At 36.4% G+C, this 144,179-nt stretch overlaps 1 protein-coding gene across 1 annotated transcript; it reads left to right on the top strand.

Moving 5' to 3' along the window:
• The first annotated feature begins 26,770 nt into the window (after positions 1–26,770).
• On the top strand, positions 26,771–131,032 carry SLCO6A1 (solute carrier organic anion transporter family member 6A1). The gene is made up of 13 exons (XM_073801948.1): positions 26,771–27,270; positions 38,588–38,931; positions 43,176–43,361; positions 45,248–45,344; positions 52,089–52,210; positions 53,067–53,179; positions 71,412–71,556; positions 85,532–85,727; positions 103,445–103,598; positions 109,790–109,977; positions 124,901–124,965; positions 127,237–127,374; positions 130,833–131,032. Exons 1-13 carry the CDS (start codon positions 26,771–26,773, stop codon positions 131,030–131,032), a joined length of 2,448 nt encoding a protein of 815 aa, XP_073658049.1.
• Positions 131,033–144,179: the final 13,147 nt, after the last annotated feature.

Below are 144,179 nucleotides of genomic sequence, written 5' to 3'. Positions count from 1 at the left end.
TCAACAAACATTTATGGGGCACCAACTCATTTAAGCCATTGTCCTGAGAGCAGGGGTGAAGTGCTAAGATTATTAAGCAATTTGAATAAATTTCTCCAGATACACGTACTTCTGATGTGATTATTTTTAACCAAAATAGTCAATCAGTGCAAACAATCGATTAGTTCAACCTTACAATCAGGAAGTCTCTCTCTTTCTTTTAAAAATGAATTATTTGGCTGACTGAATTGACGGGTTATTTTTAGGTAAGTAACTAAATTGGGCCTTATGTGTAAGCACAACCTCAGTTGTCAGAACTCTTATTCTCAGTTGAACCAGGCACGTAGAGGCATTGATAGTTTTCTCTTTTCCTTTATGTTCTCTCGATCAGCTGTTGCTTTTCTTTCCTACATGGTCTGTGGATTTTAGTTTTTCAATGGCTTAGCAACTGTTATCTAAGTTTACAGACCATGTACCTGTGTGGAGAACTCAGGTTCTAGGTGGTAAATGCCATACTAAATACAGTGACAAACAGAAGATATTAAAGTTATACTATAATTTCAGAAACATCTGGGTAAAATTCTCCAAAGTATATTTTAATTTAAGGAATATTAAAAGTATACATTTGTTGTGGTTTTATTTTTGTTTCTTGTGTGATATTCTGGGCAGGTTTTTCTCTTTTTCTTTCTAGTTCATGATCCATGATACCTATTTTAGCTTTATCTCTTATTTTTATCCCAATAAGTCAGGCCAAATTGAACATGTCATTAAATTCATAAGATATAGTCTGTATATCTTATTGTAATTTCTTACAAGTCTTCTTAGCTCCTGTGCTACAGTCTTTTGCTTTGCAAAAAACAAAAAAAACAGTAAGACATAAGTAAAAATAACCTATATCAAAATTTATTTCCTTGAAGCTCTATTTGCAAGATGATAAAAATTATGAAATGCAAGAAGACTTGGTAAAATCTCATATAATGCTCTTCTCAGTCCTAGTGAGGAACAGTAACCGTTCCATAAATTCACTTTGCTTCTATCAGCATCCTTACGTCAGGTTAAAGAGGAAATGTGCTAATCTTTAAGTTCCACAGTTTGCCCAAATAATTTGTTAAAAGGCACAATATTATTTGGTTTAGGGTATGATATATAGACTATCTAAAATATCACAGAGTGGCCACTCAGTAAACATTTTTAATGAGCTTGTTTTGAAAATAAGAGTTGCGCAGCCCCTGTTGGCCTGTTGTTTTCCTTGCCCAGGAGGTATAGCCTGGCAGACTCAGGGCAGCTAATCAGGAGGTTTGTTCAGCCCTTTGTCCTTTCTTCTGGGAGATAATTCACATCTCTCCACAGCACTTACCAATGCAGTAAGGCATACCAACTACAATCAGGTTGGGAGGCTCCAGTGTGTCATTCTGGCTGCAAACATTTGTTTCTACTTGGGAACACATGAGGGGCAACAAACTAGGAACCCTCTTTTGATCCTTCCTCAGATTGGGCTTTAGGGAGTTTAAATCCTCCCCTGCCAGTGACCAAGAGTCACTGATTCCCTGTTCCCCTTTTTTCCTTAGTGTGATGGTTCTTTCAAACTTGGTTTAAGGATTCCATGGAGATGAGAAGATCAAGATAAAGTACTGGAAATTATACTTGAAAGGGTCTAAGTGGAAGAAGGAAGTTTTTAAGAATCCAGTATTTGTCCCAGATACAGAAACGTGGACAAAACTTAATGTTGAAGAAATTGTAGCAGAGGCTTCAGTATAACAAAAGCAAACAGTAAGATAGCAACTGGTTACTTTTTAAAAAAATTTTATTTTATATTGGAGTATAGTTGGTTTACAAATGTTGTGTTAGTTTCAGGTGTACAGCAAAGTGATTCAGTTACACGTATACATATATCTATTCTTTTTCAAATTCTTTTCCCGTTTAGGTTATTACAGAATATTGAGTAGAGTTCCCTGTGCTATACAGTAGGTCCTCGTTGGTTATCTATTTTAAATATAGTAGTGTGTATATGTCAATTCCAAACTCCTAGTTTACCATGCCCTGGTACCTTTCCCCTTTGGTAACCATAAGTTTGTTTTCTAAGTCTGTAAGTCTGTTTCTGTTTGGTAAATAAGTTCATTTGTATTTTGTTTTTTAGATTCCACATATAAGCGATATCACATGATATTTGTCTTTCTCTGACTTCACTTAGTATGATAGTCTCCAGGTCCATCCATGTTGCTGCAAATAGCATTATTTAATTATTTTTAAGGGCTGAGCAATATTCCATTGTATATATGTACCACATCTTTATCCATTCATCTGCTGATGGACCTTAAGGTTGCTTCCATGTCTTGGCTATTGTAAACAGCACTGCAACGAACACTGGGGTGCATGTATCTTTTTGAACTATGGTTTTCTGTGGATATATACCCACAGGAATGGGATTGCTGAATCATAGGGTAGCTCAATTTTTAGTTTTTTAAGGAACTTCCATACTGTTCTCCATAGTGGCTTTACCAATTTATATTCCTACCAACAGCGTCCTACCACACCCTCTCCAGCATTTATTATTTGTAGACTTTTTGATGATGGCCATTCTGACCTGTGTGAGGTGATACCTCATTGTGGTTTTGATTTGCATTTCTCTAATAACTGTGATGTTGAGCATCTTTTCATGTGTGTCTAGATGAGTCACACAGAATGTTATTTTTTATAGAGAAGCAATACAAAGCTATGTGAAATGTATAGTTCAGGTTTTAGGACAGTGGTTCTTAGCCCTGGCTGCACATTAGAAATATCTGGGGAGCTTTTAAAATCCCTGATGCCCAGATTACACCCCACACCTATTAAATCAGAATCTCTGAAGATGCAACCCATGCATCGGTATTTTTTTAAAGCTCTCTAGATGATTACACTGGTCATAACTGAGAACCACTCCTTCAGGAATAAACTGAGTTGCCTGCAGTAGTATGTCACTTAGAAAAACAATATAGTATTCCAGAATGTGTAAAACAAACAACCCCCCAACCAAAGAAATAGGTAAATATAATGTCTTAGACTTTTTTGTTAAAGAGGCTGTTTCTGTGTGGTGGTGGTAAAGGTTACACTAACACATTTGAAACCATCTTAGTAGTCAATATTACATTTAATGCCTTGCCAGTTCTACATTTGCCCTTGTTTTTCTGCCAGAAATAGGTAATTTTGAGCTTCAAGTTTTGTGATATTTCTGACTCATGAAACATCTACATTGATTAAGCATATTGAATAATCAGTATTGTTAAAGAACAGAGTTTTTTATTAATTTGACAGGATTTTCAGCTTGTAATATTAGAATGCACTTCTAGTAATTATCACTGGGTTATTTTTCATTAGAACTTGTGTTGTCTTTAATCAATTAATAATTTAATGATATTTATAAGTATCCATTTGGTTAAGCTTGGGCTTTTGTGTTGGACTTGTTTAGGTATTTCTTTTGCCCATGTAAAAAAATTAACAAATAGAAACCTCAATTAAATAGAGCTGGGAGACCAGAAGGGGGAGCGCTCATGCCCTCTGTTGATAGCAGAGCCCAAAAGAAAGAAGAAAGACTCCTCTTCTTTCCTGGCAAGGACTCAGCCAACGAAAAGCCATAGATTTTTTGTTTGCTATAGCCCTCCCAACTTCCTTTTTTCTCTAGTGCATGTGGGGACTTGTATGCGGCTTGCCATGGTTGTAGACCCTAAGTGGTAATTCTCTGCTGCTACTGAATAAACCCATCTTTGCTGGAGAAATATCTGGCAGCTTATTTGTTTTAGGTCAACACCTCCTTTCCTTTATATCTGTGAAATCAGGATAATATGCGTGACTTATTCATAGATTATAGGATTAAATGACAAAGCACATGAGAAGTGCTTTGCACGGTGCCTGATAAATAGTAAGCACTAAGTAATAGCTATTATTTAATTTTAATAATATTATGCACATTGGGATAATCAGGAGTAAGTAAGGTTCTCATTTCTATATATCAAAGAAAGGAATGGGTATTTATTACGTATTTTGAGTAGCTAGAATATATCCAACTTTGGGCCAGAAGGCTTGTATAGATTTCTCATTTCATCCTCTTTGTGTGAAGTAGGTCTTATTATCCCAGCTTTACAAATGGGAACTCTGATGGCAAGGAAGTTTAACAATTTATACTAATTTTATTCCAGTGAGCACATTTATTTAGCAACCACCTTAATAATGAGTCCCCCAAACCCCTTGCTCTTATATTAATTTAAACAGTAGAAAACGGTCATTGTATATTGTGGTCATTGTATGTTGTGGATTATTATTTTTTCTTTTTGTAGTTCTCTTTGTGATATTTAAACTTGGAACCCAGGACAAGAAAAGTACAGCAAGTATGGGAATATCTCTATGAGTACCATTAGGTGTTATTTTTTCCCCCTTTGGGAAACAGAAGAGAAAGGGATGTGGAAATGTTTAGAATTCAGAAAAGGGGCACCATATATACAATAGACCCAGGAAACCCTGTACTGGCCAGAATGACCTAATCAGAGAAATAGTTTGATTTCTAATTTTAGTATTCTTTTTTCCTAAGAAAAGTAGTTCAAACGGACCAATAATAATTAGACCTGCTTGCTCTTTTTTTTTTTTTTTTTTTTTTTTTTTGCGGTACGCGGGCCTCTCACTGTTGTGGCCTCTCCCGTTGCGGAGCACAGGCTCCGGACGCGCAGGCTCAGCGGCCATGGCTCACGGGCCTAGCCGCTCCGCGGCACGTGGGATCCTCCTGGACCAGGGCACGAACCCGTGTCCCCTGCATCGGCAGGCAGACTCTCAACCACTGCGCCACCAGGGAAGACCCTGCTTGCTCTTTTAACTGTATCTTAAATGAGCAAAGAGAAATAACAGTCCCTTTGTGCTCCGGCTCCTTTTTTCTCTTTCTACTTTGTCTGCCTTAAAAGAGAATATCCATCACAAGCAGGCTTATTTTAAGTAATAGGAGCTAGGAGACAGTATGTGCAGGGGAAGCACAACATGTGTCTAGAAGTGGGGTGGTATGGAGAATATTTTACTTGATCTAATTATGCTTTGAGGCCCTACTTTTATGCTAGTAGATTATTCTCTGTAAAAACAAGATAAATCATTACTATGGAAGTCCAGTGTAGACTGGTTTTTGCCTAAGAGGCTCATAAACATAGTACTCATCACTATCCCATCTATCCTGAGGAAGAATATCCAGATGGTGAAATTCATTCTCCTGTGACTACAACCGTGAATACTTTCTGCCATTTCTATCTTTTTGTTTTATCCACAACACCTAAATAATCAGTCTCTTTTCTTTACTAGTGCTAGTACTTGATATTAAAGCTTCTTAATTTAGTTGACATTTGATCTCATATAATTCTTCAGTTAGTCCATATCTTCATCTGAGACATTCTAGAAAGCAGAGCCAGAAAAAAAGGGTTTGTGTGCCGTGGTTATTTAGAAGGCAGACTTGAGACGAAGGTCAGACAAGGAGGCAGGAGAAACCAAGATGAAGGTAAGTTACTGAGATGGTCAGTGCTGTAGGTAACAGGGCTCCATCCTTCTGAGGAGGGTATAGAATACCTCAGAGCTGTCCTGAGGGTGTGCCTGAGGAAGCACTTGCCGTTAGCTCTTGTCCCTCATTGAGTGAGGCTTACCCCGTGTTATTACTCCCTAGTTGCCCTTGTGTGTGTTTGTGTGTGTATATGTGTGTGTGTGTGTGTGTGTGTGTGTGTGTGTGTGTGTGTGTGTGTGTGTGATGGGATCCTGCAGAACTTTCAGGGCACAGAATTGGAAAGGCCTGGGGCTGTCAACTTGACACAAGACACTGTCAGTACCAAGTGAGTCAAAGCAAGCCCTTCGCTGATCGCTAGTGCCGAGCATGGACTCAGAGGTAAGGCCTGAGGAAAGTGAGGTTGGGCATCTGAGTTAAGGCAAACTGAAACATTTTTGTGACAGACCAACCTGGATTTGAATCTGGACTCCATCACTTGCTCTGTGAGTCATTCTGAACCAGTTATTTATCATTACTATGTTTCAATATACTCCTTGCAAAATGAAAAAAGTACATGCTTCATAGCAAGGCTCTGATAATTAGCACTACTATAGGAAAAGTGTTTGGTGCAAATTGCCTGGAAGATACTAAGGCATTTAGAAGAAGTGTTTTGCAATCACATCACATAACTTTAAAAAAGACAGATCAAAATTATTTCTGTTAAACCATACAGCAATCTTTACATTAAATAGGGCAAACATTGTATTTATTTCATGAGTAAGGACCTTGATACACAGAGAAATTATATGTTTTAACTAACATCTCTTACCTGCTAAGGGACAATGCTAGTTTTCTGCCTCTACTTCTAAGTGTTTAATTTCTTTCATTAATTTTTAGCAAATATTGAAACAGCTAAGTTGGTCTTCAGTTTGCAAATTATAATTTACTTACAAATACAATTTATGGGTCAAGGCTTAATTGCAGTGGACTAATATCTGTTTACTTACTGAACTTGGTAAGTAGCTCATTTCCTATCATTGATTTTACCGTTGAAAACTGGGCAAGGCTTTGCCATGTCATTTTCCCATGTCAGAGTTCACTGTGAAAGGGCCAGTTTAATTTTCTCCACTGACTTCTAGCTCTTAAGTAAATTACTGATTCCTGTAGTCGTCCTTAAATAAAGTTCTTAGTAAGCAATTTAGTTGTCAAATGATTAAGTGTTCATATTTTTTAATATAAATTTATTTATTCATATTTTTATTTTTGGCTGCGTTGGGTCTTTGTTGCTGCGCACCAGCTTACTCTTCGTTGCGATGCATGGGTTTCTCATTGCAGTGGCTTCTCTTGTTGTGGAGCACGGGCTCTAGGCACGTGGGCTTCAGTAGTTGTGGCACGAGGGCTCAGTAGTTGTGGCTCATGGGCTTTAGAGGGCAGGCTCAGTAGTTGCGGCACACGGGCTTAGTTGCTCCGAGGCATGTGGGATCTTCCTGGACCAGGGCTCGAAACTCATGTCCCCTGCATTGGCAGGCGGATTCTTAACCACTGCACCACCAGGGAAGTCCCTAAGTGTTTACATTTAGATGTTATTTTAAAAAATACCTAAGTAGGGGCTTCCCTCGTGGCGCAGTGGTTGAGAGTCCGCCTGCCGATGCAGGGGACGTGGGTTCGTGCCCCGGTCCGGGAGGATCCCACATGCCGAAATGCGGCTGGGCCCGTGAGCCACGGCCGCTGAGCCTGTGTGTCCGGAGCCTGTGCTCTGCAACGGAAGAGGCCACAACAGTGAAAGGCCTGTGTAACGCAAAAATAAATAAATAAATAAAAATACCTAAGTAACTGAAAAAAGTATATAAAAATAGCTTATAATTCAAAGAATCAGCGACAGAGTTATATGAACTTCATTAATCCAAAATTTACCATTTAACAGAAATGTTGTTAGTGACCACAATAACTTTATAAAGATTATTCTTTGCATTTGTTTATTTAATGAAAAGTATACTGTTGCTCTATACCACAGCTTAAAAATAGCATCATATTCTCTCTTAAACATTTGTATAGTGTTTATTATACTCCCAGCACTGCTCTAAGCTTCTTACATATACTAATGCATTTAACCTTCATAATACCCTTACAAGATAAGAGCAGTTACTATACCCATTTTATAGAAGAGGAAACTGAGGCATAAAGAGGTTAGGTGACTTGCTCAAGGTCACATAGCTGGTAAGTGGCAAAACCTTGTTCAAATCCTTGTGATATGGCTCTGAAATCTATCACCTAATCACCTTGCGTATTTCCTCACATGATTCCTAAAAGAAAAAAAGAATTTATAATGAGTTTACCAAGCACAGGTAATGCTAATTAGGGACAGGAATTTTTGCTTCTCCCAAGACCCTATTAAGTAAGTATATATAGAACTTTCTATTGAAATGTTTAACAAGATATATGAAATGACTACTACAGATAAAATGTTCAGGGATGCTTGTGTTATTTTGTCTATTCAGTTGTCTTGATCATAATTTTCGTGTTCTAGATCATCTGTATTATATTTTGGTTGCTAGAGGCAGAAGTTCAACTAAATTGGTTTAACAAGAGAATGAAATTTACTGGCAAATATAACTGACAATCTTAATGGATAGTGCTGGTTTAAGACTGACTCTATCCAGGACATTTTTTCTTTTTCTCTTTCCATCTTTTGGCTCTGCTTTCCTCTATATTGGCTTCAGTCAGGCTTTCTGTATGTGGCATCAATATTGACCCTGGAAACACCAGAGTTAATAATCTTTAGAGCTCCCGATATCAGAAGGAGAGCTCCTTTCATCTAGAGTTTATATTTAGTGTCAGAAAAGAACTGATTAGCCCTGCTTGGGTCAAGTGTCTGCTACTGGACTAGTCATTAATTCCAGAGGCATGTGGCCAACCTGGGCTGGTTGGGACTGATACATTGTTAGAACCACATCAAATAGGTGAAAAGCAATTCCCAAAAGAAAAAGAGGATTCAGTTACCAGAAAAGGAAAAGCAATCTGTGTCACTGGTAAGTCATGGCTGCTTGAGATTACAAAATCTTCAGGTCCCTTCCGATACTTCATGACAATGGCAATTATAATAGACATGGCTGGCCCTGTGTTCTTATTTCCCCAGAGAGCAAGATACTTAGGATGAATCATAGAGACACTGTTCCTTATTTACCATCTCCATTAAAGGGTCAGAATAACATGTTTTTTATTATTTATGGTGGATCCTAAATTGCTTGTGGTGATCTATGAAAGTACGCCATTTAATTTAAAATTAAAATACTATAATAACTCTTTGCAGCACATATAATCCTGTATATAAAACATGCCTAATGATATGTGTGAACTCACCTCTTCTTCTCTAGTCCCATTTTTTACTGTTGCTTTAGACTCACTTTATTCTAGTCATAGAAAAGTATTGGAAATTCCCCAAATGTGTTCCACCTTTTATACATTAGCATGCTTTTGTGTGTTGCTCTCTCTTCCTGCCATATCAATCTTTGTCTGCCACACACACTCTTGATCTAAGGAAATCTACCCAGTCCACAGCCCTTAGAGCCTTGCACTGACCTAACTCCTATTCCTATTCCCTCCCCCACCGCTCCAAAATAGCTTTTTAGACTAGGAAGGATGTGTGTCTCAATTAATATGGCAACCTCTCTGTGAGAGAGGCATGAATGTTATCCTTAAATTACATTTGAGGAAACCAAGGCACTGAAACATTACATGGAGCTGGTATATGACGTAGTCAAGATTCAGGCTGATTAATGTCCAAACTATGTTTTTAATCATTATATTATATTAACTCTTATTTAATGATGCTTATTGAATGAATGGATAAATGATTATTGAGAACCAGCCTGAATACTATGCCATGACTGACTGGAAAAAAAGAGTTAAAATTAAAAAGAAATCAACAGAGAAAACCATAATTCAAAAAGACACATGCACCCCAGTGTTCACTGTAGCACTATTTACAATAGCCAGGACTTGGAAACAACCTAAATGTCCATTAACAGAGGAATGGATAAAGATGTGGTACATATATACAATGGAATATTACTCAGCCATAAAAGGAACGAAATTGTGTCATTTTTACAGACATGGATGGACCTAGAGACTGTCATACAGAGTGAAGTAAGTCAGAGAAAAACAAATATTGTATATTAACACATATGTGTGGAATCTGAAAACATTTGTATAGACGATCTTATTTACAAAGCAGAAATAGAGACACAGACTTAGAAAACAAACCTACAGATACCAAGGGGGAAAGGGGGAGTGGGATGAATCGGGAGATTGGGAATGACGTATATACACTATTGATACTATGTATAAAGTAGATAACTAATGAGAACCTACTGTATAGCACAGGGAACTCTACTCAGTGCTCTATGGTGACCTAAATGAGGAAGGAAATCCAAAAAAGTGGGGATATATGTATACGTATAGCTGATTCACTTTGCTGTACAGTATAAACTAACACAATATTGTAAAGCAGCTATACTCCATTTTAAAAACAAAGAAATCAAAATGGTTTCACTCAAAAAGAAGACGGAGTAGGCAACACTTTCACATTTCATTGATGTAATGTCTTTGGTCAAAGCCTTCAGAGTAACATGAGGATAGTTTTGTAGAGCAAGATATATGTTTCTGGAAAAAAATTTCCATCTATTAGAGTCATAGCATTTGATTTAAACACACACACACACACATATACACACATCACCTTTCCAGTATGTCCTATGAATTCAATATATACATTTAATATTTAATTTTTTCCTTGAGGCAACAAATTCATGGTAACCTACATGCATTTATTTTTTCTTGCACAAAGTGTCACTTAATGTTTGTTCTCTGACATTTTAGGAATAAGATCTTCTGACAGTGCTGCTGAATCTGTGTCTGCTTTGGCTGGAAATTCAACTGTGTGTAGTGAGGTGTGACACACAGCTGTCTGAAAACTGGCATGTGGTTACTTTTGCCAAATAACACTAACTTTCAAAGCAAACACTTGAAATGGATTGTATAATAATTAAGATGATAAGGAGTCTAAAGCAGAACCTAACACACCATTGTAAAGCAATTATACTCCAATAAAGATGTTAAAAAAAAAGATTGTAAAGAATGGAAGTAAAAAAGAGATGATGGGTTCATGCAAAAAACAAAACCAAACCCATATCACCCTTAAAAGCAAGCCTCTGTAGGAGCAGGATTTTTGTCCAAAAGTCAATAAGGTTTAGACTCCAAATAGCAGAATTGTCAGCATATACCATATCCAGGATAACTTTTTCCTGTGTTCATTTAACAATTATCTTTATGAAATTCCAAATGTAATCTCATTTAAAAGATCATTATTCATCTTGATTTGTTGGCTCTTCCATAGTTAATGCTGGATATTCCTATTTTTATCTGAACTTTGCCAATTACCTTATGAATCTTTCACTGTCATTTCAAATGTATTATTCACTACCAAGAACTTCATTGCTTTTTCTTTATTCTTTAAATAAATCACTGTCTATTTTTGACTCTTCATATTATATTTTTTGAGATAAATTGCAAATAAGTAATTAAAGAAGAATAATTTTACTTAGGTGCTTTTTTCATCATCTTCATCAAATACTTAATATCAAGTCCTTAGAATCATGGTTCTAAACGCTTAACTTGTTGAAACTCAACATTTAAGGTCTCCTCGATCTGTTCACTTCACATAAGATAAGCAGATATGAGAGAGACCCATGGAAAATTGTCGCCCAACACTCAGGGCTCTTTTTCCACTAAGTTCTCCAATGAATCCCTCATTATTTGGCTAATTCACCCCACTGCAAAGATATACTAGTACTGGTTGTCTGCACTATACTCACACATATATTCCTGTTTCAGTGCACTCACACTCCTTTCCCTATAGCATCATGGGTTTGTGACAATTCCAAGGATCCTGTTAAGGGCTGAATTTTATCTCACCCGTCACCAAATTCATATGTTGAAGTCCTAACCCGCAGTACCTCAGAATATTACCTTATTTGGAAATAGAGTCATTGCAGATGTAATTAATTAAGATGAGGTCATACTGCAATAGGGTAAACCCCTAATCCAGTGTGATTGGAGCCCTTATAAACATGGGTAATTTGGACACAGACATGCACAAAGAGAGAACATCATGTGAAAATGAAGGCAGAGATTGGGGTGAGGCTTTTACAAGCCAGCAAATGCCAAAGATTATGAACAATTATATGCTAATGGAGAGCCATGGAATAGATCTTCTCACAGCCTCAGAAGAAACCTACTCTGCTGACACCTTGATCTCAGATTTCTAGTCTCCAGAACTGTGAGAAAGTACATTTCTGTTGCTTAAGTCACCTAGTTTATGGTGCTTCATTGCAGAAGCCCTAGAAAACTAATACAGACAGACCCACACAGACTTTTAGAAGACCTGATCTTAAGAGCACTGACACTTGATGGGAATCTTAAAGCCGTTCTCCAACCTGAGCTCATATTACCTCCCCACTGCTGCCCCTTGCCCCCTGGACTCACAGTGTTATCATTCGGTGAATCTCCCAAACTCAGCAGAGCCTGTACCTGCAACCTAACAGCAAGAAAGTATATCACTAATCTCAAATGGCATTTTTAATGTTAGGATTTTAATGCTGAAGCAACTCCTCAGACCTGAACTATTAATATTATTTATGTGCCTCTCCTGAACTGCTGACTAAGTTTCCTTTGCTCTCAGCTCTTGTAAAACTCTGTCACAATTCTTCCCACTGCCTTCCTTTCCTGCATTTTATCTACTGGACTGTTCCTAAACCTTGCCTTAGTCATACTGTCATCATTATATAGTAAGATAGGTAGCCCTGGTTCTAGTGATCTGCACATGAACAAGGATGTGCACAGTAGAAAAATGACAAGGTGGAAGAGCTGGGCTACCATTTTTCCCTTCACAAAAGAACAAGGATTACTAATACATGGGTTCATGTGTGACAGACCCTGTGTGTCCAACTTAAATAACTTGAACAAGAAGTTCCCTGTCTCTAGAATAATAACAGCACCTTATGTACATTGAGTTCCAACTTTTTGTGTCATGTACTGCACCAGGTACTTTGCCTATGGATTTCTAGTTGATCCTAGTAATGTCCACCATTGTCGTCATTTACTGAGTACCTACAGTGTGTTTACACTGTAGTAGGTTTTTTTTTTTGCGGTACGTGGGCCTCTCACTGTTGTGGCCTCTCCTGTTGCGGAGCACAGGCTCCGGACGCACAGGCTCAGCGGCCATGGCTCACGGGCCTAGCCGCTCCGCGGCATGTGGAATCTTCCCGGACCAGGGCACGAACCCGTGTCCCCTGCATCGGCAGGCGGACTCTCAACCACTGCGCCACCAGGGAAGCCCTGTAGTAGGTTTTATTACACTTAGTTTTAATTCATACCCAGTACAAAGTCAGCCAGGCATTATTCTCCACATTTTACAGATAAGGAAACAAGTTCAGAGATGTAAAATATTTACAGTGGCAAAGTGGGAATTTTGACTGACAAGATTAATGCTCTGACAATCTAGGACAAAGTTATAAACATGAAAAGACTACCCCCTCCCCCTCAAAAAGGAAATTTAATGGGCCATAGAAGTCTCTACTTACATTGTTTATAGTCAAAGGGATTTATTGCCCTATTGGACACACTAGTGATCAATACTATCTCAAATCTGAAAGTAATAGAAGAATGAGCTTGATTCTCTCTGTATATAACATGCTAAACTTTTAATGACACAGTTTCTCCACTTCAGGCTCAAAATGTTGTGTTTATTCCCTCTCTCTATCCCCAAGCATGGGCATGGTCATGGCCTGAAATGCCATGACAAGGGCAGACAGAATGTATAAGCAGTACTTACCAGTATGTGGCTCATACCGTTACTGTCCTTTTTCTTTTTTTCATTATCTCTGACAAGTGAGTCTTTACTGGAACTCTAAATGAGAGCTGATTTCTACCAAAAAATGTACAGTAGCCTGTTGAATTACTATTGAAATGCAACAGACTGTGGCTAAATCTACTGTCTTTGAGACTGTGGGAAATGGAGTTTCCTAAAGCTCATAAGGTTAATATTACTTGCAGTAAGATGATTTTCCCAGAGATGGTGTTTTTCTATGGAATACACTAGATTTATGGCACAGTTCCAATCTAGGTTTTGAATTCTTTCTACAGACACCCTCTTATAACTTTATGAATCAAAACACAAATTCAGAAATTAATGGAAACATGAACCTAAAGATCACAATTCCAAAAGCCAGCTTGTCTTTTCTTGTCATTCAGAAAAAAATAAATTACTCTCAGTGGGAATTTAGTTTAATTTACTGCTCAAGTATTCAATTCTAAGGATTAATGACTCTTTAAATGGATTCTTTCTAAAGTAGTTCATAAAAAATTTGTTGGGAGATTATTAAGAAAAATCAATAAATTAGATATGATACAAATGTAAGTAAAATGGTCATTTCTTATTTGAGAAGGAAAAATAGCAAGGAGCTGATCTACTTCTTTTCTTGTGAGTAAAAGAAAAAAAAATCTTCCAAGAATTGCAATAATATCGATTCAGGGATTCATATCTCCCAAAGACACTAATTGCACCTTTTCTTTATTTTTGCTCTTGAGACAGTGGAACAAATGTGAAACAAGAACTGGAAAAGAGAGATGCTGATTTGTGTTTGTGTTTTCCTTCCTGACAGCTTTTCCTGGTGCCAACAGGGAGGAAGTGTAAAAGATGTATTTTAGCAAATAGAAAAACTGTAGGCTCTAAAAATTATTACCAAAGGGTAGTACTAGAAAAACAGAGAAAAGTAAACCAAATGACATAATACTCCTGGTTACAAGTTTCTATGAATTAAATAAATATTAAATACATAGTATTAGATATTTAGAACAAATAATCTTTGAGATCATTAAAAATTTCCTTTACTCTGACTTAACATTAATTTTTCCTTACTAATTTTTTCTATGTGGCTTTAAAACAAGATGTTGTATATATGTATTTATTTGTATTTGTGATATGTGTAAGAGGTATTCAAGATAGTGCCTAAGAATGTGGGCTTTAGAGACAACTTGGATGTGAATCCTGGCTGTGCCATTTGGTAAGTTTGTGACCTTGGACAAGTGATGCTACATTTTTTTGTCCAAATGGTCTCATGAGTAAACTGAATTCATAACAGCAGCTACTTCATGGTGTTGTTCTAAGGAAAAAATAAGTTAATATGGTGGCCTAAACCAGGTGCATGAACACTTCAAAGAGTGTGGGCAGTTTTACAGGAATCACTTTCCAGATCCTGAACTCAACAGGGTTGTGCCTGAGAACTTGTGGCTGGAAAAGTGGTCATGTTAGAGCATCATGCCTGTTTTCTTCTCTTTTTTCACAACTCTTCTTTACCACATTCCGAAATAAGTACATTTCTTACCCTTCCAGAGTCTTACTGTGCTGCTTTCACTTAAAGTATAAATCCTCCAGTGCTAAATAAAGTGACTACATGAAATAGTGTTAGTTCAGATAGTGAGTGGCACCAATGAGTAAAATTATGTTTTTTTGAAAGTCTGGTGATTTCCAGTTCTCTGTCTTCAACAAAACTGAAGGAAGACCTAATAGAGTTTTCAGCCGATAGATCGTTAGAAATAATTAAGGATAATAAGAACAGAGGATTCTTCCATTCCTATCTACCTCCGTCTGTGAACAAGTTTCTTAGCTTATGTGTCGTTGGTCACAATTTAAAAAATTATTTTAAATAAATAAACATATTATTTGTGTACACACACACGAATATGTATCTGTTGAATTGGGTATGGTAGGTATCAAATTGCTTTATGACCTAGCCTCAGAAGGCAGACGGCGTCCCTCTATTGTAGTCATAGCCCACCCATATTCAAGGGGAAGATACATAGATTCCAACTCTTGGTGGAGAGCTGTGAATATCACATTGTGATGGAGCTTGTTGGGTTGGATGTATTTTTGCAATCATCATTGAAAAATACCTCATATTATGAAGGGGGAAATTCTACAATTTTAAAGTTGCAAGCAGTTTTTTTTTTTTTCTGTAAATGGAGAAGTTTGAATTTACCTTTGAAGTCAGCAACCTTTATTTTAGACAAGAAATCTAAACAGTTTAATAGGGCTTTTCCTATGGGAATCCAATATCCCATTTTGAAGCGAAGAGATATAATACAGTGAGCAGTGAAATTGCTCTGCATTATAAATAAAAGTTTCTTTTTTTTTTACTTAAAAATGGAGTCACATCTCTGAAGTCCTTTCAGAATGAAAAACTCCCTGTTTTCTCCTTTTCTGTAGTCCTTGGGGAGTCCTAGTCTTAAATTCTGGGCAGGAGGGTCATGCTGAAGGACACATAGGTCAAGAGCTAAATCTAATGTGGCAGGGGGCTGGGGACTAAAAGAGAGATGTCCATAAGCACTTGCATTGGAATGGTTTGACCAGGGGATTCTAAGTAGTAGTTATATGTAATGTCTGGTTTTGTGTTCTTTGATAATTCTGTCTTCTGATATCCCAAAACTTCAGTAAAATTTTGGTTTATGTTACATTATATTGTTTTTTTTTTTTCCTTTGTAGAATTAAGGGGATGGGTTTGTGTTAGGATAAACAGCTTGTCCTGATTTCCCCAGGATTTTCTGGTTTAATACTGAAGTCCCATGTCCCAGGAAACTCCTCAGATCCAGGCAAATAAGGATGGTTGGTCCCTCTAGCTGGAGTCTGCACTTGAAATTACTTGTTGGGAGTGAAGGGTAATAGCTTAGAGAAAGCTGGTTACAGGTCAGTTAGTGGTAACCTTCAAAGAGGTATGCCATATCTTCTTTGCTTGAATCAGGCAGCAATTTAGGTATCTAGTAAATGTTAAGAAAAAGTATCCAAATCTTAGAACTAGGTAAAAGAGATTACTAGGTATCTTTTCAGTGTCATGCTAATTATTGTCTAGCTGTTCCACAGAGGTATTATCTGAGTCTCTAGGAGTGAATAACTTTGTCTTTCTTGCTATTTTAATATTGATTAGGATATTTTATATCTCTGTAGAAATTATTAACTTGTAGAAGCTGACGCACATGATTATTTTCTGATAGCAATACAAATGAATTTTGTTTAAGGGATGAAATGATTTCTGGCTTGTAAAAAAGATGAACCTCAGAAGTTGTACTTTTATTGCCCTGTAGGATATTAACTAGTTTTGTATTTAAATTAGCGTTCTTATTTTACTATCTTTTCTATAAACCACTATAAATACTCTGATTTTTTCCAATTCTTTTTCAACCAGCCTCACCATCTTGCCGGTTCCCTCATTAATGAGGTAAAAAATACTTGACTTTATTTGGGTGAGTGATGCTTTTATTTTTTTGAAAATCATATTTGGATATTAGAGATTTGTAGAATGTGTTAATATTCCTTAAAAATATCCTAGAAGGGACTTCCTTGGCTGTCCAGTGGTTAAGACTTCACCTTTCAATGCAGGGGGTGTGGGTTCGATCCCTGCTTGGAGAGCTAAGATCCCACATGCCTTGCAGGCAAAAAACCGAAAAACATAAAACAAAAGCAATATTGTAACAAATTCAATAAAGGCTTTAAAAATGGTCCACATCAAAAAAAAAATCTTTTTTAAAAAAAATATCCTAGATGGGGCTTCCCTTGTGGCACAATGGTTGAGAGTCCGCCTGCCGATGCAGGGGACACGGGTTCATGCCCCGGTCCGGGAAGATCCCACGTGCTGCGGAGTGACTGGGCCCGTGAGCCATGGCCGCTGAGCCTGCGCGTCCGGAGCCTGTGCTCCGCAATGGGAATGGGAGAGGCCCCAACAGTGACAGGCCCACGTACCGCTAAAAAAAAAAAAAAAAAAAAATCCTAGAAATTCTTGGAGGGAGTGAACCTGTAAAAGTCTGGGTTTACTACATCCTTTCTGCCTCCCAGGGTTGGGGAGACAATGAATATGATGAAGAGATGGGGTGTTCCTACAGTGCAGAAGCCTTTCTGTCCCTCCATCTTCACTGTCAGTCCCCCCAGCCTTCTTCCATCTCCCCTATCTGCAGAGTCCCTCCTCTTAGTCAGTGGATTCTATTTAATATGGTGGGGTGAGGGATGGTGCAGATTCTTCAGAACATTCAAATCAAAATATCTTCCAGTCAAACCTTTCTCTTACCAAGATGGACCTCTTCTTAATGCTTATTTATACCACATTATGATCCCCAAAGAGTCTCTGTTACTTTCCTCAGTCTCACCAAAGATGCTTTCCTAGCAGGAAGTTGGCGATGGAATCAGAATCAGAAGCAAACTATATACACTCACCTATATGTGTATGCGTATATTGTATATGTTGTCAGGGTCATAAGAGGAAAACATAACCCAGAGACCACTCTACAGTTTTTTTTAAAGAAGTTAATACCAGGAATTGGTCAAACAGGTTATGGAAACCAAACAGGGGACAGTGAGGCACTTCAGAAATTAGCAACAGAAGGAAGCTGCTCCACCCCTGGAGGGAGACAAGGAGAAGGCAGTGTTCCTGAAGCCCAGGGGCTGGAGTTAAATGGCAGAAACTGGATCGATGGGGAAGATGCAGCTGTTGCCAAAGAACTGCCAAGGCAGAGAGAGAAGGAGAGAAATATCGTGGTTTCTTCCTTCCTCCCACCTTCCCACTGGCCAAACCTAACGGGGAGCAGTGGATTACAAAGCCTGAGACTTGTAGCCTGCAGGGCCAGCGCCCTTGCGAGAAGAGAATAGCAGGCAGAGGAAGAAGGAGAGAGGAAATGGGCCAATACCAGTGCATTGTGTGGTCGGACACATAATAGGCCAACAAATGTTATATTTCTGTTCCTTCCAATTTTGTTTCATTGGCCTTTAGGTTCTTTATCTCACTACTAGAAGCTGTAAAGAAAAGTGCTTTTATAACATATTCCAGGATCTTGAATCAGGTCAAAAACTTTCTAAGAGTACAAAGGTCTGTCCTGCGCTGAATTTCTTGAAAATATCTGTATTTGAGGACAGTCAGCTTGGTTAAGCTAAATAAATGGTCACTCTCTCAGATCCTGCATTTACTTCAATACTTTTTCAGTAACTCTCTCTCTTGCTTGGCCTCCCAAAGATCTTCTTTCTCTATTTATGACTCATCCCCAAGAAAAAGAGAACTTTTACCATTGATTCCTCTTCCTCTAATTCAATTGTTGTCCTGTTCACACATACATACAGAAAACACTGGGCTTTGTGGTGGTACTAATTCCACCCCCCTTTGCCTTTGAGTTCTGAATACATTAAAAAAGATACAGAAGTGCAACACAAAGTAAAATACCAGCTGTACTACTGGAAAAGCTATATTGAAGAGCATAATTGGAACTTGAAAGTGAAATATACTTGTTCTTTCCACTGAATTGAGCTTACCATGTCATCATAGGTAGAGAGAACAGATAACTGCAGCCCAGTGTCCTGCAGGTTCAGTGTCCTTCCCCTATTTTCACCAGTTTGATAAATTAATCCTCCTTCTTGGGGGATAATCAAATAATGTGGTGATGGGAGTGACCAGAAGTAATCTTCAATGTTTCTTTCTGAGGAATATAGGAGACTTCTCTTTTTGTAGAAATGAAAGAAGAACAGTAATAGATGTTTCCCCCAGTCAAATTACCACCTACATAAAATGTCAGTCAATCAGTTAAAAGCTAATTGTGGGCCAGTTTAGCCCCATTGGTTACCAATTTGTATGTAATCAATCCCTGCCTTAAAATTGTGCACATCAGGTATTCCTGATTAAAAGAATTTTAAAATACCGATTAAAATTTTTTCTTTAAAAATGTTTTGCTTTAAAACTCAAGTTTTACGAATATATTATGCACTGTTATAAAAGTTAGCATGGTATAAACAAAAATATACTGTTGTACCCTGAGTATAATCAGTAAGTCCAATTCAGCTCTCACAGAGTACTGGAGACATAATTAGGAACATTAAATCATTTTGTGGTTGAAAATATTTTCCTGAAAGAAAGGTAAGTAAAAAATGTAACAGCATGTTGAAGTCTATTTTAAATGTCTAAATACTTTCTTTTAAACTTAATATAAAAATGAAAGTATCTGCCCACTAGATGGCGGCAAATTAAATCTTTTAAAACGGCACTTCTGTTAAAGTAGAGGGGAAAGGAAGTCCCTGCTGGCAGTCAAGTTGTTAGGGAAGAAGTAGGAATTTAGACAGAAACCATGACTTGTAAAATGCACTGGCAAGTCAGATAAATTCTATCAACCAAATTGTGATTACAGACTATCTATATTGGTCTCCTAAGGTTAAATCTTTTTAACCCCAATTCCTTTGAACACATATGTTCTAAGAAAATAGCACAGAACAAACTGATCCAACTCCCCACAGTCTTCTGAGTTCTGAAAATACAGTCATTGACTGTGACAGAGACTGGCCCAATTTACAGATTCTACATAATGTTTGCCAAGATCACCCATGACTAACTCTTGCACCCCAAACCCTTTCTGTACACTTCCCTACCACCCTCCTTTTGGTATTCATTCCCTCTTGCTTCAGTTAGACTTATAGAGGTGTTCCTGGTCATACTGGCTGATGAGCTTAAAGCTCATGTATCAATGAGACATGCTATTATCAAACTTACTAAGGAATTATTTTCAAAGTTGCTATAATATTGAAATAGATTTATTTCAGTAATGTAAGTCAAATGTTGTCAATAGGGAAGAAGCAAACCATTAAATATACATTCTGACGAAGACTCTCTCCTTGACCAAACTTTACACAAGTTCCTTTGTAGCACTCTTTTCAACTAGTCTAAGCCACTCTTAGTAAAGAATCTGCTAAGTCATCATCCTCCACCCTTGATATTTGATCACTTTTGGTATCTCATCAAGTTCCTCATCTGCACCTTTGATGTATAAATCCTTGGCCTTCCTTTAGCAAGAATCTTGTTAACAAGATACCCTTGATGCCTCCTTGGTAATTTTCCAACCACTGACACCCTTAATCTGCTCTTTGGATATAAATTCCCATTTGTCTTTGTCGTATTTGGAGTTGAGCTCAATTTCTTACCCCTATTACAGTAGTCTTGAATAGTCTTCCTTACTATTTTAACAATTGTGACAATAATTTAATAGTACATTTTAATTTTTTAATGTTTTACTTGTTTTCAAAAATTGCAATCTAGCAATTATTCTGAATGGCTTTAAACCTAAGTTATTTTTAAAGTGCTTTATTTCTAACAGGCATACATTTCTTTTTCTTCACCATCTCTCTTCTCATTCAGCTGTATATTACTTCACTCATTGACCTCTTAAATGATCTTCTAGTATCTTCAACTCCAATCCACTCAATCATCTTGAATTCCTAGGCTTCACTAGCTAATTAATAAAAAATTATATTCACTTTAACATAACACATTCTTAATCGAAGGGTCTCCGCTCTCCCAGATACTTCTGAGCACCTCTATTTCCACAAAAATGTCAGTCAGGGAGTCATTCCCAGGTATCTACATATTCTTTTTTTCCAGGTCCTTCCCTGTCAGAGTAGTTTGCTGTTCTTAAAGCTGCTTCAGGGGACTTCCCTGGTGGCACAGTGGTTAAGAATCTGCCTGCCAATGCAGGGGATGTGGGTTCGATCCCTGGTCCGGGAAGATCCCACATGCTGCAGAGCAACTAAGCCCATGCACCACAACTACTGAACCTGCGCTCTAGAGCCCATGAGCCACAGCTACTGAGCCCACATGCCACAACTACTGAAGCCCACACGTCTAGAGCCCATGCTCCTCAACAGTAGAAGCCACCACAATGAGTAGCCTGCGCACCGCAACGAAGAGAGTAGACCCCCACTCGCCGCAACTAGGGAAAGCCGGTGCATAGCAACAAAGACCCAACACAGCCAAAAATAAATAAATAAAATTTTTAAAAGTAAAAATAATAAATAAAAGTCATCCAGTCTGTGTTTAAAAAAAAAAATCTGCTTCAGGAAACCTTAAAACTCATTGTTACAACTTTTTTTTTTTTTCGGTACACGGGCCTCTCACTGCCGTGGCCTCTCCCGTTACGGAGCACAGGCTCCAGACGTGCAGGCTCAGCGGCCATGGCTCATGGGCCCAGCCGCTCCGCGGCATGTGGGATCTTCCTGGACCGGGGCACGAACCCGTGTCCCCTGCATCGACAGGCGGACTCTCAACCACTGCGCCACCAGGGAAGCCCTCACTGTTACAACTTTTAACTTTCTTTCTAAATGTCTTAAACCTCATCTGTAATGTCTCTCACAGAAAACGTCAGTTTAGGCTATTCTGCTTCTTGAGAACATTATTACTTATTCTGCCACTTCTTTAAGGATAAGCTCAAGTGTTGCCCTCTCACTGTAGCCTTTTGTGAGAACATCTGCTCATAGATTCCCCCCTCAATTAAGTCAACTTCTATCCATTGATTGAGGTCTAACTTACAGAGGGCTACACATAGTAGGTACTTTTTAATATAAATGTTCATGATTCTAGTAACTTGATAAGTAATTATATTTGTTTGAATATCTACAATATGCCAAGAACTGTGCTAAACACTTTTAGTATGTTGCTTTTAATATTCACAATAATATATTAAATAGTATACTATCCTTCCTTTACAATTGAGGAACTAAGGGTCAGAATGTTTAAAAGACTTACCCCATACGTAATAACTAAGCAGAAGAGCTAGATCCAAAGTCTATGTTTCATTCACTATACATAATGCTTCTTTCATGCCACCTACCATTGTTTTCCTTTGGGTTTAAAAAATTATTTAGTGCTTCATTTATCCAGCAGTCACAGTCAGACTTCTAATCTCAGAAAACTAAAGAGATTCATGGGAAGCCAAAAAAAACAGTAAAATTTAAAAACCTGTAATCATTGAGAAAAGCAGTACTTATAGCACCTACATTTTTTTGTTTGTTTGTTTTGTTTTTTTGTGGTATGTGGGCCTCTGACTGTTGTGGCCTCTCCCGCTGCGGAGCACAAGCTCTGGACGCGCAGGCCCAGCGGCCGTGGCTCACGGGACCAGCTGCTTCGCGGCATGTGGGATCTTCCAGGACCGGGGCACGAACCCGTGTCCCCTGCATCGGCAGGCGGACTCTCAACCACTGCGCCACCAGGGAAGCCCAGCACCTACATTTTTAATATTTTTAGTGGTACGTTGCATTTATTTTCAGTGCAGAAACTGCAGATCTTAAATTTTGTGTAGAATATGTAATAAGTTTGATTACATAATTATGGGAGGCAACATATTAGAAACTGTAGCAAAAAGTCACTACTCTTAAGCAGAGAGGAAGCAAGAATCATTTACCAAGGCTAACCTAAGCAAATGATGGCAATTTACTAAAGGAGCAAACAGTTCTATATCCCTTAATAACTAAGGTCATTTCTGTATTAAACCACTTTACAGTAATTTGTACCATCATGTATATCTGCTTTATTGACTCATTTGGCAAAAAGAGTTTTATGAATTACTCTTAACAGGTTACTTTAGTGAGTAGTTCTTCCTATATACAAGTTTAGAGGTTTTAGCTGAAATAAATATTATATGGTGTATATTTAGCAGCACCTCATAAACATTCATTGTTTAATTCAAGCTGGTCTCGAAATATCTTAAGCTGTTGGATTGCTGAATTTATCAGGGACTGCTTTACTTGACATCTATATTTCAACGCCTATATTGAAATTTTATGCAATAGTCACTTGTTAACTTCTAGAAAATATGCAAAAGGATTTTAATATCCATACTTTTATAGATTCAAAGACAGTTTTCTCACATTTAGTATTTCCAAAATTGGGATATGTTTTATAAGTCTTATTTACATTTTCTATAAAAAGCTGTTTTAAATCAGTGATCTGTCTTTTAGGAAAATAGTCTACATATGAAGATGTTCATTTCAGAATTGTCAGAGCAAAAATTGGAAACAAGCCAATTTCATCAATATGGGAGTGCTTAAATAAATTATATTAAATTCATACGATGGAATTCTATGTAGACATTGTACCACCATATAAAGAGAATCAACGTGGATTGTTGAGTGTGATGTTTACTGAGGTTAAATGTGCAAGGCAAGAAAGAGCTACTATTTCTTCTTAAAAACTTAGGCTACAATTCTTGTAACTGAATGGCAGTGCCCCATTAGGTAATAAAAACCTTGTGATTAGACACTTCTCCACTTGAATAAGCACTACGATTAAAAAAGACACAACTAAATAATTTAGCTTGGCTTTAAAAAACAAATTTATTTATACAAATGGAAAAAGCCTCATTTTATAGTAAAATATAACAGATATAGAATGCCAAAGCATCAGTTAAATAATTAATAACTAAAAGAATTATTGTTAATTCTGTGATTTAAATAAATTCTAGTCCTAAAATTACTTACAGACTTAACTTTTTAAAACTAAAAGGAACCTCTGTCATTGCACTCTCCATTACAGTAGTTATCAGCCGCATGTAGCTTATTGAGCACTTGAAATGTGGCCAGTACAAACTGAGATATGCTCTCAGTGTAAAATACACACTAAATACTGAAGATTTAGTAGGAATGAAAGAATATAAAATATCTTATTATAGTTAACGGTTTTAAAATATTGATTACATGCTGAAATGACAATATTTTGAACATATTTGGTTAAAGAAAATATATAATTCAAATTAATTTGACCTGTTTTTATTTTTTATGGTGGGCACTAGAAAAATTTTAATTACACATGTGCTGACATTTTATATCTATTGGACAGCACTGCTCTAAAACTTTTATTTCTTAGAGACTTGGAAACTTCAAAGGTCTCAGTTCTGGCCAAAAGTAAAAAGAAGTTAGTAAGGAATCATTTATTACTTCTTTTTGATGCTCCTTTGGACTTAAAAAAAAAATTGTGATCAGAATAACAACCACAAAAAAGCCACGGGCAGAACTTCCCCGAGGACTTCATCTATCCCTCAGGATGCAGTTGTGCTAATAAGGTGTCATTGCAATGACCTTCTAACATATGCTGTCTCGTACAGTGAAAGGACATATCACTTTATGACTGTCACCTACTGCTTTCAGTAGTGATTTCCAAACTTAACATTCGTAAGGGGCTAAATCTTTTTTTTTCTCCATGGATACTTTAAACATCACTGGGTATTTAAAATATGGCTACACGATCATACAGTTGTATCCTTGCATAAAGGATTACTCAGATGACCTTGGAAGCAAGTCAAAGATCAATAAATCAGAATCGGGAGGGGAGATCATCTCTGTCAGTTTCCTTGATAAGGTACTAGTGCTACCCAAGTAAGTAATGCAGTTGAGAATCTAGAAATATGCAGATATTAAAGGGTAAAATGTTATTTATAGAATCATAGCTGGAAGTTTAATACTTCTAGCTAAAAATGCTTCTTATAAAATCTTCTGTTCATGGAATGAATGTTCTTTGTTTTCTGCATAGGTTTCCCAGGGTAAATCAATCCAAGGACAATATTTCTCTGGTTTTATCTTTACCCTAGTTATATGCTCCATGCTCCTTTAAAGATTTCCCTAAGTATTACTAATAGTTTCCATTGGTTGTAGTCATTGTCTTCCTGTAGCAGCCAATTTTTAATTAGTTAATTAATTACTAATCAAATCTTAATAAAATTCTTTAAAGTGCTAAGCACTGTTCCCTCAAGATGTGTTCAGTTTGGTGGAGAAATATATATACAAATAACATGAGATGCTTGTTTTAATGGAGATTTATATGGTCAAAGTGAAATTGTAGCATGAAGTCTTTGGGAAGTCACAATGAACTGAGTAGAACTGGAACATGAAGACCAAAGTCATAATAAAGTCAGTCAGAAGGCAGTAGTCAAAGCATGAAGAGCCTTGCAAATTTCATCCTGAAAAATCACAGGTTTCCAAATTGTTTTTGAACTATGGAATCCTTTATTCAAATAAAATATTACATAGAGTCTCAGAGGGTAAGACAGGTAAATAGATTGCAGTACTGGAAATCCTCTTCTAACACTGGGTCTGAAGAGTTCCCAAGAGTTAGGAAGAAAAATAAATTACAGATGACTACCAAGACTTCAGACTGAGAGGGTGATCATTGTATATGTATTTACGTATATTTGACAAATTAAGTTTCTTAGTATAGGCAAAATAACATTTCCATTCACCAATGGGCATATAGCTCTGCTGAAGAAAGCCCAGCCTCAGGTCAATGGTGGTGTCTCTGGTACCTTCCTCCCCAGTTCTTCTCGGTGATTTTTTTTCCCCTGGTCTACCAGCCCCAGTACCATTTTAGCAGCACAAAAACTTGTTGAAGAGCTGGATTGTTTTTGATAACACAACGTCTAATCCAGGGGAGGAAAGATAGTTTCATTTCTCCTGGAAAGTCATCCTCCCCATACATATGTCCTGAATAACTTGTATTTCTGCCTAAGAAAAGAAAACCGATAATAAATTGCATTTTTACATAAAAACACACGTTTCATATCCTGGTAATATTCTCTTACATTCTTTCTTTTCAGAAGGATTTTTGTGCCTGGGAAAGTACATTGTTTTTTCATCTTGCTGGTTTTCATCCATTTGCTGCTAAGTGAAGTGTTTTACACATAGAAATTATTGTCCTGGAAACTCTATCCCTAGTTAAAAACAGAAAGGATTACTATTTTCCTCCCTAAATAGGGGAATGGGAAAATGATTTACTTTCCCAGGTACAAAAACAACCCTACTCTAATGGAAAGGAAGTTTCTTTTTCATGTCTTCTGATTTCTCCTGGTCATTTAACAATTTTCAGGTTGTTTCTAGCGAGATCATCCAGTTCAAAAAACACCACGATAAAATAAGTCTGGGTAAACTGGGAGACAGTTCTACTGTCCCATTATTGAACATTTCTCTTTCCTTGCTTCCTAATGAGAAAGTATTAAATAAGTAGTAGCATCCTTTGATGGTAGTGGATCAAAATATCTAATGGATCCTTTGCATTAGAGTTCCTCTGGCGGTCCCTGTCTGTGTGAGCAGTTATCAAAATCTAGTCGTACTAGCTTTCGCTCCACCCCCCTCCCCCTCCCCACGTGGAAGCAAAGAAGGAAACAGCCCTGTAAGCTCTCCCAGGGTAACTGTCAGCCTCCCCGCGGGACGTTTGCCTCCTGCCCAAGGAGAAACGTTCCCTCTGGAGGTTTGGGTGGCCACCAGTTCCCCGACGTCCGGGCCCAGCAGGCTTTTCCGCTGAAGCAAGGAGAGCAGGCCGCACCGAGCCTGTGGGAACCGCAGCCCACGGCCCGCCCCGCCTGCGCCGCCCAGCGTCAGCCACGACCCCTGCCTCAGCGGGCCGCGGCGGAGCCATGCAAGAAGCCCTAGTAGAAGTGGAGCCCCGGGCTGCGCTGGCCCAACCTGCCGAGAACACTGTGCCCTCGGAGGCCGAGGCCGGGAAAGCTAGGGGAAAAAACCCGCTCTTCAGGATCTTTCCAGCTAACCTAATCAAGTTCGGAAGGTTCAGAGAAAGAGACCAGGCTGGGTCCACGCCTTCCAGTATCAAGAAGGTACGGGAAAAACAGAAAGAGAGTTTGGAGGGGCCCTGCGGCTTGGGCTGTATGACTTTTCCCCGCTGTCAGCGTTTTAACAACATCCGTTGCTTCCTGATTTTCTTCTGCATCCTGGTCATCTCTCAATGTAAGCCTGACGGGGGGCTGGGTAGAGGAGAGGTGGTTCTGGTGCGGGCCAATGCGGGGCGTCAGAGGGTTGCCTACGTTGGGGAGGCGGAAGAGGGACGAGGTGCGTGGGGAGAGCTACGTGTGGTGTGGTGGCCCCGCTTCGTGTGGCGGGACTCTCCAGCGTCCTCAAGGTACGTCTGGAATCAAAGCTGGTTAAACGGGCCACTGCCTGGTTTACTTCACCTCATCAGGCACCTGATGGACATAATCCCCCCTCCGTGTGTGAAGGGGGCCTGGCCTCCAGAGAGCCTGATGGAGGGAGGGTGGCGTTGAGTCGTTGAACCGTTGTTTGGTCACCAGCCCTGAGAAGCTCTGTCATTCAGGGCTGAATCACTTGGGAGATTAAAATAAAGTCGAAAACAGTATCTGTGATCACCAGGTTGTTTCTGCTTCTACCCACAATTTTGAGACACATTGGCCAAGCCACTTGTCTCCTGGATCTTGTTTCCTTATGTGTGGATTGAAGAGGTGGAGTGGGACCTCAAACTATATCAGAGAAACCAAACTCAAAGGTGTTTATCTTTGCCCACACAGTTTGAAGAAGAGTGTGAATTTGAATGCTTTTAGAGAAGGCATATATTTTCTACTTGGCCACAGCCCTCACCGCTCCCATTACACCTAGATTCTTTACTATCCTGTTTACACTGATGATATTGGAGTTTGCCAAACATGATCTGTTTTTGCTCTAAAATGCTGTGACTAAATAACTTCAATAAAAAGGCTATATGTGATAAGTACCATATGAGAGGAACAAATAAATAGTCATCAGTTTGTCTTGAGAAATCATTAAAGAAGTTTCTTTGAGAAAGAAGCATTTGAATTATGCCTTGACAAATAGGTATAGTGATAGCTGGGGATGTAGAATATTTATTGAATAAGGAAATGAATGAAAGAGTGTTTTGGTAAGTAAACACTTAGTTACAGGAAAGCCTTGTTTTAGAATGGTGAGTGACAAGTTTGGCTGGATGATGGTTTCACCTAACCACCCAAACCGGTAATTATATTTATTTTATTCATCGTGTCTCCCCAGGACCTAATATAGTGACTGAGGCAGAAAAGACAATAAATATGTATTGAATACATAAGTAAATTAAAAAAGAAGAAAAAGACAAATTGTGGCCACATTATGAAGGTCTTTAAATATCAGACTGAGAATTCTGAAAGGATACTAAAAGTTGATTACTTCCCATTAATGTACTGGGTTAATAAGTCAGGTGCTTTACAAGCATCATCTCAATATAATCTCCCTATTCGGTGGGTAATGTGGAGCCAGTGAACGTTTTTAACAAGTGGTTGCAGTGAATGGTTTTTAGCTCTACTGCTTATTAACTGACTTCATACGGATCATTAGCACAGTTTGGGTATAAATACTGAGTCTTTCATTCATAAATGAATTTATGAATTTATTTAAATGAATTCTTCATTTTCCATTTATCAATTCATTTATTTACTGTTACATTTTAAACAATTTCAAACATACAGAAAGGGTGCAAAGGCAATACAAAGCATTCCTACCTCCCCTTCACCTAGATTCTCCAGTTGTTTACATTTTACCACATTTGTTCCTTCACCTTTTCTTTCCTATACTTATAGACTTTTTCAGACATGGTGCCCCATCACTGCTAAATACTCCAGTGTGCATCTTCCCAAAGTGAGGACATGCTGCTGCATAACCACCTTACACCCCTCCCAGTCAGGAATATCAGTGTGACACCACCATCATGTTATGAATTCGTACCCCCACTTACATATTGCCAACTGTCTCAATATTTTCTCCTTTCCCTTTTTGGTCCAAAATTCTATCCAGGAACACATGTTGCATTTAGTTGTCATACTTTAGACTTCCTCTTTAGTCTTCAACAGTTCCTCATTCTTTCCCTGTTTCTTATGTCCATGCCAGTCTTAAAGTATATGGGTCTTTCATTCTCTATGTTGAACTTTGACATGGTTTTTTTTGATCATTCCTTATGACCAGACTCAGGCCATACCTGCCTGCCTGCCACCCTCTCCCTCTCTCCCCGCAAATCTGTGATTTGCCTTTTCATTTTCTTGTGCCTTTTTGATGAAAAAGGTGTTCACTTTTGTTGAAGTCCAGTTTCTTAATTTTTTATGGTTCATTCTTTTTGGTTTCTATCTAAGAATGTATTGCCTAACTCAATGTCATGAAGATTTTCTGCTTTGTTGTTTTCTAGAATTTTTATGGTTTAGCCCTTATGTTTAGATCTCTGATCCATTTTGAATGATTTTTTTGTGTGTGTATGGAAAGAGTCAAAAATAATTTTTCTCCATATGGATACTTTATTCCAGCATGATTTATTAAACAGACCGTCTTTTGACCCATTGCATTACCTTGACACTGTTGTTGAAATTCTAATCTCTAGAATCTTTTTCTAGCCTCTCTATTCTGTTTTATTGAACTAATATGTCTAACTTATGCAAATGCTGTATTGCATTGTTTACTCTGGTTTTCTTATATGTTTTGAAATCAGGTATTTTTATGACTTTGTTCTTTTTAAAAGTTGTTTTGGCTATCCTAGTTACTTTGCCTCTCCACATTAATTGTAGAATCAATTTGTTTAATTCTGTAAAAAAACTTACTGGGATTTTAGTTGGGTATGCTTTGATTGTATAGGTTTGGAGAAAATTCACATCTTTTTTTCTTTTGATTTATTATAAGAAAGAATACAGAAATTACTATTGCTCAAAACAGTCATTCTATGGGAAACCTCAAATAGCAAATTAGAATTATATATATATATATATATATAAAATTTTCTTTTTTTGAAAGATAGTTGCTAGGAGAGTAGATTTTCAGACCCCAATGAAAGATTCATTTTGCAATCAGCTTAAGCCTATATATATATTTTTTAACATCTTTATTGGAGTATAATTGCTTTACAATGTTGTGTTAGTTTCTGCTGTATAACAAAGTGAATCAGCTGTATGTATACATATAACCCCATATCTCCTCCCTCTTGCATCTCCCTCCCACCCTCCCTATCCCACCCCTCTAGGTGGTCACAAAGCACCGAGCTGATCTCCCTGTGCTGTGCGGCTGCTTCCCCCTAACTATCTGTTTTACATTTGGGAGTGTGTATATGTCCATGCCACTCTCTCACTTTGTCCCAGCTTACCCTTCCCCCTCCCTGTGTCCTCAAGTCGATCCTCTACAGAAAATTGACATCTTAACAATACTGAGTGTTCTGATGCCTGACCATGGTGTATCTATTTAGGTCTTCTCTCCTGCAAGTTTGCTGTATTAATTTATTAGTTTTAGGAGGCTTTTGGCAGATTCCTTAGGATTTTTAACTACGTGATCATGTCAGCTGTGAATCAGGATGGTTTTACTTCTTTCTTCCCAGTCTGTATGCTTTTTATTTCTTTTTTTTGCTTTCTTGTACTGACTAGGACCTCCAGTACAATGTTGAATAGAAGTTCTGCAAAGAGATATTCATTTATTTTTCCTGATTTTAGGTAGAAATCATTTAGCCTTTCACAATTAAGTATGTTAACTGCAGGGTTTTTGTGGATACTCTTCACCAGTTTGTAGATGTTCCCTTTTATTCTTAGTTGGTTGGGAATTTTTGTCATCAATGGTGTTGAATTTTATCAAGTGTTTCTTTTCCTGTATCTACTGAGACCATGATATGGTTTTTCTTATTTATTCTATTAACATTATATATTGTGTTTTTTGATTTTTGGATTTTTAACCAACCTTGCATTCCTGCGATAAACCCTTATTGCTGGCCTATTATCTTTTTTTATAGATTGCTGGATTCAATTTGCCAAAATTTTGCTAAGAATTTTTTTTAATGAGAGTATTGGTTTGTAGTTTTCTTGGAATGTTTTTGTCTGTCTTTAGTATCAGGTTATACTGGCCTTATTAAATTAATTTGGATGCATTCCTTTCTCTTCTTTTTTCTGAAAGAGTTTATGTATGATTGGGTGCCTACACAAACTCTTTCAGAATTAGTTTGTCGATTTATTGCCTCTCTATATCAATATTAGTATCAGCTTTTTGCCTCTCAGCTCCAAACTCATCCTTTTTGCCTGCTCTGTGAAAATAGACCTGGGCCCTTTAAATATTTTTCTTTGTGAGCTGTCACAATGTTAAATTTTATCAGTAGAAGGTACTGGAGAGCCATTACACAGGAAATTTTACTTCTTGGTTCCAGTGTGTTTGCTTGACAAGCTCCTGCAGTGTATACAGATTTCTCTATCATCAGGCTGTTGCAGTGCTTGCATCTTCTCCAGTATCACTCTGCTGTAGTGCATGGTGTCCAGAAGCACTCAGTGGCTGGCAGCTTCCTTTGGCATTCCCGAGCTTTCCCCAGCACATAGAAGGAGAACTACCACAAAGTTTTAGAGTATAGATTTCCTGCCAGTTTCGTTAGCATGGCACCACAGTGACTTCTTGGTCGTTCAATAAGCCATGGCTATGCTCTCTTCAGCAAGGTCTGAATTTTAGCCCTTCAGTGCTCCCTTTCAGCCCTGGGGGAGTGGTTGTTCCTTATATGGGCTATTTCTATATTCTTTAGCATTCTCTTTACATCTAACTAGCTAATGCCTTGTTACATGAATCTCCTGTTATAGTTAATAATTCTTTATACTAAACTTTTCTTGTTCAAATTACTGTGTGGTTTCTCTCTTCTGATTGGATTCAGACTGTTATGGAATTGGTATCAGGAGTAGTCCCAGAAGATATACTCATAAAGTTGTAATTTTAGGATTGGTTTTGTTATGCCTTTAATCTTGAGTGAAGTGCTGAGCTCTTTGCCAGTGGAAGACGGGTAGTAGTTCTTGGCATGTAGTGGTATCATAACTAATCAAGCTATCACCTAGGCTTGATTGGGATGAAATGCCAAATGAAGCATGTACCTTGAAAGCTGAGTGGATGCTTAATTTACCTTATGGTAGTAATGATGACTATAAGGACTCTGGTGATGGATGGAATCTTTTGAATGCCCTTAAGCACTTATGAAGAGAAAATGACAAACTTAGGTTTGTTAACTCTCAGCTCATGTTATAGTCTGAGAATTCAAGGGCTCCCATCAAAGCCCTGAAGTAAGCTCTCATTTCTTTTAACCACAGAACAGATGTTTCTGGAAATCAAACGCAAAATGTAAATGTATGGATTGATGAATTATAATGACAGTTGAATTCAAAATCTTGTCAAATTTGCCCTGTGTCTTCCCCTCTCTTATGTATTCAAGAAGAGTGTTAATTTTTCAGTCTGTTCAGTTTGTTACTTACTAGGACATAGTGGTAACTTCTAAGCTCTTTACATGTGGAACTGAACTGTGTGTAAGTATTTGTGTGGACATATATTTTCATTTCTCTGGATTTATACCTAGGAGTGAAATTGCTCAGTCATACAATGCCTCTACAGTTTAATTTTTAAGTGTGCTCTATGTTTTCCATGTATGTACTTCAACGATTTGAAGAAGTTGCCTTTTATTCCTAGTTCATTGAGTGTTTTTATTATGAAAGGGGGTTAGATTTTGTCAAATGCTTTTTCTGCATTTTGATGTTCATGTAGCTTTTATTTTTTATTATATTAATTTAGTGAATTACAATGATTCATTTTCATATATTGAATTGAAATTAAGGAGGCCTGTGGCTTTGGGCACTTAAATTTGGTGAAACATTCAAAATAATCATAGAGACAACCTATTTAAAGAGGTTTGTCTTGTAAAGTATTTGTCAAAGAAAGATTCTCTGAATTGAGTATTTTGTCTGAAATATTTCAGTACAAAAGTATAACTGAAGACATTATTTAGTAGTGTTTTCTTTGAGCTTATGGGATACTTGCACACTTATAAAGAGTGCTTTTTCAATGAAAATATTATGATCTGTAGTAAAGAGTCATTTGGAGGCTTTATCAACTTCAAATTTATTAACTATTATATTGGAGATGTCTAAGACCTCAGTCAGGCTAAATGATTCACTAGAAGGACTCAGAGAAAGATGTTATACTCATGGTTATGATTTATTATAGTGAAAGGATACAGATTGAAATTAACAAAGGGAAAAGGCACATGAGACAAAGTCCAGAAAAAACCAGGCTAGGCTTCCATGTGTCCTTTTCCAGTGGAATTAATAGTAGGGGTATGCTTTATACTCTCAGCAACAACGTGTGATAACACATATGCAAAGAGTTGCCAGCCAAGGAAGAGCATGTGAGCCTTGGTGTCCAGGGTTTTTGCTTTTGTTTTTGTTTTTGAGGGGGTGTCAGTCCTCTAGGCATGCAGCATCTGTGTGACTGACCTCAGCTACTCAGATTCTATTACTCCATCGCTCACACCCAACAAAAAAGGTATTCACCATAAAGCATGTTGTTAACATAAACTGTCTGACCAAAATGGAACTGTGTGGCTCAAGGCCTCCAGCATATAAAAGCACGCTTATATGGTAGAATATTCCAAGGGCTCAGAGTCATCTCCCAGGAGCCAACCAAAGACCAGTCTTGAAGACAGGCCTCTTTTTGAGCAACCCAGGCTTGAGTTAACTCTTTACTGCAAAACTATAAAAAGCAATTCTGAATTACAATTAATTTTTTTTTTTTTTTGCGGTACACGGGCCTCTCACTGTTGTGGCCTCTCCCATTGCGGAGCACAGGCTCTGGACGCGCAGGCTCAGCGGCCATGGCTCACGGGCCCAGCCACTCCGTGGCATGTGGGATCCTCCCAGACTGGGGCATGAACCCGTGTCCCCTCCATCGGCAGGCGGACTCCCAACCACTGCGCCACCAAGGAAGCCCCTACAATTAATTTTATAAGAACAATTAGAGATAAGATCATATTAAAATATATTCTTCAGAAAAAATATGAATTAACATTTTATTAGAGGTAGGTATGGCTAAGAAATTGGTTAAAGTATCTGAGTGTGTAACGAGAATAATATTCCTTTATTTTGTAAATATCATGATACATAGTATAAAGATATTTAAAAAGTTTTTGACCAAATTTTTACCTTCACTAATGTAATAAAACTAGTTGGTTTATAAATTACAAAAATTATGTGATTTTTTATGTAGTACTCCATACCAGGCATTGAACCAGGAAAAATACAAACAAAACAACCCTTAAAGATGGGAATCTGGAATTGGTTATCTCACCTGATTGGGCTTGAAAACAATGAAAAAAGCAATATTTGTGCCTGTGGAAAATGGTACACTGGAAGTCAGTGGCATGTAGTGACTTAAAAGAGTTATTTAAAATGTTGCCTGGGATAAAGTTCTTACTAGAGGCAAGACTTTGGGAGACTAAGAGCTTCTGCAATTGAGTCCTATGGTGGAAGTTTTGACTACAGAGATTTTGGGGTTGATTGCTTCTCACTGCACTGAAAAATTCACAGAAAGAAAATGAGAAGTTTAGGGCATGATTAGAAATGCGTGAGCTTTTCTGATGGTGAATTTTCTGTGAGAATCTTATCACTTTTAGGCACATACTGCATATTTGGAACAGTACCAACCCGTATTTACACTTTCAGAATTACAACATAAGTTGAATTCATAAATTTATGAGATCACTTATGTGAGAATTGGGGCATTGATTGGAGAAGAGTGGAACCCTGAGAATTGGGACAAAGGCATTTGGGTGGAATTCTGTGAATCCGACAACTGTAAACTCTGAAATCCTGAACCTCCTTTCCCAGTAGGACCAACTATTCCTGCTATGTCTCAAAAAGAAACAATTCCTTGCTTGGAGACCCTGAATTTACTTCACCTGAGTTAAGGGAATGCTGATTGCCCTCATGACCCACCCTACCATCCCTTATTGCTACTAGACTCATAGCTAGAATCAGATTCCAGCCTTCCCAGAATGACTAACATAAAATCTGTCCTGGGAGATAATATCTTATATACCCAAAATTTGCCTGCCACTTCAGTGATGTCTCTAGGGACCAATTGGTATGGAGTGTGCAGGGCTACCTCTTCTCAAACGAAGGACAAGTTTTTCATTTCTACCACCCACTACTAAGAAAAAACATAACCTTTGGTGAACCTGTGGTTTTCTGAAGACGAAAGTCTGCTGTAGTATAATGCTATAGGAAGCATCATAGCCCTGAAAAACAGAGAAAAAAGGAAGTCCTTCCAGTGGGCAAAACATTGGAGAGTACATCTGATTGTCTGTATTGCCTAGATACCAGGCTGCCTTTGACTAATGGTTTGACCATTTGGTGATTAGGAAAGGGTTGTGTAAGTGATATGTCTCTGAATGGGCAAAGTTATCCTATGTGAATGTTCACCAAAAGAAATCCATTGCAGAGGAAGCTCTCAGTAATGAAGTAGATAGACAGCTATCCTGTGAATATTAATCAGCCTCTTTCCTCTGCCATTGTATGTCTTGTTCAGTGGGCTCATATTTATAGTGACAATCACATCAAAGATAAGAGTTTATATGAGAGCTGAATGCAAGGCTTTATCTTCACCAGAGCTGATCTGGCTATTGCATTTCGGAGTGCCTGAATTGCCACCAGGAAAATTCAACACAATCCAGGAAATAACTCCATTCCCTAGTGAAACCAACCAGCTATCTGGAAACAGGTTGATTATGTTATCTGCTTCTATTATAGAGTGGGCAATAACTTCTCATCACTGAAATAGATATTTATTTTAGATCTGGGTTCTTCTTTCATCACCACAGTTCTGCCAGAACAACTATAATTGGACTTAATGAATGCCTCATACACCATCATAATCATCTTATGTAGTATCACATTACTTTTAAGGAAGGAACTCGTTTTACAGCAAAAGAAGTACATCAGGAAGTTCATGTTCATGGAATTCACTGGTCTTACTACAGAGTTCAATAACCAGAAACTCTTGGCGTTATAGATAATTTTAATGTCCTATTGAAGACTCAGATAAGGCATCAGCTAGGAGACAGGAATCAAAAGTTTGGGTACTGTCCTGTAGAGTGAGGCATATGCTTTATGTTAGTAATCTATATATGTTATCTGAAATCAAGAGGAAGAAGAGAGGGTGAAATTTGGAAGGAGGAAGTTATAAATATCAACTGTAGTCTAATAACCATTTAGAGACATAAACACTGTAGCAACTATGCATTTTTCTCTTGTTTTAAGTGTACGCACACACAAACATATATACATTTGTGTGTGTATGTATTTCAATTTTTAATTTTTTTCTCTTCCTCTTTCCCTTACTATTTTATAGAAGAGTATTGTGGAAGATAACTTTACAAATTTGTCTCTACAGAATATTCCTAAATTGGAAGAGGGATTAATACCCCAACCCAGAGACGGACACAGTTACTGACAGAACATTCTTTGCCTTGGCCAGTATCCTCCTTTGCCACATTTAAAATGAGAGTTGACAAAGTGAGAGAGTGGCATGGACATATATATATACTACCAAATGTAAAATAGATAGCTAGTGGGAAGCAGCCGCATAGCACAGGGAGATCAGCTTGCTGCTTTGTGACCACCTAGAGGGGTGGGATAGGGAGGGTGGGAGGGAGGGAGACGCAAGAGGGAAGAGATATGGGAACATATGTATATGTGTAAGTGATTCACTTTGTTATAAAGCGGAAACTAACACACCATTGTAAAGCAATTATACTCCAACAAAGATGTTAAAAAAAAATGAGAGTTGAAGAAAATGCTTTTAGGTGCAGCAAAGTTTCTGTATCTTGTTTCTTGCTGGTTTTGGTCTGTTAAACTGCTGTGGTTCTGGGTCTGATTATGGCTTCTTCTGCAATACAGTTCCCTCACAGATTTAGTTAGGCCTACATCTTTGCTTAATTATTTATTTATTTATACCATTTATACCTTACAATTTAATTTTTATGTTAAAGAAAACCCATTCAGGTTTGTGATTCAACTAGAAGAAGGGTTAAAATTACCTTGAAATGGATATGGTGACTGATTGGACTATGTGTCTCCATTTTGGGGGAAAAAGTGAGAACATCTTTGTTTGTAAGAATGATAATCGCAACATGTTTGGCAGAAGCATGATTATGTTGCTATTAATTTGGTATGGAAGTTTAAATATGGGAAGAAGGGTGAAAATGTGTCCTAAGTAGTCCAGAGGGTGAACTCTTCAAGTTATTTGTTGGCCATGCACTCCATTGTTGCCATTCTGGACTCACCCCTATTTCCAAGGGGACTGGCAGCCTGTAAACTACAGTTACCAGACTTCCTTGCCAGCTGGCTTCCACTTAGGTGTTGCCAGTAAGAGGCTGTGGCAGTACATTTGAAAAAGGGGCAATGGGAAGCCTCTCTTTTCTATCTCTACGCTGGTGATGATTTTGGCAGCAGCAGCAATACTGGGTAAGCGAAGGCTCCTGGATTTATAGTCAGGAATAAATAAAACTCCATCAGCAACAACAGTGGATGATGCAGCAGTACAGTGTTCATGGGCACTGGCTCAAGCAACTGCAAGAGCAGCAGAAACAGCAGGTGACTATGAGGTAGCTAAATTTCATAGCATTAATAGGTGTGTGGGTCCTGGCTTCCTACAAAGAGGTAGTGATTGCAGTTCCAACAGCAGTAGCAGCAGCAGTAGCTGTCACTACTCCAGCAACTTTAGTGGCATTTATATCATGAGTTTTGGGTTTTTTTGTTTTTTTTTTTTTTTCGGTACGCGGGCCTCTCACCGCTGTGGCCTCTCCCGCTGCGGAGCACAGGCTCCGGACGCGCAGGCTCAGCGGCCATGGCTCACGGGCCCAGCCACTCCGCGGCATGTGGGATTCTCCCGGACTGGGGCACGAACCCGCGTCCCCTGCATCGGCAGGCGGACCCTCACCCACTGCGCCACCAGGGAAGCCCTATCATGAGTTTTGATTAGTAACTATTTTTTCTTTTCACTCCAACAAATGTATTACTTTTGTAACCAACACCGATATCAATTTCTTTCTGTTTCAAATACTTAGTATGTTTATTTTTCCCAGTTGGATGCTGAGTTATAGAAATACACATATATGATACCATTTACTTACTGTTCAAGAACATGACAAATGATACTCTATATTGTTAAAGGATGTATATATACATTGTCAAAAAAGTGTTAAAACGGCTCAGAAATGGTAAACTCCAAATATTGGATATGGGTTATAGAGTGAGAGAGAAGAATGTGTTTAGGGAGTGCATGCTGGGTTTCAACTATTTTGTTAATGTTTTATTTCCTATTCTAGATGGGAGATAAGCAAATATTCATTAGATTGTTATTTATTCATTTTTTAATAATTGAAACATAATACATTAAAATAAAGATCAGTACTGAGATGATTAAAAAGAGCATATTCTTCAGTATATTACTCATAAATATAGTTTAAAAATAGTTACAAAAATTCAATTAGCAAATATTTCATAGAGGTTAAGACATATTAGTGTTTTAGAAAAGGAACTATTATGTATTTATAGATCTTAAACATTCAGAGTAATGTAAAATAAACTTAAGTCATTGCAAATTGTTTTGTTTTTCAGTGATTATAATGATGATCTATTTTGTCTTTATAAAGATAATTTAATGCATATTATTGCTTTCTTTTTTTCTTTTTACATTTTAGGTATTGTGTTTGGTCTTGTAGATCTGAGCACTGGCAATTTTCAGAAGGAGAATCATCTGAAAACCACTGAGAATTTAGTGCTGTCATTGACCTATGATATTTCATCTTGCCTGGTAGTAGTGTTCATAGCATATTATGGAGGGAAAGGAAACATACTAGGATGGATTACAGTTTCCTCCTTTTTAGTAGGATCTGGATCACTTTTATTTGCTTTTCCATACTTTAGTGGTGGAAATTATAAAATGACGGTAGAAACTGAAGGTAAGATTTTAAAAGATACTATCATACATCAAATCATTATTCATTTAAGCCATTGGCTCTAGGAACTTAAAACAGACTGTGATATTTATGTGTCTGTACATTCATTCATCTGTATCTACTTATATGATCAAGTTTATTAAGCTAATTAATGGTAGCTCCCTGGTAACATGTATGTCATTCTCCCATCTTCTCATGATCATATACCCTTTCATCTAAGAGATGGGCCTAGTAACATGAAAGAATATTTTGGATGATATTTGGGATAATATTTGGGATAATTATTTTGTGAAATTGGTTTTCTTTTATCAATTTTCATATATATTATAAATCTTTTGATTTATATCTTCCACAGTATACTTAAATTGATCCCTTTATTTTGACCTCAGCACACATATACACAAGTACAAAGGCAAAGATAACCAAACTTACACAGACACACACAAAAAGTCAGAACTTTTCTAGCTACTTCTGCCATTTCAAAATGGGTGCTGCCCTTTGACACAGGACTTCGAATCTGGAAAGATTGGAGGCTTCTTTGCTTTCTTCATTGTTTTTTTGATTTATTCCACAATTTTTTGCTACTCCCAGTAGATAAAAAGGCTATTTGAAGTCCGTAGCACTATTTCTGACACTTTTGTGTCAGGAACTTTCTTGTTATGCATAGGCTTATAAAAGTGTTGGAATGCATTTACCAGTTTTGGAAACTTTAAACTGGGCTTTAGCAAGAAATGATGGAAAAGGCATGAGGATGTCTCTATATGTGTGTATGTGTGTATATACATTTTTATGATGTTTAAAAGTATGTTTGTGATGTGTGTTTATGCTGTGTGTTTACAATGGAAATAAAAATAGTTCATATTAAATATAATTTATATAAGATATTTAGCTATATATACTATATAATTCATATTATAAATAATATACTGATATGTATATGATATATATCATATAATTTATGAAATCTAATATTCACATATATTTATGTTTATTATATTTGTAGACTATATGTAGAATAAATACATTTATTAATTTATAGAATATATTTGTAATATATTTATTATATTTGTATAATGGACAGCTAATTGAATTAGAAGATGACTTATGGGAAGAAGGGAATGGATAACACTTTACTCCTATCCTTCCCTTAACCCTTTTCTGGTGAGAAAAGGTGAAAAGTTAGGAAGCACTGCTTGAGACATTAAAAATGCTGCTTGATGAGTACTCAGGAGTAATGACAGTAGAAATAGTACAGTCTTTCTTCCTTTGTGTTTTCTTTATAGTATCTAGATTCTAGATCTTTTATTTTCTGCTTGTGATTAAGAACGTGTAATTTATCTAACAACAACCATTCAGTGTATTTACTGGGTAACCCTCTGCTTGTTGTTAGAGAAGCAGAAATAGAGTAAATAAATGGTCTTTGCAGGTAGAAGTGCTTATTTCATACACACATCTATGCAGATATTTCACTCATTTTGTTGAAAAGTTTAGTTCTTACCTAACTAATTTTCTACTCTATGTACATACTTCAGTTTATGTACGTATATATATTTAATTTCTGTATTTTCTTCTTTCATCCTTTTTTTGGGGGGAGTCCTTCTCTTATTCTTTTCTGAATATCCCTCCTATTCTATTCTCTATTTTCCCCAGTTACCTGCCATACCCATCTTCCTGTATGACTGGCCTGAACCTTGGAGCAGTCCATTTATCACCACCTTACACTCCCTTTCTCTGCCCCCTCTACCCCATCTCAGTTTTCTGTACTAATGACAAATTGGTCTTCAGTCCCTATGTGTCAACTAACATGTAGAAATCATAGTAAACCAAATCCTTGAGAAGTTAAAACTAATTTTCTCCTCTAGTTCATGCAAACAGTTGTATCACACTCTGATCTTTAGTTTCTAGATCTCTGCATATAATTGAACACCCAACATATCCATGGTTGCAGTGCACTGTCACATTACTAAGAACTTACTAAATATCTGTTATCTCACTGTCTGATTATATCCACTAATTCTTCTAACTCACTCATATAACAGAAACATCAGTTCTTTCCTTTCATTAGAACCTTTAGTGTATTGACATCTACTTTCTCCCTTTATCAGATTCTCCTTGTTGTTACTTTCTTTCATTTGTAGCTTATTTTATGTTCCTTAATATGACATGTTAGAATATTTCAGACATACTCTAATCATTATACTAAGCTCTCTGTCCCATTGTCCTTTCTTGTTCCTCGTCTGGAAAACTTTTGATCCAACCATATACCTTTCTTTTATATCTATATCTGGGCTGCTGATGAGTGTTTTAGAGAAAAATCACACAAGAGGACAGCTTAGTCCCACAATGAATTTGTTACTTTCAACCTCAGTTATACTTTCAAATGGATCCATTCCCCTGATTTTTTTTTCAGTTCCCTTCTATAATTCACAACAAAGATTTTTGATTTTCCTCGTGTCTTAGTTAGTTTGGGCTGCTATAACAAAAATATCATAGACTGGTTGGTTTAAAAAACAGAAATTTATTTCTCACCGCTCTGAAGGCTGAGAGTCCAAGATCCAAGTGCCCTTCTTCACTTTAAAAAATCCCTTGTTTGGACTATAATTTCAAGAAGGGCACTAAAAGATTAGTTTTATCCTACTGGTAGAAGACATTTGTTTTCAAATGTTGGGCAGCAGGAATCTCAGGACCATGATCCTTAGGAGAAGGGAAACAAGTTGAATGTTTTTTTTTCTAGAAGGAGACAAGAGTAGTAGATTAGGGACATACTTGATTATCAGGAGGGTGAAGGACCTACCTGAGTTTAATAATCATGCATTCAAAGTGAGATTTGCATCGTTGTGTGTTTCCCTCTAGCCTCATTCAACTTTGAAAGCGTAGGTGTAGAGTAGGGAGAAGAGTTTAATTTGACCAGGGCTGAAGTTTTACTAAGGGATTGCATGATATGAAAGAGAACAAAGGATTTAAAAGTGTTAAGATGATAATGAGAGAAGTAAGGAGATGAAGGGGACATTGAGATCGTGAAAAGGAGCAGGATCAATGGATTGATTATAGGTCTTGGTGAGTTTTAAGGATTGTAGCAGCTGGGTTGCTAGAAGGAGTGATCTGGAAAAATAGAGAGAGTTTGAGTGTAGGATGCTTACAATTAAGGAAGGCTTGTAGTTATTGTTTCTGAAAGTTTAAAATGAGTAGCTAGGGTAAGTGGAATACAAGTACATGAACGGAGAGGAGTTCAAGGAACTAAGAAGCTAGGATGTTGGAAATATCAGATTGATACTGATATCACCACAAGTTAACATGTCTATATAAAATTGAATCAGTATTTTGGATCACAATTCTAGAGACCTCCTCGCATTTGACGTGGGATCAAGTTTCATTCTCTGTGGATACTGAACCACCTGAAAATTTCCATTTGTGTACTATTTTGCAGTCTATACTATTACCAGTTTTCCACTAATATTTTAAGAGCATTTGTTAAATTCCAATCAAAATAGACACAGTCAGAATGATCTAATTAGCATTACCTGGATCTACCAATCTAATGACAAATGTAATTCCAACAAACATTTATTTACTATTGATTTACAACCATGTGAATTTGAAAAAGCATAAGAAATACACTGTCACCTAAAGGAGTTTAAAATCTAGTACATTACCATATAATGACCAACAGAGAGAAAATTTTATTGTATAATGCCTTGTCTTTATGCACCTGTATTCTAGAAGTTAGTGGGTCTAAAATGGGAAACTATTTAGTAACACGAAGTTAATTTGAAGATTGCTGAAGAAGTGGATCTAGAACTAAACTCAGAAGGTAATCTTTAGTAATTCAGATAATTTAGGACGTTAGAAATACTTTTACCCTGGGGTCAAAACTCAGGGGTACCAGATGCCAAATTTAAGAGGAATATGTGTGTATGTGTGTGTATATACATATATGTATGTATATACTTACGCACACATAAGTATATATATACATATAATTATGCATACACATTTATATTTGGTTTATAATATGTGCATATTTTCCAGTATTCCCACAAATTTTCTTTTATCGTTGCTTTTTTTCTGAGAACATGATGATTGATTATAGAACTACTACATTCAATATACATGAGTGTTAACTAAAATAAAAGCATAATGGTGGAAATAGCTTATAAAAGGTAAAACATTTCATAGAAGATACTGCGTATTTGTTGTATGTTTAACTTTTGACTCATTTAACAAAAATATAATTATCTTTTCAAAAGATACTTGCCAAGAAATGAAGATGGTCAAGGCTTGCAAGAAAGCTTCATTATCACTCCAATCAAAATATATGACGTTCTTCATCCTTGGGCAGAGTGTGCAGGGAATAGCAGCTATACCTCTTTATGTCCTTGGAGTAACCTTTATTTATAACAGCGTTGCCACACACTCAGCTGGTATTTATCTAGGCAAGTTATTTCCCCTTCTAATATGATTTTTATATATTTTCATCCTATCAACCTATTTAGGCTGCAGTTCATTTCGCTGGGAAAAAAAATCTCAAATTACCAGATTAAATTGCTTGAGTAGTTGTATGTTTTAACTTTAAGGATACAGTGGGGTATCACTTCTCGGCCTTTTGGCTAATATCAAGGATATAGTGAGATGTTGCTGCCATAATATCCATAAGGGAGTAGAAACATTGTTTATGCTTGCTTAGAGCAAGATTCAGTGTGGTGCTGAAATAATCATTACTAAGCTCTTTACGTACATTAACACAATCGTTTTGGGGAGCTTTGATTTTTTTTTTTTTTTTTTTTTTTTGGTATGCGGGCCTCTGACTGCTGTGGCCTCTCCCGTTGCGGAGCACAGGCTCTGGATGCGCAGGCTCAGCGGCCATGGCTCACGGGCCCAGCCGCTCAGCGGCGTGTGGGATCCTCCTGGACCGGCACACGAACCCGTGTCCGCTGCATCGGCAGGCGGACTCTCAACCACTGTGCCACCAGGGAAGCCCAGCTTTGATATTTTGAAGTTAATGAAAACATAATCTCATTCATCCTATCAAGGAGAGGAGTGATGTGCTATTTAATTAGCTACAATGTAGTATCCTCTATTTATAATATTTCATGCTAGTGTATTGCACAATAAGTAGCCCTGGGGTACAGTAATCTGTACCTCTTTATATTGTAATAGCTTCTGGTCCTGGTAGATCATCTACTTATACAGGGTTATCTAACTATCATTTTTGGAAAAAAATTTAAAGTTGTTTTTACATACTTATTGTGAAGGTGACTTAACAGAAAATAACATTTTTCACCAAAATAATAATTTTTCCACCAGAGGTAAGGAAAGTCATATCAATGAACTAAAATAGATAATATTCATATTTATGTTTGTTTTTAGAAAAAAAATTGTAGCCATTCATTACCGTTGGCTGCTGGTGGCAACAAATCTGTTTGTTTTACTTTTGATTCTATTGAATAGCAGTTAAAACACATGTATACACTACAGAGAGTAGCTTACTTTATTGCTACCTCCTGCCACCCTGGCAGCTAAAGTGAAGGATGCAAAGGTGATGTTTATGTTAAAGTATTATCTTGCTTTAGTACCACAAATTAAATTGAAATAAGACCCGTTGAATTTGTATTAAATATATGTGTATTTATTTATATTACATTAATATATAGATTAAATAAGGTACAGTGAATTACAAAATTATCTGAGTTTTTCTAATATGTGCATTGAATAATATGTATGATGATAAATTTTATGTGTCACCTTGGCTAGGTTATGGCAACCAGTTGTTTGGTCAAACACCAGTCTAGATGTTTCTGTGATAATTTTTAGATGTGACTAATATTTACAATCAGTAGACTTTGAGTCAAGCAGATTACCCCTCATAATATGCATGAGCCTCTTCTAATCAGTTAAGGCCTTTCAGAACAGACTGAGATTTCCCAAAGAAGAAGCAATTCTGTCTCCAGACTACAGTGTAGAAACTCTGCCTGAGTTTTCCCATGCTGCTGGCGTGCCCTGTAGATTTAAGACTTAATTATGGACTCAAGACTATAACATTAACTCTTACCTGGATTTCCAGCCTGCCAGCCTGCCCTACAAATTTGGATTTGCCAGCCCTACAATTTCATGAACCACTTCCTTAAAGTCTCTGCCTCGCTCTCTGACTCTCTGTCTCTCTCTGTTTCTCTCTCAATATCCTATTGGTTCTGTTTCTTTGGAGACTAATAGAATATTCCATGAAGCTTTCAGAAATAATTCATTGCAGTGAGATAATTTTTATCTTTTTACAACAAATTTGGGTTATGTAGTTGTTTGATGTTCAGTATCCATTTTATAGGCCTTGTGGAAGCTGCAGGAATACTCGGATATGCTTTGGGGTATGCAATAGGAGCACCCTTAATTAAGGCCTCTGTGAACAGTACTTTTGAGACAAGGTAGGCTGGGTTTTTTTTTTTCTCTTTTTTTTCTGTTTTACATTGTATAAAATATTTATTGGATAGATACTGTAGCTTATAAATATATACTTTGTAATTACTATTTTAAAAATACGTAAATGTGACTGATATGCACATATGTATACATATAAATATATCTAAATACACATTTTATCTTTGCTGTTTGAAATATAATTCAAAAAACAACTTATAATGACAACCATACTACTATTTCCACATATAGTTTTTTTTTAATTGAGGTATAAAACACATAGTGTAAAATTTACCATCCTAACCATTTTTAAGTGTATAATATAGTAATGTTAACTATATGCATATTGTTGTGTAACGTATCTCTAGAATTTTTTCGTCTTGCAAAACTGAAACTCTATATCCATTATACAACAACTTGCCAATTCCCCCTTACCCCCAATCCCTGGCAGTGATTCTTCTACTTTTTGTTTCTAAGAGTTTGACTATTTTAGACACCTCATATAAGTGGAATCATGAAGTAATTGTCTTTTTATGACTGGCTTATTTCACTTAGCATAATGTCTTCAACCCTCATCCATGTTGTAACATATAATAGTATTTCCTTCTGTTTTAAGGCTAAGTAATATTTCATTGTATGTATAAACCACATTTTCTTTATCTATTCATCTGTCAGTTGACCTTTAGGTTACTTCAACCTCCTCTTGGCTATTGTGAATAATGCTACAATTAACATAGGTGTGCAAATATCTCTTTGAGACTCTATTTTCAATATTTTTGGGATATATACCCAGAATTGTTAGATGGTATGGTATTTCTGTTTTTAATTTTTTTGAGGAACTTCCATATTGGTTTTTTTTTGTTTGTTTGTGTTTGTTTTTTTTTGTGGTACGGGGGCCTCTCACTGCTGTGGCCTCTCCCGTTGTGGAGCACAGGCTCCGGACGCGCAGGCTCAGCGGCCATGGCTCACGGGCCCAGCTGCTCCGCGGCATGTGGGATCTTCCTGAACCGGGGCACGAACCCGTGTTCCCTGCATCGGCAGGCGGACTCTCAACCACTGCGCCACCAGGGAAGCCCCATGTTGGTTTTTTTTTTAAACAGCCATCCTAATATGAGGTGATATCTCATTGTGGTTTTGATTTTCATTTCCCTGATGATAAGTGATGTTGAGCATCCTATCACATACTTGTGGGCCATTCATATATCTTCTTTGAAGAAATGTCTATTCAAGTCCATTGCATATTTTTAAAATCAGATTTTTGTTTTTGTTGAGTTGAGGCAGTTCTTTCTATATTCTGGATATTAGCCCTACTCCAGATACATGGTTTGCCAATATTTTCTCCCATTCTATAGTTTTTCTGTTCACTCTGTTGATTGTTTCCTTTGCTGTGCAGTTTTTAAGTTTGACGTAGTCCCATTTCTCTAATTTTTTTTGTTGCCTGTGCTTTTGGTGTCATATCAAAAAATAATTGCCAAATCCAATGTCATGGGGCTTTCTTTGTATGTTGTTTTCTGGGAGCTTTATTGTTGCAGGTTTTATGTTTAGATCTTTAATCCATTTTGAGTTATTTTTGTATATATTATAAGGAAAGGGTCCAACTTCATTCTTTTGCACGTGAATATCCAGTTTTTCCAGCACCATTTATTGAAAAGATTATCCTTTCCCTGTTGTGTATTCTTTTCATCCTTGTAAAAGATTATTTGTCCATATTTATGAGAATATATTTCTGGGATCTTTATTCTCTTCCGTTGTTCTATATATCTGTCTTTATATCAGTACCATACTCTTCTGATCACTATAGCTTTGCAATATATTTTGAAACCAGGAAGTGTGGAGCCTTTGTCTTTATTTTTCTTTCTTGGGATTGTTTTGACTATTTGGGATCTTTTGAAATTCCGTATGAAATTTTAGGATTTTTTTTCTATTTCTGCAAAAAATTCTGTTGAGGTTTTGATAGGGATTGCATTGAATCTGTATACCACTTTGGGTATTAAGGGCATTTTAACAATATTGAGTCTTCAGATCCATGAGCATGTATGTCTTTCCATTTATTTGTATCTTCTTTAATTCCTTCAGCAATGTTTTGAAGTTTTCAGTGTACAAGTCTTTGCCTTGCATGCTGCTTATTGTTAGTGTATAGAAACACACTTGATTTTTGTGTTGACTTTGTATCCTGCAACTTTGCTGAATTCATTTATTAGTTCTAACAGTTTTTTTCTTTGGAGTCTTTAGCATTTTCTAAATAGAAGATCATGTCATCTGCAAACAGAGGTGATTTTACCTCTTCCTTTCCAATATGGATGCCTTTTATTTCTTTCTCTTGCCTGATTGTTCTGGCTAGAATATCCAGTACTATGTTGAATAGAAGTGTTAAAAATAGGTAGGTGTCTTTGCCTTGTTCCAGATATTAGAGGGAGAGCTTTCAGTTTTTCACCATTGAGTGCAGTGTTAGCAGTGGGCTTTTCATATATGGCTGTTATTATGTTGGGTAATTTCCTTCTATTATCAGTTTGTTGAGTGTTTTTACAATGAAAGGGTGCTAAATTTTGTTGAATGCTTTTTCTGCATCGAGATGATCATGTGCTTTTGTCCTTCATTCTGTTAATGGGGTAAATCACATTAACTGATTTTCATATGTTGAACCATTCTTGTATTCCAGAATAAATCTCACTTGGTTATGATGTGTGATTCTCTTAATATGTTGTTGAATTTGGTTTGCTAGTATTTTGTTGATGAATTTTGCATCATTATTCATCAGGGATATTAGTGTGTAGTTTCCTTGTAGTATCTTTGTCTGATTTTGTTTTCAGGGTAATGCTGACCTCATGGAATGAGTTTGGAAGTATTCTTACCTCTTAATTTTTTTTGGGAAAGTTTGAGAAGGATTGGTATTAATTCTTCTTTAAGTGTTTGGTGGTACTCTCCAGTGAAGCCATTTGGTCCTGGGATTTTCTTTGTTGGGAGGTTTTTTTCTGTGTGTGTGTGTGGTAAGCGGGCCTCTCACTGTTGTGGCCTCTCCCATTGTGGAGCACAGGCTCCGTACGCGCAGGCTCAGCAGCCGTGGCTCACGGGCCCAGCTGCTCTGCGGCATATGGGATCTTCCCGGACCAGGGCACGAACCCGTGTCCCCTGCATCGGCAGGCGGACTCTCAACCACTGCGCCACCAGGGAAGCCCTGTTGGGAGGTTTTTGATTACTGATTTGCTCTCCTTATTGGTTCTGTGTCTGTTTAGATATTTTATTTTTTCATGATTCAGTCTTCATAGGTTATATGTCTCTAGAAATTTTTCCATTTATTCTAGGTTATCCAACTTGTTGGAATAAAATTGTTCATAGTAGTTTCTTATGATCCTTTCTTATTTCTGTGACATCAGTTGTAATATCTTCTCTTTCATTTCTGATTTTTGTTATTTGAGTCTTTTTCTTGGTCTAAAGGTTTGTCAATTTTTTGATTTTCTAAAAAAAATCAACTCTTAATTTAATTGATTTTCCCTATTGTTTTTCCATTCTATGTTTCATTTATTTCTTCTCTAGTCTTTACTATTTCCTTCTTTTTGCTATATAAATATGTATTTTTTAAAATTAATTAATTAATAATTTATTTTTGGCTGCATTGGGTCTTCGTTGCTGCACGCAGGCTTTCTCTAGTTGCAGCGAGCGGGGGCTACTCTTTGTTGTGGTGCGCAAGCTTCTCATTGCGCTGGCTTCTCTTGTTGCAGAGCACAGGCTCTAGGTAGTTGTGGCTCACGAGCTCTAGAGCGCAGGGTCAGTAGTTGTGGCGCACGGGCTTAGTTGCACCAAGGCATGTGGGACGTTCCCGGACCAGGGCTTGAACCTGTATCCCCTGCGTTGGCAGGTGGATTCTTAATCACTGTGCTAACAGAGAAGTCCCTAAATATGTATTTTTAAAGTTATATTTAATTATGTATTGGGAAGTGGTACTATAAGTGACTTATTGCCTTTTTTATTTCTCTCATTAAGATGACGGAGTTAATGAAGGAGATAAAAATCTACCACTACAAGAAAACAGAAAGGTCCACCCTCCATTTCTGAAACTCTGGTTTTATATAAATGTAGAACTAATTAAAACTGAGGTACAGAAGCCAACTAGCTCCTCTTATTTATTGCCAACTTGCCAACTATTTCCATAGTTATTTATTGCTACAGATAGTATGTGGAAGCTCTCCTCCTAGCTCCCCTGCCAGCTCATCTGGGTTCTTACCTAGCCATAGTGAAGTTTTGGTAGCTGGAAGGGGCAGGGTAGGTGGGCAGATAAAGTATCAGAGAATATGTGTTGGATGTATTTTTTTTGACTCTCTAAATTCACTTCCACCTTTCTAAAACCTTCTCTAGTCTCTTTTCTTCCCCAGGAGGCTATATTGAGAGCCTCAACATAATCCCTTGAACTCTGGATTTCAGTTGGATTTGGCCAATGAGAGGCACTGGCAAATGAGAGGGCAGGAGCAAATTAAGGCTAGGGTATTATCCTTCCAGTTTCTGCAGGGGTTGTATCCAGATTGGCTGTATTCCTATTCTAAAGATGACGCCTCTTTGAGGCTTCCTTTTCCATTTATTAAGCAGTGTTCCACTTGACATTAAGGCTTGTCATAACAGTTTGCTACTGTACTGCTGACCCCATAATTTTGTGCTGTACCCTGTTCATTTCCCTAAACTCTGCCCACATCACTGGAAATAGTCTTCTTGTCCCTCTCTCTTCAAATTATCTCAGATGAGTACACCATCTGTTTCCTATCAGTATCCTGACTGATACTAAAAATAGTATCAGAAGTAGCTTTAGGATTCCAGAACTAGGTTGCATATTTGTATGCACAGATAACCTCCTTGCTGGGAGTAAATTGAAGATAGTTACTAAAATGATCATAGGTTGTAGGATGGGATTAAGTTCAGGGAGGGCAAGACTAGGAAATTAAATAGTTGTAGCATTTAATCACTGGAGGGACAGAAGTTATTTTAAGAGTTCTGGGTCATACGGCTTCTTTTAACAATACTAGAAAATATTCCCAGGGAAAAGGAAACATTTAATTGTGTGAATATTAAGTTCTCTCATTGAGATGAGAAAGGGGATGGCCACTATATTACAACTCCACTCAACAGTGGCCTTGAAATCAGGAGATCATTCTAGTGAGTAGAACTTCAGGCTGGTTGTCCACTTAGCATAGAAGGAGGGATGGCCTGAGGTATAAATTTATACTAATTTATGGTTGGGTAGCCAAGGACTTAGAAAAAGATTTAAAAAAAAAGGTAACCAGGAGGATATGTGGATGAAACTCTTAGAACTGGCACATGAAAAGGGTATGTACTTTGGAAGAGGCTCTTTAATCAGCTGGACAAGATGTCCCATCCTGTTAATGTTAGCCAGCCTCTCTCTCTTTTTTTCTAACCACCCTAATTCTTCCTCAATAAGCTCATGTGAAAAGTGGCCATGGTGACAGTAATGGTGAGTTTGCATGAGTGCAGTAACATGGACTTCTTCACACTAAGGACAATCCTCTCAACAAGAATATTTACTAGGATATGAGTATTCCTACCGCTGAGTATCCAATTCATCAGTAGTAGAGGTCAACCCTGAGTTCCCGATACGACACATTCATTGGGAGACAAGCTGTCATCAGGTTGATTACTTTGTTATTAGGTTGGCCCTCTTTTAACATACAGATTTGTCTTTATAGGGAAAGATACTTATTCTAGGCAGGAATTTTTCTTCTGTACTGTCTTAGTCCATTTGGGCAGCTGTAACAGAAATATTATACACTGGGCTTACAAAAACAGAAATTTACTTCTTGCAGTTCTGTATGCTGGGAAGTCCAAGATCAAGGTGCTGGCAAGTTCAATGTCTGGTGAGATCTTGCTTCCTGGTGTCCTTGCTTCTCCCTGTGTCCTTACATGGATGAAGCGGCAAGAAGTCTATCTGGGGTCATTAATCACATTCATGCAGACTCTACCCTCATGACCTAATCACCTCCTAAAGGCCCCACTTCCTAATACCATTACATTGATACAAAATAATGTCACAGCTGAGAAAATCCCCCACAAAATTATGGCCTGAGCATTACTGGAGACAAAGGATGTTGAAACTGCAAAAGAACTGTCAGTAAAAAGGGAAAAATCAACAAATCCCAGCAGAGGATCCTTCACATTTCCATCTCACCCTGCCCACTGCAAGGCTTTGTAGTTTGCAAAGGCCGACCAAGAAAAACCACAAGGAAGAAAGAAGACAAAGTTCTATCAAAGCATGATTAGGTATGATCACTAGAAGTGTTAATACACACTCAATCTGAGAGTTCAGAGAAGGGACTATAAGAAAAAGATTACCAAGTATATGTGATTTAAAGGGTCACGTACCCAGATACAGTGTTAGTTGTGCAACTTAAAGGGCCAGGCTTATCCTAAAGAATTGGGCACATGATTTAAAGGGGCAGGAATGATTTCAAAAGAGAGATGAGATTTAGAGTGATGTCTTCTAAATGCATAGCTTCTGTTGGAGAAACAAGTTTAAAAGGAACAGAGAATTACTCTTCGCCACCTGTATGGACAGGGGAAAAGTGGGGAAAGGAAAAAATTTAGTATCCTGCAGGACAAAAGAGAACCACATAATTGGAGAACTCACAACCACTCAATTTCAGCAAAACAATAACAAATTAACAGAAAATGCCCTTTGTTGCTCTGTTTAATCATGGCTTTGTTTGTATTAAAATAGACAAAGTTGAAAATTTTCATTTTCTCTATTAAAGTGTTGAAGACAGTGATGATAATGAACGCTGGCAGCAGAGTTGGTGGATTCATTTTGTTATTATTGCAGTTATTGCATGGTCTACATTAATACCATTTTCATGCTTTCCACACGGTATTCGAGGTGACTATAAAAATATAATTCATTAAATTAAAGGACAGTATATTCTTCATCCCTACCAATTCTCAGAATATGGCTGAACTGCATTTCTTTCTGTGTACATTTCGTTCTGTCATGGACATACAGTGACATGTGCTAGTATTATTTGAACAAATAAAGCCGCATGTAGCCAAGTATTATTTATGTACCAGGCTTTCATTAGTACATGTTCTTGCTTCTTGTCATTCCTCTTTAAAAATGCTTTATATCTAAAATTCAGAAGTTTTCTTAAAGAAAGAAGCATATTTAAACCTATTTACCTATCATGATTTAAGGCATGTATTACCCCATAGAATTGTTGTAAGATAGAGTAATAACTATTAAAATTCTTCTGGAAACACTAAAATATACATGTAACGTTAGAGAAATCGAATACTCTCCTAATGGTAGTACATTTCATTGGCACAAAATATTTTTAGTAATATCAAAGTTTGTGCTTTTATATTTTAGGTCTATGCTGTCAAATACTGTAGTCACCATATGTGGCTATTTAAGTTTTAAATTAAATTAAAAATCCATTTACTCAGTAGTAGGAGCTACATTTCAAGTATTTAACAACCACAGTACAGCTAATGGCTACAGTACTGGAGAGTACAGAAGAGTACAGATATGGGAAATTTTCCTTATCATAGAATTTTCTTTAGTACAGCACTGTTTTAGAAGAATGTGCCTTTTAGTTAGATTGACTTTAGCATGTTCAAAAACAGCTCACTTGCCATTTCAAGACAAACTGGGTGTATTGGGATGTGTATGTATGTTTATAATATGTGTTTTAGTTATTTGAACATGTCATAAGATTCTTTTACTTGTTAACATATAGGCACAGTGAGGATAAAAGCCGGAGAACGTAAACAGCCTCATTTGTTGGACAGAGAGCAAACAAAAGATCAGGAGTTTGGAGCTAGTATCAAGGATTTATTTGCTACTTTTGGGGTAAAGTAAAATTTTACATAAACAAGCAAATTAAATTGACATGTACAATTCTTTTGTAGTGGATTTAAGAAAATAACTATAAAGTATTCAGCTTAAATCTGAGTGGAACTTTTGAAGTCTTAACCTACTCATTTTATAGGTAATGGAAAATAGAACCCATTTCACCTAAGTGGCATCACCAAGAACTTGATTAGTGTCAAAGACTGGTACCAAGTATTTTTCTTTCTTCTATTGCTTTTAATTTGACTTTTATATTATATTGAGTTTATTTTCTCCCTGCATAAATAAATAAGCCATTTAATAAGATGACAAAGGGGGCTTCCCTGGTGGTGCAGTGGTTAAGAATCCCCCTGCCAATGCAGAGGACATGGGTTCGATCCCTGGTCTGGGAAGATCCTACATGCCGTGGGGCAACTAAGCCCATGCACCACAACTACTGAGCCTGCACTTTAGAGCCCGCGAGCCACAACTACTGAAGCCCTTGGGCTTAGAGCCTGTGCTCTGCAACAAGAGAAGCCACTGCAATGAGAAGCCTGCGCACCGCAATGAAGACCCAACACAGCCAAAAATAAGTAAATTAAATAAATAAATTTTTAAAAAACGACAGAGGTATTAACGTTATCTTTTTACTATATTTAAATAACTTAGAAAAGAACTTTAGAAGTTAACAAATCTTCTCACAAACATCTTTTTTTTTTCATTTAGAAATGTTTATCTTTATTTCAGAATGACCTATAGGAAGGACCTTACCCAGATAAAGGTCCTGTCAGCCCTTCTCACAGGTTATGACTGAGTTTTGCTTCTATGGACCCACCAGTCAAAGCAGCAAAACTAATGAACATCTTATTTTATAGAAAATAATCTCATCTGAGTATCAAATGGAGAAGAACTCTTCGTTTTCTGGGTGAGAAACACAGCCTACAGTACAGACATAGTGGGGTTAAAAAAAAGCAACTTCTAGTGATTCTTTATTCAATTTGGTTTTTCTTTTCCTATTCATAACTTCATCCTTTATGTTGTCTGAAGAACTGTGTTTCTCACATGTAGGTTTTATCAAGTCATTTTCCACAGTACTTGGCAGGTGAATTTCACACTCTTTCACTGGGACTTTGAAGACCCTTCACAATACCATCAACTGAATTTTCCTACCTCATCTCAGAAATTTATCCCTATCTCCCCCACTTGCTCTTTCCTGGATATATTGGGTACTTTTATAATTCTCTACCTTTGTAGATGTAAATCTCTCTACTTCAAATGTTCTTCTCTCTCTTCTCCATTTGAGAAAAGCTCTTTGTCAAATCTTACCTTACATTCCTAGGCAAAATGAGTTTCTCTCTCCTTAATGCTTTCATAGATGTTTGTTCAAAATATCATATATAAATGTATATATTGGATGTGTACAGATAGTACTTTTTATTATAATAGTTTAATTCTTCTTAAAATGAATAGATTTGTTGTATAAAATCAGAAATTTTGTTTACTTGTTTTCATTCAAACACAAAAGTGTTTATTTTTTATCAAATCATGAACTCTTCCCAGTAATGGATTATATTTCATTCAGATTTTTATTTAATTTTAATTTTTACAAAATATTTCATGTGTATATTTTAACAGTACTGAAATAAGTTGGGTATAACTTTTTCACATTGTTAAAAATTAAAATACGGTTGTTAAAATATACTTTTCAGAAAATTTAAACATGATTTTTTTTTTTAAATTATTGCCAGGCAAGAAACAAAAACAAGCCAATTCCAATATTTCTTTCTTGGAAATAGAGTGCTTTGATTGCTAGTGTTAGGATACAAAATAATATAATGTCCAGTTAACAGTCTTAGACTTCTAACACCTGTCTGGGTGGGTAACTAGAAGATATCTTAATCTTTTTAAAAGTTTATTAGAAAGGACTTCCAGAATGTCAGAGTGAGGAGCTTAGAAATTCTTAAGCTCCAAAAAGCAGTAATTGAAACTGGCAAAATTGTCAACAACCATTTCAAAACTCTGGAAATTAGGATTACACTTTGAAAATCACTGATTTATCAAAGATTTTTCTACTTACCCTAATTCTGAAAGCACAGTTACAGAGCAGGTTCTGCACATGTCGTTGGCTTGTAAACTTAGTTTCTGATAGGTGCCTGTTCTAGGAAGAAGGAAGGTTACAAAAACCGAAAAGCACCTTGTGATATTCCTAACGCACTGCCACAAAGTGGCCAAGAGCAAAACAGTAATCAAAATGAAGTTTCCTTGCTTTGAGCCCACCTGGACTTTATATAAATAATAATTTGAGAAATTCTCATTTTCATTTATCAAGTACAAATTGGTGTGTAATTTAAATGGAATAACTTGTTACTCTTTTAAAAAGTTAAACTATTTTTTTTGTTACAACCTGATAGAACCATACCCATTTAATTTTTAAATGATTACAAGTTAACTGTTGTTGAAGCCCACCATTTAAAATGATTCTTAAATAGTTTTGGGGACGTTTATGTGCCTTAGTTTCTCTTCTATAAAATAATGGTAATAGTAGTGCATATCTTATATACATACTTAGAATTAAACGTATTAATAGATGTAAGGTGCTTAGAACAGTGCCTGGCGCATAGTAGTACAATATAACGGATTGTTATTTTAGTTTTTCTTATTCATCTCTTTTTAATTGTGTAGTGTCACTGTGTTTGGTATTTGTATGGTCAGGCCACTTAAGGTGGCTGTTCTCTGGCTCTCTGTACATTCCTCTGCTCCACCAGTGCCTGCTTCACCTAAACCCTACTCACCTGACTGACCTTTCTACACACTTGCCCCAGGCCCAGCTAGTGATTATTCTTATCAAAGGGGCGGTGAGAGGTGTGCCGCTCTGCTAGTTTCCATGGTAACCTGGTGAGCCAACCTGACTCCCCCTATAACTGGCAGTCCCTGCCCCTCCTCCCCACCCCCGCACCCCCAGCAAAGCCTGCTGCCATGTCTTGTCTGCTGGACTGCTGCACACGATGAGATGTCGCTCCAGGACCTTGCCTCAGACATGTAAGCTCCCCCATCCATTAAACCATTGAAGTCTCTGTCACTGACTCCAGGCTCTTTCTTCAGTCTTAAAGCTGGGCAGGCACTGGCCTTATAGGCTTGTGGGGTGCAGCCCAACAGTATTAAAGGTAAACTAGTAACTAATACCCATGTCTTTATGGAACTTACGGGTCTCAGATTTTTTTTTTTTTTTTTTTTTTGTGGTACGCGGGCCTCTCACTGCTGTGGGCTCTCCCGGACGCGCAGGCTCATGGGCCCAGCCGCTCTGTGGCATGTGGGATCCTCCCGGACCGGGGCACGAACCCGTGTCCCCTGCGTCGGCAGGGGGACTCTCAACCACTGCGCCACCAGGGAAGCCCGGGTCTCAGATTAAAAAAACAAACAAACAAAAAAAAACCCACAGATTAAAAACAACTGATTAACAACTGAGTAGAGAAAATTGTGTGAAACCTGTTTTAGATGAGGGGTAAAGAAGGCTTCACTGAACAGGGAGCATTTAAATGGAGGAACCTAAAGCATGAGAAGGAGTTAACCATGTGAAGAATGGTCGTTAAGAAAATTCCAAGCACAAGGTACACATGTGGAAAGACCTTGAGGAAGCAAAGATTTGGGTATGTTCAGTTTAGAGAAGACCTCTGTGTTGGAGCATAGTTACTTGGTGGGGAGAGTGATAGAATGATAGGTTGGGGAGACATTCAGACTCATGTCTTTGTGGGACAGGGTAAAAAATTTAGATTTTATTTTTAATGCAGTAGGAAGTCACTAGTTTATTTTAAGTAGGGGAATAATATGAACATAATATAAATTTTGTTTTAGGAACTTTTAAACTTTGTGTAAAAAATGGAATAGAGTGGATTAAGAATTGAAAAATCAGTACAATTTGAGTGTTGTTTCAGGAAGTTTTCCGTATGTGCCATAAAAAGTTGAATTTTTTATTCAGTTGTAGCATATGAGGACTCAATTTCAGGAGCCAATTAAAGAATCACTTGGCCTTCATAAAGTTCAGGGCTACTGATAATAATTTATGTACGAAGAAAAAAGTAGACGTTCTAGGAAGCAACATGATCTGAGCTTCTGGAGCCATTACAAAGAAAGAAAAATAAAAAGCCTAAAATATGGGGAAGCAAATGTTCTAAAATCCAGGTACCTTATAGACATGTAATGTTAAGATTCAATAGAAAAGCCCATACATCTAGGCTCTTGCCTTTAACGTTATATAGCAGGCTTGAGTTTCAGAAAGAAAACAGAGATAACGGGCCTACAAGATTTTAAAAATTTGCAGTGTTTGCTTTCTTTCATAGTTTAGCACCTGCCAAAGATGAGTTTCTTAGTAGGGCATATCTTTTAAGCCATGTTGGTAAAATTAAAGTAAAGCATGTCTTCCCTGATGATAAAGGGTTAGCCAGTGTTCTCTGGTGGGTTGGTGTTTACTTGTGAGTCAGTCAAGCAATGAAGATTATAAAGGAATTCAAGTAAGCAAGAGCAGATTTGTGCAGTGGGTAATGGTTATAATCTCTCCTCAGGTAAGGGCTAGAGATTCTATGACTTTCTGGTAACGAGTAGAAGGTACAACTAACTGAGTTTATGCTTCTCTGTGGTAGATCTAATAGGCAGAGAGATTTTCCTTGTTAGGGTCTGTTATTTTCACCTAAGCCCAAAAGTCAGGTTGCACACTAGAGACTGACCACCAGAGAGTAGCATCCTATTTTCTTTGGTGAAAAGCCTTAAGAGAGAGCCAGCTATAGCCTTCTCTTTGTGTCCCACATATATATTCAAGAGTTAACAAGGCTAATGGTGAATCAGGTCTCCCCTTATCCATAGGTTCTGATCTGTTAGTAGGCCTACCTACTAGTGCGACCACTCAGTGGAGACAGTATATAGCATTTACTGCTGTTGAGACCTTATATTGATACAAGTACTTCTTTGATTCTGAGATACACTTTTTCCCCTTGACATTTTAACATCTTTAAAATTGGGTAAGATCTTAAACTGATGGAATCTTGAAATAGCTGTAAATCAGAATGTAATTGTGACATAGTAGATATTGCCTGATATAGCAAACTTGGTCGTGACTATTCATATTATTATTACTTTGAGTTATATACATTAGTGGTGCTGTCCATATTGAAAGAAACTGCTCTTTAACTCTTCAAAAAGCTAATGCAATATTTAAGCATTGAATTGTAAAGTTAATATATATGTAGAAAGACAGAAACAGCAACAGGATATAATTTTTGATACTAGTAAAGCAAATACTTGCTGTTGTAGGAATGATCACTAGTTCACATTTTCTTGCAAAGAAATAGTCAAGTGTTTTATGGGACTAAAGTAAAGAATTCCCACAAGTAGAGATAGCTTTATTGTTCTTTTATTGAGATAATCTGCAAAAAGATTGCCTCCCACATGCCAAGTTGTGTAGCTGAGCCAGGAAAACTTGGCATTATCTGCAAATGACCTGGATGATAATGGGTTAATATCTAAAATATATAAATACCTCAGAAAACTCAGAAAAGTTGACATTTTATCTTCTTAATAGATATAATGTATTTCAAAAGCTGGTGAGACTGAAATCTGAGTAACGTAGGACTTTCCGTAAGGAATTGTACCATAATGTGAGTGGTAGTGATTTTTTTTACTTAGAAGTACATAAAATAATGGTGTCTCTTACAGTAGATGGTGTTGGCATTTTAGATTCAATGAAATATGGTATTTCAACCTTTCTGAGCCTCACTTTCTTCAGCCAAGAAATTGGTACAATAATGGTACCTTCCTCATAGGAATGTAAAGTGTACAGATCAGTGCATAGCCCATAGTAAAAACTCAATAAATGCATAAATAATATGAATTGAGATATTGAGATATTTCTGATTTTAGATTAAGGAAGGAAAATGCACAAAAAAATTAGGGGAAAATGTCAGGACAAGATTTTCCTTTATCTTGATAAGTGTGGGTTATCAACTATAAAATAAGAAGATTAAAAAGACTGCTGTGAGGAACTTCATTTACTAAAGGCCTATTGTCTTTCTCCTCTATTAATCCTGTAGTTCAGTACCTCCTGGTTCATGACACTTAGTTGGTATTGTTTGCCTGAAGTTCAGTGACTAGAGGCTCCTGATATAAGGACTAATGGAAAATCATTCCAGCAAACAGATCATTCCAGCCAGTAAAATGTATCACCGTCATTATAAGACTTACTAAAGTTGGTTGAAATACACACTTCCTGATTTTCTACAGTGTTTTTTTTTTTAAGGTCTTCTTGTCATGAGTTTTTAATAAAGGGAGCCAGAGAAATGGGTATTTTTAAATGGCTCCCTACTATTACTGTATTTCTTGCTTGGCGTGATATATTTTAGAAAATTCAAGTAAGGAAAGAAAAGAGTTTTATTAAAATGTCAGTAAAGATAATTTTTATAGCTTATTATTTTTTATTGAAATGTAGTTGATTTACAATATTGTATGGTTTCAAGTGTACAACATAGTGATCTAATACTTTTATAGATTATATGCTATTTGAAGTTATCATAAAATATTGGCTATATTTCCTGTGCTATATAATATATTCTTGTAACTTATTATATACATAGTAATTTGTACCTCTTTATTTGCTACCCCCTCTTGCACGTCCCCCTTTCTCCTCCCCACTGGTAATCACTAATTTGTTCTATCTGTAAGCCTGTTTCTGTTATGTTATATTCATTTGTTTGTTTTAGTTTTTATATTGCATATGTAAGTGATACCATACAGTGTTTGTCCTTTTCTGTCTGACTTATTTTACTAAGCATAATATCCCCCAGGCCCATCCATGTTGTTGCAGAAGGCAAAACTTTGTTCAATTTATGGCTGAGTAATATTCCATTCTAAGTATATATATATATATATATATATATATATATACACCACATCTTCTTTATCCATTCACCTGTTGATGGACACTTAGGTTGCCTCCATGTCTTGGCTACTGTAAATAATGCTGTGATGAACATTGAGGTGCATTATCATTCTGAATTAGTGTTTTTGGATTTTTTTGGATATATACCCAGGAGTGGAATTGCTGGATCATATGGTAGTTCTATTTTTAGTTTTTTGAGGAACCTCCATACTGTTTTCCATAGTGCCTGCACCAATTTACATTCCTAATAACAGTGTACTAAGGTTCCCTTTTCTACCCATCCTCGCCAACATTTATTATTTGTGGTCTTTTTGTTAATAGCCTTTCTGTGGTGTGGTTTTGATTTGCATTTCACTGATGATTAGCAATGTTGAGCATCTTTTCATTTGCCAATTGGCCATCTGTGTGTCTTCTTTGGAGAAATGTTTATTCAGGTCTTCTGCCCAATTTTTAATTGGGTTATTTGGGGTTTTTTTAATATTGAGTTTTCTGAGGTATTTATATAGCTTGGATATTAACCCCTTATCATCCAGATCATTTGCAGATATTTTCTCCCATTCAGTAGGTTGTCTCTTCATTTTGTCCATGGTTTTCTTTTCTGTGCAAAAACTTTTAAATTTAATTAGATACCATTTGTTTATTTTTGCTTTTGTTTCCTTTGCCTTAGGAGGCAGATCAAAAAAATATTACTGTAATTTATGTCAGAGTGTTTTTTCTCATGATTGCTTTAGCTATTCAGGGTCTTTTGTGGTTTTATATAAATTTTAGGATTATTTGTTCTAGTTCTATGAAAAATGTCCTGGGTATTTTTGTAGGGATTGCATTAAATTCTGTAGATTGCTTTGGGTAGTATGGACATTTTAACAATATCAATTCTTCCAATCCATGAACATAGGATATCTTTCCATTTTTTTGCATCATTTTCAATTTTCTTCATCAATTAATCTTATATCCTGTAACTTTACTGAATGCATTTATTAGAACTAACAGTTTTGTGATGAAGACTTTAGGGTTTTATATATGTAGCATCATGTCATCTGAAAATAGGGACAGTTTTATTTCTTCCCTTCTGATTTGGATGCCTTTTATTTCTTTTTCTTGTCTGACTGCTGTGGCTAGGATTTCCAATTCTGTGATAAATGGAAGTGGAGAGAGTGAGTATCCTTGTCTTTTTCCTGACTTTGGAAGAAAAGCTTTCAGCTTTTCATTATTGAGTATGATGTTAGCTGTGGGTTTGTCCTAAGTGGCCTTTATTATGTTGAGATATGTTCCCTCTATACCCACCTTGATGAAACTTTCTCATGAATGGGTGTTGAATTTTGTTAAATGATTTTTCTGCATCTATTGAAATGATCACACAATTTTTATGCTGTTTTGCTAATGTGATATATCACATTGATTGATTAGTGGACATTGAACCATTCTTGCATCCCTAGAATAAATCTCACTTGATCATGGTGTATGATCCTTTTTATATAGTGTTGAATTCAATTTGCTAATATTTTGTTGAGGATTTTTGCATCTGTATTCATCAGATATTTTGGCCTGTAATTTTCTTTTTTTGTGTGTCTTTATCTGGTTTTTGTATGAGGGTAGTGGTGGCCTTGTAGAATGAATTTGGGAGTGTTCCCTCCTCTTAAATTTTTTGAAATAGTCTGAGAAGGATAAGTATTATATCTTCTTTATATGTTCGGTAGAATTCCCCTGTGAAGCCGTCTGGTCCTAGACTTGTTTGCTGGGAGTTTTTTTTCTTACAAATTCAATGTCACTACTAGTAATCAGTCTGTTCAGATTGTCTGTTTCTTTTTGATTCAGTTTTGAAAATTGTATGTTTCTATAAATTTATCCATTTCTTCTAGGCTGTCAAATTTGTTGTATTCCCTTATGATTTTTTGTATCTCTGTGATATTGGTTATAATTTTTCCTCTTTCATATCTTATTTTGTTTATTTAGATCCTCTCTCTTTTTTCCTTAATGAGCCTGGCTTAAGGCTTATCAATTTTGTTTATCTTTTCAAAAAAACAAAACAGCTCTTGGTTTTGTTGATCTTTTCTATTATTTTTTGGTTTCTATTTTATTTATTTCCTCTCTGGTCATTATTATTTCCTTCCTTCTGCTGACTTTAGGCTTTGTTTGCTCTTCTAATTCCTTTAGGTGGTAGTTTAGGTTGTTTGTTATCGAGATTTTTCTTGTTTCTTCAGGTAGGACTGTATTGCTATAAACTTCCCTCTTAGAACTGCTTTTGTCACATCCCACAGATTTTGGAAATTTGTCTTTTTATTTTCATTTTTCTCAAGGTATTTTCTGATTTCCTCTTGGATTTCTTCATTGGCCCATTGGTTTTGTAGTAGTATTTTGTTGTCTGCACAAGTTTATGTTTTTTCCTGTAATTGTTTTCTAGTTTCATACCACTGTGGTTAGAAAAAATACTCAATATAATTTCTGTCCTCTTAAACTTGTTGAGACTTGCTTTGTAGTGTACATCTGATCTGACCTGGAGAACACTCCATTTGCACTTGAAAAGAATGTGTATCTGCTGTTTTGGGATGGAATGTCCTATGGATGTCTATTAAGCCAACTGGACTAATGTGTCATGTAAGACCACCATTTCCATATTGATTTTGTGTGTGGATGATGTGTCCATTGATGTAAGTGGAGTATTAACATCCCCTACTATTATTGTATTATTTTTAATTTCTCCCTTTACATCTGTTAGTGTTTGCTTTGTATTTTTAGGTGCTCGTCTATTACGTGCATATATGTTAATGAATGTTACATCCTCTTCTTATATTGATCCCTTTGTCATTATACAATGACCTTCTTTGTCTTTTATTATGGACTTTTTTTTTTTTTTGCGATATGCGGGCCTCTCACTGTTGTGGCCTCTCCCATTGTGGAGCACAGGCTCCGGATACGCAGGCTCAGCAGCCATGGCTCACGGGCCCAGCCACTCCACGGCATGTGGGATCTTCCCGGACCGGGGCACGAACCCGTGTCCCCTGCATCGGCAGGCGGACTCTCAACCACTGCGCCACCAGGGAAGCCCTGGACTTTGTTTTAACATCTATTTTGTCTGATATGAGTATTGTAACCCCAGCTTTCTTTTCATTTCCATTTGCATGAACTATCTTTTTCCATCCCCTCACTTTCAGTCCATGTGTGTATTTAGGTCTGAAGTGAGTTTCTTCTAAGCAGTATATAGATGGATCTTGTTTTTTTCTATCCAATCAGGTAACCTTTATCTTTTGATTGGAGCATTTTCCCAATGACATTTAAAGTGACTATTGATAGGTATATACTCATTGCCATTTCATTACTTGTTCTGGTTGTTTTTATAATTCTTCTCTGTTCTTCTTATCTTAGTTTTCTCCCTTGTGGTTTTATGATTTTCTTTAGCAGTATACTTGTATTTCTTCCTCTCTAGTTTTTGTGCATCTGTTGTAGGTTTTTGATTTGTGGTTACCACAGGCTTCATATGTGTTGACCTATAACACTATCTACTTGTATTAAGCTGTTCTCCATTTACATTCAAACACATTCTAAAAGATCTACATTTTTACTCCCCCATACATGTTTTGTGTTGTTGATGCCATATTTACATTTCCATATTTATCCCATAACTCTTTATTATATTATAGTTGATTTTACAATTTTTGCCTTTTAATCTTTATACTAGCTTATTTAAATGGTTGACCCATAGCCTTTACTATATATTTGCCTTTCCTAGTGGGATTTTTCCTTTTTCATAAATTCTCACTTATTGTTATAATCTTTTCTTTTCCACTTAGAGAATACCCTTTAACACTTTGTTTAGGGTCAGTTTAGTATTCATGATTTCTTTTTGTTTTTTTCTGTCTAAAAAGTTCTTTAACTCTCCCCAAATCTGAATGATAACCCTGCTGGGTAGAGTATCCTAGGTTGTAGGATTTTCCCTTTTAGAAGTTTAAATATATCATGCCACTCCCTTATGGCCTGCAAAGTTTCTGCAGAAAAATCACTGATAGATCTATGGGGGTTTCCTTGTACGTGACTCTTTAGTTTTCTCTTGCTGGTCTTTAGAATTCTCTCTTTATCTTTAACTTTTGCCATTTTAATTATTGTGTGTCTTGGTGTAGATATCTTTGGGTTCATCTCTTTTGAGGCTCTCTGTGTTTCCTGTACCTGGATATCTGTTTCCTTCTTCAGGTTCAGGATGTTTCCAGCCATAATTTCATCAAATACATTTTCAACCCCTTTCTCTCTCTCTTTTCCTTCTAGGACTCCTATAATGCAAATGATAGTATGCTTGATGAAATCTCAGAGGTCCCTTAAACTGTCCTCATGTTTAAAATTTGTTTTTCTTTTTACTGTTCTGAATGGGTGATTTCCATCATTCTATCTTGTAGATCATTTATGCATTCTTTTGTATCCCCTAGTCTGCTGTTAACTCCTTGTAGTGTGTTTTTCATTTCAGTTCTCATATTCAGCTCTGACTGATTCTTTTTATACTTTCAATTTCCTTGTCAAAATTCTCACTGTGTTCATCTGTTCTTTTCTCAAATTCAGTTAGCATTCTTATTACTAATGCTTTGAAATCTTTATCTGGTAAATTATTTCTTTCTGTTTCATTATTTTTTCAGAGTTTTTTCTTTTTATTTCATTTGAAACAAATTCTTTTGTCTTCTCATTTTGTTTAACTTTCTCTTAAATGTCTATGAAATTAGGTAAAACACTTAACTCTCCCAGTCTTGAAAGGGTGTCCTTGTGTGGGAGCATCCCTGTTCAGTCTGTGTGTTCCCAGTGCCTTTGGTGGGAGAGCTGGATCTAAAGTGTGCATGGGTCATGTATTCCGCCAGGGTGCATCACCTTGGTGGGAGGTGGGGCTGGAGATAGCATGGCTAGAGCCAGTCAGGGGTGAGCCAGGGCTTCTCCTATGCTCAGTGGCCATCCTCACCCTATCTGGGGTGAGGTTGGGTCCTGAGGTGCTGGAGGAGAAGCCCTGAGAATTGGGTCTGAGCTGGTTCTGTTCCCTGCAGGTGTGTGCGCTCCCCCTTCCCTGCAATGGCACCTTCACCCTAGAGGGCAGTACTGAAGCAAGACGGGCCAGAGAAGGTGCCCATTGTGGGACAGGGCATGTGCTAAGGTGGTCTCTGCACATCAGTCAGTGTTCCAGACAGCTCCCGATCTACCAACTTTCATGAGTATCAGTCATGGCTACCCTCACCCCGTTCAGATGCAGTGCCAGGTCCAAGTCGGCTATGTCCTCACCAAGTGTGCACTGTCCAAGACAGTGGCAACCTTCACCCTAGTGGGGAACTGCGCTGGAGCTAAATGGGCTGGGGTACTCACTGGGGTGGTGACAGGAAACCAGCCAGAGCCCCAGGTAGTTTCAATCTGCTTCCACCATCTTTTCTGGGGAGTGAACAAGCATGTGCACACTCTTTACGAGTAGAGTCTCAGTTTCTTACAGCTCTCATGTAAGTTCCACTGGTTTTCTAACCAGCTATGGGGACTTGTCTTCCCACTATCAAATACCAGGGCTGGGATACTCAATATTTGGTTCAAATTCCTCACTCTCCAGGGAGGCTGTCTGAGCCCGTAATAATCTCTCTCCTCTTCTCTGTCCCCTCCTAGGAGTGTAAGTCCCGACCTGATCATTCTCCTCCCTTCCTACTTGATTGTGTGTGGATAGTTCTTTACAACCTTGGTTGTAGAAGAGTCTTTCTGCCAGTCTCCAGTTGTTTTCAGTGAGAAGTGTTCCACATGTAGATGTATTTTTTGATGTGTTTGTGGGGGGGATGTGAACCCAGTGTCCTCCTGCTCTGCTATCTTGATCTCTTCCCCAATTTTTATACTTTTAAAATACATAAAATAGACATAAGTAAAATAAAAGATAAAAAGCTAGAAAAGAGACAAAATATTTAACATTTTTATAAAGTTATAATGTACATGAGGTGAAAAGTTGTAACTGTAAAAGTAAATGGGATTAAGCTTGAAGAAAAGAAAGTAGAACACTGAATAAATTTAATATCTATTTAGCTATAGCTATAACAATATAATGGACTAGAAACATTTTTTAAAACAACAAAAACATAATACTTGGAAGTGAGGGAAATAAATCATGGAAAAGAAAAAAATAATGAAATTAACACTGGCTGCAAGCATGTAAGGAATAAGATTTCATAAGGGAAAAGCTCCTTTTAAATGTGTGGAGCAGAGAGATCAACACTTTCACCATCCTTTTCTTCATCTCATGCTTGTCTCATCCCTTATTACCCAGGAAGACATTTACATACTAGGACTCCAATGAACAGAGAAGTGTCAATGAGTATTATAATATGGAAGAACTTTGTGACTATAAAGGACCAAATGAATATGAGCTATTCTTCATTGCTTGTGTGACTGCTGATAGATGACAGAATATATCAAAGACGATAATGTCCAAATTATTTAGATATTTTGGTAGTCAAATATTGGTAGTCAAAATATTGACTTTCCTTTGAAGGCAAATTAATTACTATTGTAGAAGACGTAATCAAATATATCACTTGTATTTATGTCAGGACATTATATACTGGTTTTAATCTCTGAGTTGTCTGCTAGGTTTTACTTAAAATAAATTGGTGTTCATAGAAGCAGAGTAGGTAAGATTCCAGCATGGGAAGCTGAAACATTTTTAAACATGCTATAAGCAAAAAGATAACCATTACTTATTTTCTATGGCAAATTATAGCTGTGTACCATAAAGAATCAAGACCAGAGCAGGTGAGAAGTTAAATAATCAGGTAAGACACTTGAGAAGTTAAAAATTTATTAGTGTCCTCCTCAACTTACGTTTTCCTTCTATTTGTCCATAGACACCAAGGCCTTTTTACTGGCAGGATCAGTGTCTCCCATCATGCAACCTGGATTAGGGTAGGAAGTAGATTAATGCTTCTACCACATGAAAGAAAAAACTTCCAGAATTAATTGCAACATCATATGACCCATCTTCAGGAACTGTTTCCTCTTTGCAACATTCCTCTACAGTGATTTCTTCATTAACATTTGTATCCCACTGCTACTTGATCCCTCTCCTGAACCTCAGCCTACTTTTCTGAGGCCTCTATACCTAATACTTTATATTTTGTTGGTCCTGCTCTTGTTTCAGACTCCAACTAAGTAAGCACATATCGGAGTACCTAACCTAGTTTGAAGTTCCAGACCAGCATGAACCTCCTCTGGTGTAGTAAAGACCCTAGTTGTTGACAAACTCCGTGATGGACTAGGGCTAAGATCCACAGTACTGCAAGATCACACAACTGTCTCCTACTGTGCGGAACTAATTCAGTTTCTCCCTTTGTGTATCAACAACTACCAGAATTAAGCCTAATTTTGCTACATGAAACCACTTGGATACCGATTTGTATATCTGGCCTTCTTCTTTGCCTCCTGTATTTTATATCTAAGAAAAGAAATGGGTTGATTTTTTTTAAGCAGGAACACCTGGAAGAGAATCCATGGTATTCTGAGTATTTGCTATGCTCACAGTCCCTTTCTGAATAAAGTGCCCAGAAGTGTTTCCTTGTGCATTAGTTGCCTTGCTCTGTATGATATATTCCAAATGTCCTAGTCAAAAGTAGATCTGGGATCAGCACTTGAGTCCAAGACAGTAATCTTTAGATTTCCCCAAAACCTATTAAATATCATATCTTGAGAACAATGACCAACAGAGACACCTTGCTGTAAACTAACTAATCTAGTCAGTTCCTCTCTCTTGGGGAGGATATACATAGGAGAAGGAACTCAAGCAACATAGCTTTGGTAAATTTACATAGAGAAAATGAATGAGCAAAGGCCATTGAGATAAAGAAGAAAATGGAGAGAGAATAGTAGCCAAAATAGAAGCAGACATAGATACAATAAGCTGATAGAAAGAAACAATATTTGGGCCTTTGAAGCAATCAAGATAAAGCAATGGAACTCCCACTACTGAGCAGACAAGATAGGCTGCCATCTTATTCTGAATGATGGTTCTATTTCTTTACGAGATCTGAATTGTTTAGCTACTGAGAGAGTGTTTGGGCTTTCTTACTTTCTGTGTAACATTATGATAAGTTGCATCAACTGAATTAGCCACTGAGTCTGTTCATTTTAATCCTAAACAGCATAAACACAAAAATTATCTCATGCATTGGTTCTCAGATTAACATCATCATCATCATTTGGGAATTTGTTAAAAATGTAAATTCTTAGGCCCCATTCCAGACCTACTGAATCAGAAACTCTGGAAGTAGGACCTTGCAATACATGTTTTATAACCGCCCTCCAAATGATTTAAGGCTAACTAAAGTTTACAAACAACAAATTTAGTAATCTCATGTGATTACTCTTATAAATTATCAAACTGATGCATATTCTTTACTGGGCACCTACTGTGTGCCAGAAATTATATAAATTATTGCATATATGCAATTCTCATAATCACCATAAATATAGATATTATCATTCTACTTTACAGATGATGAACCAGTAATTTAAAGAGGATGAGTAACTTTTCCAAAGACATTTATATCTTTGGACACACACTTACATACACACACACACACACACACACACACACACACATACACATATACAGCTGGCTGAATTGAGGTTAAGAATATAAGAATACCTCATGTATTTTACTCTCAGGCCATTGCTCTTTCTACTATTACATAATACTTGCTGAAAATGAGATATGTAGAGATTGTGATTTGCTTATTGTTGCTCCAAAAATCAGTTGCAGAGCCAAGACAAAAAACCAGATTTTCTGTTTCTTGTTTTGCTTGTTATATCTAATACAGACTTCCATTTCATACAACATCATGGAATATTGCTATAACTTTCATTAGAATAAGGACTGTGCTTAATATTCAATTCTCAATAATTATTATGAATAAATCAACATTTGTGAACTAGAAGGACCTCTAAAAGAGGTGTAATCCACTAACTGAGCAGTATCTGAATGTGCAACATAAGAAATGTAAAATTAAAAAAATAAAATATTCAAATTAGACTTCATAAGTATCTATTTTTAAAATTAGATAATAAAGTAAAAAGTAATCACAAAACTATAAATAATTCAGAACTACTCAAGAACTTCATGAAAAAATTTAAAACTCTATGTGACAGTATTAGAGGAGACTAGGATAAGTTGAGAGATATACAATTTAATGAATAAAATGACAACTTTCATATATGTGATTTCTTTCTCAAATAATCTATGAATTCAATGTGATGTAATCAGTACTATGGCAAGAATTTTATTTTTTTAGTAAATGACAAATTGATTCTAAAATTATTATGGCAGAATAAGGGCATAAATAGGTAAAACAAAGAGTGTTGATCCTAGTACACGTTAAGACAGGCTATAAAGCCTTAGTAGTGGAAAAAAAAAAAAGGTAGCATTTTCTCAGTACAGATAAATAGGCCAGTGGAACAGAATAAAGAACACAGCTACAGATTAATGTATCTAAGAACTTGTCATATGATGGAAGAGGCACTTCAAGGATAATTGTTCAATAGGTGTGATGACTAACTTCGTTCTCTATTTGGTGAAATGAAGTTGGCTCTCTACTTCACATTATGCAAAAAGGTGATTTCTAGGTTAATGGAATGTGACTAGAAAAAAGTTAATGTTTAAAATGAAAGAAATACCTTGTGACACAGAGGTAGGAAAAGGTTAGACAAGATTCCCAATAGCGTCAAATATTGGCTTATAATTTATGAATTAGATTGCATTAAGTCAAAGATTTCTGTTCAATGAAGGAAGCTATAGACAGTGCTAAAAGGTGGGCGACAGATATCTAAATCCAACAAGAGATTAATATTTAGAATAAACAAGGAATTCTTGGAAAATCTACACAAGAATTTCAGGAAGCCTAGTAAACATACAAATAGCCAGTTCATACACACAAAACAGTCCTAAATAGCTAAGAATTATATCAAGAAATGCTCAGTTATATTTGAAATTAGAGAAATACAAAATATAGCATTGTAATAATGTACATTCATCAGCATGGAAAAATTTTGAAAGCCAGCCAATATTAAAGTGTTTGTGATTATGTGGGGGTGTGCCAGTTATCTATTGCTACATGACAAACCTCCCCAAAACTTAGTGGCTTAAAATACTAGAGCATCGGTATTGCCCATGATTCTGTGATTTGTGCAGAGCTTACTCTTCTCAGCTCTACTTGTGGTCAGTTGTAGTGAACTAAGTCTGGGGGATGGAGTCATCTGAAGACTTGTTCACTCAGATATTAGCTTTTGATCCTGGCTGTTTGCTGAAATGCCCACACATCGCCTCTCCATCTGGCCTGGGCTTTCTCATAACATGGTAACCAAGTTCCAAGGCCAGAGTCCTGAGAGAGTGAGAGTTCCCAGCAGAAGTCATATTATCCTTTTATGACCCAACCTCAGAAGTCTTGCAGCATTACTTGCTTTGCTGAGGCAGTCGTAAAGCCCTTTCGAAGTTCAGTGCCTCTTTCTTGGAGAATAGCAAAGTTCTGGAAGGGGATGTGAAGTCAGAAATATTGATCTGATGAATTTTAGAAAGTATGAGTTGCTACATGAAGAAAATGGAACTATCTTGTATTACGGTGGGACTATAAACTGATAATTCTGGAGAAAAGATTTGGAGAAATAATGGAATGAAGTATACCAAATTCCAATGCCCTAGCAATCCCCTTCTAGGATATATACTTCCAAAGACACTCTATCCTATTTCCTTAAGGGTTGCACAGGGATGTTTAATGTAGCCTTGTTTGTGCCAGTAGGAAGTTGAAGTCAGCCTAAGCATTTAACCCTATGGGAGTGGATAAATACTGTGGAATTACACTATGTAATGTTAAATAGCACTCAGAAGATGAATTCAATGAATATGCAGAAAATGATTAGATTTTAGAAATTGTGTTTAGGGCTAGAAAAAGAAATTTTAAGTTTGTTAAAAAATATATACAAATACAAAACACCACTAAATAGTTTCAAAGATATATACATATCTAGGAAATACAGAAATTAGTTTGAAGGTTAATGTTTTAGTTCTAGCAGTTCTAGCAAACTGCCAGATCCCCAAATAAAAATTATAGGTGGTATGGAGATCAAATAACAAATAAAAATGGTTAAAACACTACATGTCTTTTATGGTATGTGTATATTGGTGAATTTTAAATTTATATTTCAAGTTTTATATACATATATATGTATTTTCAGTTAAGGTTGAGAAAGCTAAACTTTTTGTGGATTGGTCATTAACATACGAGTGGGTATATCTATTCCTCTTTACCTAACAAAATAAAATAATTCACATGTAACTTATTTCTATTTCAGATTCTGATCAAGAATCCAGTGTTTGTGTACCTATCCCTGTCCAGAGCTTCAGAATATTTAATTATCATTGGAGCATCTGAATTTTTGCCTCTATACATAGAAAATCAGTTTATATTAACACCCAGTGAAGCAACTGCACTTGCAGGTAGACATTTCCATTTGTACTCATTATGAAATTTTTATGTAAAGTTTTCTTATATGCATTTATGAACTATTTCAAATAAGCAGAAAGTAGAAGGAGTAGTAGCATTTGCTTAAACTTTAAATATCTAAGGTCTGCTTGCTGAAATTTTTAAAATATGAGCACTTTGCCATCATTGCATCATTAGTTTTTAACACATAAAACTTTTTTTTTTTTTAACATCTTTATTGGGGTATAATTGCTTTACAATGGTATGTTAGTTTCTGCTTTATAACAAAGTGAATCAGTTATACATATACATATGTTCCCATATCTCTTCCCTCTTGCGTCTCCCTCCCTCCCACCCTCCCTATCCCACCCCTCCAGGCTGTCACAAAGCACCAAGCCAATATCCCTGTGCCATGCAGCTGCTTCCAACTAGCTATCTACCTTACTACGTTTGTTAGTGTGTATATGTCCATGACTTTCTCTCGCCCTGTCACAGCTCACCCTTCCCCCTCCCCATAACCTCAAGTCCGTTCTCTAGGAGGTCTGCGTCTTTATTCCTGCCTTACCCCTAGGTTCTTCATGACATTTTTTTTTTCTTAAATTCCATATATATGTGTTAGCATACGGTATTTGTCTTTTTCTTTCTGACTTACTTCACTCTGTATGACAGACTCTAGGTCTATCCACCTCATTACAAAGGGCTCAATTTCGTTTCTTTTTATGGCTGAGTAATATTCCATTGTATATATGTGCCACATCTTCTTTATCCATTCATCCGATGATGGGCACTTAGGTTGTTTCCATCTCCGGGCTATTGTAAATAGAGCTGCAATGAACATTTTGGTACATGACTCTTTTTGAATTTCGGTTTTCTCAGGGTATATGCCCAGTAGTGGGATTGCTGGGTCATATGGTAGTTCTATTTGTAGCTTTTTAAGGAACCTCCATACTGTTCTCCATAGTGGCTGAACCAATTCACATTCCCACCAGCAGTGCAAGAGTGTTCCCTTTTCTCCACACCCTCTCCAGCATTTATTGTTTCTAGATTTTTTGATGATGGCCATTCTGACTGGTGTGAGATGATATCTCATTGTAGTTTTGATTTGCATTTCTCTAATGATTAATGATGTTGAGCATTCTTTCATGTGTTTGTTGGCAGTCTGTATATCTTCTTTGGAGAAATGTCTATTTAGGTCTTCTGCCCATTTTTGGATTGGGTTGTTTGTTTTTTTGTTATTGAGCTGCATGAGCTGCTTGTAAATTTTGGAGATTAATCCTTTGTCGGTTACTTCATTTGCAAATATTTTGTCCCATTCTGAGGGTTGTCTTTTGGTCTCGTTTATGGTTTCCTTTGCTGTGCAAAAGCTTTGAAGTTTCATTAGGTCCCATTTGTTTATTTTTGTTTTTATTTCCATTACTCTAGGAGGTGGGTCAGAAAGGATCTTGCTGTGATTTATGTCATAGAGTGTTCTGCCTATGTTTTCCTCTAAGAGTTTGATAGTTTCTGGCCTTACATTTAGGTCTTTAATCCATTTTGAGCTTATTTTTGTGTATGGTGTTAGGGAGTGATCTAATCTCATACTTTTACATGTACCTGTCCAGTTTTCCCAGCACCACTTATTGAAGAGGCTGTCCTTTCTCCACTGTACATTCCTGCCACCTTTATCAAAGATAAGGTGTCCATATGTGCATGGGTTTATCTCTGGGCTTTCTATCCTGTTCCATTGATCTATCTTTCGTGTTTTTGTGCCAGTACCATACCGTCTTGATAACTGTAGCTGTGTAGTATAGTCTGAAGTCAGGGAGCCTGATTCCTCCAGTTCCTTTTTTCGTTCTCAAGATTGCTTTGGCTATTCGGGGTCTTTTGTGTTTCCATACAAATTGCAAAATTTTTTGTTCTAGTTCTGTGAAAAATGCCAGTGGTAGCTTGATAGGGATTGCATTGAATCTGTAGATTGCTTTGGGTAGTAGAGTCATTTTCACAATGTTGATTCTTCCAATCCAAGAACATGGTATATCTCTCCATCTATTTGTATCATCTTTAATTTCTTTCATCAGTGTCTTATCATTTTCTGCATACAGGTCTTTTGTCTCCTTAGGTAGGTTTATTCCTAGATATTTTATTCTTTTTGTTGCAATGGTAAATGGGAGTGTTTTCTTGATTTCGCTTTCAGATTTTTCATCATTAGTATATAGGAATGCCAGAGATTTCTGTGCATTAATTTTGTATCCTGCCACTTTACCAAATTCATTGATTAGCTCTAGTAGTTTTCTGGTAGCATCTTTAGGATTCTCTATGTATAGGATCATGTCATCTGCAAACAGTGACAGCTTTACTTCTTCTTTTCCGATTTGGATTCCTTTTATTTCCTTTTCTTCTCTGATTGCTGTGGCTAAAACTTCCAAAACTATGTTGAATAAGAGTGGTGAGAGTGGGCAACCTTGTCTTTTTCCTGATCTTAGTGGAAATGCTTTCAGTTTTTCACCATTGAGGATGATGTTGGCTGTGGGATTGTCATATATGGCCTTTATTATGTTGAGGAAAGTTCCCTCTATGCCTACTTTCTGCAGGGTTTTTATCATAAATGGGTGTTGAATTTTGTCAAAAGCTTTCTCTGCATCTATTGAGATGATCATGTGGTTTTTCTTCTTCAATTTGTTAATATGGTTTATCACATTGATAGATTTGCGTATATTGAAGAATCCTTGCATTCCTGGAATAAACCCCACTTGATCATGGTGTATGATCCTTTTAATGTGCTGTTGGATTCTGTTTGCTAGTATTTTGTTGAGGATTTTTGCATCTATGTTCATCAGAGATATTGGCCTGTAGTTTTCTTTCTTTGTGACATCCTTGTCTGGTTTTGGTATCAAGGTGATGGTGGCCTCATAGAAGGAGTTTGGGAGTGTTCCTCCCTCTGCTATATTTTGGAAGAGTTTGAGAAGGATAGGTGTTAGCTCTTCTCTAAATGTTTGATAGAATTCGCCTGTGAAGCCATCTGGTCCTGGGCTTTTGTTTGTTGGAAGATTTTTAATCACAGTTTCAATTTCAGTGCTTGTGATTGGTCTGTTCATATTTTCTATTTCTTCCTGATTCAGTCTTGCCAGGTTGTGCATTTCTAAGAATTTGTCCATTTCTTCCAGATTGTTCATTTTATTGGCATAGAGTTGCTTGTAGTAATCTCTCATGATCTCTTTTATTTCTGCAGTGTCAGTTGTTACCTCTCCTTTTTCATTTCTAATTCTATTGATTTGAGTGTTCTCCCTTTATTTCTTGATGAGTCTGGCTAGTGGTTTATCTATTTTGTTTATCTTTTCAAAGAACCAGCTTTTAGTTTTATTGATCTTTGCTATTGTTTCCTTCATTTCTTTTTCATTTATTTCTGATCTGATTTTTATGATTTCTTTCCTTCTGCTAGCTTTGGGGTTTTTTTGTTCTTCTTTCTCTAATTGCTTGAGGTGCAAGGTTAGGTTGTTTATTCGAGATGTTTCCTGCTTCTTAAGGTGGGCTTGTATTGCTATAAACTTCCCCCTTAGAACTGCTTTTGCTGCATCCCACAAGTTTTGGGTCGTTGTGTCTCCATTGTCATTTGTTTCTAGGTATTTTTTGATGTCCTCTTTGATTTCTTCAGTGATCACTTCATTATTAAGTAGTGTATTGTTTAGCCTCCATGTGTTTGTATTTTTTACAGATCTTTTCCTGTAATTGATATCTAGTCTCATGGCATTGTGGTCAGAAAAGATACTTGATACAATTTCAATTTTCTTAAATTTACCAAGGCTTGATTTGTGACCCAAGATATGATCTATCCTGGAGAATGTTCCATGAGCACTTGAGAAGAATGTGTATTCTGTTGTTTTTGGATGGAGTGTCCTATAAATATCAATTAAGTCCATCTTGTTTAATGTATCATTTAAAGCTTGTGTTTCCTTATTTATTTTCATTTTGGATGATCTGTCCATAGCTGAAAGTGGAGTGTTTAAGTCCCCTACTATGAATGTGTTACTGTCGATTTCCCCTTTTATGGCTGTTAGTATTTGCCTTATGTATTGAGGTGCTCCTGTGTTGGGTGCATAAATATTTACAATTGTTATATCTTCTTCTTGGATCGATCCCTTGATCATTATGTACTGTCCTTCTTTGTCTCTTTTAATAGTCCTTATTTTAAAGTCTATTTTGTCTGATATGAGAATTGCTACTCCAGCTTTCTTTTGGTTTCCATTTGCATGGAATATCTTTTTCCATCCCCTTACTTTCAGTCTGTATGTGTCTCTAGGTCTGAAGTGGGTCTCTTGTAGACAGCATATATATGGGTCTTGTTTTTGTATCCATTCAGCTAATCTGTGTCTTTTGGTGGGAGCATTTAGTCCATTTACATTTAAGGTAATTATCGATATGTATGTTCCTATTCCCATTTTCTAAATTGTTTTGGGTTCATTATTATAGGTCTTTTCCTTCTCTTGTGTTTCTTGCCTAGAGAAGATCCTTTAGCATTTGTTGTAAAGCTGGTTTGGTGGTGCTGAACTCTCTCAGCTTTTGCTTGTCTGTAAAGGTTTTAATTTCTCCATCAAATCTGAATGAGATCCTTGCTGGGTAGAGTAGTCTTGGCTGCAGGTTTTTCTCCTTCATCACTTTCAGTATGTCCTGCCACTCCCTTCTGGCTTGTAGGGTTTCTGCTGAGAGATCAGCTGTTAACCTTATGGGGGTTCCCTTATGTGTTATTTGTTGTTTTTCCCTTGCTGCTTTTAATATGCTTTCTTTGTATTTAATTTTTGACAGTTTGATTAATATGTGTCTTGGCGTATTTCTCCTTGGATTTATCCTGTATGGGACTCTCTGTGCTTCCTGGACTTGATTAACTGTTTCCTTTCCCATATTAGGGAAGTTTTCAACTATAATCTCTTCAAATATCTTCTCAGTCCCTTTCTTTTTCTCTTCTTCTTCTGGAACCCCTATAATTCGAATGTCAGTGCGTTTAATGTTGTCCCAGAGGTCTCTGAGACTGTCCTCAGTTCTTTTCATTCTTTTCTCTTTATTCTGCTCTGCAGTAGTTATTTCCACTATTTTATCTTCCAGGTCACTTATCCGTTCTTCTGCCTCAGTTATTCTGCTATTGATCCCATCTAGAGTACTTCTAATTTCATTTATTGTGTTGTTCATCGTTGCTTGTTTCATCTTTAGTTCTTCTAGGTCCTTGTTAACTGATTCTTGCATTTTGTCCATTCTTTTGTCCATTCTATCTCCAAGATTTCGGATCATCCTTACTATCATTATTCTGAATTCTTTTTCAGGTAAGCTGCCTATTTCCTCTTCATTTGTTAGGTCTGGTGCATTTTTATCTTGCTCCTTTATCCGCTGTGTGTTTTTCTGTCTTCTCATTTTGCTTATCTTACTGTGTTTGGGGTCTCCTTTTTGCAGGCTGCAGGTTCGTAGTTCCCGCTGTTTTTGATGTCTGTCCCCAGTGGCTAAGGTTGGTTCAGTGGGTTGTGTAGGTTTCCTGGTGGAGGGGACTAGTGCCTGTGTTGTGGTGGATGAGGCTGGGTCTTGTGTCTCTAGTGGGCAGGTTCACGTCTGGTGGTGTGTTTGGGGTGTCTGTGGCCTTATTATTATTTTAGGCAGCCTCTCTGCTAATGGGTGGGGTTGTGTTCCTCTCTTGCTAGTTGTTTGGCATAGGTTGTCCAGCACTGTGGCTTGCTGGTCGTTGAGTGAAGCTGGGTGCTGGTGTTAAGATGGAGGTCTCTGGGAGATTTTCACCGTTTGATATTATGTGGAGCTGGGAGGTCTCTTGTTGACCAGTGTCCTGAAGTTGGCTCTCCTACCTCAGAGGCAGAGCCCTGACTCCTGGCTGGAGCACCAAGAGCTTTTCATCCACACGGCTCAGAATAAAAGGGAGAAAAAGTAGAGGGAATTAGTAGAAGTATGAGGAAAGAAAGAAGGAAAGGAGGGAAGGAAGGAAGGAAGAAAGAAAGAAAGCAAAGAAGGAAAGGAAGGAGGGAGGGAGGGAGGAAGGAAGGAAGGAGGGAAAGAAGGAAAAAAGACAAAGAAAGAAGATACAGTAAAAATAAAATAAAGTATAATAAAGTTATTGAATTAAAAAATTCTTATTTAGAAAAAAAAAAGGGACGGATAGAACCTTCGGACAAATGTTGGAAGCAAAGCTATACAGACAAAATCTTACACAGAAGCATACACATACACCCTCACTAAAAGAGGTAAAGGGGGAAAAATCATAAATCTTGCTGTCAGAGACCACCTCCTCAATTTGGGATGATTCGTTGTCTAAAGGAGGGAAGGAAGGAAGGAAAGAAAGAAAGAAAGAAAGAACGAAGGTAAAGTATAATAACGTTATTAAAATTAAAATTGATTATTAAGAAAAAAAATTTTTTTAAAAAACCATGGACGGATAGAACCCTAGGACAAATGGTGGAAGCAAGACTAAACAGACAAGATCTCACACAGAAGTATACACATATACATTCACAAAAAGAGGAAAAGGGAAAAAAATCATAGATCTTGCTCCTAAAGTCCACTTCCTTAATTTGGGATGATTGGTTGTCTATTCAGGTATTCCACAGATGCAGGGTATATCAAGTTGATTGTGGAGCTTTAATCCGCTGCTTCTGAGGCTGCTGGGAGAGATTTCCCTTTCTCTTCTTTGTTCTCACAGCTCCCAGGGGCTCAGCTTTGGATTTGGCCCTGCCTCTGAGTGTAGGTCGCTGGAGGGCGTCTGTTTTTTGCTCAGACAGGGCGGGGTTAAAGGAGCCGCTGATTCGGGGTCTCTGGCGCACTCAGGCCGGCGGGGCGGGAGGGGCATGGCGTGTGGGGCGGGCCTGCGGCGGCAAAGGCCGGCGTGACTTTGCACAAGCCTGAGGCCCGCTGTGCGTTCTCCCGGGGAAGTTGTCCCTGGATCCCGGGACCCTGGCAGTGGCGGGCTGCACAGGCTCCGCGGAAGAGGGGTGTGGAGAGTGACCTGTGCTCGCACACAGGCCCCTCGGTGGCGGCAGCAGCAGCCTTATCGTCTCCCGCCCGTCTCTGGGGTCCGCGCTTTCAGCCGCGGCTCGCGCCCGTCTCTGAGGTCCGCGCTTTCAGCCGCGGCTCGCGCCCGTCTCTGGGGTTCGCGCTTTTAGCCGCGGCTCGCGCCCGTCTCTGGAGCTCCTTTAAGCAGTGCTCTTAAACCCCTCTCCTCACGCACCAGGAAACAAAGAGGGAAGAAAAAGTCTCTTGCCTCTTCGGCAGGTCCAGACTTTTCCCCGGACTCCCTCCCAGCTAGCCGTGGTGCACTAACCCCTTCAGGCTATGTTCAAGCCGCCAACCCCCGTCCTCTCCCTGCGCTCCGGCCTCAGCTCGCAGCCCCGCCCGCCCCGGCGGGTGAGCTGACAAGCCTCTCGGGCTGGTGAGTGCCGGTCGGCACCGATCCTCTGTGCGGGAATCTCCCCGCTTTGCCCTCCGCACCCGTTGCTGTGCACTTCTCCGCGGCTGCGAAGCTCCCCCCTCCGCCCCCTGCAGTCTCCGCCCGCGAAGGGGCTTCCTAGTGTGTGGACTTTTCCTCCTTCACAGCTCCCTCCCACTGGTGCAGGTGCCGTCCCTATTTTTTGTCTCTGTTTTTTCTTTTTTCTTTTCCCTACCCAGGTACGTGGGGAGTTTTCTTGCCTTTTGGGAGGTCTGAGGTCTTCTGCAAGCGTTCAGTAGGTGTTCTGTAGGAGTTGTTCCACGTGTAGATGTATTTCTGGTGTATCTGTGGGGAGGAAGGTGATCTCCGCGTCTTACTCTTCCGCCATCTTCAAGGTCCCCCCACACATAAAACTTTGTAAGACTTCTGTACCTCTTCTTTATCCCATTTCTCTCCCTCCCCCCCGCCATAGGTAACAACTCTTCTAAAGTTAGAATTCATCCTTCTCTCACATTTAAATATTTTTACCTCTGATGTACCTATGTGCATACAATCTGTTTCTAAAATTCATATGTCATTTTGTATGTACTCTTCTGTTACTTTCATCTGAAATTATGTTCCTCGATTCATGTTGATCTCTATTTAGTGCATTTTAACAGTGCTGTGGGATTCTATTTTATGAATACTGTTTATTTATCCATATCATATAAAAGGATATGAAGTTGCCCCCAACTTTTTCACTTTTCCAAACAGTGCAGTAACAAATAGACTTGTACATGTCTCCTTGTGTACATTTGTAAAAGTTGATCTATATTTAGACGTTCAAGAGGCATTGCTATTGTGTACATCAGTTTTACTAGATATTGAGAATTGACTGTCCAAAAGAGGTTGCAGATGGAATTAAATGTTTTACAGTTCCAGCATTAATGGAAAGATGGTAAATGTGATCATTTATTTTATGCTATAAAAAGTCAGAGATGCATACTGTAACTTGCAGGTAACCAGTGAAAGGATAGTAAGAAGAATAGTAAATGAGTATATTTATTTGAAAATTTTTACTAATAATTTAAAAAAATAAGAAAGGAAAAAAAGAAGGAACATAAAACATGTGGGCCAAATAAAAAACAAATGTTAAGGTGTGCAAAAACATTGACTATCAGCCTATTATTGAGTAGATTTTGTGATAAAGGGCATGCCACTGTCAGACTGCACATAGTCCAAAAGCCAAACATGACACAGTTTCAGGGGCCATGACAGATTTTTCCACAGGTATACCACATTGTTTGACACTCTGATTAATTAATAGAGATAGGGACTAAACCCATTCAATTTGTTTCATAGAGTATTTAATTAAGGCTCATATCAACAGGACTCCAAAGAACAGGATAAGGCCACTTGCAGTATTGGCCTCAATCATGCTGGCAAATTCCTGAACCAAGCCAGCTGAACAAATTTCTTGACCCTCAGGGTCTACCTTAGAAAGCAAGATGGCTTTCTCCTAAAGTTTCCATATTGACCTTTCCACTTAGCCTGAGGTATTAATCCAGGCATAGAAGAATGCATTAGCAATTGCATATATTCTACCCTGGCCTGCAAGGATGAAGTTTTGGTCAATTCTGTCATCCATAACAATGATGATCAGTGACTGAGGCTGACCAGAGTGCTTTCCGGGGATGAGGTGTCATTGATTATTTCAACTAAAATTAGGGACAAATTTTGTACCACCTTTTCTAGTTGGATTACTCTTAGAGTAATAAAGATAACTGCCCTCAGGGTACATATAAATAATGTATCAGTAGTCCCTCTGGAAATCTTCCCTGAGTAACCAAAAGTAAGTACATTTAAGAGATTTCCACTGTCTTCTGAGGGCTCTGTGATACTGGTGGTGTTTCTTTAATCATGTGAAGATCTCTTGTGACCCACCCCCATGGCTTGAACACACCAATTCCAGTTGACAAGTAAGGCTTGTCAAATGGTTAGTGGTGAGTCTGTTTTGGTTCATCTCAAAATGAGAGTATCAGTCCACAGAATCACAAAGTCTCTGTGGGTCAGAGCTTTGGTTGTGACAAGGGGTCAGTAGTAAGCTGAGTTGCTTTTAAATGTACCTGTTTCAGGGAGTCGGTGAGTCCTATACAACCAACGATGCTTCTGAGTGGGGACTTCCTCCCTTCTCTATAGGCTCCAGCAAACAAAATCATCAGTCATGGAGCCTTGTAGCTCAAATAGGTTATTAGGTTTGTGGTACCTCAAAGTAGGGAGCATACCACAGCTTGCGGATTAGCATCCAGTGTAGGCCTGTGGGTTAGCTGTTATACAAGACCAAAGAGAATGCCCAAGTGAATTGGCTACTGTCTCTAATACTCAAGAATCCAAAGTGATGCTAGGCTGGCTTTTGGTTGGGGGAAGGGAGACAATTTTTCCTTAACCTCCAGAGTGATAGAGCATTGTGATGTTGTCTGCAGAATCCCCCCAAAACTCGACGAGCAGACTTCTGGATTTTGTTAGGCTTGATCAGTCACCCTTGCTGGTGATGGTGTGCTAATACCAGAGTCAGAGCCATTGAGTCAGGCTTCTGACCCTACAGCCAACTGAATAACGTCTGTCACTGAAAGCTTTGGGCATCATAGTGTAGTGGTAGTCACAATAAATTCTGACCTGCCCCCTTGTAGTAAATGGAAGAGGAATTTAGGTACTCCTGAGGGAATACTGCAAATGTATATTTGTGGCCTGGTAGCATGAATGAGAATTAGTCTTTTTCTTTGGGTGCTAGAGGGATGCAAAAGAAGACTTTGGCAATGTCCCGGACAGTGTATCCAGTGCCATCGGTCTGTGCCAAAAATTTAGTTACATCACAGTGTATGGAACGTCCAGGGCTATAGGAACAATGGAATTCAATTGGTGGTTAATCCACTGTAAACCTCAAGCCCCTGGTAATTTTTTTCACTGAACATAAGGTCTGTTGAATTGAGATACTGCAATTCTTACTACTTCTGCTTCATGTGAGTCCATAATGAGAGTTGGGTCTTTACTTTTTCCTCCTGAGATTCTATGTTGTTCCTGTTGGACCATACTTGAGGAGCAAGGGTAACAATTTATGTGTTCCAGTATCACTTTTGGAGTTTAGAGCATATACAGTACAAGCCTAAAATAGGTAAAAAATAATTACCTATTTTATATTTTGAAATTGGAGCCACAGCATTAGTATAGTGAAGCCACAACAAAAGTGCTCTAAAAGGGGATCTATCTGGTTTATCCAAGCATGTTCACTATAGAAATACCCTAGAAAATATGAAACAAAAAGCAGTCAGTACTTCTACTTGTAGGATATACAGCATCAGAGGGTAGTGGAGAATTGTTGCCCAATAAATAGAGTAGTAGTTATAGTACATTTAAATAAAGACAAATCTTGACCTCTACCTCACTACATACATAGATACCAATTCTAGATGGATTGCAGATCTCAATGTGTATGGTAAAACAATAAAACTTTTTAGAATAAGGCATAGGAAAATATCTTCATGGCTTGGAGAGGACAAAGATTTATTAAACAGGACACAAATTACATAGTCATAAAGAAAAAAAATGTGCTGTTACATTAAAATTAAGAACTTTTGTTCATCAAATGTCAGCATGAAGAGTGAAAATGCATGCAAAACAACCTTTTCAATAGAAATATTCTACAAAGTGTTTGTGTCCAGAATATGTAAAAAATCTGACAATAATAAAAAGGTAGATAATCCAATAAAGATGGACAAAAGACTTGAACAGACATTATATAAAAGATGATATCAATTGGCCAATATTCATGTGAAAATGTGCTCACCTTCAGTGGTTTTTCAGGGAAATGCATATTAAAATCACAATGCAATACTATTACCCATTCACCAGAATTGCTAAAATGAAAAAGAAAGATATATGTTGGCATGGATGTGGAGCAATTGACATTTTATCCACTACTGGTGAGAATGTAAATTGGTTTATCATTTTATAAATCTGTTTGGCAGTATCATAAAAATCTGAACCTATACATATTCCCTCACCCAGGAATTCAACTCCTAGTTATATACCCAACATAAGTTCTTCTCTTAAGAATATACCCAACAGAATGCAAACATTTACAAAATGACATATACATGAATTTTTAAAGTAGCAGCACAATTTGCAACATCACAGTGAATAAATAAGTTGTATTGTATGCATATACTAGAATGCTATTCAGCAATGAGAAGGCATGAACTATTGTTATATACAAAAACATGGGTGGATTTTTCAAACATCATGTCCAATAAAAGAAGCCATAATGTATGCATACTTTATGATTCATATTTTATAAAATCCTATAGGTGCACGAAAGAGCCTCTGGCCTTCTGGTAATGTTTGATTTTTTTACCTGGGTGTGGTTACGTAGTTATGTTCACTTTGAAAATTCATCAAATGTGTAATATTGATTTGTATATTTTTCTGTACACCAATAAAGTATTTACATAAGAAGTTTATTGGAAGTTCTGTGCTTTGCAGTTGAATTTTCAACTGTTTTATGTCCTTTTAGGGTAGTCTTTCATGGACCCAGCTATTTAATTTTTGAACTCCCAGTGTCCAGTATTTTCTTATTGCCTAAGGCAATAAGCCTGACAGCCAATACTTTCTCAGCTGAGTTGTGTTCTCAGTTTTCTGCTCACAGATTTAATTGGTTTTCTTAACTCTATAGTTGTTGGGTTCAAACTGAATAAACCTAGGGTTCTCTGGCATTGTGGGTAGGGATAGGAATTGGGGATCAAACATTTTATATAGACGGCCATCCAATCCTCTTGTTTTTTAAGTCTACCTCACTCTTGCTTTCAGTCATACCTACTGCCCTTAATTTCTGCGATTATGAGGTAAAATGTGGTTTACTTCTTCTTGACTTCTTAACTGCAGCCTTGTTGCTCACCCTCTGATTCTCTTCCAATTCCCATAATTTTCTTAATAAACATTACCACTACACTATTTGTACTTTTTTGCTTTCTAATAAATGAATTTGTCTGTAAATTCTACCTTTTAACAAATACTCATATAATGTTTACTATGTGATTATACACTGTTCTAAGCACTTAAATATTAACTCATTTAGTTCTCCTAACAAGTTATAATGGAGGTATCGTTAGTTATAGATTTTTAGTAGCATCTCATACATTTAGATGTATTTAATTTGTATTATTGTTCAGTTCTAAGCATTTTTAATTCTCATCAGCGTATTTTTACTTAAGCCATGAATTATTGAAAAGAGATTTTTAGTTTGTAGAAATAGGCTCTTCTCTTTTAAAATAACTGCTTGTTCAAATCAATTAATACTTTCCATATCTTTAATAGTGTTGTAAGCTAAGTCTCTGTCTCTGAGAAAGCTGAGTTAGAACACTTTGTTTATAGATTTTTAATTTTCTTGAAATCTAGGCAGTGTTTACATAATTTGTTTTATGCATTGTCATTAGGTATATACATGTTCATGATCTACATTTTCATGGTACATATATTTTCACTGCTTTATTTTCAAGCTTTCCTTTTTTAAAAATATCAAATTTGATACTCTATCTTTTTAATAGTTGTTTTGTCCATTTATCATTATTGTAAATTCTGACATATTTAACTAATTTTTAACTTTTTAATTGTACATTTTGTTTATTACACTTCTCTTTTGCTTCTTTTTCCCCCCCACTATTCTGTCCTCTCTCAATGGACTCATTTTTTATTCATTTTATCCCCCTCGGTTGGTTTAGGAAATTTTCACTACTCACTTTCAGTTTACTAACCCCACTCCTCAGGATTGTGTATGTGTGTTTGGTCTAGGTTATTAATTTTATCTTTTTAAAAAATTAGCTATAATTATAATTCTTTTGCAAGTTACAGGCTCTCTGGCAGCTTTTACAATTTACACTTTAATCTTGATGTTATGAAGTTTCCTTACCTTATGTGATTTAATATTTATTTATTTTTACTCTTTCTCAGTAATTGGAGTGTACTTTTATTCCCAGGACTAATATTTCTTTCTTTTTTTTTTTTTTTTTTTTTTTTTTTGCGGTACACTTGCCTCTCACTGTTGTGGCCTCTCCCATTGTGGAGCACAGGCTCCGGATGCACAGGCCCAGCAGCCATGGCTCACGGGCCCAGCCGCTCCGTGGCATGTGGGATCTTCCCAGACCGGGGCACGAACCCGTGTCCCCTGCATCGGCAGGCAGACTCTCAACCACTGCGCCACCAGGGAAGCCCATATTTCTTTAATTATTGAAATTTCTCATTCTTAGCTACAAATTTTCAAATGTTGTTCCTCTGGTATGCCTTTTATTGTATTTCTTCTCACAACTGCTGTAAAACATTTTGTGGAGCCTCTTATTCTAGGTCCTTTAGGCCTATAGCTTCAGCCCCACTCACAAATTTGTATTTCTCTTAGGGATCAGGGTTTGTTCAGGTATTTATTAATATCATGCCTTTAAGTTTTGTCTCGGTCTCTTAGTTAAATCTATGTTTGCTCTATGTTTAGAGCAGAGGGGATTACCTCAAAGTATGAATTTCTGTACTATCTTTAGCTATTTTTAACTGTGTTTTCTCTTCCTCCTTTCTTTTAGGACTTATTTTAATTCCAGGAGGTGCTCTTGGCCAGATTCTGGGAGGTATCATTATTTCCAAGTTACAAATGTCTTGTAAAGGCCTTATGAGATTTGTAATGGTTACATCTGCTGTAACACTTGTACTCCTTGCATTTGTAATTTTTGTACACTGTGATGCAATACCATTTGCTGGGATCACTGAAGATTATGGCGGGTAAATATAATTTTATATATATGAGATTTTTACATCTAATCCCAACAATATATTTGTTTGTCGATTAATAATTATTTATCCAGTAAGCCTAATATGCTCATATCATTCTTGGCATTATTGAACATGTAAAAGAAACATAAGGCATAGTTTCACCTTTCACTTTAAAGGTAGAAATATCATAATGATAGCTTGTAGTATGACTGCTTATGCATTCATTCTAAAGAAAAAAAAACATATTGAAATTAATCAGCACCCAGAAGTAGAAATCTGTATTAAAGTGAGTAGCAACTAGGAGACCATACTGTCTGTACAAAGCCAGTCTTACCTTTGTTTTTGAATTGGTGTGTCTGCCTTCTTATCAAAGAATGGAACTGAAGACATCTGAAAGTATGCATGAGTAATGTCTCCTTTAGGTTAAACATGCAAAAATTCAAAGAACTGGGCAGAGATTGATGTTAAAGAAGAGAAACAGAACTGGAATTGGAAACCAAAGGACTAAGCAAGTAAAATAAGTATAGAAAACAAGACTTACACTTGAGCTACAATGAAGTGGCTTATGGCAGACAAATGCTCCCACTGAGAACACCTAGAAAAGCTGAATAACATTTTAAAAATGTGTTTAAAGGCATCAGACAGTTGTTTAGGCAACTAGGAATTTAAAGACCAAAATCCTGGAGAAAGGCAAACCTTGTGAGGAGAAGCAATCTTCTGCAGTTGCATTTTACCCTGAGTATATTTACTATTTCTGGACATTGGCAAGAAGCTGGCAATTCCAGCAAAGTGGGCAAAACGCATCTAATAAGATGACAAAAAACTGGCACAGATTTTTGACTGACCTTTGAGCCTAAAGAGACAAAAATTAGGACATTAAAAAGAATACCAGATGAAAATATAAACTACACAAAGAAGAACAAAGGAAATTGTAACTAGGTAAATCATTTTTTCTTATTTAAATCTCTTTAAAAACAATTGTTTAAAACAGATTAACATGCAATATGGGTTTACATGAAGTGCTGTCATATGTTGGTAGCCTGTATTAAGTCAAAATGTGTAGTGTAAACCCTGAAGCAACCACTAAAAAACAATGAATATAGCTAATAAGCCAACACAGGAGTTAAAATAGAATTTTCCAAAACTGTTTGATCTCAAAGTAGGCAGAAAAGTAGAAAAAGAGAACAAAGAAGAGAGAGAATAAATAGAAAACAAATAGAAAGAGGATATATTCAAACCTGACCACATTAGTAATCACATTAAATGCAAATGGTTGTAGTATCTCAGTTAAAAGGCAGATAATCTTCAGTTTAATTTCAAAAAAGCAAGACTATATGCTGCATGAAAGAAATGCACTTCAAATACAGACACAAGTAGATTATGTGTAAAAGGATGGGAAAAGATATAACATGTTAACAGTAGTCAAAAGAAAGCTCATATCAGTGACCAAGCAGATTTGAGAGCAAACAATATTAGCAGGAAAAAATAATGTCATTATGTACTATAAATTGGCCAATTCATCAAAAATTAATAACAATCCTAAATGATTCTGAACCTAATGAAAGAGCTTTAAAATATGTGGAGCAAAAACTTATACACTGCAAGGAGAAATGTAGAAATTCACAAGTGTAGTCAGCTATTTCAGTATTCCTCTCTTAGTAGAAGTAGGGAAGAAAAAAACATTGATGATAAAAAAGATTTGAATAACACTGTCAACCAACTTGACCTAATTGACATTTGTAGAACATGTCATGTAACAAAGCAAAATATGCTTTCTTTTCAAGAGTGCCTAAAATAGGGGCTTCCCTGGTGGCGCAGTGGTTGAGAGTCCGCCTGCCAATGCAGGGGACACGGGTTCGTGCCCCAGTCCGGGAAGATCCCACATGCCGTGGAGCGGCTGGGCCCGTGAGTCATGGCCACTGAGCCTGCGTGTCCAGAGCCTGTGCTCCGCAACAGGAGAGGCCACAACAGTGGGAGGCCCGTGTACGGCAAAGAGACAAACAAAAAAAAGAATGCATAAAATACTTACCAAAATAGACCATATTCTATGAAACAAAACTCAGTAAATTTAAAGGATCAAATAATAAAATGGAAGTAAAATTTCTGACCATGATGGGATTAAATTAGAAATAATAAAAAAAGATTTCTGAAAAAGCCCCAGATATCTGGAAACTGAAAAAACCTTCTATATAAACTTTGGGTCAAATAATTTCTCCTAAAGGGAAATTGTAAAATATTTTGAAGTGAATGAAAATGTAAACACACATTAAAAAATTTGTGGGAGGCTGTTAAAGCAGTATGTAGGGCAAAATGTATAGCATTAAAAGTCTGTATTAGAAAAGAAAAACGTCTCAAACCAGTGACATTTGTTTCTACCTTAAAAAACTATAAACATCAAAGCAGACTGATTGTAAATTAAGTAGAACAAAGCATGCAGTTGAGATCAGAACAGAAATCAGTGGAGTAGAAATGAGAAAAACAATGGAGAAAATCAGTAAAATCGCAGGTGTTATTTTGAGAAAATTGATGAAATTGCTAAACCACTACAGAGAGAAAATTACGAAAATCAGAAGTTAGAGATCTGTTTTTAGTATAAGTTCTACTCATATAAAAAGGTAATAGGTTAATATTATGAACAACTTTATGCCCATAAATTTAACAACTACCATGAAATGGGTAAAACCTTTGAAAGACAAAAACTCACTTAAGAAGAAATAGCTAATTTTTGTATCTAGCAAATAAATCAAATTTGTAGTTAAACACTTTCCCACAAAGAAAACTCCAGGCCCAAATGTTTTCATTGGGGAATTCTACCAAACATTAAAAAAAATCTGTTCTTATACAAATTCTTCTAGAAAATTGAAAAGGAATGGTTACTCCCTAACTCATTCTATGAGACCTGCATTATCCTGATCTCAAAACCAGACCAAGACATTGTAAGAAAGGAAAACTATAGACCTATATCACTCATGAGTATAGATGCAAAAATTCTTAACAGAACTTTAATAAATGGAATCAAATAGTATATTAAAAGGAAACTAAATTATGATCAAACAAGATTCATATAGAGATGCAAGGATAGTTTAATAGTTTAAAAATCGATTGATACATAATCTACCATATAAATAAACTAAAAATGAAAAAAATTTATAATCTCAATAGATGTCAAAAATGCTTGATAAAGTGCAACATCTATTCCTGATCAAGTACAAAACTAATAATGGAAGGGATTCTATGAAAATGTACAGCTAACATTATACTTAGTGATGATTATAGACTGAATGTTTGTGTTTCCCCCTCCTTCCAGATTCATATGTTGAAGCCCTAATCCCCAATATGATAGTATTATGAGATGGAACCTTTAAGAGATAATTAGGGTTAGGTAAGATCATGAGGGTGGACACCCCATGATGGGATTAATGTCCTTCTAAGAGGAGGAAGAGGCCAAAGCTTTCCCTCTATTGACTGTGTGAGGATAACAATGAGGAAGGTGATGTTCAGCAATCCAGGAAGACAGCCCACACCAGACACCAAAGCTGCCTGCACCTTGACCTGGACATAGCTTCCAGAACAGTGAGAGATAAATGTCTGTTGTTTAAGCCACACAATCTATGATATTTTATTATAGTGGCTTGAGCAGACTAAGACGATGAAACATTGACTAACCAGGAATACAAGGATATCTGTTTTTAATATTTCTATATTAACATTGTTCTAAAGGTTCTAGCCATACAATAATGTAAGAAAAATAAACAAAAGACATTGCAATAGCAAAAGTAGAAGCAAAACTGTGTTTATTTGAAGTAAACACCATTGTCTATATAGAAAATCCAAAAAACACTCTAACTAATAAAATGAGTTTAGCAAGTTTGTAAGATCAAATCAACCTACAATAATCTATGGTATTTCTATATGCTAACTACAAATGCAGAAATCAATATTAAAAATAATATTGTTAATTCCCATAAGGCTATCAACTGACTTTTCAGCAGAAACTCTGTAGTCCAGAAGGGAGTGTCATAATGTATTTAAAGTGATGAAAGGGAAAAAACTTATAAACAAGAATACTCTACCAAGCAAGCCTTTTATTCAGATTTGATGGAGAGATAAAAAGTTAGATAAGGGCTTCCCTGGTGGCGCAGTGGTTGAGAGTCCGCCTGCCAATGCAGGGGACACGGGTTCGTGCCCCAGTCCGGGAAAGATCCCGCATGCCGCGGAGTGGCTGGGCCCGTGAGCCATGGCTGCTGAACCTGCACGTCCGGAGCCTGTGCTCTGCAACGGGAGAGGCCACAACAGTGAGAGGCCCGCATACCGCAAAAAAAGAGAAGCAAAAGCTAAAATTCTTCAGCACAACCAAACCAGCTTTACAAGAAATATTAAAAGGACTTCTCTGACTGAAAAAGAAAAGGTCATTACTACAAACATGAAAATTATAGAAGGAAAAAGCTCATTGGTAACAGCAATATGAAGGAAAGACAGTAAATCAACCACATATAAAGTTAGTATGAAGACTAAAAGACAGAAGTAGTAAAATTATATCTATCTACAATAAGTAGTTAAAGGACACACAAAAAGATGTAAACTAGGTCAAAAACAGGAGACGTGGGTGGAGCAAAAATGCAGGATTGTTAAAATGTGTTTGAACTTAGATAACTAACTTAAAATGATGTGTGTGTGTGTGTGTGTGTGTACCTACATCACGGTAACTACAAATAAAAAATCTATTACACACTGAGTAAAAAAAGGAATCGAGACATAACATTAAAGATAGTCATCAAATCATAAGGGAAGAGAACAAAGGAAGAGAAAGGAAAAAGAAAACACCTATAAAAACAACCCCCAGGGAGGAGCTTCAAGATGGCAGAAGAAGAAGACGTGGAGATCACCTTCCTCCCCACAAAAACATCAGAAATACATCTACATGTGGAACAACTCCTACAGAACACCTACTGAATGCTGGGAGAAGATCTCAGACCTCCCAAAAGGCAAGAAACTCCCCATGTACCTGGGTAGGACAAAAGAAAAAAGAAAAAAGAGAGACAAAAGAATACGGATGGGACCTGCACCAGTGGAAGGGAGCTGTGAAGGAGGAAAGGTTTCCACACACTAGGAAGCCCCTTCACGGGCGGAGACTGCGGTTGGTGGAGGGGGGAAGCTTCAGAGCCGCAGAGGAGAGAGCAGCAGCAGGGGTGCGGAGGGCAAAGCAGAGAGATTCCAGCACAGAGGATCAGTGCCAACCAGCATTCACCAGCCTGAGAGGTTTGTCTGCTCACCCGCTGGTGCGGGCCGGGACTGGGAGCTGAGGCTCGGGCTTCAGTCGGATCGCAGGGAGAGGATTGGGGTTGGCTGCGTGAACACGGCCTGAAGGGGGCTAGTGCACCCCAGCTACCCGGGAGGGAGTCCAGGAAAAGGTCTGGAACTGGCGAAGAGGCAAGAGACTTTTTCTTGCCTCTTTGTTTCCTGGTGTGTGAGGAGAGGACATTAAGAGTGCTGATAAAAGGAGCTCCAGAGACGGGCGTGAGCTGTGGGTATCAGCACGGACCCCAGAGACGGGCATGAGACACTAAGGCTGCTGCTGCAGCCACCAAGAAGCCTGTGTGCAAGCACAGGTCACTATCCACACCTCCCATCCTGGGAGTCTGTGCAGCCTGCCACTGCCAGGGTCCTGTGCTCCAGGGACAACTTCCCCGGGTGAACAGACGGCGCGCCTCAGGCTGGTGCAAGGTCATGCTGGCCTCTGCCACCGCAGGCTCTCCCTGCATTCCCTACACATCCCTCACCCCAGCCTGAGTGAGCCAGAGTCCCCTAATCAGCTTCTCCTTTAACCCTGTCCTGTCTGAGCAAAGAACAGATGCCTTCAGGTGACCTACACACAGAGGCAGGGCCAAACCCAAAGCTGAATCCCAGGAGCTATGCAAACAAAGAAGAGAAAGGGAAATCTCTCCCAGCAGCCTCGGGAGCAGCGGATTAAATCTCCACAGTCAACTTGATTTACCCTGCATCTGTGGAATACCTGAATAGACAACGAATCATACCAAATTGACGAGGCGGACTTTGGGAGCAACGATATATAGATAGATAGATAGATAGATAGATTTTTTTCCCTTGTTCTCTTTTCGTGAGGGTGTATGCATATGCTTCTGTGTGAGATTTTGCCTATATCGCTTTGCTTTTACCATTTGTCCTAGGGTTCTGTCTGTCCTTTTATTTTATTTTTTTTAGTATACCTTTCAGTGCTTGTTATCATTGGTGGATTTGTGTTTTGGTTTGGATGTTCTTTCTTTCCTTTTTTTAACTTTACTTAAAAAATTTTTTAATAATTATTTTTTGTTTTCTATTTTAATAACTTTTAAATTTTTTTAATCTTCTTCCTTTCTTTTTCTTCTTTTTATTCTGAACTGTGTGGATGACACACTCTTGGTGCTCCAACCAGGTGTCAGGGCTTTGCCTCTGAGGTGGGAGACCCAAGTTCAAACATTGGTTGACCTGAGACCTCCCAGCTCCACATAATATCAAACGGCGAAAATCTCCAAGATATCTCCATCTCAACGCCAAGGCCCAGCTCTAATCAATGACCAGCAAGCTTCACTGCTGGACACCCTATGTCAAACAACTAGCAAGAGAGGAACACAACCCCATCCATTAGCACAGAGGCTGCCTGAAATCATAATAAGGTCACAGATACCCCAAAACACACCACCAAACGTGGACCTACCCACAAGAAAGACAAGATCTAGCCTCATCCACCAGAACACAGACACTAGTCCTGTCAACGAGGAAACCTACACAACCCACTGAACCAACCTTAGCCACTGGGGAAAGCCACAAAAAACAATGGATTCAGAATAATGATAGTACAGATGATTCACAATTCTGGAAATAGAATAGAGAAAACACAAGAAACGTTTAACAAGGACTTAGAAGAACTAAAGAGCAAACAATCATGAACAACACAATAAATTATATTAAAAATTCTCTAGAAGGAATCAACAGCAGAATAACTGAGGCAAAAGAATGCATAAGTGACATGGAAGATAAAATAGTGGAAATAAATACTGCAGAGCAGAATAAAGAAAAAAGAATGAAAAGAATTGAGGACAGTCTCAGAGACCTCGGGGACAATATTAAACACCAACATTCGAATTATAGGGGTCCCAGAGGAAGAGAAAAAGAAAGGGACTGTGAAAATATTTGAAGAGATTATAGTTGAAAACTTCCCTAATATGGGAAAGGAAATAGTTAAGTTCAGGAATCACAGAGAGTCCCATACAGGATAAATCCAAGGAGAAACACACCAAGACACATACTAATCAAGCTATCAGAAGTTAAATACAAAGAGAAAATATTAAAAGCAGCAAGGGAACAACAACAAATAACATACAAGGGAATCCCCATAAGGTTAACAGCTGATCTTTCAGCAGAAACTCTGCAAGCCAGAAGGGAGTGGCAGGACATATTTAAAGTGGTGAAGGAGAAAAATCTACAACCAACATTACCCAGCAGGGATCTCATTAAGATTCAATGGAGAAGTTAAAACTTTTACAGACAAACAAGACTAAGGGAATTCAGCACAACCACACCAGCTTTACAACACATGTAAAGGAACTACTCTAGGTAGGAAACACAAGAGAAGGAAAAGACCTACAATAACAAACCCAAAACAATTAAGAAAATGGTAATAGGAACATACATATCGATAATTACCTTAAATGTAAATGGATGAAATGCTCCAAGCAAAAGACATAGACTGGCTGAATGGATACAAAAACAAGACCCATATATATGCTGTCTACAAGAGACTCACTTCAGACCTAGGGACACATACAGACTGAAAGTGAGGGGATGAAAAAAGATATTCCATACAAATGGAAATCAAAAGAAAGCTGGAGTAGCAATTCTCATGTCACACAAAATGGAGTTTAAAACAAAGACTATTACAAGAGACAAAGAAGGACACTACATAATGATCAAGGGATCAATCCAAGAAGAAGATAGAGCAACTGTAAACATTTATGCACCCAACATAGGAGCACATCAATACATAAGGCAGATTCTAACAGCCATGAAAGGAGAAATTGACAGTAACACAATCATAGGGGACTTTAACACCCCACTTTCACCAATGGACAGATCATCCAAAATGAAAATGAATAAGGAAACAGAAGCTTTAAATGATGCATTAAACAAAATGGACTGAAGTGATATTTATAGGACATTCTATCCAAAAACAACAGAATACACTTTCTTCTCAAGTGCTCATGGAACATTCTCCAGGAGAGATCAATACTTGGGTCACAAATCAAGCCTTGGTAAATTTAAGAAAATTGAAATTGTATCAAGTGTCTTTTCTGACCACAGCGCTGTGAGACTAGATATAAATTACAGGAAAAAAATCTGTAAAAAAATACGAACACCTGGAGGCTAAACAATACACTATTAATAACCAAAAGACCACTGAAGAAATCAAAGAGGAAATCAAAAAATACCTTGAAACAAATGACAATGAAAAGATGATGACTGAAAACCCATGTGATGCAGCAAAAGCAGTTCTAAGAGGGAAGTTTATAGCAATACAATCCTACCTTAAGAAACAGGAAACATCTCGAATAAACAACCTAACCTTGCACCTAAAGCAATTAGAGAAAGAAGAACAAAGAAACCCCAAAGTTAGCAGAAGGAAAGAAATCATAAAAATCAGATCAGAAATAAATGAAAAAGAAATGAAGGAAACGATGGCAAAGATCAATAAAACTAAAAGCTGGTTCTTTGAAAAGATAAACAAAATTGATAAACCATTAGCCAGACTCATCAAGAAAAAAAGGGAGAAGACTCAATAGAATTAGAAAACAAAAAGGAGAAGTAACAACTGACACTGCAGACATAAAAAAGATCATGAGAGATTACTACAAGGAACTCTATGCCAATAATTGGACAACCTAGAAGAAATGGACAAATTCTTAGAAATGCACAACCTGGCAAGACTGAATCAGGAAGAAATAGAAAATATGAACAGACCAATCACAAGCACTGATATTGAAACTGTGATTTAAAATCTTCCAACAAACAAAAGCTCAGCACCAAATGGCTTCACAGGCGAATTCTATCAAACATTTCGAGAAGAGCTAACACCTATCCTTCTCAAACTCTTCCAAAATACAGCACAGGGAGGAACACTCCCAAACTCATTCTATGAGGCCACCATCACCCTGATACCAAAACCAGACAAGGATGTCACAAAGAAAGAAAACTACAGGCCAATATCACTGATGAACATAGATGCAAAAATCCTCAACAAAATACTAGCAAACAGAATCCAACAGCACATTAAAAGGATCATACACCATGATCAAGTGGGGTTTATTCCAGGAATGCAAGGATTCTTCAATATACGGAAATCAATCAACGTGATACACCATATTAACAAATTAAAGGAGAAAACCCATATGATCATCTCAATAGGTGCAGAGAAATCTTTCGACAAAATTCAACAGCAGTTTATGATAAAAAACCCTCCAGAAAGTAGGCATAGAGGGAACTTTCCTCAACATAATAAAGGCCATATATGACAAACCCACAGCCAACATCATCCTCAATGCTGAAAAACTGAAAGCATTTCCACTAAGATCTGGAACAAGACAAGGTTGCCCACTGTCACCACTCTTATTCAACATAGTTTTGGAAGTTTTAGCCACAGCAATTGGAGAAAAAAAGGAAATAAAAGGAATCCAAATCGGAAAAGAAGAAGTAAAGCTGTCACTGTTTGTAGATGACATGATACTATACATAGAGAATCCTAAAGATGCTACCAGAAAACTACTCGAGCTAATCAAATGAATTTGGTAAAGTTGCAGGGTACAAAATTAATGCACAGAAATCTCTGGCATTCCTATACACTAATGATGAAAAATTTGAAAGTGAAATCAAAAAAACTCTCGCATTTACCATTGCAATTAAAAGAATAAAATATCTAGGGGTTAACCTACCTAAGGAGACAATAGACCTGTATGCAGAAAATTATAAGACTCTGATGAAAGAAATTAAAGGTGATACAAATAGATGGAGAGATATACCATGTTCTTGGATTGGAAGAATCAACATTGTGAAAATGACTCTACTACCCAAAGCAATCTACAGATTCAATGCAATCCCTATCAAGCTACCACTGGCATTTTTCACAGAACGAGAACAAAACATTTCACAATTTGTATAGAAACACAAAAGACCCCGAATAGCCAAAGCAATCTTGAGAAAGAAAAATAGAGGTGGAGGAATCAGGCTCCCTGACTTCAGACTATACTACAAAGCTACAGTAATCAAGACAGTATGGTACTGGCACAAAAACAGAAATATAGATCAATGGAATAGGATAGAAAGCCCAGAGTTAAACCCACACACGTATGGTCACCTTATCTTTGATGAAGGAGGCGGGAATATACAATGGAGGAAAGACAGCCTCTTCAGTAAGTGATTCTGGGAAAACTGCATACTACATGTAAAAGAATGAAATTAGAACACTCCCTAACACCATACACAAAAATAAAATCAAAATAGATTAAAGACCTAAAGGTAAGTCCAGAAACTATCAAACTCTTAGAGGAAAACATAGGCAGAACACTCTATGACATAAATCACAGCAAGATCCTTTTTGATCCACCTCCTAGAGAAATGGAAATGAAAAGAAAACAAATGGGACCTAATGAAATTTCAAACTTTTGCACAGCAAAGGAAACCATAAACAAGACCAAAAGACAACCCTCAGAATGGGAGAAAATATTTGCAAATGAAGCAACTGACAAAGGATAAATCTCCAAAATTTATAAGCAGCTCAATAACAAAAAAACAAACAACCCAATACAAAAATGGGCAGAAGACCTAAATAGACATGTCTCCAAAGAAGATATACAGACTGCCAACAAACACATGAAAGAATGCTCAACATCATTATTCATTAGAGAAATGCAGAACAAAACTACAATGCAGTATCATCTCACACCAGTCAGAATGGGCATCATCAAAAAATCTACAAACAATAAATTGTGGAGATGGTGTGGAGAAAAGGGAACCCTCTTGCACTGTTGGTGGGAATGTAAATTGATGCTGCCACTATGGAGAACAGTATGGAGGTTCCTTAAAAAACTAAAAATAGAACTACCATACGACCCAGCAATCCCACTACTGGGCATATACCCTGAGAAAACCATAATTCAAAAAGTCATGTACCACAATGTTCAGTGCAGCTCTATTTACAGTAGCCAGGACATGCAAACAACCTAAGTGTCCATCAACAGGTGAATGGATAAAGGAGATGTTGCACATATATACAATGGAATATTACTCAGCCATAAAAAGAAACGAAATTGAGTTATTTGTAGTGAGGTGGATGGACCTAGAGTCTATCATAACAGAGTGAAGTAAGTCAGAAAGAGAAAAACAAATGCCATATGCTAACACATATATATGGATTCTAAAAAAGAAAAAAAAGTCATTATGAACCTAGAGGCAAGCCGGGAATAAAGACACAGAACTAGAGAATTGACTTGAGGTCATGGGTAGAGGTAGGGGTGAGCTGGGACAAAGTGAGCGAGTGGTAGTGTATATATGGATATATATACACTACGAAGTGTAAAATACATAGCTAGTGGGAAGCAGTAGCATAGCACAGGGTGATTAACTCGAGGCTTTGTGACCAGGTAGAAATTTGGGATAGGTAGGTTGGGAGGGAAGTGAAAGTGGGAGGAGGTATGGGGATATATGTATATGTATAACTGATTCACTTTGTTATAAACCAGAAACTGAAACACCATTGTAAAGCAATTATACTCCAATAAAAATGTTTAAAAAAAAAAGGGGGCTTCCCTGGTGGCGCAGTGGTTGGGAGTCTGCCTGCCGATGCAGGGGACACGGGTTCGTGCCCCGATCTGGGAAGATCCCACATGCTGTGGAGCGGCTGGGCCCGTGAGCCATGGCCGCTGAGCCTGCGCGTCCTGAGCCTATGCTCCGCAACGGGAGAGGCCACAACAGTGAGAGGCCTGCGTACCGCAAAAAAAAAAAAAAAAAAAAACCAAACATGTAACAAAACGGCAAAACGTACGTACCTATCAATAATTACTTTAAATGTAAATACACTAAATACTCCAATCAAAAGATATAGAGTGACTGAAAGAATACAAAAACTACTAGAGTTTATCAATGAATTCAGTAATGTTCCAGGATGCAAAATTAATACACAGAACTCTGTTGCATTTCAGTACAATAACACCATAGTATCAGAAAGAGTAATTAAGAAAACAGTCCTATTTACAAATGCATTACAAAAAACAAAATACCTAGAAATAAATGTAAGAAGGTAAAGGACTTGTACTCAGAAGACTATAAGACACTGATGAAAGAAATAGAAGACAACACATGCAGATGGAAAGATAAACCATGTTCATGGATGGAAGAATTAATATTGTTAAAATGATCATACTACCCAAGGCAAGCTTCAGAGCCAATGCAATCCCTAAAAATACCAATGGCATTTTTCACAGAACTAGAATAACTAATGCTAAAATTTGTATGGAAACAGAAAAGACCCCTAACAACCAAACAATCTTATGAAAGAAGAAATCATGCTCCCCTGATTTCAAACTAAACTACCAAGCTACAGTCATCAAAACAGTATAGTACAGGCACAAAAACAGACACATAGATCAATGGAAATGAAACCACTCTTATATGGGCAATTAAGCTACAATAAAAGAGACATATACAATGGGGCAAAAAACAGCTTCTTCAACAAATGGTGTTGGGAAAACTGGGCTGCTACATGCAAAAGAATCAAGCTGGACTACTTTCTAACACCATGCAGAAAAATAAATTCAAAATGTATTAAAGACAAATGTAAGACCTGAAACCATAAAACTACTGGAAGAAAACATAGGCAGTCCACTCTTTGACATCAGTTTTAGTAATATTTTTAGATGTCTCCTCAGGCAAAGGAAACAAAAACAAAAATAAATGGGACTACATCAGACTAAACAGGTTTTGTTCAGTAAAGGAAAGCATCAACAAAACAAAAAGGCCTACTGAATGGGAGAAGATATTTGCAAAGGATATGTCTGATAAGGGGTTAATATCCAAAACATACAAAGAATACATACAAATTCCACTCCTGGGTATTTACCCGAAGAGAAGAAAAGCACTAATTAGAAAAGATATATGCACCCCTGTAATTATTGCAGCATTATTTACAATAGCCAAGATATAACCCAAGTGCCCATCAATAGATGAATGGATAAAAAAGATGTAATATACATACAATGGAATATTACTCAGTCACAAATAATAATGAAATCTTGCAATTTGCAACAAGGTTGGAACTACAGAGTATCATGCTAAGTTAAATATGTCAGACAGAGAAAGACAAATACTGTATAATTTCACTTATATGTGGAATCTAAAAAACAAGTGAATAAGTATAAAAAACAGAAACAGAGCTGTAGATACAGAGAACAAACAAGGGCTTGCTGGAAAGGAGGGAGTTGCGGGGAGGAATTAAATAGGTGAGGGAGTTTAAGAGATACAAACTTTCAGTTGCAAAATAAGTGAGTCATGGATATGAAATGTGCAGTGTGGGGAGTATAAAAATAACTATGTAATATCTTTGTGTGGTGATATATTGTAACTAGACTTACTGTGGTGATAAGTTTGAAATGTACAGAAACACCAAATCACTATGCTATGTAACAGGAACTAACAGTCTTGTAGGTCAATTATACTTCAAAAACAAACAAACCAATTAAAGATGGTACAAACAGATGGAGAGATATACCAAGTTCTTGACTGGAAGAATCAACACTGTGAAAATATCTATACTACCCAATCTACAGATTCAATGCAATCCCTATCAAACTACCAGTGGCATTTTTCACAGAACTAGAACAAAAAATTTCACAATTTGTAAGGAAACACAAAAGACCCTGACTAGCCAAAGCAACCTTGAGAAAGAAAAACGGAGATGGAAGAATCAGGCTCCCAGACCTCATAATACACTACAAAGCTACAGTAATCAAGATAGTATGGTACTGGCATGAAAACAGAAATATAGATCAATGGAACAGGATAGAAAGCCCAGAGGTAAACCCACACACATATGGTCACCTTGTTTTTGATAAAGGGGGCAAGAATATACATTGGAGAAAAGACAGTCTCTTCAATAAGTGGTGCTGGGAAAACTGGACAGGTACATGTAAAAGTATGAAATTAGAACACCATACACAAAGATAAACTCAAAATGGATTAAAGACCTAAATGTAAGGCCAGACACTATCAAACTCTTAGAGGAAAACATAGGCAGAACACTCTATGACATAAATCACAGGAAGATCCTTTTTGACCCAGCTCCTAGAGAAATGGAAATAAAAACAAAAACAAATGGGACATAATGAAACTTAAAAGCTTTTGCACAGCAAAGGAAATCATAAACAAGACAAAAAGACAACCCTCAGAATGGGAGTAAATATATGCAAATGAAGCAACTGACAAAGGATTAATCTCCAAAATTTACAAGCAGCTCATGAAGCTCAATATCAGAAAAGCAAACAACCCAATCCAAAAATGGGCAAAAGACCTAAATAGACATTTCTCCAAAGAAGACATACAGATCGCCAACAAACACATGAAAGGATGCTTAACATCACTAATCATTAGAGAAATGCAAATCAAAACTACAATGAGGTATCACCTCACACCAGTTAGAATGGGCATCATCAAAAAATGTACAAACAATAAATGGTGGAGAGGGTGTGGAGAAAAGGGACCCTCTTGCACTGTTGGTGGGAATGTAAATTGATAAAGCCACTATGGAGAACAGTATGGAGGTTCCTTAAAAAACTAAATACAGAACTACCATACGACCCAGCAATCCCACTTCGGACATATACCCTGAGAAATCCATAATTCAAAAAGTTATGCACCGCAATGTTCACTGCAGCACTATTTACAATAGCCAGGACATGGAAGCAACCTAAGTGTCCATCGACAGATGAATGGATAAAGAAGATGTGGCACATATAAGCAGTGGATTATTACTCAGCCATAAAAAGAAATGAAACTGAGTTATTTGTCGTGACGTGGATGGACCTAGAATCTGTCATACACAGTGAAGTAAGTCAGAAAGAGAAAAACAAATACTGTATGCTAACACATATATATGGAGTCTAAAAAATAAAAATGGTTCTGACAAACCTAGGGGAAGGACAGGAATAAAGACACAGACGTAGAGAGTGGACTTGAGGACATGGGGAGGGAGAAGGGTAAACTGGGATGAAGTGAGAGAGTGGCATGGACATATATACACTACCAAATGTAAAATAGATAGCTAATGGGAAGCAGGCACATAGCACAGGGAGATTATCTCAGTGCTTTGTGACCACCAAGAGGGGTGGGATAGGGAGGTTGGGAGGGAGACACAAAAGTGAGGAGATATGGGGTTATATGTATATGTATAGCTGGTTGACTTTGTTTTAAAGCAGAAACTAACACACCATTGTAAAGCAATTATACACCAGTAAAGATGTTAAAACCAACCAACCAACCAACTAACTAACTCATAGAGAAAGAGATCAGATTTATGGTTAACAAAGGCAAAGGGTTAAGGGATCGGGAATTAAATGAAGGCAGTTGAAATGCACAAACTACCAGTTATAAAGTAAATAAGTACTAGGGAAGTGATGTACAACATGACAAATATAATTAATACTGCTGTATGTCATATATGAAAGTTGTTAAGAGGGTAAACTCTAAGAGTTTCATTACAAGGGAAAATTTTTTTCTCTTTAGTTTTGTATTGATGTGAGATGATGGATGTTCACTAAACTTATTGTGATAATCATTTCATGATGTATGTAAGTCTAATAATTATACTGTACATCTTAAACTTATACAGTGCTGTGTCAATTATATCTCAATAAATTCTGGAAAGAACTTTAAAAAATAATGTTAACAATACTATCAAACAAAAAGAAATACTGTAGAAGAAAAGATTAATATATAAGATTCTATGGCATTTTATATACTACCTACAAACAAGTTGAAATTGATATTAAACAACAATACCATTAACAATAGTATCAAGAAAAAAAATTCTTAAGGATAAATATGATAAAGATGTAAAATCCCTTTGCACTGATTACTGTAAAACATTGCTGACAGTAATTAAAACCTACATTTTTAAATGAAGAGATATCCCATATTTGTGGGTTACAAAACTCAGGATCTTTAGAATGTTAATCCTCCCCAAATTGATGTATGTATTTGATGTAATCACAATCAAAATCCCAGCAAGCTTTCTTTTTTAGATATTGGAAAAATGACTTTTAAATTCATATAGTTATGCAAAGGATGTAGAAAAACCACAAACAATTCTAAAGAACAAAGGTGGAGGACTAATGCTATTTGATTTCAAGACTTATTATAAAGCTACAATAATCAAGAAAGTAGTACTGGTGTAAATATAGACCAATAAGTCAGTGGAACAGAATGGAGAGTCCAAAAGTAAGCACACACATATATAGATAATTAATTTTTGATAGGGTGCATATGCAATTTAGCAGAGAACATACAGTCATTTTAACAAATGATGCTGGAACAATTAGATATCTGTATTTAAGCAAACTTTGATCCATATCTTATACCATGTAAATAATTAATTCAAAATGGATTGTAGATGTAATTGTGAAATATAAAATTCCAGGAATATGAGGAAAATTTATGTGAACTTGGGTTCAGCAAAGATTTCTTGGTTATGACACCAAATATGTGATACATAAAGAAATATATTGATAAATTGGTCTTCATTAAAATAAAAAGCATCTGCTCTTTGAAAGATCCAATTAAGGTAATGCAGAAACAAGCCATAGACTGAGAAGATATTTGAAAATCATATATCTAACAAAGAACTTGGTTTCTAGAACATATAAAGAACTTTGAATGCTTAGTAATATCCACAAAAATGGGCAAAAGATTTAAACAGATATTTAACCAAATAATAGAAACAGATGGAAAATAAGCACATGGAAAGATGTCCAGCATCAGTCATTAGGGAAATACGTATTAAAAACCACAATATGAAGTTACTGTATCCTTGTTAGAATGTCTAAAATTAAAAAGACTGACTATTCCCAGTGTTGACAAGGAATATAGGAAGCAATTGAAATCTTACACACTGCTTGTGAGAATGCAAAATAGCACAATCACTTTGGAAAACTGTTTGACAGTTTCTTAAAAAGTTAAATGAACACCTACCATATGATCCAAACATTCTACTCCTTAATATTTATCCAAGAGACATGGAAGCATATGACCATACAAAGACCATGTAAAGACCAGCTGCACGAAAGAAGCCAGACAAAGAAAGTGCACCTAGTGCACTATGAAATTCCAACTAATGAACAGTTTCAGAAAGTAGATCAGCAGATGCCAGGAGGTGGAGGAATTACAAAGGAGCATGAGGGAACTATTGGGGGTGATGATTATGTTTGTTAACATGATTGCAGTGATGGTTTCACAAGTGTATGCAGATTGTATGCTTTAAAAATGTACAGTTTATTGTATATCTGTTGTACCTAAATCTGTTAAAATTATTTAAATAATCATATTTCATTGATCTCATTGATATCTTTGTGTATACATTAATAAGGATAATACAGTTGTATTATAATTACATTCAATCTCTTCTTTTACAGAACAGGGCAGTTGGGAAACCTGACAGCTCCTTGCAATTCTCATTGTAAATGCTCATCTTCATTTTATTCTGCTACATGTGGAAGAAATGATATTCGATATTTTTCTCCTTGCTTTGCAGGTTGTACATATTCTAAAACATTAAAGAATCACAAGGTAATTATCTTTTTCTCTGTTTCGTCCTCTCCATTAAGAAGTGCAACTTATAGATGATGTTTATATTTTACTCCTGCCGTCTATAAAATCCTTTCCCCCTCTTATTTTCCGTTTCTTAAATTTTTCTTAAATTATGGCTTCATGTGATAACAATACATAGGACTTGTGAGAATTGGGAGTGAAGTAGGGACCCAGGTTTTAAAAATTCTGCGTTTCTCTCTCCCCTCTCTTTGTCTAGTCTGTGTGACGGGAAGAGAGCAACAAAGAGGATATTTCCTGACCCATGGGCATTATATCATCTTCCTTAGCAGGCAATAAAGTACTTTATTAGTACTTTATTTATTAGTATGTACATAACAATATTCTTTTTCCTGTTACACAGATCATTTTATCACAGTATATTAGCATGCCTGACCAACTTTAGTTCCTCGTTGTCATATTTTCACTGGCCTACTATTTAACAGTATATCTTCAGTTTTTAATTGAATATTAAAAAGATTATATACCCTTTAAAAATTCTTTCTTCTTAAATGTTTAAAATGAGTCTTTAAAATTTTTAAATTTAAAATGGTTATTTATATGTATTATGTATTTTAAAAACTATTACATGTTTTAAATGATTTATATATTTTAAAATATATTTAAAATGATATTTAAAATCTTTAAAATATATTACTGTGGGAAGCTTTAAATGTAATAGAAAACCAAAATGAACTCCCATATGTTAGTTACCCATCCTCAACAATTTATTAACTTATGGAAAATCTTAATTTACACTCCTGTTTACTTCCTCTCCTCCATTTTATTTTGACAAGTAAATGATTTTTTAAATCTCATGTTGTCACCACAGAATAAAGAAGAACTGCTTGACCTTGGTGTTTTGATCCGTGGGATATTCAAGAACTAAAAATGCCAGCCACTATATAGCTTCCACCCATCTTTCTTTTACTGGGGAATCCCTTTTAGGGATTTGTTTCTATTTCATAAAAATCTTTATAATTTCCTTTCATTTCTCTAAGGAATAATTAATAATGAATAATGAAATAATTCACAAAATAGTGACTCAAACTGTGTGATAACATTTGATGCTGAATAAAAATTGAAAGAATAAAATATATTTGAGAAAAATTAGATCTGTTACGAATTACCCAGGACAATTAGCCTTGAAAGAAATAATGGCTCTGAAGGAAAACTCACAATAGCAGAAGTTATGATTAGTACAATTTGATACAGATGAAACCAATTAACGGATAAAATATACATTAATTTCAAATGGGAAAGAACTGATGCCAGTAAAATTAATTTTAACAAAATGAAAATTAGAGAAATACCATATACAAAAAATTATTGTGTCTAAATTGTGTTAATGGAATTCCCTCTGGAAAATTTTTTTCAGTGAAACTATGTCAACTTTGAAATAATTCTGATTAAATGTTTGTATTCAAAATATAAGGGTCAAATGTATTAGAATTGAGTGCTCTTCAATTACACTTATGCAAAAGTTTACAAGAGGAGTGGTAGGAAATACTACACCTTTGAAGATTTCTAAGTTTCTATAGAAAATCACAGCTTTACCAAAACTGAAAATAGATATCTGCTCTTCATGTTGATAATATTCCAAGTGTTTTGCCTCATTGAGACCCACATATTCTTATCCATGCTATCAAGATCTTCAAATTTCCTTATATAGATACCAAAGAAATCTTGGGATTTCCTTCCTGATCTTCTCACTGGGACTAGCTCTTTTCAGCAGCTGTTATGGCTTTCAGTATAAAATAGCAGTATCAGGGATCTTCTTCCAGAGACTGCTGTAGTCCAACAGGAGCCTCATTCTACATATCTATAGAGAAGGGAAGTCAGTCTCGTCCAAAGCATTAAGGATTACAAGAAGCCAGTCTTCAGGATCTCTTCCAGTTGAAACATCCCTAGAATATTTTAACTTCATTTACTGATTTCCCACCTTTGTGCTATTTTTGTCATATATTTTATTTCTCCATATATTTTAAAGGACACATACTGTTATTTTTTTGTACAGTCAGTATGCACTTATATTTACCCACTTCCTTGCATTTCCATGTTTTCATATGAGATTTTTTTTTTTTCCTTAAGAACCATATTTCACTCCCATTTCTGAAAAGAAAAACTGTCTTCACTTGGTATGGAATTCTGTATTGGCAGTGATGCCCACCTGCCACCCCACCCCCTGACTGTGGCCCGGCGTTTGAAAGATGTCATTATATTGTCTTTATGTCTCTGGCTGCTTAGCTGCTTTTAAGATTTTCTCTTTGTTTTTGACTTTTAGCAATTTTACTTTGATATGCCTGGATGTGGTTTTCATTATATTTATTTTGCTAGGGTTTCACAGAATATCTTTAGTCCGTGGATTTATGTCTATCAGTTGGAAAATTCTCAGCTATTATTTCTCCCTCACTTTCTCCTCTTTTATTGGTTGTGGAGGAGGCACCATATATTAATTTAATATTGCTGCATAACAAATTACTACAGCTTTAGTGTCTTTAAATAATACCCATTTATTATCTCACAGGTCATAAGTCCAGATATGGCATTGCTGGTTCCTCTGCTCAGAGTCTCACAAACTGAAATCAGGGTGTTGGCTGAAATACATTCCTTTCTGGAGGCTCTGGGAAAAAATCTACTTCCAAGGTCATTCAGATTTTGGGCCAAATTCAGTTCCATTGAGCTGTAAAAAATGAAGTCCCTATTTCCTTGGTAGCTGTCTGCTGAGGGCCAATTTTAGCTCTTAGAGGCCACCCCCACTCTTTGCCACATGACTCCTTCCATTTTCAAAGCCAGCAACAGAATCTCCCTTGTGACACATGTTTTGAATCTCTGACTTCAGGAAAAGCTCAGTTCCTTTTATATATTATCTAATTAGGTGAAGTTTACCTCTGTCTCTTAAAGTCAGCTATGCCATGTAACATAACTTAGTAAAGGGATTAAAATCCACCAATTCACATCAATCTAAGGATTATGCAGGTTTATAAAATAGCAGGATGGGAATCTTAGGTGCCATCTTAGTATTCTGCCTAACAGCAGACTACAAATAGACCTTTCTACTGTATCCCATACTCTTTTGCTCTTTTCTCTATTTTCCATCTCCTTTTATCTGTTCCATTCTAACATTTATGTTTCTGTAGAATCCAAGTCCCTGGTGAAATTCCACATCATTTAAGATATTTTATCCATTTACCCTCTATTTTCTGGAAAATATTAATCATAACTATTTAAAGTTCTTGCTATTTAGTCTACTATCTGTAGTAGTCTACTTATATTTGTCCTAATTTTAAGCCAATTATTCTTGTCATTTTGCATACCTTGTAATAATATATGAAATTCTGAACATTATATATGAAAAATGTATCTTAATATAATTATACAGTTGTCTATTTCTCTCTTTATTTTGACTTCATGTATTTTAGACCCTCTAATTGTGTGCATACACATTAATAATTGTCACAGCTTCTTGATCCTTTTATCTTTACAAAATGTCCCTTTCTATCTCGGGTAATACTCTTTGTCTTGAAGTTTGTTTTATATATTAAACAGTCACTGTAAGCTTTCTTGCTGTTTTCATGGTTTATCTTACTTCTATCATTTTATTTTCCAGCTGTTCATGTCTTTATGTTTAAAATGTCTCCTGTAGCCAAGGTATAATATGCTTTTGCTTTTTCCTCAATTCTGTTAATGTCTGTCTTTCAATTGGAGCTTTTAGACAACTGACATTTATTATAATTATTGATATGGTAGACTTAGATCTATCTTCTTCTTTTATTATTTGAATTGAATATATTTTACTATTTCATTTTAATATAATTTTTCCTATTTTGGTTGTATCTCTTTGGATATAACTCTACAGCTCTTCAGCCCTTCCAGAGCCTAATATCTTTTGATTCTACCATCTGTTCACTAAAGTTTCTTCACATTTTCACTTTTCCCCTTAGTCATCTTAGGTTCTATGGTCTGCAATTATTTGTTGTACTAGATATCTTTTTTCTGACCTCCAGATCCACTTTTCACCTTCTCTACCCTCTCACTGTTCCAAGAGACCAAACTATAGGATGAGAGTTCTATTATCATATATAATCTATTATCATATAGACTATGATAATAAGGAGTCTTGATAGAAAGTCAGAAAGATGGGGGGAAAAAGTGAAGTCGTTGTGTTTATTTTCTTGGTTCCCTCTCTGAGCCATGGACTGACTGCCTCCCTTGCCTGCAAGTCTTAACTTCTTTCAGGGAGGCCTTCTCCATATGACCTTCTCTTTCTGGTAACCATTCTTACCCTAGGACCCTTCAAATCTACTTTCAAAATACATGCTAGATCTGACTATCTTCATCATTTTCTCTGATACCCGGGCCCCAGTCACCAATGACTTGCATCTTACTTTAAGAGCTTTTTAACTGTTTTCTCTGCTTTTACCCTTGCTTTCACAGTTCAGTAGCCTCAATATATCAGCTAGAGTGATCTTTTAAAAAATGTCATTTATACATCTATCCCTCTAATGGTTTCACATTACTAAGAATAAAGACTGAAGTTCTTAAATTGCTCTTGCAATTACCTACCAGTTTCTATATAAATCCTTCCCTCATTACTCCAATTTCATTTTCTCTTAGTTTCCCTCATGTTCACTCTGATTCAAACAAATTTTTCTCCTTGCTTTTCTTTGAATTTTTCAAGCAAGCTCCAGTCCCAAGGCTTTTCAATTTCTGTTTTGTTTTTCCCACCTGGAATATACTTCTTTCAGGTAACCACATGGCTCACTCCCTTACCTTCTTCAAATCTCTGCTCAAATATCACTGTATCATTGTAGCATTACCTGTTCATGTTAAACTCACCCCTATAATCCCTGTTTTTTTTCCTTACTTTATTTTTTCCTCCATAGTATTCGTCACCATGTGCTCCATTAAAGGTTCTTTTTTTTAAAAAATTGCCTATCTCATGCTAGTAAAAAATTTCCTACATGAGGGCAGGGATTTCTATTGTATTGTTTACTATGTTTTCACAATACCTAGAATGATGTTTGGCACATAGGCATTATAAAAAAAAAATGGTAGAATGAATGATTTGCTATTTAGATATTTCTATTTTTCTTTAATATATCCAGTAACCACTTAGCAGCTTCCCTAAACAACGGACATGGTTTTTGTACCATCATTTTCTGAATCACACAGGTTCAAGCCATCTTTATTTCCTCTTATTCCTTCACTGGTAACTTAGTTTAATATTTCTACTGAATTTTAAAAATTATTATTATTATTTAATTTAGAATCTTTTCAACAGATTAACAAATTGCTAACTGGTCTCTGTATCTCCAACTCTGTTTATCTCTTCTTAGAAAATACCACCTATTCATCTTCCTTGAGTTATCAATAATAATATAACAGCCCCAAGTTTTCCTTCGTTCCCATTAGGGACTACATTATGACTTATGTTGGCTTTAGGCACTTTTGCCTTTTTAAACCCCTTCCTTCACTTAAAAAAAGAAAGAAAGAGAGAGAGAGAGAGAGAGAGAGAGATTTAATGTACAACTACTTTGGCATAAAGACAAATATGATCCAGGCTGGATGCATTATAATATATTCATTATTATGATATTTATTTTTTCTCTGATTTTAAAAGACACTAAAATTAAAACCTTTTTTTTTTTGGTTCTGAAAGTATTGTGGGTCCTAGGTACACTGTGCCTACTCTGCCTAATAGATAACAGCCCTGTCATCATCACATACAAAATAAAGTCTTGCCTTTGCAGCATAGTTCTAAAACTGTCTACGATTGGGTAACTCTCCATATTTCAAATTCCAGCTAAAATTCCACTTTATTCATTACATTTTCCTTATTTGTCCTTAATCTATATCTCTCTCCAACAATTATTTGTACAATTAAATGTAAATATTTTTAGTGAAATTTCTTAAATTAATAGAATTTTTCCTAAGTAACTATAATTATATATACATGTACACAATTCTTTGTTAGGTAAAATACCTTGATCTTATTTATCATTAGTGGTTCATTTGTAAGTTATGAATGGCAGATTTAATATAAGGATATTTACTAATAAAACTGCCTAGTCTCCCTGTAGTTATTGATTTAATTTTTATTTTACAATTATAAGAGTTTTTGTCTTGTGACTATATTTCTAAAAGATTGTTTCCTGTCTTCATTTTCATAGACATATTACAATTGTTCTTGCATTAAAGAAGGATTAACAACCTCAGATAATCAAGGTGACTTTATTGACGCTAGACATGGGACATGTGATCCAAAGTGCTATAAATTACCTTTGTTCATTGCTTTTATCTTTTCTACAATTGTATTTTCTGCTTTTGCTGGTGTACCAAACATCCTGACCATCCTTCGGTGTGTATATGTTATTCATAATCATTATTCATTTAATACATATGAAAGACAAGTTTAGGAAGGTTTTAGAATATTGTAGTAAATGATTTATGCTTTTGTTTCAAGGTAGCAACTGCTAGAGGGGAAAATTGTTATATTTTCAAAATTCATGTATATGCTTAATTCTCTATTTTAACTAATTTATTTGCATAAAGTGTGTATATAGATAACACATTTAGTTTAACTTAAAACTAAATTTATTTACTTAATTTAACATACCTGGAAAATTCATAAATATAGGAAAAATCTTAATTATAACACATGTGATTACAATGTTGATTCATTGGTTATAGATATTTATTGACTATTTACTTCTATATTAGCCAGTTTGACTATGAGAAGACATGTGTCATCAACAAAGGAACATAATAACTTCTAGAATTTTGGAATTTCAATACATAAGTTTATTATTATTCTAAATTAAACCAACATTTGTTATTCATTTGTTCTTCCTGAATATATGAAATATATTTAATATTTGTTTTTACCATAGTAGCAGAATAACTGGTCATTATTTTCAGATTATTTTTTTCAAAAGACTAACATAAACCTTTAGGTCATGAGGAGCAATTTGTTGTACCCTAGGAAAACAGACTAAAAAACATGAATAAATATATGCAAAAGAAATCTGAGTTGGGCACACATGGTCTCTGACTTCAATGAACTTGCAGTTTAGATGGGAGACAAAACTTTAACATATCAATACAGTGAAGCAGGTTTTTACTTATTCACCTAGATCTGGCACTGAAACTACAAAAACTAATAAAATATGGACCTTGCCTAAGCTGCTTAGAGTTTACTAGGGGGAGAAAAACACATAAAAAGGAGTGCAGGGAGGGCTTCCCTTGTGGCGCAGTGGTTGCGGAGTCCGCCTGCCGATGCAGGGGACACGGGTTCGTGCCCCGGTCCGGGAAAATCCCACATGCCGTGGAGCGGCTAGGCCCGTGAGCCATGGCCACTGAGGCTGCGCGTCCGGAGCCTGTGCTCCGCAACGGGAGAGGCCACAACAGTGAGAGGCCAGCGTAAAAAAAAAAAAAAAGAGTGCAGGGAGTTCTTAGAAATGCCATGATTAAGACTTGTACAGATTGACCTGGGAACAAAGTGGAGAAAATGGTCATTTTTATCTAGGATGATTTGGAAATGCTTATAGACAGTGTGGCACTTGAACTTGAGTTGTGAAGATAAGTGATTTCTCACAATGCAAGCAAACTGGGGGCAAGTTCTTAACAGGAAAAATTAGTAGGAAAAGTAGAGGCAAAAATGTGTGAAATATCTTGGCAAGGAGTTTGTTATGACAAGAGTAGCATGATTGTAAATTGGACAGGGAGATTTGAGCTTGGTAAGGGCCTGGTCATGGGAGGCTTTCTTTGCCATGTTAACGTGAATGATGTTATCCTATATGCATCTAGAAGCCATTGAAAAGAGTAAACCTCAGAAGTAAAAGTTATCAAATATGTGTTTTAGATAGATTAGTTTGAAGATAGTGTGGATGATGAAGCTGATAGAAGAAAACAAGAAACAAAGGAAGGTACTTAGGAGACCAGTTTAGAATTTATCTCTATTTAGAGATAGAGAGAATAGAACATAATAGAGAAATATTTAGTTTGGATAAAAGGGCAAGGTTATTAATTTGATGTTCCTGGTATAAAATGTGGAAAAATCTAGAATTATGTCCAGTTGTCCAGTCTGAGGAACTAAATGAATTATAATGTATTAACTGAGATAAATTCAAAGAGAAGAGAAAGCTCAGATTGAACATAATCAGTACAATGTTGAGCATGCCTTAACATTGTATGAAACTTCTGAGCAAATATTCTCAGCAGTGAGATGAGAAAGATGATAGTAATACTCCAGAAGTCTAGTTCTGAATCTTCTCATGTCTCCTGGTAACTGTAGAGAGCAATAAGTAGAATAAAATATAACATGCATGCACACACACATAAACACACATGCACACATATACTGTTTCAGTACAATTATGAGATCAACAAAAAATGACAGAGTTGTAATTGCATATAAATATTGCCAAAATTGAAGTAGAACAAGGAACCAGCTTGTAGATTCATAAAGATGTTACAAAGAATAACAGGGAATGTGGAGAGGGTCTCAGGATTGACAGATCTCAAATATCTCCAGCATATATTTCTGCTCAGGAAGAGAGGATGGTACCTTAAGATGGAAGTTCTGGGAGTAGGACCGAGGTAGATAAGTCAAAGCAGAGTATTTTTGGAAAGAATGGGAAAAAAGTTTTGCAAAATGCCAAGGGGGTCCAGACATAGCAGATCTAAAAAAGTGCCAGCAAAATACCATCTACAAGTGAATACATAACTTTGGAAAACAATAAATATGAAGAGATCTCGAAAGCCCAGATCTGGCAGTACAAGTTCTTTTGAAGCAGGCCAGGTTTGCAGAAGCAGAGAAGGTATAACCACACATAGGGACTATATTTAACTCCTCTATATAAACAGAGAAGATAACTCTTCAGTTTTGAAGCTTGGAAAGCTGGGTGCATGTTCCATTCCCATAACTTTCTGCCTCTAGTTTAAGAAAACCCATCTCATTCAAAATGATTAAGTAGAAAAGGAAAAGCTTCTGCCTACATACCAAATAATCATAGTGAGAGAAATGAAAATTATTAAGCATTACTTTACAAAGGACAGTGAAAACTCACTAGAACAATGTTACCATGAATCAGATAAAAATATAAATGTAACTATATGTAAGTTTAAGTTAAAAAAATTAAACAATCTTGGCCACAAAACAAGAGAAAAATAGCTAGATGAAGGAGGCTATGGAATGAAAACTGACAGAACTCAGGAAAGAAAGAAATGGGAAAAAATTTATAGATGAAGACTAAATTATAAAGCACACAAGGAAGAAAAGACAACATAGAAAGCATGTATGTGGCATAGAAGAGGGAGAATGGAGAATATAAAATAAAAGTAAGAAAAAGTATTAGAGAAAATAGGCAAATATAGAAGATAGGAAAAGGAGATCCAAAATGCACATAATTGCAGTCCCCAAAGAAGAAAACCAAAAAAATAAATATTTAAATCTGTAGCTAAAGTTTACTGAAATAATAAATAATGATAAATAATGAATAATTAAATAAAATAATATTTGAATCTACATATTGTAATGAGACATCAAGTGTCTAGGGAAATTGATCCAGAGCAATCAACACTGAGATGTACTGTGGTAAAATTATTGGATGTAAAGATGCAGAAATAATCCTTTTGTCATCTAAAAGAAAAAAGGAAAAACAAAAGTTTGGCATCAGGTTTCTAAACAGCAGCATTCACCTCCAGAAGACTGGAGAAACACTTAAAAGATCCTCAAGGAAGGAAAACATGAGCTCATTATTTCATCATCAACAAACTGCCCTACAGTTATAAACAGTTTGGATATGGAAGTACCCGGGATATGTTGATATCAGATACTCCTTAAGAACTGACAACAAGGCAAGTTGTAACCAACCAAGATATGATTGGGGAAATTTTGATAAAAGGTCTGGCGAGGGACTTCCCTGGTGGTACAGTGGTTAAGAATCTGCCTTGCAATGCAGGGGACGTGGGTTTGATCCCTGGTTGGGGAACTAAGATCCCACATGCCATGGAGCAACTAATCCCACGTGCCGCAACTACCGAGCCTGTGCGCCACATAGAGAGAAGCCTGCACACCGCAACGAAGAGCCCACACGCCACAACAAAAGATCCTGTGTGCCTCAACGAAGATCCCGTGTGCTGCAACTAAGACCCCGCGTGCTGCAACGAAGACCCAACGCAGCCAAATAAATAAATAACTAAATATTTTCAAAAAAGAAGGTCTGGTGGCAAGCATCAAGTATGTTAAACTACTTAGATTTAACTACCTATATTTAGCTAATATATTTAACTAAGTGCAATTAATTTATGCTAGAACTGAGGCAAATACTAAGCTAAGCATAAGGGTGGCAAAATAGAATGAAATGTAATATGCTTTGATAAAGTAGAAATTGTACAACTAAGAAAAATGGGAGAAGTAAACAGGGTAGAGATCAAAAGAAGGATAAGCTTGATGGCTGCCTAATAGATAATAAACGGAGAGTCAAGGGATATTATTTTTATAGACATTTTATTGAAGCATAATATGTTTTCAGAAGAGTGCACAAATTGCAAATGTAAATTGATGGATTTTAACACAGCAAAGACACCTATGTAACCAGAGTCCAGCCCAAGAAACGGATAATACAAGTATTCCAAAAGCCCCTCCTCCACCTCCCTTCTTGTCTAAACCCTTAATGCCTAAAGATTACCACTCTCCTGACTTCTGCAGTGAATAGGCTAATTTGTTCTGTGTTTGAACTTTATGCATACACAGGAGAATACAGCACATAGTCATTTGTGTCTGCATTTCGTTACTCAACAACGTGCTTTTAAGAGTCATTCATATGGTTGTATATAACAAATTCATTTTCATTGCTCTATAGCAGTACTATCCAATCAGATTTTGTAAAATGATGGAAATGTTCTGTATCTCTGATATCCAATATAGCCTCTAGCCACATGTGCCTATTGTGCATTTGAAATGTGGTCAGTGTGAATGAGGCACTGAACTCTTAATTTTATTTAGTTTTAATTGACATAAATTTAAGTAAGCACACATGGGTAATAGTTAACCATATTGTACAACATAGTTTTATAGTAGTCCATTGTGTGAATATACTAAAATATATTCATTCTGTAGTTAATGTTGTTTCCACTTTAGGGCTAATATGCTGTTTCTATGAACATTCTTTTACTTGTTTTTTGGAAAACATATGAATATATTTCTATTGAGTACACATATAAACAGCAGAATTGCTGAGTCATATGTATGTTAAGCTTTTTAATAAATTTTTAAAGTATTTGCACTAGTTCATTCTTCTAGCAGTCTATTGTTAATTGTTCTTAAACTCAAGCAATTTTGATAGGTGTATAAGTGTTGATATTTCATTGTAATTTTAATTTCCCTATTCAGAGGATTAATATTATTGAGCATGTTTTCCTTTATTCATTAGCCATAGGAATGTGCAATTTTGTCAAATGTCTTTTCTGTTCTTTTGTCTATTTTTACATTGGGTTGTCTGTCTTTTTTATTATTGATTTGCAGAATTTCTTTATATACTCCAAATGTGGGAGTCATTTGACATATATATTCATGACAAATATCTTCAACTCTATGACTTGCCTTTTCACTCTGATAATGGCATCTTTTGAGTGAAATAAACTTTTAATTTTAATGTCCTGTTTAAGAAATCTTTGCCTGATCAAAGTCATGTGGACATTTCTTATGTTATTTTAATAAGAGATTATAAAATCAATAATTCAACTGGGAATGATATTTTTTGTATAAAATTGGGACCCAGGTTCATCATTTTTGGATGGATACTAATTGACTCACCACCGTTTATTCAAAGGCTGATTTTCCCCACAGACATGCACCAGCAGACTCTATATATGTGGTTCTATTTCTGCACTCTGTTCTGTTCCATTGGTGTATTTGAGCATCCCGGTACCAACATTACACTGTCTTAATTGCTGTGTATTTTTTGTGAATATTTACATCAGTCTTTGTTGTAAGTCCATCTTTGAGATTATCTTAGCAATTCTCGGCGCTTTGTATTTCTAGGTGATTAAAATCACCTAGTTAATGTCCATAAAAAACATGCTGAGATTTGGATTGGAATGTCTTTGAATCAATTTGGGAGCATTGCTATACTTACCACACTGAGTCTCTTGATCATTCAATGAAGTATGATTCCTTCAGTTATTTAAATCTTCATTTATTTCTCCAATAACGTTTCATAATTTTCTTTTTCAGAGTTGAGGTCTTAAACCTCCTTCATTAGATTCATTCCTAGGTAACTGATGTTTTTGATATTTAGTATAGCATAGTATAAAATAGTTGTTTATTACTGGTATGAAGGAAATGCAATTCATTCTTATTGCTTTGACCTTGTATTTTGTGACTGTGTTCATATTAATTTCTAATAGTTAGTTGGTAGATTACTTCAGATTTTCTATGTAATAATGAACAAAATTCACCACATCAAAGCTGCAAAGAAATAAAGGCTTTATTTGGCGTCTGAGAATTCCAATTCAGGAGACACTGATCTGAGCAAGAGTTGAAAATGTGTTCCAAGGAGGAGATAAAAGACAGGGGTTTATAAAGGCAAAAAACCCAACAAGGTTGCAAAAGTTGTTTCAAAAGAATTATAATTGGTACTGGCAAGCCAAAGCTATTCTTATCTTCATGTGATTGGTAGCAAAAGGCTACCACTAGAGGGAGGGAAAAGTTCATTACTGTGACAGGTTGCAGGTTTTCTTGTAGAGTCCTTGGAATATTTGTGGTTTGGCCCAATTCAAAAGTTCATGGTTCCAGCTGGTGAGGATGTGCGTAAGCCCTGCTTCCTTAATGGCCTTCCAGCTCCATTTTAAAGAGCTCTCTTAGCAATATGTTCTCTTTTTTTTTTTTTTCCAGTACGCGGGCCTCTCACTGTTGTGGCCTCTCCCGTTGCGGAGCACAGGCTCCGGACGCACAGGCTCAGTGGCCATGGCTCACGGGCCCAGCCGCTCCGCGGCATGTGGGATCTTCCCGGACCAGGGCACGAACCCACGTCCCCTGCATCGGCAGGCAGACCCTCAACCACTGTGCCACCAGGGAAGCCCTGGTATTATTTTTTAATTAAATCTTTGGAAGAACTCAGTTGTCATGTACCTGGCCTAGAATTTCTTTGTGAGAATGTTTTAAATTAAAAATTGAATGTCTCTGTGTGTGTGTGTGTGTGTGTGTGTGTGTGTGTGTGTGTGACTAACAAATCTTTCTGCTTTTATCTTTATAATTTCTATCATTTTACTTCTATGTTTTTAGTATTTTTATTTTATTCACCTATATCTTCTGTCTATTGGTATATATGCCTTTTCTATCCAAGTATAAATTTAGCTGCATCCCAGAAGTCTTGATATATATTTTTACTCATACTTTCAATTCAAATATGCCTTTCAATGTATTTTTCATTTAAACCATGTGTTATTTAGAAGTGTACAGTTGGTGCAAGGTTGGTTCCTTCTGATGGCTACGAAGGCAGGGTCTGTTCCAGATATCCATGGCTTGTAGATGGCTATCTTTTCCTGAGTCTTCACATTATCTTCACTCTGTGAATGTCTATGTCCATATTTTCTCTTCTTATAATGACACCAGTTATATTGGATTAGGGCCTACCCAACTGACCTCATTTTAACTTAATTACCTCTGTAAAACCCTGTATCCAATATGATGGCATTCCAAAGTACTGGGAGTTAGGATTTTTGGCATATAAATTTTGGAGGGAACAGAAATCAGTCCATAACAGTAACAAACCATCCCAGGTTTAATCACTTAACAACAACAATTTATCCTTATCTTTCATGGTTCTGCGAGTTGACTGGGCTCAACAGGGTAGTTCTTGCTTAAGGTTTCTCTTGAGCTTGTGGTCAGATGGCACATAACATTTGAGTTACCTGATAGCATGACTGGGTTAGATTTCCTAGATGGCTGACAATTTAGGCTAAATTTTCCTAGGAGCTTAGGTGGAGCTGTTGATTGGTCATAGAGGCTTCTTTGTGTAACTTAAACGTCTGCTAACAAAGTGCAAGAATTCCAAAAGGGAACATCCCAGGTTTTAGTGTTCTAAGAGACCCAGGCATAAGGTACAAGGCATAAACTGCAAGGCTTCATTAGACCTAGGCTGAAAGTCCAAGAATGTCACTCTTCTGCATTCTATTTGTCAAAAAAGTCATGTTTCAAAAGAGGGTGATTAGATTCCATCTCTTGATGTCAGGAGCAACAAGCATGTATTGGGGGAAAAGAGGAATCAATGATAGCCATGTTGAGTGATTATCTACCACAGTATCTTTCATTGGTTTTGGAAAATATTTAACTATTCTTTCTTCAAATATTGCTTCTGCTCTATTCCTTATCTACTCACCTTTTGGATATCAGTTACACATATTGTAAACCTTTCACTATATCCATGTATCTTTTATTCTTTTTTACTTTCTGTTTTCATTTGTTTTTATGCTCTGTGCTTCAGACTAAAGTTTTTTCACTGATCTCTAATGTATTAATAATATTTCCACCTGCTTTTCCAGTTACCTGTACTCTAGTTTACTAATTCTACCATCCCCTGTGTCTAATTAGTTGTTAAATTCACCTATGAGTTCATTATAATTAGTGTACTTTTCTGTTATAGAATTTTATTTCTTTTTAATAGATTCTAGTTCTCTGATAATATTCTCTTTCTTGTCATCTGTTTTCTTGGACATATTAATCCTCTAAATTTAAAATGTCTGTCAGATATCTAGTATCTGAATATTCTGTAGTACTATTTAAATTTCATTTTTTTCTCTTGACTCTGTCTCTTATAACTCTTATAATTATTTTTAATCATGTGAGATTTTGTGTACCAAAAATAATAGAGACTCTGAACATTAATAACTCCAAAAATATTTTACAATAGCTTTATTAAGGAAAGTAGAATAGGAACAGTTCTCTGTAAACCAAGCAGGAATTTAGCTGATTTAAGGATAGGTTTAAGTTTTTTAAAGACCTTATCAATTTTCAGATTGTCCTTTATCCTAGAGTATCATCTTTCAAGAGGTCCTGATTGAAAGGTATGTTGAACATAGGATCCTTCACTTTTGGTGACATTTGAACTCCAGTATTTGTCTACCCAGTCACAGTAAAACTTCCTAGAGCAATATTATCAGTTCTTTTTACATTGCATTAGAAATAATAGGACTTCCCTGGTGGTGGAGTGGTTAAGAATCCGCCTGCCAATGCAGGGGACACGGGTTTGAGCCCTGATCTGGGAAGATCCCGCATGCCGCAGAGCAACTAAGCCCATGAGCCACAACTACTGAGGCCCCGTGCCACAACTACTGAAGCCCATATGCCTAGAACCCGTGTTTCGCAACAAGAGAAGCCACCACAATGAGAAGCCCGTGCACTGCAACAAAGAGTAGCCCCCACTCTCTGCAGCTAGAGAAAGCCCACACACAGCAACGAAGACCAAATGCAGCCAAAAATAAATAAATTTATAAAAAAAGAAATAATAGCCAGTACATTTAGCTATTTGGTAAGGTAACAGCATATAAAAAATAGCAGATATATTGAGCTATACACACACACACCCACACACAAACAAATTCAGTTAAAAAAATTTAACGTATATTAACTGAAAAATGAAAACAAAATAAGGTCTGTAGTCTGGTTAACAGCAGCAAGCCAATGTCAGTTTCCTGGTTTTAATATTATATTACAGTTCTATAAGATTTCACCATTTAGGGATGCTGGGTGAGTGTACCCATGATGCTTTGTACTATTTTTACAACTACCTGTGAGTTTCAAAATAAACAATAATTTCAAAATAAAAATAGTTTCAAAATAAAATGAAACACACTTGAATGTCACAAAAACTGACTTGAACAATTTGAAAAGATATATCTCATATTATTGAATAGGAAGACCTAACACCACCAATGGATCAGTTCTCCTTAAGTTAATTCATAATTTTAATGTGATAATGAAAATACTAGTGGAATTATTGAACTATAAAACCTGATTCTAAAGTTTTTATGGAAAAATAAGCAAGAGTAGCTTGGGAATCTGAAACAAAGAAGCACAGTAACAGAGGCTTCGCCTCATAAACTAAAATGCACCATAAAGTCTCAACACTGAAGCAATATAATATTGACTTATGAATAGACTGACATTAAGTCTAGAAATAGATCTCAACTCATATAGGAATTTAATATAATGAAAGTAAAATTCTAAATAAGTGCATCAAAAATGTACTTTTAAGAAAGTGGTTTGGGTATAATGGGGATAGACTTTGGGGAAAAAATTATATCCAGAGCCCATATGATACAACAAGAAAAACTCAAATGGGACAAAGATTTAAATGTAAAAAAAATTAAATAATACAAGTGGTAAAAAAATCAGCTAATTTCATTATTATTATTATTTTAGATGTTGGGGGTAGGAGTTTAGTAATTTATTTATTTATTTTTGCTGTGTTGGGTCTTCGTTTCTGTGCGAGGGTTTTCTCTAGTTGTGGCAAGCAGGGGCCACTCTTCATCGCGGTGCACGGGCCTCTGACTATTGCGGCCTCTCTTGTTGCGGAACACAGGCTCCAGATGTGCAGGCTCAGTAGTTGTGGCTCATGGGCCTAGTTGCTCCGTGGCATGTGGGATCCTCCCAGACCAGGGCTCGAACCCGTGTCCCCTGCATTAGCAGGCAGATTCTCAACCACTGCACCACCAGGGAAACCCTCATTATTATTTTTAAAAGGTGAAGGTATTTGTTACTATGACTAAAAATCTAGAAGTCATAAGGGAAAGACTGATAAATTTTAGTCCATAAAATTAAAAATAATAAGCAAAGTCAAAAGCCAAGGAACAATGAATTTATGCAACTCATATTCTATAAAAGATTAATTCCTCTAATAAGTAAAGCTCTCCTAAGATTAACATCCCAATAGAAAAGTGGAAAAGCATCAAAGAAAACAAAATACAAATACAAATATGAAAGGATGTTCAGCCATATCTACAGTAAAGGTCATAGAATTTAAAAATTTTATGTGATAGTATTTCTTATGTACCTAGTTGACAGGAATAAAACATTGATAATAGATCTGTTTATGTGGCTGTATAGAAAAAAGTACTTTCATATATTGCTTGAAAGAGCACAAAATGGTGCAACTCTGATGAAAAGAGTATCTTTAATACTTCAAAAATTGCAGATATGTTTACCCTTTATGCTAGCACTTGTACTTGAAATCCTTTTTGCAGATATCCTGCAAAAAAATATATTTACATCCATAAGGCTATCTATATTACATAGAACCACATATTGTGTATGTACTATATACATGAAACAACAAACACTGGAAAAAAAATAAGTGTGAAAGAGCAACAGACAGGTTGAGTAGATGATTTCATTTTTGCACAATGTAATATAATGAAAGTGAAAACAAATAGGGAGGGGCTCTATGTTCATATAGGAGGGGATCTTAAGAATATATTGTAACATGAAAAAATCAGGGACAGAACAGTCAATATATGGGGTTCACCAAAAAGTTCATTCAGGTTTTTCCATGAGATGTTACAGAAAACCTGAACAAACTTTCTGGCCAACCCAATAGTTTGCTACTTCCTCTGAAGAAATGAGAGTATAGAGGTATGCATTTATAATCATTTGTATTTTCATAAAGAAACACTGTGAAGGTATAAACAAGAAAGTGATGAAAATGATAACCTAAAGGGATGGGATAGAAATGAGAGTAGATGAGAGCAGGGGTATAAGTAAGCATGTCTCTCCAGCATGTGCTCTTTGTATAGCTTTCCAAAATATAATCAAACTTCAAATTCAACAGAGTTTAATTTTTTAAAAAGTACAATAAAAGTCAAAACCAAATACATCAATTGTGAAATCATTATCAAGTGCTAATGTCATGGAAGTGGTGTGGGATGGAATAGCATTGCAGGCCAATGCTCCTACAAAGGATAACTAGAAAAGCTGGGTTAAATTAACAATCATATATTTAAAGGCACAAAGTGGCAGAGGACTAGAGGGATTAAAATTCCAGAGAGAGCAGAAGCTTTTAGAGATGAAATAGGGATCTAAAGCTGTCCCTGACATTCTTGTCAATTCTTGATGAGGGGTAGATGCTGACAACATGGACTAGGTCTAGGTAGAGTGTCGCACTAGGGGGCAAGCAAACTAACATAGTTACTGGTGACCAAATGGGGCCAGGAATGACACCATTCTTTTTCCTCTGGAGAATTCTGATGAAATCCGAAGCTGTGTGAGGCTTAAGTCTAAACAGAAAAGTATCAATATCATGATTTGTCAGTTCTCACTCCATCAAGGTGATCATTAAGAAAAATTAGTTCTTCATTTCTTTCCCTTCCATCCCTCATTATTTAATTAATTAATTATTATTATTATTATTTTATTTCTTGTGGCACATGGGCTCTAGAGTGCAGGCTCAGTAGTTGCGGCGCACAGGCCCAGCCGCTCTGCAGCATGTGGGATCCTCCTGGACCAGGGATCAAACAGTGCCCCCTGCATTGGCAGGCAGATTCTTAACCACTGCGCCACCAGGGAAGTCCCCATCCATCATTATTTTAATATGTGTATGTATTCTCACCTGTGATAGTTACCATGGATTTAAACAAGAAGGTGGATGAGCACTTTAAGGGAAAAAGGTGAAATAAAAGAGGAACAGAAGTGACCAGATTCCTGCTTCTCTGATGGACTTTGGAGGGTGGCACAATAGAAAAAAAAAAAAAAAGTAGTTTCACTAATAAGTTTTCAATTGTAATATTAAAACGTACTGCAAAAAAAATGTAGAAGAATGCCAAGAGAGAATTATGGGACAATCTAAACTAAATCTCCTCTCTGGGGATTCAGAGAGGGTGTCCTTAAGGAAATCACATTTAAGCTAAGCCCTAAAAGATGGGGGATGAGAATTTCACACAGTGGGAACAATGTATGCAAAGACTCTGACTCTGAGTGCAAGAAATAGCTATATAAGAGTGTTGTATGACAGAATGTCGTAAACAAAGAAGGTGGTAAAGGCAAAAGTTGTGAAGTGGCATGCAATGAGACTGATGAGCCATTGAAGGTTCCTAGTGGGTTAGTGAAGTAATCAGAATTTTACCTTAAAAAAATCACTTGTGGCTCTATGTGGAGAGTGGACTGCAGGGATAAAAATGGTTGTTGGAAGATAAGTTAGGAAATTCTTTTATTTTCTTCAGGCAAAAAATACACGCTTGGAATAGGCCAGTAGAATTAGAGATGAAGAAAATCAGAGAGAGATATAAAAAAAGTTATTTATAAAAATCACAGTATTTTATTATTGATTGTCTGTGGTGAATGAGGAAAAGAATACTCCATCAAGCATGCCTCTTTCCAGGTTTTGGGCTTGAAAACTGCATGGGTGATGATTCCATTTCTTGTGACAGGAAGCACCAGGGGAAGAGCAACTTTTGTGTGTGATAGGAACTTAAGTCTAGAACTCAAGAAAGATATGGACTGAAAATATATATTTAGAAGTCATAAGAGATAATTGGAAGCTGTCTTTTACATCTTGGAAGAGTACTAACCAATAGTTTGTTTATTCCATGAAATTCTTAAACCATACCATCATAGCCTTACTCCTTAGACAAAATACCAAAAAAAATCACTTTATTCTTAAAACATAGTAATGTTTTTCACTAAAAAATTGTGTTTTATGAATATTATTTCTTGTTTTGCTGTTCATTTAACTGATTTTGGAAAATTAGGGAAATCATTCATCTTTTCATCTTTTTTTGTATATCAGAAATAAAGTTATAATCAAACTGAAGATACATAAATATTTGTTAATAATTATGAGTTATTGTTAGCTCTTTATATACTTCAGAGAACACCATTATTATACTACATATAAAAAAACTGCTTATGCTAAATGAAGCAGAATACTAAATTTTAGTTAGGCATATGACCCACATTTCTATTTTATACCAAAAACTTTATCCTAAAGTGTGGTTCTAAAATGTGACACTTTACTTCCTTTATATGTCTTTAATGAATCTGCTCATAATAAAAGTTAAATTATGTTTCATTTAGAAACATCACTATCTTTTAAGAATTGGTAAATATGTAGTAAATATTTGAGGAAAGAACATATATTTTTACCAGGTTGATACAGGTGGAATTATCTCACTTTTTACAAAATAGTCATAAAGTACTGAATATGCTACATTTTAATAAATTGAGTCATTTTGGATGACAATATTGGTCATACTTGTTTATTATTCAAGTTCCAGAACAAGGAAATAAAGGGTAAGCACAGGATTTATTTAAAATATCCATTTAAAATGTAGCTTTTATTTCTTTACTTTTTAAAATGTTCAAGGGTTGATTATTTTTTGTTGTATTTTAGTTTATTTTCCAAAATACTAATATGTGATTTTTATACATTATTTTTCTTTTTAAAACAAATACTTGACGAATACAAAATACAGAGATCTTCATTCTTCATATTTGAGAAAGTTATTTCTTATTTATTTTAACTTTTGAATAGTGAGGGTAAAAGTCAGAGGTCCAACCGAAAAGAGATGGCACCCTCAAATTAGGACAATTCAAGTAAGGTTGAATGATGTGGCTATTTAAAATGTGGGCAGGGTATAAGGAATCCCAAAGTATAGTGCAGTACTTCAGGTCTGTTACCACCCAACACCCAAAGGGAAACAAGGGTAGGAAGAAGAGAGACCTGTAGAGGATACTGCTTTGCCTAGTGACCCAGTCAACTTGGGTAACTGCAGAGAGGGAGCCTGGGAATGAAGACCTGAACTTCACCTTCCTTTCTCACTCTGGAGCACCCTATTGGCATAACCCAATCAGTAGCCAGAGGCAAGAGAACCCCATTGATGTAGTGCATTACCTAAATGGAGAGCAAGGTAGAGAAAGGTAGAGAGTAAGTTTCACAGGGACAAAAGGAAGAAATCTGAAACAATGGATGTGCACCACAGAATGAAGAATGAGAAGTATGAAAGGTAGTGCTAAATTTTTTTCAGCCAAGGCTGGGGCAGAGAGTTTGGGCCATAAATGCTTCCTCCTAGTGAAGCACAAGTAGCTTTAGAATTGGTTGGCAGTGGGCAGAATATGGAAACATGGGAAGAGTTGCAGTTAATTCACCCAGATTGAACTCTGTCAACTGGCCAAAGATCCTTAGTCTAATGGATGCACAGGGAAAAAAATTACCCCTGAACCTAGCAAACATTCTTTACAGCTAATAATAATGATTTTTCATGATATCATTGCTATTTGCTTGCAGGATTGTATCTGACAAACAACGTTCTCTGGCCATGGGTGTGACCTTTGTGATTTTGAGAATATTTGGTATGGACTTTTGGCAATCTATTATTACATTGAATTGAATGGTTTCTTTTTTGATTTATACATGTGTCAACATGTATATTTAGAATTTCAAATGAATAATTATGATAAACTGACACAAAACAAGTGAATGGGGGAGCTGCTTTACAGAATTTAGGAGACAATACTTAGTGTAAAAAAGATAATACTTGGGGCTTCCCTGGTGGCGCAGTGGTTGAGAGTCCGCCTGCCGATGCAGGGGACACGGGTTTGTGCCCCGGTCTGGGAAGATCCCACATGCCGCGGAGCGGCTAAGCCCGTAAGCCATGGCCGCTGAGCCTGCGCGTCCAGAGCCTGTGCTCCGCAACGGGCGAGGCCACAACAGTGAGAGGCCCGCGTACCGCAAAAAAAAAAAAAAAAAAAAAAGATAATACTGTAAAGCCTATCCTGTCATATAAAATATGCATTAATATTATATTCAGTTAGAAGAGAATCTTTTTGATCAGAAGTATATTCTTCAAGCTTACACAAGTGGTTTGGTAAGCTGAAACAAAGCACATATAAGCATAGAAACTATATTTTCCATTGCTTGCATGTTTGAGAAGTCATTAACCTAGACTAGTGCTTTAAAAATTTCTCATTACCAAAGACACTGAATCTGATGTTTTAAAAGATTTATATCCAAAGAACAAATTGGTTTTGCTGAGGGTGATGCACTGTGTACTTCAGGCTTTCTTATGCAAAAAATAGCTTTCAAATCCACATTATGACTATATTAGGAGCTCTGATTCAAGAAGTTGATTAAAATTATTGGTGGGGTAAGGAAACAAGATTAGACTGGATTGAAGACTGAAAGCCATATGATAAATGGAGTCAAGAAAGTAGAAAAATTTAAGTGTGGCTCTAATTGGGATCAGAGAAATTGTTCTATAGCTAGATCAATATGCAGGGTTTAAATTAGCTTTTTTAATTGAGAAAAATTAGAGCATATTTTTACGGTCAAAAGTGATCCAGTGGATAAGGATGGATTCTTAGTGGAGGAGGGAGCATAAGAAACAGCAAGTGCACAGTTTCTTACCTCAGAAAGGAAGCCAGTGAGGCTGAGGCAGTTTTGAATGGGAGAGGGTGGAATAAGGTGATGATATTTTAGATACAACTGTCTCTACATCTTTCAGGGTTTTGCCATCAGAGAATTTAAGCAGAGGGTAGATATTATCTGATTTACATTTAAAAGATAACTCTGCTGCTGGAGTGAGAAATATTTATCAAAGATAAATGTGGAGGAAAAGAAAAAGGAGGCTTTTGCTGAAGTCTGAGTTATATTAAATTGGATTCTAGGGGTTGTAATGAAAAAGAGAAATCAACTTATCCAAGGTGTATTTGGAGTTAGTGTTACAGTGGTTTATCATGGATTAGAAAAAATATGGTGGGAAATAGAAAAAGATGAGTAGTAGGCCTAGGTTTTTCACTTTGAACAATTATAAACAGAGTACCAGCACTCACAGAGACTGGGAAATCTGGTGATGGGCAGTGGTCTTTGACAGGAATCAAAAAGTCATGAGGCATGAGCACTCTGATAATTTCTTAAGGAAGATGGTCAATTGTTAGATATGTTAGTTCTGAAAACCTAGTTCTAATGCCTTTGGAGTGGCATTTATTTATTTATTTTTATTTTTAAGACTGCATTCACTTTTACCTGAAAGCAATACTGTTGCTGAGGAAGTGTCTCTGTGAGTATATAGAGATTTCCCTCAGGCAGCACACAACTATTCCTCTGCATATGAGGTCTTCTGAAGCTAGGGCTGCTACAAACATGCCAAAGCATTTACATTTTCAGTTATTTTTGCAATATCTTGATACATAACAGGCATACACTGCATTTCAAAACTAAATTTTCAGTCATTGAAAATTTCACAATTTGAAATCTTAGGAGATATATGGAGTTCACAAAATCAATATTTAGTATCTCTGTTTTAAATACTTTCTCCTAAGTTTTTCATTTAGAAATTAACAAAATGTTGAGATGTCAACTAAATAACAACATGCATATCATTCTAAGAAGATGAAAATCTGCTAGCTTTTTTTATATCTACAGGGATAGGGATTTTTGAAAACACTCAATTACGTTTTCAGTTTTTAACAATCCTATTGATAAGCAACTTCTTAGATAACTTTAAATGATATGTTTACAGTGATGATGACTAAATATATAAGTTTACATTTAGGATTAAAATCATTCTGATCCCAACCTACAGTGTTTTCATGGTGAATTTACAATCATTGCTTTTTTCATAGGGACTATACCTGGACCAGTAATTTTTAAAATAGTAGGAGAAACTTCTTGCATCCTTCGGGATACTGAGCGCTGTGGAAGCATTGGAAGTTGTTGGATCTATAACAAGACAAAAATGGCCTACCTGTTGACAGGAGTATGTAAGTGATATCTATTGAAGAATATTGAGAAGTAAAATTGTTTTTATTTAAAATTTTTTTAACATCTTTATTGGAGTATAATTGCTTTACAATGGTGTGTTAGTTTCTGCTTTATAACAAAGTGAATCAGCTATACATATACATATATCCCGATATCTCTTCCCTCTTGCGTCTCCCTCCCTCCCACCCTCCCTATCCCACACCTCTAGATGGTCACAAAGCACGGAGCTGATCTCCCTGTGCTGTGTGGCTGCTTCCCACTAGCTATCAGTTTTACATTTGGTAGCGTATCTATCTATGTCCATGCCACCCTCTCACTTTGTCCCAGCTTACCCTTCCCCCTCCCCCGTCCTCAAGTCCATTCTCTGGTAGGTCTGCATCTTTATTCCAGTCCTGCCCCTAGGTTCTTCATGACCCTTTTTTTTTAGATTCCATATATATGTGTTAGCATATGGTGTTTGTTTTTCTCTTTCTGACTTACTTCACTCTGTATGACAGACTCTAGGTACAAATTGTTTTTAAAAACGTATGGTTTAGAGTAAGTTATAGTCATAATAAACTAAGAACAAATGGATACTTTGATTATTAAAGAAGCATATATTATTATATACAAAATATTTTAGAAACTAATTACTATAGAACTGATGTAAATATTTGAGACATTGCATTAACTACACAATTGTTTTATGTTATTCCTGAATAAAGGGTGATGATTAGAAGAATTTCAATTTGGGAAAAAATTTTGCCTGTATACATATACAACTAAGTTGCTTGACCTTATGGCCCTTTCCATTTCTGCAGTAAAAGAGATTGGATAATTTAAAAAAGAAATTTTACACCACTGAAAAGTATCAAAATACTCTTATCCCACTTAAATGTAAATTTCACATCGTCTCTTTTGCTCAGTGATAAAACAGGGCCGACATATAGCAAACATTCAGTATTGTTGAATAAATAAGAGATATAGAAAATTGGGATGCTATAGTGATATGGTCAAATTGTTGGGGAAAGCCTCGATATGCTTGTATTACTTCGGGAAATTCACTAGATCTTCTTGTGAAATGAAGATGTTGAACTACATAATTTCTGAAGCCTTAATCAGCATTAACTTTCAGTGGTTTTATTGTATAGATACTTCTGGTGTGCTAAACATTTAAAAGTGTTTATATGTTTTGTGATTTTACTGAGTGGGTTCAGTAATTCAAAGAACCACATAATGATAGACTCTAATATTTAACAGTAACAAATATCTGTTTGATAAACAGTATTCAGCAATGCCTTCTAAATCAGAAGTCAATTGTCCAGTGAGCTTATTAGTCAATACTGAACACTAAATAAATTTTTAAAAATTTTAAAAAGTCAAAAATGGCATTTAAGAAGTCAAAATTAATTTCTCAGAGATAATTGAACAAAACTAGGCATTATTCTTAAGAAAGTCTGCTGAACCTTTTAGTTTTCATTTTAGATATAACTGTAATGTGCTTAGCTATTTTCAAACGTGGCATATAATTGAGAAAATAGATGAACTATTAGAAATCCTACTAGGGAGCTACTAAAAGGGATAATGATAATACAGAACATAGGGAATTACAGTCAGAAAGGGCAAATACAGGAAACTGAAATAGGAATATACATTTGCAGCAATTTAGTGTAAACCAGTATTTAAATTTTATTCCATGAGTCACTTGAATCAGAATCACTTGGAGTGTTTGCTAAAATGTAAGTTCTGAGGTCTTTATTTAGAATACCAAGAATTAGTGGTAGGAATGTATATATATATATATATTTTTTTTTTTTTTTTTTTTTGCGGTACGCGGGCCTCTCACCGTTGTGGCCTCTCCCGTTGCGGAGCACAGGCTCCGGACCCACAGGCTCAGCGTCCATGGCTCACGGGCCCAGCCGCTCCGCGGCATGTGGGATCCTCCCGGACCGGGGCACGAACCCGTGTCCCCTGCATCGGCAGGCGGACTCTCAACCACTGCGCCACCAGGGAGGCCCAGGAATGTATATTTTTAATAAAGCACCTCAGGTGATTTTTATCACAGTAAACTTTGAAGACAGCTATGTGAGAGATCCTGGAGCTGCAGTGTCCAATATGGTAGACATTACCTGCACATATCTAATTTAAATTTAATTTAATGCAATTAAACATTCAGTTCTTCAGTATCAACAGCCAAATTTCACTTGCTTAATGGTCACATTTGACTATTCTATGGGACAGTGCAGATGTAGAACACTGCCATTGTCACAGAAAGTTCTATGCATACCACTACTCTAGAGCAAGGCTTATTCAGAGGGATGCATGAGCCCTAGGAGCCCACATTAAATTTTAGTATATTTTTGGAATCCTAAAATTCTGTTTGTACAATTGTATGTCTTCTATAAAGGAAGGCTGTGACATTCATCAGATTCTCAAAAGTTTTATCAACTTAAAAAAGTTAATAAAAAATTTATCAGTCTATCAATCACCTGTGGAACCAGCACTCAAAAGAAGCTATAGAAATTTCTCCTATGCCCCTGGCTAGTCAATTTCCCTCCCCCACAGATAAACCCCTTTCATATTTCTATTAAAATATGTTGGTTTTGCCTGTTCTACAAATTATGCAAATGGAATATAATACATGCTGGTGGGGTTTTTCACCTGTCTTGCTTAATGTTATGCTTTTGGGAGTTTCATCCATGCTATTCTATAGCAGTAGTTTGTGCTTTTAAAAAATTTCTGAGTATTGTTTCACTTTATGAATATGCTATAGCTTATTCATGCTCTTATTAATGGACATTTGGGTTGTTTGCAGTGTTCAGCTGTTATAAATAAATGTTTGAAGTATTGTATCATTACAAATAGCTCATTAATGTTTCCTATTTTATCTTTGAAACCACTGTAATTGATAGTGTCAGATAACTGATATTGTTGCTGTAAAATATTTTTTACTTTAATGACCAGGGTTATTTGCACCCAAAGTTCAAGTACTTTTATATAATTCCTGTAATATATTAACTTTCCAAAACTTGAAAAATGAAAATGAATTTAAAAACTTACATAGTCAATTAATTTTTCTGAAATATTTCTGTTGGCCTTTGGAAAACGAATATTTCAAGGAGTAAAGCTGCATGAAGTTGTTTAAAAAGGTTCCAGTTTCTGCTGATAATTAAGTTCTGCAAGTAGAAATATATTTTTATGTTTTAGAATTAATACATTCTGTGAAATAGTAACACACTTTGCATTTGTCTTGGGCTATTTGTTTAAGACGTCTAAAAGATTTTGTAAACATATTTTTAAAATTTCCTTTAAGTAACTTGACATAAGTTTATGACATTAATTGCATTCTACAATTTGAAAATTGGTACATTTATAGATGAAATATACTTACCTTTTCTTTGGTAGATGGCTCTTTCCGCAAACATTTTTGCTCTAAATAAATTGACACATCTGATGGCTGTATTTTTTTCGAATTCAGGTTTTATTTGCAAAGTAGTTACTATCTTCTTCACTGCTATTGCATTTGGCCTATATAAATATTTACCACAGGAAAACAGTGACATCCTGCCTACAGTTGTGAAGAATCTAAAAGTTAAAAAAAAGGAAAGAACTGGATCATCATTATGTAAGAATTACACATTGTCAATCTATCAATGGGATATTATTAATAAAATTTAAAATGATTTAATATAACTATATGTTTAATAAGTGAATGTGATTCATGTGATCTTATAAGCTTTATTATATTTTGAGTATAAATATAATAATATAGTCTCTGTGTTTTGCACTTTTAAAGGATATTGTAAGATACATATTTAATACTTTCAATAGAAAGGTAATACTTTGAAAGAAAAGCATGAAGTGGAAATGGGAAAATACACATAAGTTAATTCTGACTGCAATGATATCATATATATTAGTTATTGGTCTTTGGTTATGTAGGCTTACTTAGGTTTCATATAGTTTATTCTTATTACGTTTCATTTGGGCTCTGGGTATTTATTTCTCAATAATTTTTCAAAGTAATATTAGATGTGCCAGTCTAGTTCATATAATAAAAATTTATATGAAGGTCATATTTATTCTCCAAAAGGAGACATTTTAAAATTAACATTTATCTCTGTTAATGGAGAGGTTTCCTCAGAAAATTTCTCTGGTCAATTGGCCAGTTTGCAATACATATTTTCATGCTTCTTTAATTTTTGTAGACATAAAATTCAATTTGATCATATACCTCTCTATTTTTACCTTGACTTGAATTTTATTGATAAAGACTACTGGTACCTAAGTTGATATCCATTTTTGTGTTTTTGTATTTAATTTCATGATTAATCATAATTATTTCACTTAAAGAAATGTTCAAATTCGAATGCAGAAAATGTGTCAACCATTTGTGGAATTTTTCTTAAGCTTAAATGTGTTTCTATAGAACAATTTTGATATAATTATTTCATACATGATTCTACATCTATCCAAATTATATAGCAATCTTCCAAATATTGAAATAAAAATCAAATTGTTCTGAAACAAAAACTTCTCTGCAGTGTTTCTTTTGTTCTCTTGGGAGAATGCATAACTGACAAAATTTCTTCTTTGTTATTCACATTAGTCAATGACCCTATGTGTAAGGGCAGACATTGCCCTATTCATCTTGGCTGGCAGAGGGAAGTGAGAAGCAGGGAATATTCATATCTTACTATATGTTTTTCTTACCTAACTTTAACATGCATTTATGAAAATCTATAAACCAGTCTTTATGTGAAACTCTACTTGACAGTTTGACTCTTCTCTGTTTGAACCAGCAGGATGGCAGAATATCTGAGGATCAGAGTGTGAAAACAGAATCTTTAAAGATTCTACAAGATCTGTTGCTGTGTCCTACTTTCAGAAAAGGGGAATCACATGTGACGTTTACCAAAGTAGTAGAAATGTATCTGTGGTGATTTGTATTTTCATAATAAAATACATTCTTATAAAGCATTTCTCATATGTTTTTAATGTATGTAGGATTTTAAACATCAATGTACAATATAGGTTTATCTAGAATTAAAGATTAATAATTTTAGGTTATTTATATTCTTCCTTAATATTCTATTGTCTAAAAATATTTGAAAATTTATGCAACTAGGAAATAAGATAAAACAATAATATTCAGATCCAATTTGAAGGTGCTTATAATATATTTCTGTGTATGTGTAAATATCTACATACTTCTTTTTGGTTTTTTTTGAAAACAAACCAGCAAAGGTATAATAAAGATTATAATAATTTGGAGAGTAGTGTTAAGACTTAAATTTGCGTATAACTTTCTGCTACAATAGACCATGTGTTTCTATGTCACAAACTATTATAGTTCATAGAGGATTGATAAATAGAGAAAATACAACCCAAAGTCACTGGTTAACACCAATTTAGCAGCTTTTGAAACAATCAGAGGAAGCTTTCTCACTACTAATGAGAAGACCTTAAGAAGAAGTCTTAAAAAAAAAAAACAACAGCTAAAAATCCTATTGAAATACCTTCCTTTGGAGTCAGTTTTGAATGTTTTAATGCTAACAAGGATCATTACACTTTCTACGTTAATGTATCTAGTGAAGCTGCAAGTGCAGATGAAGAATCTGCAAAGACACTTTTAAGTATCAGATTTTAAATTTTTGATGAAACTGTTCTCTATTGAGAATTCATGCCCTCAAGGAACTACATCTCAAAGGAGGGAGGTGAGCCCCCCAGCATTTAAACCTACAAAGGACTGAGTGACTGTGATGCTGGGTGAAAATGCTATGGAGATTTAGTTGTGCTAAGATTTATTAAGATGTTTTTGTTTTCTTTGGATATATACCAAGAAGTGGAATTACTGGATTATATGGTAGTTCGATTTTTAGTTTTTTTTGAGAAACCTCCATACTGTTTTCCCATTTATTCACATCCTCACCAATACTTGTTATTTGTAGACTTTTTGATGATAGCCATTCTGACAGGTGTGAGGTGATAGTTCATTGTGGTTTTGATTTGCATTTCTCTGGTGATTAGTGATATTGAGCATCTTTTCATGTGCCTGTTGGCCATCTGTATGTCTTCTGTAGAAAAAATGTATATTCAGGTCTTCTGCCCAATTTTTAATCAGGTTGTTTGGTTTTTTGATATTGCGTTGTATGAACTGATTATATATTTTGGATATTAACCCCTTATTAGCCATATCATTTGCAAATATTTCCTCCCATTCAGTAAGTTGTCAGTGGTTTTCTTTGCTGTGTAAAACCTTTTATGTTTAATTAGGTCTGAATAGCTTATCTCTTTTATTTTTTATTTTGGCTACATTGGGTCTTCTTTGCTGCGTGGGCTTTCTCTAGTTGTGGCGAGCAGGGGCTGCTCTTCGTTGTGGTGCACAGGCTTTTCATTGTGGTGGCTTCTCTTGTTGCGGAACATAGGCTCTAGGCACGCAGGCTTCTGTAGTTGCTGCACAAAGGCCCTAGAGCGTGTGGGCTTCAGTAGTTGTGGCGCACGGGCTTAGTTGCTCCACGGCATGTGGGATCTTCCTGGACCAGGGGTAGAACCCGTGTCCCCTGCACTGGCAGGTGGATTCTTAACCACAGCGCCACCAGGGAAGTCCGAATAGCTTATTGTTTACTTTTGTTTATTTTGTCGCAGGAGACAGATCCAAAAAAATATTGCTACGATTTATGTCAAAGAGTGTTCTGCCTGTTTTCTTCTAGGAGTTTTAAGATTTTAAGGCTTACTTTTAGGTCTTTAACCCATTTGAATTTACTTTTGTATATGGTGTGAGAAAATGTTCTAATTTCATTGTTTTATGTGTAGCTGTCAAGTTTTCCCAGCACCATCTATTGAAGAGACTATCTTTTATCCATTGTATATACATGCCTCCTTTGTAATAGATTAATTGATCATAAGTGTTTGGGTTTATTTCTGGGCTCTGTATTCTGTTCCATTGTTCTGTGTGTCTGTTTTGTACCAGTACCATGGGGTTTTGGCTACTGTATCTCTGTGGTTTAACCTGAAGTCAGGGAGCATGATACCTCCAGCTTTGTTATTTTTTTTCAAAATTGTTTTGGCTATTCTGTATCTATCGTGGTTCCACATAAATTTTAGGATAATTTGTTCTAGTTCTGTGAAAGATGTGATGAATATTTTGTTAGGGATTGCATTAAATTTGTAGATTGCTTTGGGTAGTATGGGCATTTTAACAGTATTAATTCTCCCAATCCAGAAACACAGGATATTTTTCTATTTCTTTGTATTATCTTCAATTTACCTTATCAGTGTTTTATAGTTTTCAGAGTATGGGTCTTCCACCTCTTTGGTTAAGTTTATTCCTAGGCATTTTAGTCTTTTTGATGCCATTTTAAGTGGGATTGTTTTCTTGCTTTCTCTTTCTGATAGTTCATAATTAGTGTATAGTAAAGCAACAGATTTCTGTATATTAATCTTGTATCCTGCAACTTTACTGAATGCATTTATTAGTTCTAATAGTTTCCTCGTGCAGACTTTAGGGTTTTCTATATATAACATCATGTCATATGCAAATAGTGACAGTTTTACTTTTTCCCTTCCAATTTGGATGCCTTTTATTTCTTTTTCTTGTCTGATTGCTGTGACTGGGATTTCCAGTATGATGTTAAATAGAGGTGGTGAGAATGAGCTTCCTTGTCTTATTCCTGATTTTAGAGGAAAACTTCCTGCTTTTCTGCTTTTCTCCAGTAAGTCTGATGTTAGTAGTGGGTTTGTCATAAATGGCCTTTATAATGTTGAGATATGTTCCCTCTATACCAACTTTTATGAGAGTTTATATCATGAATGGATGTTGAATTTTGTCAAATGCTTATCTTGTGTCTATTGATATGATCATGTGATTTCATCCTTTATTTAATTTTGATTTGCAGATATTGAACTATCCTAGCATCCCTGGAATGAATCACACTTGATCATGGTGTATTATCCTGTTTATATATTGTTGAATACAATTTGCTAATATTTTGTTGAGGATTTTTGCATCTGTATTCATCAGAGATATTGACCTTTAATTTTCTTCTTCTTCTTTTTTTTTTCCAGTGTCTTTGTCTGGTTTTGGTATCAGGGTAATGATGGCCTTGTAGAATGAATTTGGGAGTATTCCCTCCTCTTCAATTTTTTGGAATAGTTTGAGAAGGATGGATATTAGCTCTTCTTTATATGTCTGGTAGAATGTCCCTGTAAAGCCATCCAGTCCTGGACTATTGCTTACTGGGAGTTTTTTTAATTAAAAATTCAATTTCACTACTTATGTTTGGTCAGTTCAGGTTGTCTATTTCTTCATGATTTGGTCTTGGAAGTTTGTATATTTCTAGAAATGTTTCCAAGTCTTCTAGGTTGTCCAATGTATTTGCATGTAACTTCTAGTAGTATTCTCTTGTGATTTTTTGAATCTCTGTGATATTGGTTGTTAATTCTCTTCCTTCATTTCTTATTTTGTTTATTTGGACCCAGTTTCTTTTTTTCTTAATGAACCTAGCTGAAAGGCTATCCATTTTGTTTATCTTTTCAAAAACTGGCTCTTGGTTTCACCGATCTTTTCTATTGTTTATTCTCAATTTTACTTATTTTCTTTCTGATCTTTATTAAGTCCTTCTTTCTGCTGACTTTGGGCTTTGTTTGCTCTTCTTTTTATAATTCCTTTAGATGATAGGTTAGGTTATTTATTTGAAATTTTTCTTGTTTCTTGAGGTAGGACTGTATCGCTATAAACTTCCCTCTTAGAACTGCTTTTGCTGTATACCATAGATTTTGGAAAGCTGTGTTTCCATTTTTATTTTTCTCAAAGTATTTTCTAATTTCCTCTTTGATTTCTTCATCGACCTATTCCTTTATAGTAGCATGCTCTTTAGCCTCCACATGTTTGTGTTTCCATTTTTCTTCCTGTAATTTATTTCTAGTTTCATACCATTGTGGTTGGAAAAAAATGCTTGATATATTTCCGTTCTCTTAAATTTGTTGAGACTTGTTTTGTAGCCTAGCAAGTAATCTATCTTAGGATAGACTAAGCTAAGAGAATTCAGCACCACTAAACCAGCTCTACAACGAATGCTAAAGGAACTTCTCTAAGTGGGAAACACAAGAGAAGAAAAGGACCTACAAAAACAAACCCAAAACCCCAAATCTACAACTCTGATGGGGAATGTTGATAACAGAGGAGCCTCTGCATGTGGAGGACAGAGGACAGAGTTTATATGGGAAATCTCTGTACATCCTGTTATTTATTTATTTATTTATTTTGCTATAAACCTAAAACACAGCTCTAAAAAATAAAGTCTATTATAAGATAAAGAAAACTTACTCTTGTCCCATCAGACTTTTTTTCCAGATAATTACCCATTTTTCCTTCTTTTCCTTCTAATATAACTCTCATAGCATTTAACTAAAGACACTTTTCTGCTTATTTCATGCTAGGTGTAACTAGTTATCCCTTTAGGTGTATGATTTTATCACTCCAAATAAATGTTATGCCCCTTGAGGGAAGGGATTTTTCTTCATTCTTTGGAACATTCTCTCTTCTGAGTACATGCATACCTTGCTCTCTATATGGCTGAAAATAAAATATAAGAACAAGTTCATTCTGTAGAAAATGTTCAAAATGTATTTTTCCTTTCACTTTGCATCCAATATTCTATAATTTTTCTTTCATTCAGCAATACTGACATTATTATTCTATTTTTGATTAATGTACATAAAACTTTTTGTTCTAAAATCATTGGAAGCAACAGGGAGCACTTATTTTAAGGAGAAATAAATTATAAGACTACCTAGGAAAACAGGATTCACTTGCTTCAGAAAGTGATACTGAAATGCATATAGCAATATATTACTGAATTCATTTTTCTTCTTGTCTCTAAGACTAAAAGGAAAACATGTTGTTTTACTTTGTTCCTATGAATTGATGAAAGGGAGTTTTTACAGTTTTTTAAATGTAAATTGTTTTTTTTTTTGGCCGCGCCACCTGGCATGCAGTATTCTAGTTCCCCGACCAGGGATGGAACTCATGCCCCATGCAGTGAAAGCTCGGAGTCTTAACCACTGGACTGCCAGGGTAGTGCCTTAAATGTAAATTTTATATAAAAGTCATTGCTTAACATAATAAGCAGCATGCCAAAGCTGCACATATGTTTTTCATATCCTACTTTGATAGGCAGAATGACAGCCCCTCAAAAATGTCCATGTCTTGTCTCTGGGGCCTGTCAGTATGTTAGAGTATGTGGCAAAGGAGAAGGTTGCAGATGGAATTAAAGTTCTAATCAGCTGACCTTAAAATAGAGAGATTATCCTGGATTATCCAGGTTAAATGTGATCATGAGAACCCTGAAATGTGGAAGAGGGAAGCAAAAGAGTCAGTGTCAGAATGGTGTGATGTGAGAAAAATACAACTGTCCATTTCTTGCTTCGAAGATAGAAGAAAGAAGGGGACCATGAGCCAAGGAATGCCAGCACTTTGATTGTAGTCCAGTGAGACCCATTTGGATTTCTGACCTTCAAAGACTAAGGTAATACATTTTCATTGTTTTAAGTCACTAGTTTGTGGTAATTTGTTAAAACACCTATAGCAAACAAGTGTATCTATCATACTTGTCCTCACAAATGTATAGGAATGATACTGTCACAGAGATAATATTCATCAAATATTCTATTCCCTACCCTCACTTACATTTTCCAGTCCCCTTAAAGTTAGATGTTAGTTGTTCTGGCCAGTGAAATGTAAGCAGAAGTGAAATGGGTCACTTTCAGATCAGATTCTTTTCTACTGCCATGTCCATATGGTTTAGATGGTACAACTACAAGATGGCACCTCCTCAGTCAAGCTGGGCCCCTGAAAGCCTATGTAAAGTGCAGGAAACACTCTCAAATCCTCTTTGAACATGTAGTGGAGCTAGAAATAAATTTTTTTTTATTACTTTAAGCCACCACAGTTGGAATGGTAATTTGTTACTGCTGTGTGACATGGTTTATCCTAAAAAAAAAATACAGATACTAAATATAACTTAGTAAAGATATTTCTGTCAGGAACTAAGTTTCTCTAATTTCTAGAGTTCTGTCTTAAAGACAGAACTTGCAGAATTTAGAAGACTTCATGGCTAACATTGCCCTTAGACTGTAACATCTCATCTATACTTTCAGCACACAAGATTTCCAATTCTAAGTTGTGCTCTCTGGCCAGTGACTGGAATGAAGACTGTGTACCTTATTGAAAAGAGTCATATGTTCCTTACGGATTATGGTCAATAGCAGAATAAGATGCAGTTATACAAATTAAAGAAGTTGTTTTATTTTTGCTCAGAGGTAATCCGTAATCCCACCTCCTCATGGAGGTGCCTGGGACAAGAGTCTACAGTAATGCCTGGAGAGGAGCCAGGATTTTTCTCAAAGAATTTTGAGCCTCTCATATGCCTGAATAATACTTCTGTGGCAGTGCAGAGATACCTGAGAACTAAAAGTTATGGTTTTACTTTAGCTGAGAGATTTTTAAAGGCAAGTTGTTCCTATTTGACCTAGTTAATTACAGAAGAACTTTAGTGTAAATCTGTTTTATAAATGAACCAAAGATGTCCCCTAGGCTGTTTATTTCGTCACAGCAGACTGTGTCCTGTTAGCTCAAAAGGTCACTGGTGCCAAAGTAAAATTTTTACACTTTGTTTTCAACATAGACCAAATAAACAGAATTTAGTCATTTTGAGTCTGATTGCTTTGTGTATCTTGTGAAGCTATGCCCAACATCTGCTGGCCATGGATAAAATAAACCCTATAGCTACAAAAGCAGAGCTGCTGCTGCCCTTTGGAACTCTCTGAACCAGAGTCCCTACTGGTCTCCTGAATGACATCCCCTAAACATGTAAGCCCCCTCTCCCCTGGGAGTTCACTTGTCCCTCCATCCCCTTCTAGATAGTGCTTTAGGCTCCAAATACTATCATGCCATGAGGGACTTCCCCCACATGCAAACCTGTCAAAGTGTTGCTGAAATAATGCTCATATGTACAACAGCCACTTCATGGTCATATCTTTTCCCTTGTTCAGCCCTGAAATCCCTCAAACTCACTGCAGAATCTTACAGAATGTCTGATTTTCTCTATCATTGCTGGGCTCACTAAATGTTAATTGCCAAAAGTACCTCCAAGTAGCTGTGAGAATTCACTAATTAAATGGGATTACTTAATTTTTTTTTTTTTTTTTTGCACTACGCAGGCCTCTCACCGTTGTGGCCTCTCCCATTGCGGAGCACAAGCTCCGGACGACGCAGACTCAGCGGCCGTGGCCCACGGACCCAGCCGCTCTGTGGCATGTGGGATCCTCCCGGACCGGGGCACGAACCCGTGTCCCCTGCATCGGCAGGCGGACTCTCAACCACTGTGCCACCAGGGAAGCCCCGGATTACTTAATATTATCCATTTGTATTATGGTGAGTAATCACTCTCAAAAACTCATTGTTTTACTTTGACGTTGTTAGATGTTAAAGCCTATTTTTTTCTTAAATTTATTTGGCAATAGGCTCAGATGATTTTTAAAACTTTATTTTGTTTTGGACCAATTTCATTAACAGAAATATAACTGCTACTGTAAGGGACCTTGTGAGCACATTATAATGTAGTGATTAAGATCATAGTCTTCGTCTCTGATAGAGCAGGGTTTGAATTCCAGTTTTGTCGCTTAATTGTGTAAATTTGGGCGTTACCTAACTTCTTTAAGCAACTTTTCTTTTTGCAAAAACAGGAATAATAATTGTATAGAACCATGGGTTTTAGTTATCTATTACTGTGTAATAAGTTAATCTAAAATTTAATGGCTTAAAACATTTATCATCCAGTTTCTGTGGGTCAGGAATCTGGGGGCAGTTCACCTGGGATCTGTGGCTCAGGGTTTCACAGGGCTGGGTCAATGTGTCAGCTGTGGCTGCAGTCATCTCAAGTCTTACATAGAGAAGAACCTTCTTCCAAGTTCAGTCATATGATAATCATACTGTTGTTGGTAGGATTCAGCTTCTCAAGGTATGTTGGACCAAGGGCCTCAGTGACTCCACCAGCTTTTTGAACAGAAGTTTTTTGGCATGTGGGCCTCTCCATGTGGCTCATATCATGAAACTCACTTCATCAGAGCCGCAAGCAGGAAGAGCCCAAGAGTAAGTGCAAGCCAGATGGAAGTTGCAGTGGTCTATAGCGTAGTCTCGGAATTGACAGCTCATCACTTAAAAAAAAAAAACCTAATCTACAACTTTATTCAGATTTCAACAATTTTTCCACTCAGGATCCTATTCAGGGTTGTCATGTCTCCTTAGTCTCTTTGATCTGTAATCATTCCTCAGTATTTCCTTGTGTTTCATGATCTTGACATTTTTTTGGAAGAACTTCTAATTATTTTGTTATTTTGTAGGACTGCCCCTCAATTTGGATTTGTTGGTATTTTCTCATGATTTTGTTGAGGTTTTACATTATTAGAAGGATAACACAAAAGTGATTTTCCCTTTCCATTGTATCATATCATGGGTACATGATGTCAGTATATATTGGCAGTGTTATTAACTTTGATAAATTGGTCAAGGTTGTATGCATCAGGCTTCACTTCAATGAAGTTACTATTTTTTTTTTATCAATCTGGAACCACCACCACTTTTGACATATTCTATTTGTTAGAGACAAGTCGCTAAGTCCAGCCAGTACACACAAGGAAGGAGATGATATAATGGAATAAGTATCAGGAGGCAAAGTTCATTGGGAGTCATTTCAGAAGTTGCTCATCATACTATGAAAGGTAAGGTAAGTAAATGTCCATCAACAGATGAATGTATAAAGAAGATGTGGTGTATATATATACACAATGGAATATTACTCAGCCATTAAGAATGAAATAATGCCATTTGCAGCAACATGGATGGACCTGGAGATTATCATATTAAGTGAAGTAAATCAGACAGAGAAAGACAAATATATGATATTGCTTATATGTGAAATCTAAAAAAAAATGATACAAATGAACTTATTTACAAAACAGAAACACTCACAGACTTAAAGAACAAACTTATGGTTACCAGGGGGAAAGGGCATGGGGAGGGGAGGGATAAATTGGAAGTTTGGAATTGACAAGTACACACTACTATATTCAAAATAGATAATCAACAAGGACCTACTGTATAGCACAAGGAACTTGGCTCAATATTCTGTAATAACTTAAATGGGAAAAGAATTTGAAAAAGAATGTATACTTGTAGGGGTATAACTGAATCACTTTGCTGTATACCTGTAACTAACACATCATTGTTTATCAAGTATACTCCAATATAAAATAAAACTTTAAAAAAGTAATAATAATAAAAAAGGTAAGGATACAGTTGTAAGTAAGGTAAGGATATAGTAGGTAAGGTAAGGATACAATAATGCACATAAAGGACTTAGCATGTTACTGTATAAATGGTAGCTATCATAATGATAATTATGATAATTATTTTGTGGCTCTCTTTCAAATTGATTCATTTGACAAATGTTTATTGAATGCTTATAATGTTAGAAATGGAAATACAAAACTATTTGGTTTAGGGGAGAAATAATAATAAACAGGTAAAGAAAATATTTGTGAATTTTTGAAAAATAAATAAATTTATTTATTTATTTATTTATGGCTGAGTTGGGTCTTTGTTGCTGCATGCAGGCTTTCTGCACGCGTGCTGCGAGCGGGGGCTACTCTTCATTGCGGTGCGCAGGCTTCTCATTGCGGTGGCTTCTCTTGATGCGGAGCATGGGCTCTAGGCACACAGGCTTCAGTAGTTGTGGCACGAGGGCTCAGTAGTTGTGGCTTGCAGGCTCTACAGCGCAGCCTCAGTACTTGGGAGCACGGGCTTAGTTGCTCCACGGCATGTGGGATCTTCCCGGACCAGGGCTCAACCCTGTGTCCCCTGCATTGGCAGGCAGATTCTTAACCACTGCGCCACCAGGGAAGCCCAATACTTGTGAATTTTGATGAATGATATAAGGAAAGCTATCAGGACAAGGTGATTGTGTGTGTGTGTGTGTGTGTGTGTGATGATTGTTTCAATCAAGACAGAGAAAGCCTACTTGATATGATACTTATGCTGAGATTGAATGTTCAGAAAATATCAGCTTTACAAGATCCTGAAAAGTAATATTGTAGGCAGAGAGATTAGCAAGTTCAAGGACAGTGAGGCAGAGAAGAGTTTGTCATGTGAAGGAAATAGGAGAACCTTATAACTAAAGTATACTGAGCAAGGGGTAAAGTGTTATAATGTCGGTGAGGTAAACAGGGGCTAAATTATATAGGACCTTGTAGGCTGTGGGAAGGAGGTTATTTTATTCTAAGTATGATGGAAAGGATTGTAGTGTTTTATGAAAGGTAATGATAAAATCTTATTTTTAAGCTTTTATTCTAAATTTGTTCTAAATTTATATTTCTACAAATTATAGAAAACTTGCAAGAATAGTGTAAGGAAGTTCTGTATATGTGTGGTGAAAATTATAACAATGCCAGCTCTCTCTGATTGAATCTATTGTCTTCAAAACATCTAAAATGGTATACTGGCCTTTACTTTTCTAGTATTCAAAGAAGACAACATTTCTGTACCTACTATATAAGGACAAGGAATCATTATAATTAGGTTATTTTCTCTTTAAATATTCAGATAATAAGTACAAAATGTTTGGAGACTATTGAAATTATCTCTAGTGTTTAAGTTTGGGACAGTCATAAAATGGCATCTACTGACTGGTAGGAAACTATTTTTCAGATCAGTCTGGTGTTATTGCAAGTATCCTGTGGGCAATTTTATTTTACTGTTTGAATTTCACCTTAGGATTTTTGCCTTTACTCTTGACATTTTTTTTGTTTTGTTTTGGCAAGGAAATATAGGTACAAGTTTCTGAACCATGGACATTTTAAAGGAATGTGTAACTGATCCAAAACTTTGACACGAACAACGATGCTTGAATATTATGGCACATACATGGTAGTACCTAATTAACACTTGTGCCTACAGTGTCTCCATGCTCATAGCATGCCATTCTTACTGATTTTTTACACTTGCTTTAGAAAGTGTTGCATGGCATTCATTCAATATACCTTTTCTATTCAGGTTCATTATTTGGTAAAGTATTTGTTGGTGTACAATTATATGTGCTTTACTGTTTTATGACTCATCCCACTCCATGGATGACCTCAAAACTATGTAGTATTTCATCTGGCTTCTTTCTTGTTTTCTTCCCACCCACATCTCACAACTGAATCTTTCTTTCTTTGCTAACATGTACTTTGAATGCCTTTGACACAAATAGAAAACAAGAGTCATGGTAAACAGCACACTAGAAGTCCAAGAAATCTATTGTCTATTCAGTCAAGGAGTGCTAAGAAAGGAAGGTGGTCACAACCAGCAAACATCTTATCTGGTGAGCTCATGAATGGTTCTAGTTAGAATAGAACACAGTCCATTTATTTGCCTGGCCAAGGCCTGGAAGTAAACATAAGGTTGCTAGGTATGGGAACAGGATAAGGGGAAGAAATAAAAGTGGTTTAGTAGAAAGACGACAGAATTCTAAGTATGGCTCTGACACTAAATAGATGTTAGATGAAACAAATTTTACTTAAGTTTATATTCTGATCAGTATTTTATGAAATTACTGGATTACTGAGTTTTAGCATCATTCAATTTCAGATTTGGAAAGGGGTTCAGTGGTTGGCTAATCCAAATCTGTAGTATAAATGCCTCCCACAATACCCCTAATAACTGACCAGCTGGCTCCTTCAGTGAAAGAGAATTCAGTACCTACTGAGGCAATCTATCCCATTTTAT

This window comes from Tursiops truncatus, chromosome 3 (assembly GCF_011762595.2).
Source record: "Tursiops truncatus isolate mTurTru1 chromosome 3, mTurTru1.mat.Y, whole genome shotgun sequence".
Taxonomy (NCBI): domain Eukaryota; kingdom Metazoa; phylum Chordata; class Mammalia; order Artiodactyla; family Delphinidae; genus Tursiops; species Tursiops truncatus.
Note: the sequence above shows the minus strand (reverse complement) of the source record. Positions and strands in the feature narration are given on the sequence as shown.

What these genes read in the sequence shown, in the direction of transcription:
- SLCO6A1 (XM_073801948.1), top strand. Translation starts at nt 26,771, where the DNA reads ATGCAAGAAGCCCTAGTAGAAGTGGAGCCCCGGGCTGCGCTGGCCCAA. An exon ending in CTTTCCACACGGTATTCGAG is followed by an intron (nt 52,211 to 53,066) that starts GTGACTATAAAA and finishes GTTAACATATAG; the next exon opens with GCACAGTGAGGATAAAAGCC. An exon ending in ATCACTGAAGATTATGGCGG is followed by an intron (nt 85,728 to 103,444) that starts GTAAATATAATT and finishes CTTCTTTTACAG; the next exon opens with AACAGGGCAGTTGGGAAACC.